At 36.3% G+C, this 121,003-nt stretch overlaps 3 protein-coding genes across 5 annotated transcripts; 2 read left to right on the top strand and 1 right to left on the bottom strand.

Annotated features, from left to right (window-relative positions):
- The first annotated feature begins 12,871 nt into the window (after positions 1 to 12,871).
- Positions 12,872 to 89,993, top strand: Corin (corin serine peptidase). Of its 3 annotated transcripts, none has more exons than XM_089235926.1 (15): positions 12,872 to 13,283; positions 67,002 to 67,135; positions 69,789 to 69,954; positions 70,095 to 70,139; positions 71,414 to 71,656; positions 73,113 to 73,259; positions 75,389 to 75,493; positions 75,618 to 75,728; positions 76,654 to 76,795; positions 78,518 to 78,631; positions 82,837 to 82,889; positions 82,998 to 83,178; positions 84,166 to 84,446; positions 84,547 to 84,695; positions 88,162 to 89,993. In XM_089235926.1, exons 2-15 carry the CDS (start codon positions 67,019 to 67,021, stop codon positions 88,336 to 88,338), a joined length of 2,031 nt encoding a protein of 676 aa, XP_089092052.1. In that variant the 5' UTR covers positions 12,872 to 13,283; positions 67,002 to 67,018; the 3' UTR covers positions 88,339 to 89,993. The 3 variants fall into 3 exon arrangements, with proteins under 3 accessions (XP_089092052.1, XP_089092050.1, XP_089092051.1); XM_089235924.1 differs by having other exon boundaries at positions 69,789 to 69,963; XM_089235925.1 differs by lacking the exon at positions 12,872 to 13,283 and adding an exon at positions 29,764 to 29,992 and having other exon boundaries at positions 69,789 to 69,963.
- Positions 89,994 to 95,073: 5,080 nt separating this feature from the next.
- On the top strand, positions 95,074 to 97,317 carry LOC149082651 (putative peptidyl-tRNA hydrolase PTRHD1). The gene is made up of 2 exons (XM_089235923.1): positions 95,074 to 95,316; positions 97,004 to 97,317. The coding sequence occupies exons 1-2, from the start codon at positions 95,110 to 95,112 to the stop codon at positions 97,172 to 97,174; spliced, it is 378 nt and encodes a 125-aa protein (XP_089092049.1). The 5' UTR covers positions 95,074 to 95,109; the 3' UTR covers positions 97,175 to 97,317.
- A 7,891-nt stretch (positions 97,318 to 105,208) lies between these two features.
- LOC149082650 (nucleoredoxin-like) lies at positions 105,209 to 117,675 on the bottom strand. Its single transcript, XM_089235922.1, has 7 exons — positions 117,285 to 117,675; positions 114,642 to 114,896; positions 112,330 to 112,537; positions 110,417 to 110,505; positions 109,476 to 109,566; positions 107,940 to 108,076; positions 105,209 to 107,810 (listed from the first exon to the last, which is right to left on the bottom strand). Exons 1-7 carry the CDS (start codon positions 117,642 to 117,644, stop codon positions 107,619 to 107,621), a joined length of 1,332 nt encoding a protein of 443 aa, XP_089092048.1. The 5' UTR covers positions 117,645 to 117,675; the 3' UTR covers positions 105,209 to 107,618.
- Positions 117,676 to 121,003: the final 3,328 nt, after the last annotated feature.

The following is a 121,003-nucleotide window of genomic DNA, read 5'->3' as shown; positions in this document are numbered from 1 at the left end:
AAATAATTTGCAGACCTGCTGACGGCTAAGATCAAAATAAAAATAAATATACAGACGGTATAATATGTATTAAATCTAAAATTATGTAATAGCTGCATAAATTGACCAAGGTGTTTTGCAAACCTATAGGAAATTTCCCACAAACCGACCCCTATTCGCGGACCAACAGTTGAAGAACACTAAATTAGTGAATAGTTGTTAGACACATAACTGTCAAAATAAGCCTCTACCGCTTCCACGAGCATGGTACCTGATGTATAGCCTAATAATAGAGATATTATTAATTAAATCTGTCAGTAGTCCAAAACATGTACAGAGAATTGTTGTTTATTTAGAGATATTTTCTATATTCAATTTATTTCGCGTTGCATTCACTAATTTTGTTTTCCCTTAATGCTGAGCATTATTATACGTATGTGTGATCAGGAATTTTGAACATGAGTTTGTTGTACATGATGAACTTGGTTTTCATGGAAACGAAGCTGCTGTGTTGTTTTTTTAAAAGTTTTTACCGATGGCATTGTTTATGCTTGTGCATGAGTTATCTTTTTCTTGTGGCATATTAAGAAATGTAGAAGAGTTGTTCATACATATATATATATAATGAGTATTTTACCTCGACCAAAAGAGTGAAACGATGAAAATAAAGTTTATATTTATTGATTTGCTTTGTTTTAGTTTCACTACTACATTGATATAATACAGGCCTACAAAAAATACTTTTTTAAAAGCATTTGTAGGTTTTATTTTTGTTATTTTTAGTGTTGGCTCCAAAAACAAAATCAGTTTTTTCTATCACAAATGGTTTTTTCATAAAAACGATTTCATATTTTTAGGGGAAATAAAATAAAAATGTCGAAATATTTTTATTTATCACCTCATAAAATATATACTTGGAATTTATATCCTAGCTGTGTGTCATTATGACAATACGCCCTAAACTCACTGAAATGTCGGCAATGATTTACAAATATCTATTTACAACGCACGGTTCCAATGTGATTTATTTACTTATGTTTTACTATTGAAATTTGAACCAATGCAGATTTGGAATCGGCGCCCTAAAATCACTGAATTATCTTCGGCAATAAAATCAGTGCTAAGCATGATATGTATCACTTTTGATAATGATCACGGAACGTCGATCACGTTTGAAAAGGATCACGCAACATCGATTTTACGAACTACATTCAGAAACCGAGATTGAGATGATTTTTGATTAGTGTCTCAGCCTAACTCTATAAAAAATACTTTTTTTTCCGGAGTATTATGCCAGGGTGAACTCGGAAAGAAAAACATTCTTTGCCGAGAATCGAACCCAGTCCTCTTGCAATATGAACAAGAGCGCATCTGTATACACTACAGCAGCGGTTCTCAACCTTTTTTGACTCTCGGAGCCCTTTTCAGTATATAATTTCTATGACGGAGCCCTGTTTGACTCGAGGAGCCCTTTTTTCGTACATAATTATTTATGGCAGAACCTTGTAGGCCTCTCTTATTTACTTATCTATCAAATTTGCTGATTCATTTTATTTTCCTCGAGTCGCTGTGAAGCCCTTGGGGCTCTGCGGAGCACTGGTTGAGAACCACTGCACTACAGAATGGGATCCTTAAATGTGGAGAAAAGACGAAGTTAAAATCGGCTGATTCAATCGATTGTTATAGTGTAGATATTCAGAATTATCCTCAATCTGTGACTTGTCCTTTCCAATCAGACTTTCCCGGCATGCTAGTCTCTCTCTCGCTGTTTCTTAGCATACCGGCTAATTCGATGGAATAATGTAGTAGTAGCCTATATATCTTATTTGAGAATGGAGGGTCGTTCGTTTCTTTTCTGATCCACCGAGGGTGCGGTAACCTAGGTCGATAAGATAGATACTCGCCTAAAGTACCAAAGAATGTTTAGAGGTGCCAGTTCGATACCCAATCTGTCCTTGACAGAATCTTTTCTGACGCGGAGGTACAGCAGCAACAGTGATAATATAACCACGGAAAAATATTGCTACCGCAGGGAGTTCCACACCGAGGGGTTAGCGCACAAACCTCTTGGTGAGTATATAGAAGGCAAAAATGTCGAACGCTGCCTCGTTCGGAATCGGCAATAACTTGTAGGTCCAGGTCTAATTAACTCTCATGCGCAGAAAATGACCGTGGTGTGTGACAAAAATGATCAAATTATCATATTCACCATGGGGGTGGGGTGAAGTAATGATACAAATTAGGTTAGACGGGAGTGTTGAGATATTGCATGACCTTATAAAAAGCAATTCCACGATGGATAAATAAGACTGTACACTTGGAAAATTTCCATGTTCACAAAAAGTGACCGTTACAGCTCTAACTTCTTTTTCCAGTGCTGAATGCGCTAGCTGTTACCTGCGGCTTCGCTCGCGTGAATTCGGCAATCTGAATTCCTCCTTAAGAACGTTTAGGGATTTAATTTTAAAACCCTTATTAATGAGTATCCACATTATAATACAAAATAAGTGGCCAAATTTCATATTTATAGCTTCAGTAGTTTCAACCAGCACCTCCTAGAAATAGGCCTACGTCAGTAAGGGGCCGTTCAAGTATTACGCCATCATCGATGGGGGGGGGGGTTCCGATTTGCTGACTTTTGATGACAAGGGGGGAAGGGGAGGTTTGGATAATGCTTACGTCATCAACCACCCTTTATGACAATATGAGTTAGGATTCAGAGGGGCAGAGCTGATAACGAAATTTTGCTGACAAAAAGGGAGGGGGGGGGGGGGTCAAAAATGGCTAAAAATTTGCTCACGTAATACTTGAACGGCTCCTAAGTAGTCCATTTTCCCTCAGAATATATCCAGGGGGAAAAAAAATTCTGCTCGTGCCAGTATCATCGTTGTGAGGAAAAGAAATAATCGGGCTCAGAAATGGCGATTTCTATTCCCCACATCCAATCACTATGCGATATTTGTGAGCCAATCGGGAAGATTCTACGTCAAAATAAGAAGAAACGAAATAGGACGCTGTGTTTCAAAATGTGGCAAACTTGCTAGGTAGTCTGAATGACGTTTATGCAAACACTGCAGAGGCTTTCTATGTCTAGTAGGTGCTGTTTCAACTCGGCAATGTTGCCTCATATTATCTTTGAACCCTCTTATGACTCCCTTAGGTTTTGAATTTTGAAAAAATCTCTTCTTAGTAATTCCCTACATTATAAAATAAAACTACTGACCAAAAATTTCGTGTTTATGACTTCAGCGATTCCGGCTCAGCGATGATTAGTCAGTTAGGGCATGTTATTTTATACACAGGGTCCCCTGTACGTCCTAATGCAGCCTTTATCTCATCAACCGTTCGTCGTAGAGGTATGATTCCAAATTAAAAAATGCTCAAAAAGCATTCAAAAGTTACATATCCTGTAGCAGTTTTGAGAGTGAAAGATAAAAAACAGAAAAGATGTATTCTTCACAAGATAAAAAATCTAAATTTTTATACGGTCCCACTTGTGCTCTAACTTCCAACAAGAAGGTTGTTGCCCTGTCTCTTCTGAGCCCAAAAAAAAAAAAACTCCCATGTTTTTAGATGCAATATTCCACTGAGATATTTGAATTCAAAAAGCGGCGAAAAGTTGAAAAAAAAACAGCATAAATATGGGAAAAAAGCTTTGTCCGTTAGTTTATGCTGTTCTTTCCCAACTTTTCTCCGATTTTCGAGTTCAAATATCTCGACAAATATCACACTTAGAAACGTGGATTTTTTGCTTTCAGAAGATACGGGGTAACAACGTTCTAATTGGGTTTTTGGGGGCAGAGTGTCCACATAAAAATTTAGATTTTCTTTTATTTTGTGACACACTGTATTTTCCCCCTCAAATATGTTACAGGGTGATTTCAGAACACATTTTGAGCTTCATTTTTTTTCAATTGAAACCATACCTCTACGACGAACAGTTGATGAGATAAGGACCGCATCACGGGACACCCTGTATATAGATAAGCTAGAGGAAATAACTCGAGAACTCGTCATCCTACACCTCCATTTCATGAGAACATTTCCGTGTAAACGGCTCACTTCAAACCGAGTTCTCGAATCGGTTTCAAGCGCTATAATTGGATAGCACTGACCATAACTATAGCGGATAGTCTAAAATGGCCGGAATAAATTACGGGAGGGAAAGAGAGAAAGCGTTATCTCTTCAAGGGAGGCAACTAACCCAAAACGCGCATGTTGAAGAGTTAATTCATATGCATTTCTCTACCTCGAGCATGAAACATACGTTCCACCTGTTATGTCTGATATCAAAGGATGAAGAGATCGCACGAGATCTCGACAGTTCCGTACAGAAGTTACCCTCCAACAACAGCAACAACAGCGTTTTCGTACGACTTGAACGCGAATGAATTATGCATGCATGCACAGATACTGCGTGTATTTGAGATTCCAAGCTTGTGAATGTCTTCTATCTTATCCAAAGGGAGGAGAGAGAGACAGAGAGACAGAGTATTGTAATACCAAGAGGTACAGGACATTGTTGTAATGAAAAGGCATTCAGCCGTTGAAATGATTGAAAAGTTCCTGAGTGAAATCCTTGTTCCTTGAACACACCCTCTTCAATCGATTTGAATCACACGCACCTAAAGTTTTGGAACTTTTAACGGGAAACACTACAAAACTATTTCGTCTCTGATTACAATTAAACAGGAGCCTTATTTACCGGCAGCTTGAATATCTTCTATCTTATCCGAAGGAGAGAGAAAGAGATAGAGAGGCGGGGGATCTATAATTTTCTTGACCAGTCATTCCTAAAATTTGCTGCCCGACCCAGGCCCACGGCCAGAGACGGGCTTAAGTGTGGAGCGGCCCGGTGTAAAAACAGTTTGGAGGCTCTCGAAAACGGAGTTTCCCGATCCAGCAGTGTCTATGAACACCCTGGTGCACGCCAGGTTTTTATTGACACCCGACAATGAATATCAAACTCCTATTTTATGGTCATAAAAAAAACAAAAACCATTCGTCAATAAATTTGGATGATAGTGCCCTCTGCTCAGCTAAAAAATTGTAAGTGTGCCCCTAGACACTTAAAGGCTGGGGTGGGCTGTCGGGACTACACAACTGATTATCTATACCCAGAGCCGCAACTAGATACTCTTTCAGCCGGCAAACATGCATTATGCTTCCCTCGTGTAATTTTGAATAATTTTAAGAGGAGAATTTAGCACTACCTATGATCCAGCGTCCGGGGCAGTAGACCCACCTCCATTATTCTCCTGGGTTAGTGAGGGGGGGTTCGTACAAAAACCTTTGGGCCAGATGGTTCGGTGTCTGCATTTTAAAGGGTCTTGGAATAGCCCCCAGAATCCCTTCAGCAGAGCTCCTAAGCTAGGATCTTTGGTGGGCCTCACCGCAAACGTGAAGACGTTAAAGTCAGAATGTAAGCAAAGCATTTTTATCCCGTTTAGGGGTGGGGTCGGCGGCTGGTCTCTCGGGAGTGAGGAACACGGCTAGGTTTTGCTAGCATGGTCCAGGTCTCTGACCACCTGCTTATATCTCTTCGTTGAGGCAGATCGAGGGGAGCATGTTCTGGTTAGGAGGAGGTTCTCGAAGTCCCTCGGTCTGTAGAAAAGGCGGATTTGTGGTTTAGCCGCCCTTCTCACATTCTAGTCTAATTTTCTTGGCCACCCATTCATTGAATTTATCACCCATTTGAACTTGCCGCCCTTGCCTAGAGCTCGCAGCTCTCCTGTAAATATGCCTCTGGAGAGAGAGAAAAACGTTATCGCCACAGTAATTCTAAAAACAGATACAGAACATTAATGAAAAGGCATTCAGCCGTTGAAATAATCGGAAAGTTTCTGAGTAAAGTTCTTGTTTCCCGGACACACCTTCTTCAATCGATTTGAATCACACGCACCTAAAGTTTTGAAACTTTCAACGGGAAAACTACAAAAAACTCTTTCGTCTCTGATTGCAATTGAACGATAGTCTTATGTACCGGCGGCAGTGCGCCCCTATACTGTAAAACAAAATTAATCCGGAGGCACATAATTCAAAATTGCGTCTTTGATCGTGAAATAGAAAGAAGGGAATGATGACACACAGCATTGTGTTCGGATGACGAATTTCAATGACACAAATCTGAATGAAAGTTCTTTAATGACTTTTCATATGCTGGTACTCGTATGTTTGGAATCTGAAAGAATTACTAGCTTCGAATACTTTTAAAACTATTTGTAATTGCGTTTTAATTAGGCAATTATTTAAGTATACAGAGCTTTACTATATTTATCGCTGATTCTATTACTTCTGAGATTATTCTCAGAAGTAATTTCCAGTTTAAAAAAATTGCCTCAAGTCACCGTTTGATTATAAAATTACTTTAAGGTGGTTGGTGCACGAAAATTTTCCAATTTCTCAATTCTATTAAATTTTCTGCGTCTATATAGTATAACTATGTTTAAGTTTTTATTCTACCTGTATTAAAAATATTTTTAATGTATTTTTTGCATTAGCTGCTGGCAGGCATTACACATGCTAATGTTTTTCATTAAAATGCGTTTTTCTCAAAACTATGTTTATTGTTAGATAAGGAACATTTTTTCGAACACCGTTCATTCGAATGTCATGAAACTTTGTGTGACTGTATACAAAACTATATACAGTCGAATCCCGTCATAACGAACTCCAAGAGACCGGAGAAATCACTTAGTTATAACAAAATTTCGTCATAATGGAATTCCAGGTTTTTGCATTGTTCCTATGAAAACTTATCTGGCGGACTAGAAAAAGTGTTCTTTAAAACGAGATTTTCGCTATAACGGTATTCGTTAAAACGGGATTCGACTGTAGTATGATATTAGTAAATATTTTATGAGCAATAATATTAATTGAATTATTAAGTTTGCTTCAAAGTTTAAACAGTTGATGTTTATATACAGTAAAATAGCATCAGTATGACTTTTTATAATTGAAAAGCTTATAAAGCTATAATTAAACTATTTTTCGGTTTGTATGCTTATCAACTATAAATATAAGGGGCCGTTCAAGTATTACGTAAGCAAATTTTTAGCCATTTTTGACCCCTCCCCCCCCACTTGTCAACAAAAGTAAGCAAAACGCTGACACCCGCCCCCCCCCCCGTCAGCATAATTTCGTCATCAACTCTGCCCCTCTGAAACCTAACAAGCGATCCGTGACACATTTAGAGATCCCTTGAGTGACATGTGACGTAGTTTTAGAGCACTTAAGTATTCCCAGTGCGGTTCTACGTCACTCAAATTACCCGCGGCACATTCTCAGACTATTTAAGTGATGCGTGGCACATTTCCAGAGCACTTGGATCCGCGAAACATTTAGAGATCAATAAAGTGGTTCTGTAGGGCACTTATCAATAGAGGCGGGGGGGGGGGATGTCACTTCAAGTGCCCACAAACTATCGAAAGGTTTTTCTCGTTTTTGGCACACCGAGTAAGATGCCATTAAAAATATTTCATGTTTCCATAAAGGGTGGTTGATGACGTAAGCAAAATCCAAACCCCCTCCCCCCCCCCCTTGTCATCAAAAGTCAACAAATCGGAAACCCTCCCCCCCCCCCATCGATAATGACGTATACTTGAACGGCCCCTATCAGGTCGTATGATATTTTATTTCATTCTGCACAGATATCGAAATTCTGTGCGCAGAGAAACAACAGGTGAAAGAGAATGTGCTCACTATCTGGAAAATAAAAAGGATCCTTGGTACCACCGAAAACAATAACAAAAAAAATATTCAGCTCTCTCTCTCTCTCTCTCTCTCTCTCAGCAGGATTTTTTCCCCTCATTTTTCTACGAAATTCGTCGAGCAATTGACAAGAACCACATAATGTTTATTAGGCCCTCCGATGAGAGCTAATAATTTAAAAAAAATTTCGAGAAATAATTGAAGAATCAATAAAAGAAATATCAGAATTATCCTACTTAAATTAATTTCAAAATTAATAATTAATAGAAATAATTTAAAAAAAAGTAATCAAAAATAATTTTAAAAAAAAGTAATCAAAAATAATTTTAAAAAAAAGTAATCAAAAATAATTTTAAAAAAAAGTAATCAAAAATAATTTTAAAAAAAAGTAATCAAAAATAATTTAAAAAAAAAGTAATCAAAAATAATTTAAAAAAAAAGTAATCAAAAATAATTTAAAAAAAAAAGTAATCAAAAATAATTTTAAAAAAAAGTAATCAAAAATAATTTTAAAAAAAAGTAATCAAAAATAATTTTAAAAAAAAGTAATCAAAAATAATTATTAAAAATTGAAAAAACAATCAAGAAATCATTTCAGAATTAATAAAAAGCGTAATTATTCAAATTCCAGAATTGGTGAAAGAAGTTATTTCAGAATAAATATAGGTCTTCAATAATTTGGAGCCTCCCTTCGGGCCCGTTGGCCCATCCGATGAAATGCCACTGTACATTGCCTCAGAATCACCACAAGGGTGCTGCTGACAGGGCTTCAGCTCTGGAGCCTAGGATTATTTTTATCTTTTTTTTCACATTTTATAAATTCAGTATAGAAGGAACCCCCTGTTGTAGGATGGGGTCCATGAACTAACTGGTTGCGCCGCGGGCTTCATGGGAAATTCGAATTTTGTCCGAAATGTCTGAAAGTTCGAAGACGCCTGTAGTAGATGCTATCGTTGTACCTAGAGAGGAGTTCAACATTATACTATAGGCGATTTCACACCAGATTCGAAAAAATATCTTTGTAGTGGGAATTATCGTTGTATCGAGAGTATCGTTGTAGCACTGTACAGTCAAATCTCGATAAGTCGAATGCCGACAAAAAACCTTCCAGTTATCGTTAGTTCGACTTATCGGAAAATCGGATTAATGTAGTCCTCTCGCATTCCCAAAACATCTGCAAGGTCTGTCTAGGGACTATGTTAGTGTTAGCGCACACACACACATCCATGGGCCCGAACCAGGATTCAAACCCAGAACTTTTTTCACAATTATCGCATTAGTAGAACGTGCCAAACTATTAGAGATGAAAATTGGAGATTCAAAATCATACGTTATTCTAATTTATTTGTTTGTAGTTATTGAATGGGAATATCAAGAAATAAACAATGCTAAATTCTATATGCCAATTCTATTCCAATGCTATATGGTAAATTCTATTGCTAAATTCTATTGCTAAATTCTATTGCTAAATGCTATTGCTAAATGCTATTGCTAAATTCTATTGCTAAATGCTGAATGCTAAATTCTATTGCTAAATGCTATCGCTAAATTCTATCGCTAAATTCTATTGCTAAATTCTATTGCTAAATTCTATCGCTAAATTCTATTGCTAAATGCTGAATGCTAAATTCTATCGCTAAATTCTATTGCTAAATGCTGAATGCTAAATGCTGAATGCTAAATTCTATCGCTAAATGCTGAATGCTAAATTCTATCGCTAAATTCTATCGCTAAATTCTATCGCTAAATGCTGAATGCTAAATTCTATCGCTAAATTCTATCGCTAAATTCTATCGCTAAATTCTATCGCTAAATTCTATCGCTTAATTCTATCGCTAAATTCTATTGCTAAATGCTGAATGCTAAATTCTATTTCTAAATGCTAAATGCTAAATTCTATTGCTAAATGCTGAATGCTAAATTCTATCGCTAAATTCTATTGCTAAATTCTATCGCTAAATTCTATTGCTAAATTCTATCGCTAAATTCTATTGCTAAATTCTATTGCTAAATTCTATCGCTAAATTCTATTGCTAAATGCTGAATGCTAAATTCTATTGCTAAATGCTGAATGCTAAATTCTATCGCTAAATGCTGAATGCTAAATTCTATCGCTAAATTCTATTGCTAAATGCTGAATGCTAAATTCTATTTCTAAATGCTAAATGCTAAATTCTATTGCTAAATGCTGAATGCTAAATTCTATTTCTAAATGCTAAATGCTAAATTCTATTGCTAAATGCTGAATGCTAAATTCTATCGCTAAATTCTATTGCTAAATTCTATCGCTAAATTCTATTGCTAAATTCTATCGCTAAATTCTATTGCTAAATTCTATCGCTAAATTCTATTGCTAAATTCTATCGCTAAATTCTATTGCTAAATTCTATCGCTAAATTCTATTGCTAAATTCTATCGCTAAATTCTATTGCTAAATTCTATCGCTAAATTCTATTGCTAAATTCTATCGCTAAATTCTATTGCTAAATTCTATCGCTAAATTCTATTGCTAAATGCTGAATGCTAAATTCTATCGCTAAATTTTATTGCTAAATGCTGAATGCTAAATTCTATTTCCAAATGCCAAATGCTAAATTCTATTTCCAAATGCCAAATGCTAAATTCTATTGCTAAATGCTGAATGCTAAATTCTATTGCTAAATGCTGAATGCTAAATTCTATTGCTAAATTCTATTGCTAAATGCTGAATGCTAAATTCTATCGCTAAATGCTGAATGCTAAATTCTATTGCTGAATGCTAAATTCTATTGTTGAATGCTAAATTCTATTGTTGAATGCTAAATTCTATTGCTAAATGCTAAATTCTATGCTAAATTCTATGCTAAATTCTATGCTAAATTCTATGCTAAATTCTATGCTAAATTCTATGCTAAATTCTATGCTAAATTCTATGCTAAATTCTATGCTAAATTCTATGCTAAATTCTATGCTAAATTCTATTGCTAAATGCTAAATTCTATTGCTAAAAGCTAAATTCTATAGCTAAATGCTAAATCATATTGCAAAATGCTTAATTCTATTGCTAAATGCTATTATTTTATTTCTGTCATTCCCGAAAACTTCGTCTTAAAAGAAAAAACTTCGAGTTGAGGGAAAATTTTCAAACTAAAGTACGGAAAAAGTTCTAGGGATGCGTGAACACTTCGAATTAAACAGGTATTAGAGTTATCAAGGTTCGACTTATCGCGAATAAACTGTACATGGAATTTTATGGGTTTTTCTACGTATTTATTTATACATGAATTTATAAAGGAAAAGTATACAACAATGTTTTCTCTCTCCTTCCACAGAACACATATTTCGTAATGCAGAACAAAAGTCTGCACAACAAATATCTTCGTAGACCGAGTTTATTATGCCCATAAATTTCACCCACTTGCGCATCAATATTACCAGAAAGAACTCATCGGAGGCATTTGTATGCTACACGCGATTTCGTTATAAATCTCAGCGAAAGATACTCTGTTTTGTGATGTACTTGATATATGTACGCAGAGGTTGTTTCTTTTCTGTATATTACGAATACTTTCCATTTCCCATTGTATAGCGATTTTCGAGATCATTCGTTCGCCATCATTTTACCATCAGAGTAAGAGATGACTATTTCCGGCGGTCACTAGCTCTTCTCCGCGCCATGTAATGATGGATTGCGAACATCTGTGACCACCGGCTCATAATGTAATAATTTATAAAACATTTCAAACCTGCAAAATATTGTTATAATTTATAACCTAATTACTGATATTTAACCTAATAGCGATATTCGGTGAAACCTGTCTTTTGCGGACACCGGTGGGACAGAGCAATTCGTTCGCAAAAGAGGGATGACTGTCAATCAGGAAATTGAAATGAATACTTTTATTATATAAGGGAAATATTGTAATTTGGCCGTTAAGAGAGGTTTTACTGTACTGTATTTGGAAAAAAAAAATTGATGATCAAGGTTGAGAGAGAAAGAGAGAGAGAGAGATAGGTCGAAAGCTATGGAAATGAATCACGCAAAATATGATCTGTTCGTAAATACAGTTAAACTCGGTTATAACGACCTCGGTTGTAGGAAAATCTTGGTTAATATCAATTAACTATGCTTATAACTTCGATGAAAAAGGAATCACCTCGGATATAACGAACAAATTTTTATTCGCTTTTGTTTGTTTCGATGAAGTTTTCCAAAAAAATTTTTAAGCTTAGGGCTGATCACATGCAGGGAATATTCGTCTGTTGTTCTATTCATATCTAATGTTCATTAATAGAACTTTTTGCAATCGTACTTCGAATATACATGAATTTTGCTTAAGATTTGACGTAAAAATGACTTTTTTTGTAGAAAATAACAGTAATAGCCCAAAATTTATTATTATTCTCACCATTTTGAGACATTCTCTGCCAAAAAATGTCATTAAAGTTCACCCCAGTGCATAACATTTCAAAGAAAAAGTGAAAAGAAAGGTAGAGTGTCTGACACCTTAAAGTTTACGAGTACATGGTCTACTAATGTTTTGCCTTTACAAAATTAAATTAAAAAAATTATAATAATAGATAAATAAATGATGACAATAGAGGAATAAATGATTACAATAAATAAATAAATAAATGATTACAATAAATAAATAAATAAATGATTACAATAAATAAATAAATAAATGATTACAATAAATAAATAAATAAATGATTACAATAAATAAATAAATAAATGATTACAATAAATAAATAAATAAATGATTACAATAAATAAATAAATAAATTATTACAACGAATGAATGAAAAAGTCATAACTTTGATTTAACATGCACATCATGCATTGAATATTATTTCATGTCACCATATTGAAATATTAATATATTTAAATCCTTGCACAATACACTGTACGCTGCATATTTTCGACTCATTTGTCTTCGTTCCTTCTACCTAGGCGAGATTAATAATGATAGGCATACTTCTATGTACACTTCTATCTCATGATGATGATTTTTTTGTACAGGTTATTATTAAACGGTGCAATACCTGTCAGAGGAACGGGTAGGAAGTTTTAAAGACGAGATGAAGTACAAAGAGAGAGAGAGGGAAAAAAGGAGTGGGTGCGATGACAACGCCAAAAAATCAATCCTCAGTACATACCGCACGTAAAAGTGAAGCGAAAGCAACGCCAGTTTCTCGCAAGATACCGATCGTGCCGAGCGCTCAAATTCCACGACAAACAAGCACATGGCAATGTCCTTCTCCTCTTCCTCATCATCAATCAACAACCTCTTCGTCTATCTTTAAAAAAAAATAAATAAAATTCATAATATATTTCTCTCCCGAAAAGTTCATTTCTCCAGAAAAAAGCGGAAAACGATAATCAACAGGTTCCGTTTCCTCTCGAAACCCCCTTCTCAAGTCAGTTTAAAAAACTTACTTCGCGTTCGCAAACTTTGTAATACTTTTCGTGTATGAAGAGTATTAATTGATTGTATTAATTAGTGGATAGATTTATGACAATTTTAACCGTTGTATTTTTGTGGTAATTTCGGGAATAATGTTCATCTAAATTAAAGCGTCTAGTAATTTTATCATCGTAAAGTTTGGATAAGGTGAGTATTCGTTCACATTTGTTATCAAGTATCATGATTGTGTAATTATGCATGATAAGTATGGCTGTTCCGATTAATCGATTAATTTGCTCGGTTAATTATTTTTGATAAGCAATTGTTGCTCGCAGTTAAAGATTAGTCGAGTTACTCGAGCCGATCAAAATTCGATTAAAATGTTTATTATAAATTTATAATTCTGAGTTCGTCTGACGAAATGTTATTTTAGTCACTTTTTTAAAAATTTCAATGCAAATTGTGAATAATATTTTGCCAACATGCGATTCTATGGCTTTTCGACTTACTACAATTAGCCTCCGCTGTTTCTTCATAAACTAAAAGAGGCATGCAACATTTTTCCAACTTCTAAAAATTAACGAATGAGATCCCTGAATGCGAAATAACTCAATTATTTTGGAAAACATGACTCATAACATTTTGCCATCTGAGCACAGCATTGAATTTCATTTATTTGATAAACCGATTAGTTGTCTTAAGTTATGTTCCAAAACATAGCACTTCAGATAAGTGATATACAGTAAAATCTCGATAATTCGAAAAAGAAAACGATATTTAGAAAACATGTACAGTTCACATACGGTATAAACGTCGATATCTCTCGAAAAAAACCTTTAATGGTTTCAAATTTTTGTACACAGAGAGAAGTACAGAAATAGTCACCAAAAATGCAGCGTGTACGTTAAATACTGTCGGGATTATAGCGTTTTCAAAATCAAAAACCGTCAAAATGACGGCACCGGCCGTTCTAGTGTTAAGTTCTATAAGGATATTATTTTTTTAAACGCTTCAAACGTTATAGAACACATGGACTGTGAAAATTTTCAATTAATTTTGTAATTCTTTAAACATTTTTTTTTTCTTCACCTAAGCAAATTATAGGATGATAAGTGGCAACGTTTGAACAAAATATTCAAAATTAGAAGTCAGCACCGGTTTAGTAATTAGATATTGGCAACAGTGTCGTATTTATGGGAGGGCTTAGCGGGCTATAGCCCAGGGTGACCAATTCAGAGCGACGGCAAATTTCAGGAACGAGTGTCTAAGAAAATTAGTATATAATGAAGAGAAGCCAACATTTATAACCTTGAATCTGCGTTTGCCCAGAGAGCAAGAGACTATGTCAGGGAGTGACCTAGAGAGTTTGCAATCATATGAGTAAAAAAATTAGTGAGCTAACACGTGAGTAAGGAAAAGAGTGACCAAGAGCGTGCGCAAGTACGTGAAAGATCAAAAGAGTGACCTAGAGTGAGCGCAATCATGTGAATGACATAACGTATGAAGTAATCTAGAGTGTTTGCGAACATGTGAATGATAAAAGAGCGCCGCAAAGTGTGAGAATGATTAAAAGAGTGATGCAAAGTGTGAGAATGATTAAAAGAGCGACGCAAAGTGTGAGAATGATTAAAAGAGTGATGCAAAGTGTGAGAATGATTAAAAGAGTGACGCAAAGTGTGAGAATGATTAAAAGAGTGACGCTAAGCGTGAGAATGATCAAAAGAGTAACCTAGAGCGTGTGCAATCATGTGAATGACTGAACGAGTGACCCTGAGCGTGTGCACCCATGTGGCAGACTGAAGCAGCGTGCAAGCATGTGAGTAACCAAAACAGTGTGGAAGCATGTGAGTGACCAAAAGTGATCTAGAAAGTGTGTGGCTATGAGACTGACTTAGAGCAGTAGATCTCAACCTTTCGAAGCCCGCGGCAAGGTTTATTATTATTATTATTTTTGTGAGTGGAAGGCCCGGTTATAGGTTATACACACGACTAATGAGCAACAAATGGAGAAAAATCAAACGATAAATCACTCACGGTTCGATTTGACTGATGTCAGGACCCAGTATACCTGGCCGCGGCTGGTAGTTGGGAATATATTCAACGTAAATTTTTTTAATATTATAAGCCTATCAAAAAAGTAACAAATTCCAAGGTATTAACTAAGACATTAGTGATGGTGATTATAAATCGATCATTTTCTCACTAATGCAGCAAGTAATTTTTTTTTTTTTGTTGAAAAACTTTAGTTTTACTGATAAAAGCTAATGGTGATAGTTTCGAATTCGAAAATTCGTGATCATTAACACGATCGTCGATTAATGGCATTTCTTTTTTTTTATTGGTTAAACTTTAATGAAGAACGTTCGGCGATATTCGAAAATTAGAATCAAAATATATTTCAAAAAAATGCTTGAAAATAATTTCAAAAATAATGCAATTAAGTTGTATGGATGACCTCAGTATAAAACTGTGCATATCAACTGTGCTTTTGATTCTCTTAAATTTAAATCTTCTGCATGACGGGAATGAAAATATAGGGAAATAAAATATAAATAATTAAATTTTTTAAACCGAACCCCCCCCCCCCCCCGCGATCAAAAAAAAATTTCAACTGTTAAAATTTGTTTTTTTCTTTCCATATAGCAAATTTGTTAGATACGTGTGAAGTTAGTTATCAAAAACTAACTTTAGGGCGTGATAGCCAAGGCCGATAAGATACGCGTCTGAAGTACCAAAGGGTGTTTAAAAGTGTCGCGAGCAGTGTTATCCAAAAATATAATTTTGAAGAGTGTAATTTCACTCCTCTCTCCAAAATTTTAAAGTGGTATTTCCGTAATAAGAGGGGTTTTTAATTAATCAGTGAAGAATAGCTCTATTGAAATAAGTTACCTAAAGCTTGAAGTATTTTTTTTCACTGCTCAATGAAATTTGGGGGGGGGGGTGGTAAAATTTACAACACCCCCTCCCCCCCAGACACGTATTGGCGAACACTGGTCGCGAGTTCGATACCCGGCGTTCGTCCTTGTCAGAAACTTTCCTGACACAGGTTACATGAACGGAAAAGGCGACATTACAACAGAAGATTGCTACCTCATGGAGTCCCACATCGAGGGGTTACGCACCAACACATGGCCAACATTTATAAAAAAGGCTGCTTTTCGAAATCGGCAATAAATTGTAGGTCCCGGTGTAATTAGCCCTCTTGTGTCTTGTGCAGATGCACCGACATGAAGAAAATTTTTCAGGGGCTGAAATTTGCTGGCCGTCCCGTCTATACGGAACTCAACCGTGTACGCCGGAGGAGGAAGGTGAATTGCATTGCTTTTTTTCAGAAATTATTGGGAGGGCTCAGCCGCCTTACAAAATTTATTGGGGATGGGGCTCAAATGGCCTCAGCCCCTAGGTGCCGGTGCTTAACGCTCGTGTGCAAAAAATGACTGTGTTGCGACAAATATGATCAATGGTCAACTGTTAAAATTTGTGTTCTTTTCTATTACAGCAAAAAAAAAAAATTATTTTGTAACATTTGAATGAAATTTCATCGTGATATTCATTGATTCCTTTTTTTTTACCACTTTTTGATGTCTTTTCGAAGTGTGAAAAAAAATTAGACAAGCTGTTTTAGCACATAAATTAGGCAAAATGGTAAAATTTGTGGAATGGTAAACGTCTACAAATAGAAGATTGGAAATATAAAAATCGAGAATTTCATCCACTGACATCTTGGAGATTATTTTTCTTTTAGTAAAATACTTTTTTTCAGTAAAATAAAAAAAAAGACTGATCTTTTACGTATTTTGGCATTTTCTGAAATAAAAACTTTAATAGTTTAATTCTCGATTCACAGGATCCGGACTTCCAATCCACAAAGTACGACGTCGCGAAGTTGATTGAGTGAATCAATTAGGATGCTCCTATAACCACTTCACAGTATACCCGGGTAATGCCTTTTCGTGATCCTCTTGATCAGTGTTTCTCAACCTTTTTCAGCTCGTAGCTCCCTTTGGATTATATTCTCTGCTCGTGGCTCCCCTGTCTTACAGCCTTCCCCTCTTCCATGCCAGAGCGAGACACCATCTACTTATCGAACTAAATTTAATCAAAACTAAATTTTTCACTTTTTTTTTTCATAAATAAGATCAATCGTTGGAACCCTGGATCAGGCCAACACCAACACGCGAAGCTTGTGACGTCATTGAAGTAGGCCATTCCATCAATAGTCATTGGATATAGCCTGGCCGACGCATGCGGTATCTTTACTTTTTTTTTGCAGAATACCCAATACAGACACGGTTCCATAAAGTGAGTGATCATCCCTCCCAAGAACCTAATAATATGGGGAAAATAGGTCTGTGTAAAATAAAGGGTCAAGGCTCCCATTTCATGTTATTTTGACCCGTGGCTCCCTTAGAATATCACAGAACCGCAGGGGGGGGGGGGGCATATGGCCCCATGTTGAGAACCACTGCTCTTGATTATCTCGAGTAGGCATGTGTGCATCTCATTTCAAATGTTACGTTGTTTATATTCTCATTTACTGGAACCCATATGCAAAACTTTTTTAGAGATTAAAGAGACTTCCCTCCTTCGGGGCACTTTTTATTAGAAAAGGTCGTTTTAGATAAGACACACGTGGTTTTGATTTGAATACGGTGTAAAATTAAGAAAATAAATGCTATTTCACATGAATATTTTGGCAAAAAAAATATATTATAATGTTACAGATGTAAATTACATATGTAAAATTAGCATATTTTTAGTACTTCTGATAGACACTGTACACTAAAAACTACTGCTTGTGTGTCTACATGTTCTTCAAACAGATTATCAGCCACCTCGTTGGGCATTTTGCCTGTTGTGGCGTTGCATTTGTATTTGTATTATTTCAGTGGCATTTTTCTGTGCAATGAACGAAAAGTTTTAGAAGTATGAAAGATGTGATTATATATGTGAAAAAATATACATATTTTTCTTAAACAATACTTGATATTCTCAATGCAAAATCGTATAAATCAGAAAAATTTTGAACATATTGCTTAGTGTTTAGTTCATTGCACAGTTTGAACTCTTTAAAATACAGTGGGAAAGTTTCATGGAGATCTTTTGAAAAATTCTTGAGGAATCAAGTTTTTCGTGAAGTGTAAAAGCAAAAAACATAAATATTCAGAAAATGCATTAAAAGATTTTATTTTCAAACTAAGATCATTATATTAATTTTACTGAATTGGAAATAACTTCGCTTCTAGTTGAAATGAAAATGAAAGTTTTAAATTCATGAATAACTTCTCTTTCGAATGAACAAATAAAAACAATTACAAAAATTTTGACCAAATTCATCCTTTGAAGAAAAGCATTCAATTCAAGAATTTGTTTTAATTTCGGTTCTAAAATATAAAACATAATTTATATAAATTTCGGTCCAAATAATTCGGTTTTCCTCAAATTCACTCTCTAACAGATACCATTTTTTCATCACAAAAGTAGTATTTTCAATTTTTAACAAAATGCAAGAAAAATCACTTATCAGCCAAAAATTAAACTCAACCATTGAAATATTCAAGTAATTATTATTTTTGTAAAAAAATATAAATTTTTCCTTTGAATAATACAAAGAGTTACGTAAAAAGGCAAACATTACAAGACCGATAATTTCTATATCATTATCTCACATTTATAATTATTTTCATTTAAATCAAATACGAATTTTTCTCGTATGATTTACGGGCAAAAACAATGTTTTTAATTAAAAATAATTATAATACTTTTGAACAAAATTTATTATTACCGATCTCGTAATGTTGGCTTTTCCCTGCACATAGAGCACATGCGAGAAAAACAACAACACAACAGAATAATACTCAGTTTCATATTTCTCTGAAAATATTTAAATTTTGTTCAATAAGCGTTCTTTTACGCATATTTTGTAAAAGAAAAACGCGATTCCCCTTCCACTTGATTAAAAAAACGTACATTTTCTAGATGATTTTTCTGAAAGTGATTGGTTTCAAAATTATTGGGAATAATCTAATTGAAGATAGCGTTCAACCCTTTAGTACGGAGTATGGAGGGACCGACACATATAATTCATGCAATCTATAGCAAAATTTGCATATTTCTTCCACCCACTGATATCATTAACTTACAGCCGTAAGCTTCTTAAAAATTCAAGCAAATTTTTAAATTGGAACTGATTCCGTTTCGCTGTTCTTTTTAATATGCAGGTCCAAAATCGAGGTTAAAGATGCATTCTCGTCGAACATAAGTGTTCTTTTTAGATTGGACGTATTTGAGTTTTCACAGGTGATATCACTACCGTCTAGCATAGTTTGCAATTCCACTCTAAACGTAAAATACACTGTTCATTTGTCACCAGTCTCTCAAGAGAATTTTCATTTTCAAATTAAAAGTTATCGGAATTCAACCTTGTGTTGAACTTTCTACCCATCTATTCATAGCCATAAAAATACGTTTAATTGGAAAATATTTTGATTGTGCATGTGGTTTCCTTTTTTTTCAAGTTCTTTAAAATATTTTTTGAATATTTCAATGCGTTTGTTGATCTCCATAACGGTAGTTATCCCCAATACAGATTGTCAAATAATGTATAATGCATCAAATTCTCTTTTTCATATCATTTTACAGCAGTAATCATTCATCAGAGAACTATGGAACTCTGGAAGCCTCTTAATGAAGAGAAATTGGGAGGTATTTTGAAATCATTTCATAGACCAAACATCTACTTAAAGCTTCTGTGAAATTACTCACACCAGCAAAGCACATTTTTGTAGACTCAACGTCATATGCATTAGTGAAGAAATTAGACAGGGGGCTATTCTCTGTGTTGTGAGAAGATCTGTTTAAATATTAAATACTTTCTATGAAGCTTGAGCAGATGGCTCTCGTTGCTAGAGAAATCAGCGTTCTGGCTATGATCTTGCATAAGAATACACTCTCTGGTAGTTCTCCCAATCTCTGGCGATGATTGGGAGAACTGTTTTTTTCCCTTTGGATATGCTACAGTGCCAAAGCTCGAAATCGGATAGTTGCGGAGTGGCCGGTGATCTCTGGTTAAAGTCTGATAACAAAAGAACTGATAAATGTAGAACTGTTTTTAAATTGCTCTCCTGTGTTGCCATGAATTTTTATTTCAATTTGAATAATTTTGATTTTTTTTTTAGTTGACACACACTATTCTGTTTTTTCCATACTAATTCTTACTAGCATTTACCAGAATGGGTCATTTTTTGATTGACTCCTTGGTAAATTTTTCTCTTTTTTTTGTGCTGTTATATGATAACAATAAATTTGATTTTATTCGAAAAAGACATGATTCAAGATTATCGTCAAGTTGCGCATTTTTTCACGATAATTATGTCCACATTACGGCAACCCATCAAGCAACAGTCTCGATGCGGTAATCACTTTTTCCTCTCCAGAATTTTGAGAGGAAAAAGTTTAAAATCATATATGTTTATGTAATTATTTTTATAGTTTTTCCTCTCAATTTTTTTTTTCTCGTCACATGGAGATGATCCAATTCTGCGGCTATATATAGACATGTATCACACGTTGACGATTAAAAAAAAAAATGGATTTAGCTCCTATCGGGCCGTTTTACATCAGCACATCAAGCTGTGGCCAGGGATCTCCGGACGCTCCGCGAAATGGAAAGCCAAAATCCGAATCATTTCTGCAATTCGGACTTTGGAAATTATAATAAACAATGATTAAAATAATTATTCAAAATATTTTTTACTTTATAAACCTTATCAGAAATTTTAAATGGCCCGTGAATAGTCGTTACGATATTTCACGGCGATTTCGCTACTCTCTATGGTGGTATTTCTCAACCTTTCTGAAAACAAAGACCAGTAAAATGTCTGAAACAATTTTTGCTAAAGTCGTGAACACACAGCGTTTCCATAATGTAAATTATATTATGATAATTATAGTAAAAATTATAAATGTTCTTCTCACATAATTGCCAGATTTAACGTTGGAATTTTAATTGCGATTGGTGATTGTGCTTACTTCCAATACTACTACTACTACTACTTCTGTCAATGTTTTTGATGAAAATTGGTGATGTGACGTATTTTTCGGATTGCTACTTAAAAGAACCCAGTTTACCGTATTTTTCTCAATGAGATATGGTCATCAGATCATTTTTATATTTTTTTTCGGGAAATGCATTTTTGTTTACTGCGATTTGTAGCAAGCAGCCCCTTCAGTTCCACACCTTCATCAATTTTAGCAAGCAGTAATTAGCAAAATGCATTTAAAGAAATAAATAGCAATTTTTTTCGAAAAATTTAGTGTATCTCGTACTTAGAATCGCAATATCCTGCATTCTCCTCCATGACGTATGGCGAACTTGAGTAAGAAAGTATTATTTCATTTGAACCCGTATGGAGAGAGATATAACTAATATCAATTACAACGGGTGAATAATTTTATCAAGTCTGTCTACGTACCACCTATGCCATCGCCACGGATCACCTCTAATCCGCGGACCACAGGTTGAGAAACACCTCTCTATAGTAAATGAAATACAAAAAATTGTTTCTCATTATACACGTAATAGAAAGGTTTCGAGAAAAGTTTTGATGATACACAGACTTCGAGTACTTTTTAACGTTAACTTTTCTGACATTGATAGATCGCTCAGCCGCTCGCCGTGACAACACCCACGTGCAATACGGGGGGCTTTATCTTAGAAATAAAAACTATAGAGACGATGAATAAATGAACAGCTTGAAAGAGAGGAATATTACTTCCTTCGGTTAAGAATTAAAACATTTTCAATCTCTCTTTAGAGAAGCGGCTTCGACTCATGGAAACGCATCGATCAAACCCGATATCGAAGATTGGAGAGAAAAAAAAGCACATCATCGGCTGTCTTGTGTATGCGTACCGTATATATCACAGTTTTCTTAGGGTTGAAGGGTCTTTTTTTCTCTCTTTCTTATTCCAATAGGAGTAATAAAACTAATAAGAAACTCCACACACACAAAACCTTCTAAGGATAGAATTAGGGCGTGTTCAGTCAATGTTGTCCAACATTGCGCTGAAACAGACAGACAGGCGTTAAGCCGAATTGTGCTTACAGAAAGGAATGGCAGACTCTTGGATGTCTGAATTAGCTCGTTAATAAGAAATGAGGTGCTTGTGTTACGGGAATAAGGAAAAAAAAAAAGACTTTGTATCAAAGACTATTTTCCTATTTTTTTCCCCAGAGTTTTCTAAGAATCGGATCTTTGTGGCTTTTGTCTCTCAGAAACATACGATTATTTTCCGGTGTTAGGACATATTTCACGTAATTAATGGCTTCGCTTTCTCGTTGTCACGTGCAAATTTGTTAATTTTAGGGCCTCAATTAAAAGCTTTCAAGTTTTCTTCTTTCAGTTAGTTCTACCGCTCTCCGTGATAGTCGGAAATTCTCCGAATTCAGTATGCAGACAATGGATCACCGATAGTCCTTTTTTCCATTGTAAACCAAGCTTCCTTCACACTAAAGCAGCCGAAAATTTCGATTCGACAGATCGAGTTTGGGTCCAGGTTCAGCATTTCGGAGCCTTCTTTGAACATTAGCCAAAAATCTAATTAACACCATTAATTAACACTTACGTGCCAGAAGCGAATTTACGGCTTTGTCGCCTGCCGCTTTCACTTGTTCCGTTTCATTTTTTTTATGTATTTAATGTTTTTGACCGTGAACTATTAGAATTTGCTGCCCTTTCGAACTTGTCGTCTTTGGGCCTGTAAATATGCCTTTGTGACCTGCTCGAAATTATCTTAGACTGACTTAGTCAAATGGCTTGTACGTTACATTGACTCGATAGCTGTCTTCATGGGGAGAACGACGCGAGTGATTTGATACTTGTGAGCAAGGGGACCACTACTATTAATCTTCGCTAATTTTTCTGACACAATTCTGTCTCTTTTGAGGTAACGGTAAGTTGCTTTGCATCAGTCCAGGGTTGTGGGCGCTTCTATCTATCTATCTATCTATCTTAGACTGGCAAAATCTTCATATAGACTTTTCTCTCATTTGAAAGCTAAAATTTTCGTACAATCCCGATTTCTGAGAACAAATCGGAGTTTTTAGCGGTCTGCAACTTATTCTCGGACCTTTCCACAATGATGACACTTTATGAGCAAATTTTTATACAGTACCTTTCTATTGTTAAGTCATATTATAATTTGTCCTATACTGTTTTTGAAAGAGAAATAAAGAATTCCAGATGCATCCACCCCAAATGGAAAGCCTTGAAATCTCCAAAGGGTGTAAGGTAGGGTGCATTTGGTCCGTATCTGTTTATTCATATTGACACAATATCTTTAAGCATTTTAAAATCAACGTGAAAGTTTAATCACTGCATTGAACTGACACAACGTAAAGATACGCTTCTACATATGCTTGCTCACTCTAACCGTGAGGTAATAAATAAATACTAGGGGCTTTTTTGCTTTTCTTCTAACTCTATTTTTTCTCTTTTTTTCCATCCCTCTCATCCACATCCTAGCTGCGTTTGTTATGCAGTGGCACAGGAAATTTCATCAGACCAAACTCAAGAACAAAGCATAGCGTGCGAATGTAGACGTTAAGAAAGCAATACTGAAATCAATGTCGTTCACTAAACCAATGACCTACAGCGTGTGTAAGCATGTGACAAAAACCAGCGTGTGAGCATGGGAGGGACCAAAAGAGTGGTCCAAGCATGGGAGGGACCAAGAGTGGTCCAAGCATGGGAGGGACCAAGAGTGGTCCAAGCATGGGAGGGACCAAGAGTGATCTACAGCAGTGTTTTTAAACCACTGGGCCTTGAGTGAATTGCCGTTTCATTTTTCCCATTTTCTTCCCCTTATAGTCGTGTGTATGAAAGGGCTCCCCTTTTATAAAAACAAATTTACTGGAACCCGAACCAGGATGAAGGTTGGGAACCACTGATCTATAGAGGGAGGGACCAGCCCAGTGTGCACCAAAAGAATGGCCAGAGAGATTGTAAACATGGCAGTCACAAAAAGAGTGACCTAAAGAAGGAGGGACGATGTCAGTTAGCGGCCGAAAGAGTGACCAAGAAAGTGTGCAAGCACGAGAATGGCCAAGAGAGTGACTGAGAGACAGGGCGTATTTACAGGGACGCGGGGGAATAAGCGGGCTTTATGAGAACTTAACGCGCTTCGCCTAGGACAGCAAATTCGAGAGAAATAAATTTTCAAGAAAATTAGAATAGAATGAAAGACGGGCGGCAAAATTTTCCTAGCGCACAGGGGGAGAACCAAAAAATCCGCTTCTGATTATGAATACCGCGGTACACGAAGAAAAGCCTTGACAATATACGAACTCCCAAAAATAAATCAATTGTAACACGTTCCAGATTTCATTAACACGTCGCGTAAAATTCTTCGAGTTTCTGAAAAAGAGAACAAGCGATGGGAATTAAAGGGAAAAGGCAAAATACTCCAAGCACAAAATTCGATGAAAGCTAAGAAAACATAAAACGCCATCTCCGTTCAGCAATAATAACAACAATAATAATAATAATAACGCACACCAAAAAAAAAGTTGTGTGTGGAAAAATATTTCCACTCTCTTCAAACTTCTTTCCCTTTGTATAAACGTTTTCGTTGCAGATTTTACCGCCGCCTAAAAGCTTCCCAAACAAACTCCCCGAGTTTTAATTCAGTTAAATGTCCCAGTAATTCAGTTAAATCCGTTGCAGGGATGATTGGTTTTTTTTTTTTCTGGACAGCAACAACCAATCCCAAAGATGGTTTCTCCCCAATCTCCGAGGTTAAACTAGTCGTGGACAAGAAGAAGGAGGAGAGAGAAAATTAAATGAAAAATGAACGGAGAAAGGACACCATTACGGCCAATTTCAACGGGATGATTAAACTTGAGGAAAGTCCATAACATCAGATTGGCGTAGTCCAATTCACACTTTATTTATCGAGGTGCCAATCCAATTAGCAATCTCCGCCAGAACGTAATTAGAACCTGGGAAAGCTATTATCTGAATTTCTAGTGGAGTTTTATGGTCAAAGTTAGAGATATATATCGCAAAATATCCACAGAAATGGAAATGGAATTAGAGTGGAACCTTGCAACACAACCATATAGTTTCAAGGCGTATTTGGAATCGCCTATAGTATAGAGTTGAACTCCTCACGATACAACAATATCCTTTACTACAATAAACCTCTGTATAACGATGTTTTTTAGAGATTTTGAAACTCTGCTGCAACGATATATATATATTTTTTTCTTATATTTCGCTCAAACTCACCTTTCAATATACAGGGTGGATGAGAAGCCCTGAACAAAAATTTAAGATTTAATAACAAAGCAACCAACTGACATGAAAAAGTGTGGTTAGCCCTAGAATATTTATCATGGCCTAGAGTTTTTTTTTAATTAAAAAAGTTTAATTTTTTCTCGTAGGTGGCGCCCCATAACGAAAAACTCAACAGCACATAAAATACAACATAATTAATTTTTATGACACACAATTTGTGTTACATCCAAACTATCGCGTTTCAGTATGGGTGTCGTTTTCTACTCAGGTTTTCATCTGAACAGGTGAAAGGGTGCTCATGTTGAAATATGGTAGTTTTATGTAAAGCAAATTGTGTCATAAACGTTAATTATGCACTGTTTGTGTTGCATTTTATGTGATGTCGAGTTTTTTTGCTTTACAGTGCCACCTGTGGGTGAAATTTAAGTTGCTGTTTTTTTCAAATTTATCAAAAAAAAAAAAAAAAATACTTTAGGCCACGATAAGTATTTTAGTGAAAACCGTACCTTTTTATTTCAACTAGTTGATTTTATAAAAGTTTTTAGAATGTGTCCCGGATTTCTCATCCACCCTGTATTTTCCAAGAAATTTTGAAACTCTGCTACAACGGTATTTTTTATATTTCACTGGAAATATCCATCAATAAATTTTTAAATTTCTCACCAGTATTTATTCTTTCGAGGTCGTTCAGTAACATCGGTATGTTTTGCAGCCTCCGAAAGCGTTGATGTAATTTTACATATATACTAATATATAATATATTACATATATAAATATACTTTCTGTGTAGTGCACAAAAATGTTGTGAAGTTACAGGGTGAAACCACTAAATTATATTCATCAACTATTCAGTTGGACATTTTTCTATTGCAAATAAATTTACGTGATATTAATAACGCGAATTCAGAAGAGATGCCAACAACAGTATAAATTTGGGGGTGCCTAATAATGATGCTACCTCTCGTTGCAACGGTGACGTCTCTACAACGATGGTTTTTTTTTGGCTCGTTGAGTATCGGTGTACCGAGGTTTCACTATATCTGAGTTTTTAGCGGAGTTTTATAATAGGAGTTATAAAGGGTCATCACAAAATATCCAAGGGAATGAGAGAAAACGGATCACAGTGAAACCTCGCTACAATGACGAATACCTCTATAACGATATTTTATTTTTTCAAATCGTATTTGGAACTGCCCATATTCTAATAACTCCTCTCGATACAACGATATCCTTTACTAGGATAAATCCCACTATAACGATATATTTTCAAGATATTTTGGAACTTGCGCTGTAACGATATTTTTTTTATATTCCGCTCACAAACTCACCTTCAATATACAGTGTAGAACGAGAAGTCCTGGACACATTTTAAAATTGATGAAAAAAATCAATCAATTCACATAAAAAAGTGCGATTTGCACTAAAATACTTATGGTATAGCCTAGAGCAGCGGTTCTCAACCGGTGCTCCGCGGATCCCCGAGGGCTCAGTGTGCACCTCCCAGGGCCTCCGCGGCGACTCGGGGAAAATAAAATGAATCAGCAAATTTGATAGTTAAGTAAATAAGAGAGGTCTACAAGGTTCTGCCATAAAAATTATGTAGAAGAAAGGGCTCCTCGAGTCAAACAGGGCTCCGCCATAGAAATTATATACTGAAAAGGGCTCTGCGAGTCAAAAAAAGGTTGAGAACCGCTGGCCTAGAGTTATTTTGTTTTGCTTTTTTGGATAAACCAAAAACAGAAAAGTTCAAATTTCACTCCGAGGTGGCGCTGTAAAACTAAAAATTCGACATAGCACATAAATTCATTTCCGCACAGTACATTTCTTATATTCCCCTTGAATTTTAAAATAAACCGTAGAGTTTTCATTTTTGACGGATACTTTTGGCGAAACACCCCTTAACGTATTTGAAAGAAACAATGCGTATTTTTGTTTACTTTCCAGTGATAGGGAGCAGTGACTACAGATGCTTCTAGCATATGTTAGTTGAGACACAGAAATGAAAAACATTGCGTTACTTACGATATATTTAGAAGGAAAAAAAAAAAGACGAGCAAAAGAAGCTAAAAATAAAGTGAAATTTATGTGTTAAGAAGAAATAAAGAGAAGGGAATCTCTCTCTCTTTTTTTGTGGACTTACACTGTAACGATCAAGAAGATATTTATTACTTATGAAACACATTCTTGTGCGCATACAAATACAACGCCACAACAGGCAAATTGCCCAACGAGGTGGCTGACTTAAGAACATCATGGATCCCCGAGCCATTTTTTGGAGGCCCTACATACTACTGCTACAACACACATGCACCCCGCCCACACCCTCCCCCACGCGGAACCCCCAACGAATCGGTACATGCGGGAATGTGCGTGTACGTGTAGTGAAACCTGACGTGAAGTTTTTTGTTTCTCTGTAATGCTTGTTATGTGTAGTGCTGCCATCTGCCACCAGTTTTTCTAACTATGAGTGAAGTGTTATGATTGAATGATTTATCGTTGTAGGACTGTTGCTCTCTGTGGCGAGACTTTTTAACGGGGAGATCGGCTCGCATTTGCGCCTTGAAGTTGGGAACCACAGAAAACCAACCTCAGGCGACCACCACTGTGGGGTTCGAACCCGGATCCTCGCATCGAGAGTCCGTCAATATAACCACTCGACCACCACAGCGGCTACCACATAAGAGTTAACTTGACAAATGTGCGAATAAGTTCCTGGGATCTTAACCCTTAAATGCATGTTTTTTTTTCGAGCTGCAAATAGTTTTCACAGTTCCTGCACGTATAGGAAAAACTTGAAAAATCATTTGAAAAATCTAACTCTAATTTTAGTGCATATACAGGTCGTTAAATAGGTCGTATAGAGCCTCGCAAATCGCTTATGAAGTGAATGCGTCGAAGTAATATTACATTCCAAACATACAGGGTGATTCCGTAATTTCCTTTGTGGCCATTTGCAGGCGACCCGTTGATCTCTGATGCATTCTTTCATTTAGAAAAAGTATCCAAATAACGTGTAGAACTCAGATATGTCATTCATGTTGCAAGGGATTGTCTAAACTAAAAAAAAGTTAATTTTTCTACTTTAGACAACCGATGGCAGAGGCGGCATTTTCTAAAGCAGTGGTTCACAGAATTTTTGACGCGAGATCCCCTTTTGTCAAAACTTTTATAGGCTGCTCGCCCCCCTCCTCGAGCGCTGCACTGATACTTTTCATATGTCCATAATCAATTTTGCATCTTTCGCAATTTTTGAAAAACTGACATTCTAATTGAGATGCATCAGTGCTCGTGCTTATATGCGTGCATGTAGTGGATAAATCAACCCGTGTTTGACAACCAATGAAAGTTGAATGACTGTAGGGCTTCCTTTTCATAAAAATCTGAGACGACATGATTTCGTTAAACCTGAAAATTGAAATTTCACGGAACTATCTGCAAGCATGAAAAATAATATATATATTTTTTCATTTACCGTTTCCAAGATTTTCAATTTTGATGGAGGAGTTTCCCTTTTCCATACACCCTCTGTCTGTGTTACAGAGTTAGAATAATAATACTTATATCTTTAGTCTATGGTCTGTGTAGTTTCTAAGGGGTCACATTCAAGTTATACGTCAGCATCGGGGGGAGGGGGGGGGTTCGGATTTGCTGACTTTTGATGACAAGGGGGGGGGAGAGGGGTTTAAAGGTTGCTTACGTCATCAACCACGCCTTTTTGAAGATATGAAATATGTGCTGCTGACGAAATTTTGCTGACAAGGGAGGAGGGGGTCAAAAATGGCTGAAAATCTGCTTACGTAATACTTGAATGACGCCTAATTCAATAGTTGTGTGTGCTTTACTTCTTTTTTTGACTGGTGAATGCACACATGAATAAAGCTAAGAGTTAAGGTGTGTGTGTGTGTGTTTTAGGTTTCACTTATATCTATTTACGTTACGAAAGAATGAAATAAATTTATTTTAAGACGTTAGATTCTGGAAAATATCTATTGCGACCCCCCCCCCCGCTCATTTAAGTGTCCAACCAGGGGGTCGCGACCCACAGTTTGAGCACCACTGCTCTAAAGAAACACCAACTCAACAATTTCAATTGCAGATCAATTCAATTTCATTCTTTGTACACAACCAACTTCCACAGCTTTTTCGTGCATTTGTCTGCGACAATTAATTTTAAGATGAAGTCAACTTTGGTATGTGGTCTAAATATAGTTTTATTTTAAGCCACATCAAAACAAAAATACTACCCACACTAAAATGGCTTGGACCTCGATGACGTGTGATGTATATTTTTAGAAAGAGCTTATTTACTCACCAAAGTAACAGCACCGAAAATAGGATGTCTTACGAGCAATGTGGGAAAATATATACCTGCCGAGACACTTGTCAACAAACACATTCGATGTTGAGCTATCTAAGAGAGAAACCCTGGGTTTTTTTGTATATGAAACTTCAACGTTATAAGTTTATACAGAGACTTACGATCGTTTATTGAGCGGATTCCCAAAGGCATAAGAATTCATCATCACGATGTTTAAGAATTTTATACTTTCTGAGAAATCCAGAATAGCGGAAAATATATCGAGTTTGCTCTACCTGAAACGGCATCTATTATAACAGGTATTTCATTTTTTTTTATCGTCGTCTTATATAGAGATTAAATTCGAATTTTATCAAAAAATTCGTGAATGAATTTGTTCAGGTTATAAGATATTCGCGACTGCGTTTAAAACGTCATTTTGGAAGAAAATATCGATTTTTATTTATTTTTTTTCTTCAATTTTTATGAAAGTTTCATTTCTTGTGATTCCAAAGCAAGTTTGTTTTTTTTTTTTTTGATTCTCAGAAAATCACCAACGAATGAAGCAAAATACAAGATATTGTATTTGCTTTATTCGTAGGTGATTTTCTGGGTATTATTAGGCAAAGTTCATCTACTCTGCTCCATACTTTTTTGTATATATTACGCTAAAAAAGGACCGAAGTTACGTCCACTTTAGTGTTGTGTTTTCACATTAAATAATCAGAATGAATAAAAACTTGAACGTGTTTTTTTTATAATTTTACAACACGAAGGATGCTATTTTTCACATTTTACTTGAGTTTAAAACACGATTTCTAAAAATCTGTTGGTTGTATCATTACAAAATTTTAATATGATATTTTGCCTTACATTTCTAAGGCATTGTGGCAAAATCTAAGGGGTTGTTCAAGTATTACGTAAGCAAATTTCTAGCCATTTTTTACCCCCTCCTCCCCTTCTTGTCAGCAAAATTTCGTCATCAGCTCTGCCCCTTGGAAAGAAATATAGTTTTTTCATTATTATTACTTGTGAGAGCTCCATTTGAGTTGATTCACAGATTCCGAAACATGTCTTGTACTGTTTATGCAGCGCTTAGACCCGAAGTTACGCTTACTTTACTGTTACGGTTTTACATACCATCCATGAATATGATATCCATGAATTTAAACGCATTTTACGAAAAATGCCATTTTTGACATTTTACTTGAGTTTGAAACGTGATTTCAAAAAATCTAGCGGTTCTATCATTACAAAACTTTAACACGATATTTTGCTACTAATTGTTAAGGTTATGTGCGAAAACCTACGAGCTCTGTCACACGTATTTTTATTAATTGCCCCCTCCCCCTAATTTTTTATGAAAGTCACATTTTTTGTGATTCCAAAACAAACCTATTTTTTATCCTCAGAAAAAAATGATGTACAACATGTGAAATATACCGTGTTTTACAGTATATACGATATGTTGAATGGAATTTCAAGATTCACACACGTACAGTGCATCAACAAATTTGGGTGTAACTTATAAGCAAACCATGCAATTAATTGAATTTTGGTACTGACCCTGCATCATCACTAGCTGAATGTACTGTGAAAATAACAAAATATTTTATTCACTTAACTTTTTTGCAATCGTATTTCAAATAATACATCAGATTTATTAAGAAGACGCCAACGAACAAAGCAAATACACGAAAATACAAAAATCCTAATGACTTTTTCATAGAAAATGACAACGGTAGTCCAAAATTTATTATTGTTTTCACCATTTGCAAATTTTTCTATAAAAAAATGTTATTATATTAAATGTTATTGATTGAACAGTGACAACATAGGTAGTCAGATATCGTAAAAAAATGTTTTTTCATCAATAAGCCTATGTATATAAAAATTGATTTTCTCTCTGTCTGTGTGTGTGTGCTCTTCATAGAAATCTTCAATTTCAGACCGATCTTCGCCAAATATTGCATATATACTGAACAGGACCCTACTTGAACGATAGTCTACTTTAAAAGTTCGCCAGGGATGGACAAATGCCCTAAATGATCGGAAAACTGTAGACTAATAATTGTTCTTGAACCTCAGCAATGACTTGGAATGTTTACTTTGGTTCTCAAACAATGCGTTTCAGACATGGTTATTCCCTCAAGGCGGTTTTTCTTTAATGCTGTCAAGTATATTGAGAAAACCCAGGCAGCGAAGGGTATTATAGAAAGTGCAAATTAAATATCAAAGCATGATCTTTTATTGAGTATGAATGAATTCGAAAATAATTAAAGTAAATCAGTTGTTTCTTAGCTTATGTTGTTGAGAGTTTCAGAGAAAGCTGTTGATAAGAAAAACAATATCATAAATTACTGAAAGAGTAATTAAGCTAATTATTAACCGATGGTTTCTTTTTCTTCACTTTGTGTGCCTACGTATTTTTTTTTTTTTTTACTTCAACGCTTGGAGCAAAATTATCATTTTTTTAAAGCGTTTTTTAGTGTAGAACTACGAAAGACTTCGGGCGTTTTCTTCATAAAAATTCCTCTATAAAAGTAAATGGTTTTTTTTTCCTTTTAAACTCTCGAAAAATATTTTTAAAAGAGGAAAACTTCTTGAAATTTTTCGAAAAAAAACTTAATAAACGCTATAGAGAGAAGTTTAATTAACATTTTATACTCATATCTTGGAAGTCTATTCATTCAACAGGTTTGTTACGTTTCAGAAAATATACACTGCATATATAACATCTCTCTTGCATATATATATTTATGCAAGGATATAGAATCTCCTCCTTTGTTAGACCCAGAAAAGACAGGGCAACAACTTCCTAATTGTAAGTTAGAGGACAGAGAGCCCTTATAAAAATTTAGATTTTTTTTTGTTACACGCTGTACTTTCACTCTGAAAACTGGTACAGGGTAATTTTTGAACGCCTGTTTACCATTTTTGAAACTGAAACTATACCTCTACGACGGACGGTTGATGAGATAAGGGCCTCAGTTGCACTTATATACAAATACAAATACAACGCCACAACAGGCAAATTGCCCAACGAGGTGGCTGACTTAAGAACATCATGGATCCCGAGCCATATTTATTTATTTATTTTATTTTATTTTTTGGAGGCCCAACCTATTACTGCTACACCCCACATCCACCCCCCCCCCGCGGAACCCCCAACGAATCGGTACATGCGGGAATGTGCGTGTACGTGTAGTGAAACCTGACGTGAAGTTTTTGTTTCTCTGTAATGCTTGTTATGTGTAGCGCTGCCATCTGCCACCAGTTTTTCTAACTATGAGTGAAGTGTTATGATTGAATGATTTATCGTTGTAGGACTGTTGCTCTCTGTGGCGAGACTTTTTAACGGGGAGATCGGCTCGCATTTGCGCCTTGAAGTTGGGAACCACAGAAAACCAACTTCAGCCGACCACCACTGTGGGGTTCGAACCCGGATCCCGTCTTACACCTCATCCTGTATATGTAAACTCTATTTTAAATCAGTGGTTTCAACCTTTCATGCTTCAAATACTCCTGAAACTCCGTAGAGGGACTTGCATACCATAAGAGAAATGTAGGTATTCATACTCCTAGAAATGTGTACGAAGCTTGAAAAAAACACTTTGTATGTTGTGACGTAACTGATGTTTTGCAATTTTTATTAATTTAATTTTTTTTATTATTTTATAATTATTTTTCGCATAATTCTGGATGGTTCGTCACTTGCGATTCAAATCTCGATCATCATCGCGAGTCATTCAAAATAGATGGGTCGTACAAAAATCCACTTAAAATCATGTTATTAATGCGCTTATTACGCTAATTTCGGAAAACAATTTCCAAACATTTTTCTGTTGTAAGCAATATTAAGTAAGCATTTTAAAATTAAATATGGACCCATAGATCACGAAATTGATGGTGTGATTGGTCGCGACTAAAAAAAAGGTTAAGAACCTCTCAGTTATAGGAATGAAAGGAGGACATTTTTTGAGAGAGAGAGAAATTCTTTTTACTTTATAGAATCTACTTTTCGGAATTTCTGGTATTCTTGTGTTTGCAAAAAAAAAAAAGATTTTTTTTTCTTTAAATTGTATCTTTTTAAGGTATTATGTGAGTAACATTCCGTAGTAGAAGAAAAAAAAGAGCATTAAAAAGCAATAGAAATAGACAACATTCGGATCGAGAAAGTTTCAGTTATTTCAACGGAAAAATTGACTTAAGGGATGGATTTCGCTATAAAATCTGTTTATTATGTTATTTTATTTTGAAAACAATTTTTGGGGTATTTTTTATAAGCAATAAGCAAATATATTTGATATTCATTTCGAGATTTTTTTTAAAAAGTTGCATACTTTCGTGTAGACATAATTTTCCAATATACAGGGTCATTCAAAACTCATCGTACAAACTAAGGGGAGGTAGAAAACACAAAAACAAAACCGAAACCAAACAGAAATGTATCACAAAAAAAGAATTCTGCATAACTGTGGATGGTAAGAATTTTGAGCTCTTGTTGTGAAACTTGACATATACACGCACTGTCCTCATGTAAAGAATCGCTAAATAAAGAGTTTCCTCTACCCATTATTGGCTTGTCATTGCTGCATCTTCGTTTATTCTCCAGTTGGTCAGGTTGGAGGTTCCGGTCATACATTCCTATGTGATTCTGTTTTGTTATTGTGTTTTTTTTTTACCTCTCCAAAAAGTTTGTACGTTTAGTTTTGAATCGCCCTGTATATTTCTATAAATCCAAATAATGATCCTGAATTCAAAATCAATATTGTATCTCTTAAATTTCAAAATATTATTCACGAATGGAATGTATTAAAACTTATGCAGTATTACATAAAATAAGAATTCAATACATATTTAGAACATGTGATCATTTAATGAATCCATATTAATTACAAAATAGTATGACATATAATAAACTGTGCCATGGTCATTTTGTTACAAGAGCTAATTACCTACTGAGAAATTGCACATAGGAAATTTTTCCATGGATAAGTAAGAAAAAAAACATTTTTGTTCAAGATAATTAGAAAGAAACCAATATTATTTATATGAAGGATAAGAAAAGTGATTTATTAGTTGATTAATCAATTTCCATTATTATTATTGAAAATCATCATCATCAATATTATAAGGGATTATTATTATCAATATTATCGAAAAATAAATATTGAAAATTTTTTTATCATTGTTGTTAAAAATTATTACCTTTATAACTAATTTTTAATATAATCATTTGTGTTATCATTATTATTCAATATTATTATCATTATTATTCAATATTATTATCATTATTATTCACTATTATTATCATCGTTATTGTTCAATATTATTATTATCATCATTATTGTTCAATATTATTATTATCATTATTATTAAGATGTCAATATTATTCAAAAGATTAATAAAACATCACTATCATTCAAGATTGCTCTTATCATTATTATTATAGACTATTTAAATAAACTAGAATTTTTTTATGATAAATTATGAGAATATAAGTGAAAATTAGAGAATAAAATCGAATTTTTCTGTTGATTTTTGGAAATGTATGTGGTGTATCCCAAAAATCGTTCGAAAAAAATTTAAATTCCAGAATTTCGACAAAAAAAAAAGAAAAATTATCAGCAAAATTGTTGCGGGCAACTGTATTGTTCCACGGTATAATCCTGTGTAACTGGATTCCCAAAAAATGATTATTTGGTCAAATATAAAGCAACAATCTGCAAAGACATCGATAACTAAAGTTTTTGAGAGATTTTTCCCCCAATTTTTTAGAGCTTATATAATTCTAAAACAAATTCAGGTGTTCGTAAAGACGCAAAAAATGCAGAAAATTTCGCTTTATTTCTCGAAAATTCCTCGAATGTCAATCATTGATATCGCGGTGAATTTTCATCATTGTTACAGGGCAAATTTCTCTTAGCATAATAGTGAGACGCACAAATTTTACTAGTTGGCACAAACTAGCAAGTACTAGTTAATAGTTTTGATTGCGCTCATTCTAATTATTATACTTATTAGAATCGAAATTTCATGTTTGATTTTATAATTTAATTTTTTTTTTTTTGGAAAATCATTTTTTTTTCGAAATTCGACCATGAAAAGCAAAATTTCCTTCATTTTTGCTCAGGTAAAATATGAAAAAAATCTTTCGTTTTTCATATTTTACTTGAATTTTAAGATGAACCGTAGAATTTTTGTTCTTTTCGGGTACTTTTGCTGAAACACTCTGCGTAGATACAGTCGAACTTGGTTAATTCGAAGTCCAAAGTCATTAGGAAAAAGTTCGAATTATAAAATTAATCTATCCTCGATCCGAAAAACGCAAATTGCAACGTAATCATCCTTCGCAGATGATAACAATTATTAAAATTTCTTATCAGTTACGAAACTGTTTCCGAAATTTTAAAAATTTATAATTATAATATTTGTCAGTGTTTCTCAACCTTTTTCAGCTCATGGCCCCCGTTTCAGCTATGTTTTTTCTTCTCATGCCCCCCCCCCCCCAGTCTCATGCAAGGCCTTCTAACCTCATCCAGTAGCGAAAACTTTTCTGCTTATTAAATTGAATTAAATCAAAACTACATTTATAATGAACAAAAATTTTATAAATACGACCAATCTCTGGAGCTCTGACCAGGCACGGATCTAGAAGGTGGATGATCAAAAGCCGAATTATGTGGGAAAAATAGCTCTGTGTAAAATACATGATGATTCAACGAACCTACACAATAAATCACCACTCCGGACCTTATGTATCGGGAGAGGCAATAGGTCCTCACCCTGGACACATGCCAGCCCTGGGCTAGAGTTCTCAGTCAGTTTTCTTCTTATGAGGTTTCATGCATGATCGTCTCAATATTATGGGTCCCCGGGCAGAGTGATGTTCTGGGACTGCATAATTAGATGACAACAACAGCTTACGTATTTGAATACTCATCCCGAAAACCATAGCACCATATTATAGATCCCTTCATGTATTCATGTAGCCCCCCCCCCCTTATGGTCATGAGGTACCGAGCTACGGCAACTGGGTAAAGATGATTCCGGTTTCATGGACAGCTCTGCTGGATTTTCTGAAAGTAGTCACATTTCTGACTACCATATTTCACGTTAAAGCTTTATTTCTCACAGTTTTCTGTCCCCATATCTTTTTTCGTGACGCTCCTTTCATCTGATGTTCTCCCGTGGCCCTACGTCTAATATCCCAGGCCAATAGGGACGGAGGGGCATATGGCCCTAGGTTGAGAAGCACTGTGTATATAATTGATCTTAGCTGCTACATTCTCCCAGTGTTCTGGAATCTCTCAGCATCAGTGCAGCATTTCTTGGCCATATTCAAAGCCTCATTTACGAAAACAGTTGATCATCTGTTGCTGAGCTGTTTCCCTAAATTTTTCTTATATTCTTAGGCTGTCAAAGAAATATACTTTCATTGACACATTACAAAATCTGAACTTACCGATACTTTCCATGCTCTTAATGACGATAAAAAGATTCAGATTTTGAATGTTACTCATTCTCGATGAATAAAGATAAAAAATGAGAGTTAACTTATCACAGAAAACAGTAGAGAAAAAAAAAACAGAATTTTTAAACTTTTTATTTGCCTTTAAAAATTTGTTGTTTAACAACTTGATCGAGAAACGCAGTCTGGCTTCTTGTAAAATTTTTCGAAACTAAACTTGCTCATACAGAAACATACAAAAAAAAGGAAATAAAATGCTTTTGATTATCGAATCTACAAAAAAAATGATTTTCAAGAGAAGATACAAAAATTCAAAAAATATAAATGAAATATGAATATAGTATAATAATTACAATGTGTCCAATCAAAAACTTGCCAAGTGATAAAATTTGAGCATCTTTATTAAACTAAACAAATTCACTCAGTAGCAATTGAATGAAAATTCACAGAGATATCAGTGATTGGCATTCTTGATTTTTGACACTTTTCGCATCTTTTCGAGCGCCTAAATTATTTTTAGAATTATATAAGCTCTTTGAAATTTAGAAAAATCGAAAACTTTTATTAACCATATCTCTGCACGTTGTCTCGCGTGTCATATTTTACCTAATAATCTGTTTTGGGGAATCTAGTTACACAGGATTAGATAACAATACATTTACCTGCAACAATTTTGCTGATAATTTTTCATATTTTAGTCGAATTTTAAAACTAGAATTTGAATTTCTTTCGACCGATTTCCGTTTTCCCAAATCAACATAAAATATTTAGATTTAAAATAACACCGTTATTTACGAATATCGTTTTCGTAAGGTGTGCCAAACTACTGGAGATGAAGAAATACGGAAAAAGATAAGTTATTCTAATTTAATCATATAAATTCCATAGCTAAATGCTAAATGCCATAGCTAAATGCTAAATGCCATAGCTAAATGCTAAATGCCATAGCTAAATGCTAAATGCCATAGCTAAATGCTAAATGCTAAATGCCATAGCTAAATGCTAAATGCCATAGCTAAATGCTAAATGCCATAGCTAAATGCTAAATGCCATAGCTAAATGCTAAATGCCATAGCTAAATGCTAAATGCCATAGCTAAATGCTAAATGCCATAGCTAAATGCTAAATGCTAAATGCTAAATGCCATAGCTAAATGCTAAATGCTAAATGCTAAATGCCATAGCTAAATGCTAAATGCCATAGCTAAATGCTAAATGCTAAATGCTAAATGCCATAGCTAAATGCTAAATGCCATAGCTAAATGCTAAATGCCATAGCTAAATGCTAAATGCCATAGCTAAATGCTAAATGCCATAGCTAAATGCCATAGCTAAATGCTAAATGCCATAGCTAAATGCTAAATGCCATAGCTAAATGCTAAATGCCATAGCTAAATGCTAAATGCCATAGCTAAATGCTAAATGCCATAGCTAAATGCTAAATGCCATAGCTAAATGCTAAATGCCATAGCTAAATGCTAAATGCCATAGCTAAATGCTAAATGCCATAGCTAAATGCCATAGCTAAATGCTAAATGCCATAGCTAAATGCCATAGCTAAATGCCATAGCTAAATGCTAAATGCCATATCTAAATGCTAAATGCCATAGCTAAATGCTAAATTCCATAGCTAAATGCTAAATGCCATAGCTAAATGCTAACTGATAAATTCCAATACTGAATTTTATTGCTCTACATGGTATTTTTTAAATCACTCATTCCCGGAAACTTCGAGTCAAAGGAAAATTTTAACACTATACCAAAAAAGTCCTGGTGATGAGTGAAAACTTCGACTTAAACAAATATTCGAGTTATCACGAATTGACTGTATATACTCATAACTTATCGTAAAAAAATTTCTAGTCTCTTCAAATAGTCTTAAAATCTTTCTCCCTCTAAGTTTTAATTATCCAAAAATTTCAAATTAAACTAGAAATTTTAACATTAAATTATAGTATAGAAAAGCACTAGGGGAATTTGTGAAAGTTCGAATTATCAAAAACTCGAATTAACCAAGTTCTACTGCATTTTCTCGTATTTGAAACACATTAAACACGGTACGTTCCTGTGGAAAGACAGATTTGTCGAAGTGTATGTGTGTGTTGTCCGGATGGATGTGGTCGTTGAAAGGTTCGATAATTGGTCGGGACGTGATTGAATCAAACTAAGCTTATTTCTGAAACTTGAGACTAAATTGGAAAATCGTCTGAGAGGCACGTGGAAAATATTTCAAGGGAGGAGGAGGGATACGGTTTCGCTCTTTTTCGAAACATTGTCTGTGAATTCTTATAGTTTTGAAGATATGTACTTTGATCGTTTCAGAAACATTCGTATTTTCTTGAGAAAAGTATTTTTTTTAATATAATTAGATACTTTGATTTAGCAGAAGTATTTGTTTTTAATGCTTTCAGTATTTTGTCGTATTCTTTTTCGAAGATATCAAGTTCAACTTCAAAGAAGAAATCCGGAAGATTTTCCATATTTTTATATCTTCTCATTATATATATATATATATATATATGCTCCTCTCTTTTATATTTCCAAAACCACGGAGTTTTTTTTTTACTTGAAAACTATATTCTAGCTTGTAGGGTCTTTTAAAGATAGTTTCTGTCTTTCTCTATCTCTCTCTCTCGATCCATTTCTTTCTAATGATCAGCTAGAGCCCGGATTGTATGCACTGTAAAAGTGGCGAAATATGCTTATAAAATATGCAAATATGCACTTAAAAATGCTCAAATATGCACTTAAAAATGCTCAAATATGCACTTAAAAATGCTCAAATATGCACTTAAAAATGCTCAAACATGCACTTAAAAATGCTCAAATATGCACTTAAAAATCCAAAAATACGCACTTAAAAATCCAAAAATACCCACTTAAAAATATTAAAATACGCACTTGAAAATATCAAAACATGTGCTTAAAATGCCGACATATGCACTTAAAATGCCGAAATATGCACTTAAAAATGCCCAAATACGCACTTAAAAATATTAAATTATGCACTCAAATATGCCAGAATATGCATTTAAAAATGCCAAAATATGGTCGAAAATGCCAAAATATGGACTTAAAATATCAAAATATGCAGTCAAAAATGACAAAATATGCACTTGAAGAAACACAAAATATGCTTTGAAAAAGTCCCCATGCAAAAAAGCAGATTTATTTTTAAAATGAATATTATCTATTTCATAGTGCATATTCATTTTTTACTGATTTTCACCTGCGTAAAAAAAAAAAAACTCGATGTTATGCAAATATTATTGATTCTATGCATTTTTTCATCGCATTAAATGCTGAAAAAAAATATGCAAATGCATATGCCATTTGCATATTGTCTGTGCTCTAGTGATCGCTATTTTTAACTTTTATTTTTGCTTTCAAAATCGCTTCCACCATCTATAGAACAACAGTTGACGAGCAAAATCATTGGACCAACCGATCACATTCTAGGGATCCCCCACCCCCCCAAAAAAAAAATGCAGCGATATGGGAGCAATAATAGCGTTTTTTGGTGACATTCGATGTTTTTTACAGTCAAATACTTCTTTACGATCATGCACGCCCTTATTTTACTGTTACTGTCTACATCTCAACAGATAAAATCCTATTTGTACCTTCCCCCCTCTGCTGTCACCGATCATTTAAAAAAATACAACTCTTGTGATTCTTCGACCGATTTCTGACTAATGTGCCTCATAAAAAAAGTTAATTAATACAATATGATATTAGTAAATAATTTATGAGCGATAATAATAGTTACACTGACACGTTTGATTTAAAATTTCAACAATTGCTGTTTATGTACAGTTAGTACATAACTCGCAGAAAGTAACTTTTCTTGGTTTTTCGAAATTGTAATCACAAATAACAATCCCATTATATCCAAATCAATGATACAATCACAAATTATATTTTGTTTGATTACAAATAAAAATATGTTTTGCTTATTTTACTAATGGCAATTTACCGCACACAAACAGCAACAGTTAAAATTTTAAATCAAACATGACAATTTAACTCATAATAATGCTCATAAAATATTCACTAATATCACACTGTATTGAATTTTTTTTATAAGGTGCATTAGTCACGATACAACCGTTGTGATTGAAGATTCACAACAGTTGTATTTCTTATTTGATAGGTGACAGCACGACTTCCTGTAGAGATTGATTTTTTTCCGTGTAGCGTAATACTAAACTATACAGTTATTTTCAAAATTTTCTAGAAGCCACATTTTTACTGATAAAATTTTATTTTTAGCCGTTTATTGGTCACGGATAAAAATAGCTAAGAAAGGCACCATTTTTTTCATGGTGAATAAGATTTCAAAGTTAGAGTTTAGAGTCTGAGAATGACTGAGAATGCTTTCCTGTACACAGAGTTTTTTCTGAGCACCGAAGAATTCCCTGCATAATATTGCATGTTGTTATGCATATGCCGCTGTGGTGGTCGAGTGGTTATAGTGCCGGACTCGTGATGCGAGGATCCGGGTTCGAACCCCACAGTGGTGGTCGGCTGAAGTTGGTTTTCTGTGGTTCCCAACTTCAAGGCGCAAATGCGAGCCGATCTCCCCGTTAAAAAGTCTCGCCACAGAGAGCAACAGTCCTACAACGGTAAATCATTCAACCATAACACTTCACTCATAGTTAGTAAAACTGGGGGCAGATGACAGCACTACACATAACAAGCATTACACAGAAACAAACTTTACGTTAGGTTGCACTACACGTACACGCACATTCCCGCATGTACCGATTCGTTGGGGGAGGAGCATGTGTGGTGTAGCAGTAGTAGGTAGGGGCTCGGGGATCCATATGTTCTTAAGTCAGCCACCTCGTTGGGCAATTTGCCTGTTGTGGCGTTGTATTTGTATTTGTATTTGTATATTTGATGCGCAGAGAAACAACAGCTCAGTCAAACTTAAGTAAAATAGAATCTCTCGTATACCACCTTAATTGTTTTTTTTAAACCACCGAAATAAAAATATTTATTCAGCTCACCCGTGATTTTTAAGTAGGCTGATGTGTTTAGCATTTTTTATATTTCATAGATGGCTGCAGGGGTTCCAATGCAACTATATTAGTAATTGTTTATATAGTATTCTAATACGAGAGAAAAAGCTTTGAAGTAGGGTTACAAGATAATCCTAAACTTGGATGCATGCGCGCATCTTTGGGCATGTTTCTTGTATATGTTCACAACAGAAGGAATCACTATACAGCTAATCAATGTGTTTAGAAGTAAACACTTTTGCAAGGGTTAAACTTCTAACTGAATTTTATTAATTTACAAAATTTGAAAAACTAAGTCCCACATTTGTGGTGTCATCTGGTAATCGTAAAGTTCATACTTTAAACTATCAACATACATCCACATAATGTAAGGGGTGTTACTGTAGTTGAGAAGAAAGTGGTACTTGAAGTATCATTGATAGTGAAAGGGTTAATATACATCAAAAACTTTACTATGTATGATAAGTATTTTAATGCAAACCTCACTATTTTATGACACGGTGTTGATTTTTTAGTAATTTTTAAATGTCATAGAATTTTCGCCCACCCTGTATTTCCCATTATTAGGACATAGTGTATTTAATAATAAACAAATTCAAGCGGCTGATTCCAGTCATGTTCAGTCAAACAGCCTAGAAAATAAATCTTTACTTGGGAATAAATTTAAAAAAAAATAAATAAAAAAAAAAAAACCTCCCACACACCACGTTTGAAAAACATTTTGAATTTCTTCTGCCATCTTTGTAAGATGGGAGCGTCCCGTGAAAAGAAATTTTGATCTTTTTCTTCAGCAGAAGATAAAAGAAAAAGGAAATATTTTCGAGAATTTTCGTAGAGCTTTTATCCCCGAAGAAGAAGAAAGTGATGGTTTATGAAAGTTAAAGAGGATTTCACTCTTCAAAACAAAAGCTCGGAGATTCCGTTCTTTCTTCTGTACTGTCATCGGCCATGAATGCTGATGACATGTCACTGTACGTACTGAATTCTTATGTAAGAGCAAAAGCTTTTCTTGGGATTTCTTATTTTTTTCGTTCAACCTTATTGATCAAAGTGTAATGTTATTATTTTCCTCCTCCTCAATGACTTTAGTGATAGAATGGAATTTCCGACTCGGTGAACTTCTTTGTCACTTAAGCTCGTCCCGTCAAGTATTTTATAATATAACGCTTGGGTTGGGCTTCCACCGGGGACACGATGGTTGTCGGCTGAAATTGGGTTTTCTGTAGTTTCTAAGTTCGAAAAGTAAACGCGAGAGCCGATCTCACCGTTAAAAAGCCTCGCCACGGATAGCAACAGACCTGAAACGGTACAAATGTTCAATCATTACACTTCACGCATGTTTGAAGAATAAGATGGCAGCTCTAAAATTCATACAACACACGTGATACGCACTCAGGCTGTTGGGTAAACATGCAAACTTCCGGTGCAGCTCATTTGGTAATAAGTTGCGTATGGCGACCGTACATTAACACTTGGGTTCGGGAAGAAGCAGTACCGTTTTGAAGCATAGGGATTTATGTGGGCATGACCTAACTACCACACGTTAAATCTGGTGAAACGATTTTCTAGAGCAGTGTTTCTTAACCTTTTTTTTTGTGCCCATGGCCACCTTTGGAACATATGTCGTGAGTCTTCTGTCTTATCCAACCTCCCGCAAGATGGAGATTTTACTGTACATGGGAATAATGATATTGGTCATGATATTATCCGAACGGGTTCTGCATAAGGGGTCATTCAAGTATTACGTCAGCATCGGGGGTGGGGGTTTCGGATTTGCTGACTTTTGATGACGGGGGGGGGGGGATTTGAAGGTTTCTCACGTCATCAACCATCCTTTTTGAATATATGAAATATTCTAAGCTGCTGACGAAATTTTGCTGACAAGGGGGAGGGAGGTAAAAAATGGCTAAAAATCTGCTTACGTAATACTTGAATGGCCCCTAAGTACCACGGTAAGGTTCCCCTTTTCTTAACCCTACAACTAAACCATGCGTGCACCTTGTCCACATTCCTCTGAGGAACTTCTAACGAATTGGTACATGTTGGAATGTGCGTGTGCATGTAGTGAGCCCGAAGTGAAGTTTGTTTCTGTGTAATGTTTATTATGTGTAGCCGCTCCATATGCCATCAGTTTTTCACTATGTTTCACTATGAGTGAATGTAATAATTGAATAATTGTATCGTTTTAGGCCTGTTCTTCTCTGTGGCGAGACTTTTTTAACTGGGAAATCAACCCGCATTTACGCTTCAAAGTTGGGAACAGCAGAAAATCAACTTCAGCAGACCGCCACTGTGGCGACGGTGGGGTTCGAATGTACGTAAAATTTTTTATCAGATAAAACATTCGAAAATTAACAATTCGGAATCACAGAAACCTAGATTGAGGCTTCATAGTGTCTAAGCTGTCTTTTCAGCATATTTCTGTCTTCTGTTAAGATCCCCTATCGATTTATCATTTTATCAATGAAAGTAAGTATCTCATAAAATCTGCACAAATGCCATGGCTTCATGCATTGTCTTGAAATTAGAAAAATTATCGCGAAAAGGGAGGATTTTAGTTTTTCCAACAAATTAAAAAGTTTTGGATGTAATAAAAACTGAAATTTCAGAAAAGTCTCAATCCCAGATGCCAAGTATTAACAAAAGATCTGGTTAAATTGAAGAAGATTGGCGGAAACGCTTGCTCAGAAAACGCAAGAAAAAATATTAATTCGACGATGACGACCAAACTGTGTTGCAATGGTTTCATGCCAAAAGAGAAAATTCATTAATCAATGATTAGGCAAAAACGGGTGAAATCGCCAAAGAATTTGAAAACCTATGAGAACATTTTTCTGCTTCAAAAAAGGAATGGTTGCACAGCTTACAATAGAGGGGGGAGGGGGGGGGGGAGAAATTCTAAGACACACTGACGGCCGTATTCACCAACACAGTTTAAACTACAATTGCAGGTTAAAGGATTAGCTATCGACACGTATTGTGGTTAAAATCCTCAATTTTAACCAATCCGTTTCGATCTTCAATCCTTTCACCTGCGATTGCAGTTTAAAATGTGTTCGTAAATACGGCCGTTAAGTTGAGGATTTTAACCAATCCCTGTTGATCACTAATCCTTTAACCTGCGATTGTAGTTTAAACTGTGTTAGTGAATACGGCCGACAATGAATGAACGCCAGAACTTTGCCACTGGACTTATCCCATTGCCGAGATCTCTTCTAGCCAAGCTTCGTGGCAGAGTAAAAATTCATCTCTGCCCTCACGGGGCTCGAATCCCGGTCTCTCGTTTGGCGGACGATTGCTCTACCAACTAAGCTATGAAAACGGAAAACGGCCGTGTTGCGATAAAAATGATCAATATGCTTTTCAAGTCATAGCACTATTTTAGATCGCATTATCCTTGGAGTCCTCCTATGCAACCAGGTATCTAGGCTACACAGGCACCGAAACCTAGGGACTGAGGTCATTTGAGCGCCCCCCCCCCCCAATAATCTCTGAAAAAGCAATGCAATGTACCATCCCTCTCCTGAGTCCCGGTATTGAGTAACCTGAGCGCTTGAGTCCCGTATATACGGGATGACCAGAAACTTTCAGCCCCCCTCCCCCATGTTCTTCATGTCAGCGCCTCTGCTGGATTGACCCGTATATTGAGATAGCTACTGAGATAGAACTGACCACTTCAGTTCGGAATTGCATATTACAAGCAGCTTTGTTTTTGGTGGGAAAAATATTGTTCTCTTTATTGGTATAATGGTGCCATTTAATGTGAGCATATGTAAGGGGCCGTTCAAGTATTACGTTAGCAAAATTTTAGCCCTTTTTGACCCCCCCCCCACCCGTCAGCAAAATTTCGTCATCAGCTCTGCCCCTCTGAATCCTAACTCATATTTTCATAAAGGGTGGTTGATGACGTAAGCATTATCCAAACCCCCCCTCCCCCCCTATCATCAAAAGTCAGCAAATCGGAAGATAGGAGCGCATTCTTTCTCATTTCTTTCTTTCAGGATCTTGTAACCTTACTCAAGAGCCGCAGGGCAAAGTGTTTATTCTGAGCCCTCATCTCTCTCTCTCTCTTCTTGCTTGAAATACTCATAATTTAAATTGTTTGTTTGGCTTAAATTTAGATGAGGTGTGGGGAATTTTATCCTTTTAAGCGGGGTATCCGTTAATTCGTTACCCGATTAAGCGGGGCCAACTGCAAAGAAAAACAACGAGTAAAAAAAAAATCAAATAAACACGCATTGATTAACAAGGCGGTTTTGTTTCTGAGTGATTTTTTTTCTTATTAGGAAGAAAAATTCTGGAACCCTCTGAAAATGAGGACGAAAGGTAGAAATTTCAGAAACGTATGAGGACGTCTGGTAACCTTACTCTTAATAAGACGGCCCTGAAAATACTTGCAGAAGAAGAGTTCCAGAGCACTATTTTGGCTTGAAGGCCACGATCAGTGTTCGCCAATACGCATCTGGATGCGTAATTAAAGCATTCAAAATGCAGTTTTACTCCTCCAAATTTCCTTGAGTTGAAACTCCTTCAAATTTTAAGTGCCTTATCTCTCTCTCCCCCCCCCCCCACATTAGCCGGCATGTTATGAAAACCAGGGACACCAGCTTTTTGAATGTTGGAGTCTGTTCCATTCCCGGCATGCCGAGAAAAGCGAAGTTCTTTGAATATCACACGATACATTCAGAGAACACCAATATCAATCATTATTAAATACTGAATAAATACACGAATCTCGGAATAAAATAATATTTCTCACTGTAGCGAATATGTTTCATCCAGGAATTTGATAACGTTAATGAAAATCAAGCACTTATTACTCTAACTTAATTATTGAAAGCGTAATACAAAATACAGATACCGTATTTTGAGCATTTTATTTTCATTGCATGTTCAGAAATTGAAAATATGCAGTCGCTTTTGCATTACCAGATCATCTTTCGCCGTGTAAGTCATTAATTGCTTGCTCTGGTTATTCAAATCTTAGAGATATTATGATCAAAGGATACCAAAAATGCTTCACAGTCTACTTATTCTTCCATTTAGCTCACATAATCTAAGAGAACGAATATGCTTAGTATCCGGCATTTTCAATAAACAAAGATTAATGGTAGCTAGACTGAACACACATGAAATTCAAGCTATCTCCTATGCACTTTGTTAAAGACAAAAGATTCTGAAATGTTGAGAGAACAGACGAGGTTCTGAAATCAGCCGATTAAATGGTTTTTCCGAATACCTGTATTTTGCCGGCATGCTGGTCTCCCTCGATGTTTCCCGGCATGCCGGCTAATGCAGAGAAATACGGTATACAGTCTCGGTCCCTTTTAATCTGATATCAATGATTCCAGTACACAATATCCGATTAAGCGGGGAATCCGATTATTCAAAAAAAAGTCAATTGCTATTTTACAATACTGGTACTTTTCGTATATTAAAAACTGATGAATCACTATTAAAAGCTTCTCGAAGAAATCAGACATAAAAAAAAAAATGAAATGAAAATTGTATTTAATTACAATAATCTCGATCACAATAAGATTTTTTTACTTGTCATCGGAGACGTTAGCGCCCTCTATTGGCTCAACAGACAACAAAAATATAATAATTAAATGTACGTATTGAAAACAACTTGAATACTTGGAGGCCAAAATCTCAACACAGTAATATATTTCTCATCAATTCAAAATATTTCATTCAATAAAAACATTATCTATATAGTAGTTTATGTGCATTTACAGTTGACGTTTAAAATGTAATACAGTCGAATTCCGTTTTAACGAACACCGTTATAGCGAAAAAAAATCTCGTTTTAACGAACACTTTTCTAATCCCTCAGATAAGTTTACATAGAAACAATATAAAAACCTGGAATTTCTTCATAACGAAATTTCATTAAAACGAAGTGATTTCTCCGGTCTCTTGCAGTTCGTTATAAAAGGATTCGACTGTATTCGATTTAGCAGGGAAAAGAAGTAAAAATTATCATATAAAGCGGAAAACTCCGGCATTGCCTCTATGGGAGAAATTTTGATGAAGGAGGATTTTATCCGTTTAAGCGGTTATTCGTATTTCTATTAAGCGGGGCTGACTTTATATGTTTTTAATAAAGTTATTTTCCTGTTTTCCATTTTAAAAAAAAGGGTAAAAATACCCTCCTTTTACAAAAATACACTCAAAATTTTGGAGAGGAGTGAAATTACCTTTCAAAATTATATTTTTAGATAACACTGTCGTTAATCCGTTAGCCCGATTAGTAGCCCTCTTCGCCGTTTGGCGAGAGGGGCTGAGTCCAGCCCTGGCCCATCGAGCGGGATGGAGTGGTAGGGAAAGGGAGTGCCCTGCACCCAAAGCCCCCATCTTCGGCTCTCTTCGAGGCCCCCCCCCCCCACCGTCCACGAGAAGGATAGAGTGGTTTTGGGTGTCCTCTCTTGAGGGACTGGTAGCCCTGGCAAAAAGGGGAACCTAGCTGAAGTGGAAGAGCATTTGAAGAATGTTCAAAAACACCAAGAAATAACGGTTTTCAGGTGTTTATTCATCCGAATGAATAACAGTTTTTTATTGATCGTCATACAATGAGGATTCAACGTGAACATTCACACCTTTGTCAGTATTCCAAGCGTAGATATCTCTGCAAGCTTTTACTTATCCCTAATACGGAAACAACCGAATCTATGTCATGGTGCTTGAGCGCGTCTCTAGTGGCACAGCGACTAAGGTGCTCGAGCGTCCTCGGCCGACGGCTAGCTCTAACCATGTCTGGGAAGTACTTCTCGTACAAAAACTTCATGTCTTGACGATTCATGCCCCTGTTCCACTGGGCCATCGTTGAATTCACGTCATCCAGGGACGGGTACGGATCCGGAATACTATTCCACAGAGTCCTAGCATTGCAGCAAATCCGCAACGAGTCGTTTTCGAGTCTCTTCGAGTCGCATTCGTTTAAGAATGGTGGTCCGAGCATCATGGTTATTAGATCTTTCAGCCAAAACAGGATTATACACATCAGCTTCGTAGATGTCTTGGCTGTAGTATTCATGACATCATCAGCGAAGTCATAGATTTCCCTGGAAAATGTGGAGCGTCAGTATCGGTTGAAATCCAGTTCTATCCTCGGAGGCGGATTTATGGATTTCAAGCCTGTGTGCTCCTACAAATTTTGCCGCACACTTTACCCATTCTACTTTAATTTTCTTAACCACTCATTCCTCAAATTTGCCGTCCAGGGGTACATATCGCTTAACCCCCTCTCCCCCACCGTAAGTATACAAGTCACTTTACACGTAATCCCTAAGTCACTCTTTTCATCATCCACATGCTTACACACCCTCCAGCCCCGTTCACATGGGAAATAGAAAAAGCTTGTTTAAAATCCACTTCAAGAATTTTCACCCATGACTGATCCCTATTTCTTTCCTTACAAAGAAAAAAAGTCGTTAAAAGCGGATGCTAGAACTCCCGCAATATTTGCACATGGGAACGGGGCTTCTGGTCACTCTTTTGATCTTTGGTGTTTGATGTGGTTATTTGCTCTCTAGCGCGAGACCGTCTTAAAAGTATCATGTCTCCCCGAGATAAGTAAATCTGCTTGTGTAGAAATGGCATTTTTTCAAGTGGGAAATAGTGTGAAAAAATGTGAGTACTTTCAGAACCTGACACAAGTGTCCATGCGTGGTATCAAAGCCATGTTAACACATGAGCCACCCCCCATCCCGATATGAACCAGGGGCCTCATGTCCATGGGGCCGTACATGATGTGATCTGGCACGATAATTTTCGAGATTAAATATTCGAATATGCAAGTCGTTACATACTTTCAGCTAAGTATGTATCTCTTAGAATCGCACGTACCCCTTCGCTTTGCTCGGGGGCCCGAAATGTTGAGCTGATCCTGCATAGAACCAGATCAACAGGAAAAGCTCGCTAAATTCTATACCAAGAGTACAAGTCCCTCTTTGTAATTTCACACTATTAAATGAATGCATGCGATACACAGATTAGCGAGGTTTTTTCGAGCGAACAGAATTGCAAAACGCCATACAGAAATCATAATACACTAATTACTGTGTATATGTTACGGTAAATGTGATAAATCGGTTATTAAACATAATAACAGGTTACCAATTGTCTTGGTAGATTTGATAAATTTATTTCGTTTATCGGAGATTATGCGTAATACCCAAGCGGCCTTGATAAATGTGATAAAAATTATCACTTTTTATTCCGGTGGTTATGCATAACGACCAAGTGTTAATGAATGATAAATTAATATGTGAATTTGATAAATACTTGAAATTTATCGCCTTTATCTGTGATTATGCATAATACCCCAGCGTAATTAGTAAATTTGATAAATATGAAAACAATTCCAAATGAAACTAGTATGTGTATCCCCCCCCCCATAATATAATATAATAATAACAACAAATTTTACGATCGTAATATAATGATACAATGCGTGTGTTAAATTATCATGTATAGCAGCGGTTCTCAACCGGTGCACTCTCCAGGAGCTCCGCGGACGTTATAGGAGAACAAAAAAAAAGACCAGTTAATTTGAAAAAATAATTATAAATATTTTTAAATGATTAGGAATAAATCAGTGACTTGGATGAATAAATCAAAAATAAGCCCACAGGGTTCCGTCATAGAAATGTTTTACCAACAAAGGCTCCGTCAGTCAAAAAAGGTTGAGAACCACTGATATATAGTATATTATATAAAGTTTGATTTATCATGTTTTACCAACGAAGCGACGCTTAGGTATTATGTATAATCAACGATAAAAGTGATTAATTTAGTGCAACCTATCAAACTTACCAAAATGCTTGGCGAATATATGCATAATAACTGCATTTTTTTTTATTACATTTACCGTAACTTATAAAGCAATGCTATACCCGATGCGTGCTCGGAACATGTCCTGAAAGATTGGAGGGTGTAATTGTTTGGAACTTCCGATCTCGATGTCGAATCCGAGCTGCAACATTCTTCTTATCCTTCCGTGCCGACCATACCTCAACGCGCTGTAGATTGGCAGAAACGGTTCGGGTCCGTTAGCGGGTGGGATCGCCGAGCAGAAACCTAGACTGAACGTGTTTCCGTACGTGTTCAGCAGAAGGAAATACACCGGGCAGTTGAGCTTTTTGCTGTAACTATTACCGAAGACATCTGCAAAGTAGAAATCGATTATTCCTATTGCAACGAAAAATTGATGACAGATGGCAGCACTATAACAAGCATTACACAGAAGAACAATCTTCATGTAAACAACACTTATACACATATTTTCAGCATGGCCCAGATCTTCCTCGACCGCGTACTTATATATCTTCATTGAGACACAGCGGCGTGCTCTGATCTGGTTAGGAGGAGGAGGTGGGTTTGACTGAAGAGGAAAAAATACTTCGTGGGAATTGTTTCAGGGAATTCGCAGACATTTTCTGAGCATTATACTGTATAACACTCTTCGTAGCATCAACAGATTAGGCACTGCCATCTTGCAGCCTTTTCATCATTGGCAAACACAGTTTAAGAAATCAAGGAAACATATTTTCTGGGTATTATGCTGAGGTGAACTTGGAGTCAGCTTGTCTCTGGTCTCTGCCGTGACTCGGACATAGACCCCCCATTGCATACCGGGTGGACATGCTACCATCTACACTGGAGATACGACCCTTCCATCTATATATCACGCACTGTGGCGTCAGGCGCTAAATACTAGCCTCCCTTAACTTCTTGAAATGTCCCCCCACCCCCAGGTGGGACGGTAGAGATAGATAGACGGCTTTTCTCAGCCCAAGACATCAAGGAAACTCTCCTTGCACAAACTAACATTTTCTGTCACTCTCTCTCCCCCTACCGTCCCACCTGAGGGGCCATTTCCTGATGTCAGGAGAGGCTATTTCTACTTCAGCGCCCACGCCACAGTGCGTGAAATAAAGAAGGCTAATGGTGTAGATGGTTGCATGCTTGCTTGGTATACGAGATGGCCTGGGTTCGAATCCCGACGGATACAAGATGAGAGTTCAAGGAGAGTTCTTTCCCCAGTTCACCTCAGCATAAATAAGGTCCAGGAAATATATGTTCCTTTAATGCCTTGGGCTGAGAAAAAATTCGTGTATCTGAGTGAAAAAGTTTAAGAAATGTTCGTTACAGCATAAAATTCCTATAATACTCAGTAACCATGTATATGTATTCCGTGTTAATGAATAGTTCCCGTTACCAAAACAAGCCTTCTTTTATACCGGGGAAAATTCAATAACGGTGATACACTAAAAAAATGGTATGTGAAAGGAAAGGCGAAACTCACTGCTGCTGGACTCTTCAATGGCCCTCGGAACGTAGAAGAAGAATTTGCTGCCCTTCGTGTTTTTTGCCAGGCACTTGCTGTGGATTTGGATTTCATCGAGTCCACACTGGAAGCACAGCGCACGGTCGTTCTCGCCCCTCGCGAGCCCCCACCAAGTCAAATAAGGCAAAATACCACTAGCTTTACCTCTACACACGACGGTCCGAACTGTCTTCTCGAGTATCGCTGATATCTAAAACAAAAGGGAATTATTCGAAGATGTAATGTCGGTCTCCACTATTCATGCAAAGGTTTAGACAACTAGGTGATGAAAAGGGGAATTCAGGAAAAAACAACTCAACTGTGCCTCCGCGTTAAATAGAACCACCATCCCTCTCGCAATCCGGACGAGTGCACAAGACCATTATGCCACAGAAGCAACTGAACGGGATCGCACATGGGCAGTCAGATCTAAGGCACCTGGAATATACCGACCGGACTCACCACCCTCCATCTTAGAGTAGCAAAACTAGTTTCCTGTTCAAAGTGACGGCTAATCGTTTAGGTTGGGAATACGGCCACTGGCTGTTGTAATATTATTGGCATCACACTTCGCACAAATATGGTGGATGAGTTAGCCTGGGATTTCCAGGCGCTCTAGTCAGACCTAATTCAGCTAATAGCTCTTATATCTTAGCATATACTGATATTTGCTACCAGATGGTGACTTGTGTGAAGATCATACCACTCTGCTTTATTCATACAAAGGTTTAGACAACTGGCTCATGTGAAGATAAATTCGGGAAAAAAACAAGTTTGCCCTCTGGTGGCAAATGTCAATAGCGAGTAGTAAGATGCTCATCTACCACCGTGGAGGTTGCCATCAGGTCCCAGATTCGAGCCGGAGAAAGAATGTAGATAAGACATCCGCCCTAACGAGCTTGAGGCGACCACCGATAGATGGCGCCTTCATGTCCAACCCAAATCGTAAGGCGATGTGGCCGGAGTTAGGGGTGTGTGTGGTGAAGTAGTACATGTATGAGGTATTAGGTTTGACGATCCCGCAGAGCTTATATATGATGCTCTTAAGTAATTGTTACGCCATCTTTTTGAATCCAAGAGAACCAGTAAAATGTCTAAAATATTTTGACGGACAACTGCTGATTTTTCTGTTGATCATTGGACAAACATTCTTGTATTCTTGTTAGACCGACTTTTCATGCAGATGTCCAGTTTTGGAAACTTACTTTTTTTTTCTCTTTGCTAGCTTTACTAAAATTATAAATGAAGGTAACTTTCATAATCGGTAAACTATGTTTTGCAATGATTATGACTAGAAATATGAATATCCATCTCATGTCCCACATGTTTTTTTTTCCGGGAACTAATTTTCAATTCACTGCGATTTCCTGGAGCATTTCATTTGTCCGCCCCCATTGATGATTTCCAGCAGTTTGAGCAATAACTGCTGATTTTGCCGTCTTATGGCCACGTTTTTGACAAAAATTGGTTATGACCCGCATTTTACCATATTTAGGATCCCAATTTTCCATACTTGTCCTGAATGGAATGTAATCCCCGGGTTGACTTTTTGTCGCGAAATAAACTTTTTGTTTATTATGATTTGCAATAGTTCTTAATTTCAGCTATATTTAGCAATTTTATTTAGAATTGCATGTTTGACGTCAGTTAGTGAGATCCCGTATTTTCCGTTTCTTCCTCGATAAAATATGGTCATCAGAAGTATGAAGGTGTAATGCCGAATTTTTCATTTGAGCCAAAAATATATTACTTATACAGCATGAATTTCACAATTAATAAGTTTCTCATTCAATTAGTATTGGATTATCAAGTCTGTTGTGGACCACTTATGCCGTCGTCACGGACCTCGTCTTGTCTGCGGACCATAGGTTGAGGAAGCACTGCTTTAAAGAAATTTGTTTGTTGCTTCTGTAGCGTAGTGGTCTAGTGCACTGGTCAGAATTGCGAGGGGCCGGTGTTTCTAACCCTCGCGGTGGAAGTTGAATTTTCTTTCCAAAATTCATCTTCACATCAGCTAGCTGTCTAAACCAGTGTTTCCCAAAGTGGGCAATAGCCTCCTGGTGAGCACTGGAATGATCAAGATAGGTAGATAGAACCGCTCACGATCCCGAACTGTTGCAAAGTACCTTACTTCTGTTACCTCAAAAGAGGCAGAGTTGTGTCGGAAAAATTAGCAGAAATTTATAGTGGTGGCTCCCGTTGCCCCGTGCTCGCAAGTATCGAATCACTTGCGTCATTCTCCCCATGAAGACAGCCATCAACTCGAGGCAACGCGCAAGCCATTTGACTAACGTGTATAGCTGAACCCAAAGATTAGGGAGACAAATTGCACGTGCACCCAGTGGCACATAAGAGCCGGAGACCGCAGCCTAGGATTTCGAAAGAAGTGTGGAAAAGACTTGTAGGCAAGAAAGAAGAAGTTGACATGTTGTATGAAGTGGGAGAGATTTGGAATGATCAAGAGTGGCGATAGAAGCTACGGGTATAACATAGGATTCTACGGGTTGACTTCAGTTGGGGACGATGAAGGAAAATAAATTTTGAAGAAAGGGGTTATATATACATATATATATGGAACAAAAACTTCTCAAAACTATGGTCTAAACCAGACATCTTCACCCCGTTGCTCGCGAGCACCACGGTGCTCCCTTGAGTACCCAGAGTGCTCAATGCTCGTGTCCGATTTCGTGCGCGCGAGCACTTGATCAAATTTCCAATATAATGCCTTGTGCAAATTGAATTCAAGGGTTCATGCATTCGTATGTCAAACGTGCGGCAAGGGTGATCTCCTTTTGATGTTGAGTACAGGCAGTGCTCGCGACTGGAAAACGGGTGAAGAACCTTCCAAAAGGAACATGATAAATGTAGGTTTCAATAGTTTTTTTTCAATTCAATAGAGGAATATCACGAAAATAAGTTTCTGCACAACAAGATGCGAAATTCTTAGACCAAACTTCATACCACATCAAAATTACCTTAAAGTTAGTTCAGAATTTTCTAGACCAAATAATATAATTGTAGTTCGAATAGCAAATCAAACCTCGTAAAGAAGTTTATGCTATCAAAGATTCCTTTGACCCCTTTACGATCACCGACGAAATATTTCATCCAAAAGTCGGCGGTTTTCAATTCAAGAAGGTCTCTTGTGTTTTGTTTCCTCTCTCCACACCATCGCGAAGGTTTATTGTAACCCTATGAACCGAAGTTATTTTTCTTTCTCTCCGTTTTTCTATATTCCCGTTACTGGTCCCCCCACCGCATATAATGTATTTTCGTGCTATATACATGTATAAGAGCGAGAAAAAACACATAGGATAATGGTGAAAAGAGAAATCTACTGTATAATCTTTTATCTATTATATACAGGGTTTTAATTTTCTATGCATTTTTTTCTTCTATATTTTTCTTTCCCCACTTCTTCCTTTTTTTTCTAACGGGCGTGTAGGTTAGGATACGGTTACCAGATTTATTCCGATTAGTGAAATATACATGATCAAAATTTGTTGTTAAAAGATTGCACGTGAAGAGGTTAAGAAAACCGAGATGACAATTAAAACTCCGAAAATTCTCAAATATTAAATCCAAAATGGTGCCTACCTTTTCATCAGAATCCTCATTCGCTATCGCATCGATGATCGTATCCAATAGGAAAATGAATAGAGGTTCTTGATCTCTGCGAAGTTGCTCTCCCAACACGAGCAAACGGCTTTGTTTCTGTCTGTAGGTGCAGATCGGGAAGCTGTCCAATGATCTGGTTCTTCTGTTCGTAAAATATTGATCCATTGGATACATGTCTGTCGATGGGTGGCAAGAAAAAGAAATCGGGGTGTTGTGGATAAAAATGTGAATATTTGATGTGGATTTGAATTTCAATTCAACGGGATGGGTATGGCATAGAGATGACTGAAAAGAGACAACATCGGAAATGTTTTTGGCCGAGAATATTCATTGTTGTAGAAAACAAAATTTTGTAGACAATCAGAACACTTGAGGATCCACTGTTACCTATTTTTTTTATCATCGTCTTGTTCTTAAGCATAAGTTGAAAAGTACGAATTCTAACATTGAAGATGTGGTCCTTAATTTAGGATGCACAAGAAATTAAACCTCTCTTTCGAATGCGAGCTGGAAAATACAGGGATGTCGAAATTCAATTTCTCCAGCTCAGAGAGTTGTAAAGGGTGCTCTATACTTGTTCAAATGACACCGAATTTTAATAACTTCAAGTTTCTTTAATCTGTGCTTATCATCCACTTCTAAAAACATTTCAAATATATTTGATACTCTATTCTTGGTGTGGAGCAGGACGTTTGGACGCAGCTATCTGGACTCGTGCCGTTTGGACGATGGTGTTTGGACGTCGGACAATGGGCCGGACCATTCCAATCGATCAATTTACATTGGCTTATTTACAATTTATTAAAATTTAAAAAAAATTATCTATGAATTTCTGCAGAGTTCAATGGTCAGCACCGAGTTCGACGCACAAGCGACAATGAGGTGTTTCTGCATAGTTATTTGTGCGGGCTTCGTCATGTACAGTGTGCGTATAACAGGACAAAATTCCTGTTCAAACCATTCTTGGTTCAAACAGTAGCCGACTGTGTGGTTGTTTCGATACAATCTTCCGATGTAATTGTGTTCGAAGTAATTTTTAATTCTGGTATCAAGCTTTCGTCAATAGCTGGAACATTGTGATCTTCATTCACCCCTCAAAAAAAGTCGATTGCATCCTCGATATCGGCAATGGATAAAAAAAGGCCAAATCAGGAATCATACGAGCCTGTTAAGCAGAGGTTTTCAACTTTTTTCTAGTCGCGAGCACTGCCTGTACCCATCGTCAGAAGAAGAGCACCCTTGGCAAATTTGACTTACCAATGTATGAAATCAACATGATTTTAATCCGTCAATGCAGTTTGCACAAGATGTTTTGTTGTTACGTTGATCAAGTGCTTGTGAGCAATAATCGGACACTGACATCGAGCACTCTGGGTGCTTTAGGGAGCACCGCAGTGCTCGTGAGTATTGGATTGAAGATGCCTGCTGTAGAGCAAGATATCAGTGAGGTATGATATAAGTGAGATGCTGCCCCCCCCCCCCACTCGTATTTTCTATAAATTGGAATAAACGTCCGCGCAATTCTGCATTTAGAAACGCATAAGAAAATTCGTTGCTCGCGTCGATACCGTGGCGTCCAAACGGCAATAGTCCAAATGCCTCGATTCCAATGAGCAGTCCAAATAGCCAAACGTAATGTACCCCTCTTGGGGAGTAGTGATGTTTTTCATTCTTAAAAACACGTTTTCTACAACCCGAACGCATTAATTTTGTATTGATCGCAAGAATATGCTGACGAATGCTGTCTTTCAGATGCGACAGGATTATTCATTTATCATCATTCACAGAAATAGTTCATTTACAGTTGGAAAAAAAACCAAGGGCCAATAAACCAATAAAAAAAAATAAAACAAGCAAAACTGATACAATAAAAGGATAAAATTAACCGATACAAATAGACAAATATTGTGTCAGATGAATATAAAAATTACGAAAATGATAAAATGAACGAATAAAAATAGACAATATATGAAATAACTATAAAAATATTAAAAACGAATTAAAAAAAGCAAAAAAAAAAAAATTGACAATACTTGACATGAATATGAAAAATACTAAAAAATGATAAAATGACAGATGAAAACCGTTAATACAGTGTGATAAAATATTCAGGGTGTCATGTAAGTGCTAATGCGGCCTTTATCTTATCAACCATCCATCGTAGAGGTACGATTCCAATTTCCATGCTCAAAATGTGTTTAGAAATCACCACCTTGCACCAGTTTCGAGAGTGAAAATGCAGTGTGTCCTAAAATCAAATTGCGTCATTTCCCACGTTGGGAATCACCGCTCTACGATGAACGGTTGATGAAATAAAGGCCGCATTAGGACTTGCAGGACACACCCTGCATAGAGTTGTTAATAAAATGTCAAAAAATATGTATAAAATCGGTAATTATCAATTTTATAAATCAACAAATCAGTCTTCAAGATTTTGTGGTTTCTATTATAATAGAAACACATGAAATCTTTCAGATCGAATTGATGATTCATAAAATTCTTTAAAGGGAGTATTTAGGGATCGACAAAGCGGAACCTGTCCGGGTCGATCTAAAATTTAATTTAAAAACATGATTTTACCAAATAAAAATTAAAAACTTACCCCTCTCGCGTTATGAATAAAATAATACACTGGGCAAGAATTAAACAACACTTAGTCGGAAAAAACAAAACCATTATATTCTTTTCTTAAATCAGAGTGACAGAAGATGTTCTGCCCTTCTTTTCTCCTCAATTACATGAAGTGTACTACTGAAAATATACTCAACCAAAAAAAAAGGAAAAAGAAATAATAATATTAATACAGCTCGTACTCCCTCTGTTGGGAAGCAGTGGGAGTCGCAACAGGGAGTACGAAAAATATCGTGGAGCCCTGGTTGACCAGTATATAATGTTTAGAATCTATAAATAGGATCATAGTTACAAATATTTATTCTGTAGTTTTTGGCTGCAAATACCTTGTAAGATCTAGTGCGATACATTGATAGGTTAATGTTCAAAAATGTTAACTTCACACAAAATTCCAATGAAATCAATGTTATATAATAAGTTATGGCAATAATACGTTAATACGTATTTTTCTCGGATTGTGAATTGGATACGTGAGTGCACGTATACGGTGTCCCATAAATTCGCAAATAGTTTAAATAATGTAAGGAATTAGTATATTTAAATGCGATTTGCGAAGAAGGTATTCTTCCGAAGGAGGATTTTTTGCTACAGAAAAAAAAGTTAGTTCAATTTTTTGTTGGTAGAAAGCGCTACACGAAAGCAAATTACAAAATATGTAAAAAAGTCCTATGTAATTCGTTTAAGATTAATAGCTCATTTCTCAATTTTTTATGTTTTACTGGCGCTTACATAAGGTTTACATTGTTATATTGACATCGGTGGATAAACCGCTATTGGTGAAGTTAATCTTATCTCGGCCAAGAATAGCCGGCTGAAGCTTTGCCAACGGTTAGGACACAGAAGATATTGAAGAAAGGTTCAGTTCCGATCACTCCTCATTTGCTTTCGTGGAGCGTCCTCTTTCAACGAAAATTTGTACTATTGTTTTCCCCCGAAACAAAAAAAAATCCCCCTTCGTAAGAATAACCTTTTCGTAAACCGCATTTACACATAGCAATTCCTTCAATCTTTATGAATTTTTAAACTGTTCACAAATTTATGGGACACCCTATATTTTAAAAGACATGGAAAATATGTTATGGGGGAAAAAATGCATGAAAGAGAAAAAGAAAAAAAGATTCTGTGGATGCTTTCACTGTTTTCGAGAGAAATTCTTCCCTCAATTTTCTATATTCTTTTTTTTGTTACGCTATTTTATTTCAAAAAGGAATATTTTTTACTTGATTTTTTCAGACGTGTTATTATCTAAAAAGCATTTTTTTTTATGACAAAATCGATTCAACGTTTTTATCGAGAAATTTATGGCTATTTTACCGGGAAAATTGACTCAGAACTAGGATTTTGCTTTAATATTATTTTGTTACATAGTTTATTTTACAAAAATAATCTCATAATCTTGAGTTTGTCAAGTAGCTCGGGGTGTGGGGGGGGGGGATGCAATATATAAACATTTTAAGGGCAGGGGGACTTTCTTGGAATTCTGTATAAAAAAATGCCTTTTTAGCGACAAACTGAATCGAATTTCCAATAACAAACATGTAACAAAATACTGAAGTGAGAATTAAAAAAAAAAAAAAAGTGAAGGTTCTTTCTCTCTCTCAAAATGAAAAAAATAGTAACAATAATGTTTTCGTTCCCGTTTTGGGAAAAAAGTTGCTGTTAAATGACTCAACGTGTACGATAGAGATTCAAAGAATGCAAATATTCAGAGCATTATAGGCAGAACGAAAAATTACACTATTTCCATCTATCAATTCACCGTGACCGTTGAGCGTTATACAGAGCGCCGAGCTCAAAAGAGCCCTATTCTCTTTCATCATGGAGGAACACAATATTGCATTGGTATAAAATGATGATAATTGAAGGGGGAAAAGTAAAAAAACTGAAAATAACATTTTGTTGCGGAAAATTGTCTTATCCACCAGTTTGCCACACATTTGATGTCTTCATTCATGAGACTGTCTTAAACATTGCCTTAAAAGATGAACTATTGAATGTTTGAATATTTACAAATATATATATATATACATGTATACACAAGCGCACACACATTTTTGAAAATTCGGATACATATTTTGTATGGAGAATGTTTTTAGGCCTTAGATGTTTCAGAAACTCGCAAGCATCATAATTGGAGATCTCTCTCTCTCTCTCTCTCGAATGTTGATGACACGACCTTTCTTGTTTTTCGAAGTAGTTTCGAGATAGTTTCTTGATGGGAAAATACATTGACGACAACTTCAAATCTTTGTGCAGATCGGTGAGGCAGGAAATTTTCGGTGCTCCAGAGAGAGAGAGAGAAGTAAAGCGCCTGAGGACGCGATTCTGGAATCGTTGTAATTTGTACACATGTTGCTCTATCAATTACAATTACTGAATAATACAAAATATGTGTGAAATGATATAAATCTTGAACCATACAAAACCATTTATAAAGCATTGTCAGCCGTCAAGGTCCACGGGTTCGAATCTGGGCAAAGAACATAAGAAAGAAGTTCTTTACCTACCGAGCCTGGGGCGATCACCGAAAGATGGCGACTTCAATTCCCACCCAATCGCACTGGTTGGATATTGCCGTATGGTGAGGTATGACCGGTACTGGCGTGCGGTGAAGTAGTTTGCGAGAGTTTTTTTTTTTCTGGACATTTCCCAAACTCATTGCCATCCCAACCATTTTTATGACGACACTCCGTTTTTGTTTTGTTTTTTAATCTTACTTTAATTTTTAATTTCCATTGATAAAGATTATTTTTATGAAGTACAGATCATATTACGTTAATTACACCAAAAAAATAAAATAAAATTATCTCGCATATTTTCCATGGGAGGCTTTTTATCACGAATTTTAAATCACTGCAAAATTTCCGGAAGGTCTTCATTTTGCATCCATTGGAAATTTTTAAGAAATTTCAGCTAGAACTTGGCGGCTTTTTCTCCAATTTGTTACTTTATGGTGACAACTTGTAACATTTTGGCATTTTATGACAATTTTAGACTGTTTTGATGAGAATATATTGGCGTTGTACCCCGTATTCTCCCTTATTGATAATCTCAATGGCCAGCATTCGTCTTGATGGACATACAGGGTAGACCAGGAGTCCTGGACACATTTTAAAAATTAATAAAAAATCAACCAATAGACATGAAAAGGAGTGGTTTGCACTAAAATACTTATCATGGCCGATAAAATTTTTTTTGATAAATTTAAAAATAGTTCTAAGTGCCACTAACAGGTGACACTGTAAGACGAAAAACTCGACGTAGCACATAAATGACACAATTGGCGTTACATAAAACTACCATATTTCAACACGAGTACCCTTTCACCTGTTTAGATATAGCCCGAGCTAAGAAGGGAGCTCATATTGAAATGTGATAGTTTTATGTAACTCAAATTGCCGTAAATATTAATTATGGACTGCATCGTGTTGCATTGTATGTGTTACATCAAGTTTTTCGCTTTACAGCGTCACCTGTAAGTAAAATTTGTTTTGTTTTTTGATTTATTAAAAAAAAATCTGTACTATTTTAAGTGTTTTAGTGTAAACTGCACTTTTTAATGTCAATTGGTTGATTTGTTATCAATTTTTAAAATGTGTCCAGGACTTCTCGTCCACCCACAATTGTACATTAAGTATTGTAATAAACGGTATTTAATGAATTCGAAGGATTTATATCCCAATTTAACCTCAAAGTTAAATATTATTCATCATTATTATTTTTATCTACATTATATCATATTCATATGGCATTAATCACATCACTATTAACATGTAGCATCATCAGCATCTTACTCATCGTATATGGTGACTTTAATATCAATTATTTATATTCATCATATCATTACATATAATCAAGTATCACCAATTACCATCAGTATATGATATCCATTAGTTCCTGTGGTGGTGGCTGGTAACTCCTGGGGTAAAAATGTACTTCCACCACATTTATGAATTTTTCGCTATCTTAAAAAGAGATAGTGTGAGATGACTCTTAAATTGTCATCAGCCCCGATGTACGTACGAGTGAAGGTTCAAGATGTAACAAACTCACAGAATGTTCCCATTGCATTTCTAAAAATATTCCAGAGCATTAGAAGAATGTTTAAAATCATAATAAATAGCCTTCAATAAAGACTATATACTAATATTTTCACGGGAAAAAATAACAAATTGTATTTTCTGAAGAAAATTGATTCATAGAGATGCGAATCTCTCAAGAAAATACGATTTTTTTTTTCTGATTTATACGTAAAAATCGCAAAAAAAAGTTATATTTTTAAGTTGGTCTGGGAATATGTATTTCATGTCTGAAATATATCGAACACGGTACGTTCTTATTTAGAGAAATATATCTTTATGTGTGTGTGTTGTCTGGATGATGCAGTCGTAATTGGTTTGGACGTGATTGAATCAAACTAAGCTCATTTCTGAATATTGAGACTAAATTGGTAAAGCATCTAAGCATCACGTCGGAAATATTCAATTGGAAATATACACAGTATATATCCCTTTAGGGTGAAGAATATATTTTTTCTCTGAAACAGAAAATGCCTCCTCTTTCGGATATTAATCGAACTAAGTTTTTTGGACTCACGTGACTGATATCAGTTCCAACAGTGCTTACCCGAATTTTCGTGCACTTGCAGGTCTGTCAACGCGTTATTAGAAGACCAGATATTTCGTGGTGGCTGAAATAAAGCAGATCAGGTTTGACGAGATGTCTCAGGATTGTCGGTGAAAGGTTAATAAGAAGAATAATCTTTCTCCAGAAAAGTTTGATGTCGGTTATTCGTTGTCAATGATGATTCAATGCCGTTTCAACATTTGGAAACGTTTCTTCTAAAACCTCTAGTGTTATTTAATGTTTATGGCACTGTGTTGACAACTTGAACCAAGGATGAACATTGTTGCAGTTCGTCTGGAAAACGTGTTTGCAAGATCAGATGCATAAAGTTCTTCACTGCAAATATACAGAATCTTAAGATTTGAGGATTTCATGCTCTGACCAAACATGCACACTTTCTTGTTTTGTAAATTATTTCAAGATCGAAAAGATGTGATTTCGAAGAATGGAATAAAAGACTGAGGCACATTGAAGCATATTTTTGTCGGGTTGTGTTAATATTGCAATAAGTGTATCGCGCATTATGTGTAAAGTCTGTTACTGATTGATGTAATATTAAAATTGATATTTAATATGGTTTGCTAATATTGGGCTCTTTGGAAATGATATGATGTGATTCAGGGAAAAATTCTTGATTTCCCAAAATTTAAAAAAATAAAATTTATAAAAATTTGAGTAAAATATAAATGCGGAACTCGAGCCCTGCATAAGGTAGTTCAAAATTTATCATTCTTTTTATCACTTCGAGACACTTTCTATCAAAAAATGTTATTCCAGTTTACTCCAGTACCATTTTATAGAAACATGCTGAGAAAGGTAGTCGGATACATTAATGAAGCATTCATTATCTTAGGTATTTTTGGTATGGAATATGACATTTCTTTCATGTACGGAATGTCCAACAACACATAGACATGCAACTTTCATGAGACATGTAATATTACTCTGACATCTCATTTCTTTTTTCTCTTTGATAGCATCATATAAGAATAGAAACGCGCTTCTGAATCATGTATGAAGTATGTCATGTCTGAGATGTGGTAATAACCAACGCCATCTGTTGAGTGAACATCATCATGTTGTACGATATAAATAATGTCTTAAAAGTTGCGAGAAACTCATTATTTCGTTGTCGTAATGGGAACGAAAACCAGAGGATCAGAAGATGTAGCAGGGACTATGGGCATTCGCGGAGTGGAAGCGGGAAATGGATGCGGATTTCTATCCACACATTTTCGCTCACGGCCAAATAGTGACCTCAATGACGTCATGTGGATTAACTTCCCCACGGAGAATCGAGCACGTGACACGACAGCCAACTAAAAGTAATGTCATGCGAGCTTTTGCCTTAACTCTACCTTCTTGTATCTCCGGTTCTGTGGATGATGAAGATAAATCTTGTTTCTTTCCCAGAGCAGCTTCTAATGTCATTTGCAATGTCACTCTCTTTTCTTTTAGGCTTATATAGGTCCAATTTCTTTGGTCAGTGCTGTTGTCTCGACTTTTTTTCCAGACGTCACATAATCTTCAGTTTCGAAGTAATATCCTGAACATTTCCGAGAGATTTCTTAATGGAACAACGCCATATAGTTCTCTCCAAAGATATATAATATAGCAATGGTTTCCATCCAAAATACATACGATATGAACTTTTCCATGTATTTTTTTTCAACTAATGTTGTAAGACTGACGCAAGATGTGGAGAAAGATGTGTGCTCTTTGTTATGAGCAGTAATACTTGCCGGTCACTATCCCATTGACGAATCAGCATTAGCAAAATCTTTCCTGTCATTTGATGAATACCTGGACAATTCCAAATCTTTTTGACGTAGGACGCGGTAGTCCAGGTCGATAAGATACTCGCCTGAAGTGCCAAAGGATGTTTAGAGGTGTCGCGAGTTCGATTCCCAGTTCGTCCTTGTCAGAAACTTTCCTGACACAGGAATACAACAGAAACGGCTATATGGCCACAGAGAAAGATTGCTACCGCAGGGAGCGCGCCCACCAACGGTTTAGCGCACCAACCTCTCGTTGAATATAAAAGGAAAGGCCGCTGTTCGGATTCGGCAATAAATTGTAGGTCCCGGTCTAATTAGCCCTCATGTGCAGAAAATGACCGTGGTGCAACAAAAATGATCAATGATCAAACTTTTTGTCTTAAAAAAACTCAAAATATTCATTTGTTGAAGTAGCCGGGATATCTTTGAGATGTCCGAGTCCATTCAAGGGCTTTTGAGGTGTTTGATTTCCATTTGGATAAATCGGAATCCAAAGAATTCATATTCATTCAAGGACATATTCGAGGACGTTCACGAGGTGGCTGAGATCCCCCTCAAAGATGTTCAAGTCCGAGTTTCATTCGAGGGCATTTGACGTTCTAGTTTCATTCGAAAATATCTGATGAGTACGAGACCTATTCGTAGACATTCAGAGTGTACGAGCTTCGTTTGAGAACATTTGAGGTGTGTCCGAGATTCATTCGAAGATATCCGAAAAATTCAAGATTCATTTAAAGTCCCTTGAAGTCAATAAAGTGTATGCTTTTTACGTTTATATGTCTGTATCTATGTATGTGTTTGTATCTGTACATTATGTTTCTGCTTTCTTATATTAAAAATATATACATCCGAAGAATTCAAGATTCATTCAAGGGTATTTGAGGATATTTGAGTCTGAGTTTCATTCGGGGGCATCTGAAGTGTCCTGGTTTCATTCGGAGAAATTGGAGGAGTCCGAAATCCTTTCGTAGACATGCGAGGATATTTGAGTTCGAGGTTCGTTCGTAAAAATTTGACATCTTTGAGATTCATTTGACGTGTCCAAAATACGTTCGAGAGCTTTTGGTGGCAATTGGCGTGACCGAGTTTCATTTGGAGAAATAAGAGGAGTCCGAATTCCATTCGAAGGATCCAAGATCCATATACAAAGACATTAGTTCATATTTTGAGTTGTCCGAGGTCCATTCGCAAACATTTAAGGTGCCCGAGTTCGATTCTCAGACATTTGAGATGTCTGAATTCCATTCGAAGAAATCCAAATAATCCAGCATTCATTCAAGAACATTCGAGTATAGGAGGGTGTCCCTGAACTCATGGGCCAAACTTTAAAGGGAAGGTGAAATGCATATAAAGAAGCATTTTTTGTATAGAAATATGGAGTCAGAAATGAAAAGTATTGACGGAAAAACACGAAATTCTGAGGAAATGGAAAAAAAAACACTTTTTATTTACATTAATAATTACTGTAAGTGCTCAGATGTACCATCACCACCAACATAGATACAGGCCTGACAGCGTCTAAAAAGTGATGAGCGTACCCTTTCGCAGATGCTAAGTATATCACGAACAGTTGCAGCAGCGACTGAAAGTTTTGCAACAACCTCATCAGAGTTCCTCCACTAACACTTTTCATTTCTGATCACACAATGCTATACATATAATGCTTCTTTATGTATATTTCACCCTCCTTTAAAGTTTGGCCGTGAGTTCAGGCGCACCCTGTATTTGAATCCGTGGTCTAGTTGGCGAGCACCCTGTGGGTTCTGTGCGTATGTGTCTGATTTGAGGAGCCCGAGGTTCGTGTTTTAATTTCAGAAAATAATATCGATGTTTTTCTGGTTTTCAGCCAAAAGCACTGGGAAGATGAGCTGTAGCCCTGGTGAAGACGATACGCAATCAAAACTAGACGAGGTGTCCTCCAAGTCTGAGAGACTTTCACCTACGACTGCTGCTGGCGCTGCCATTGACGGAAGCAAGAGAGTAAGTTTTCAGACACATTGTACCTAGGCTGTGTTTTTAATAGTGGCAACACTGCTATAGAAGAATGATACTTTATATATAACATGAAAAAATGGCAAACGTGAAAAATTTCAAACACCAATCGGTGTAACAGAAAGAGGCGCAAATTTTACTAATAGACTTATTTTTAGTTAAAAATTTTAATTTTTATATTTGTTCCAATTATTATTTTGGAGAGGTGCTACTACCACAAATGAATTTTCGCTCCCTTTGCTGATATTTTCTGTATACTTACGTTAATTCTGATTTCAGAATTAACTGTAGATTTTGTTTCTTTACGATAGTCTTCGTTGAAAACCCTATATATTATCGGTACAGATTTTCACATTTTGGAAAGTTTCCAAAAGTAATAAAAATCTATGGAGCATTGCAGAGTTAAGGCTACGTATGAGAAATTATCAGCTTTAATCCAGTTTTAGTCTAACCTGTTTAAAGTTATACTTTTAGGAAATGTAAAAAAATCAAATATTTTGTGTGATTTACTGTCAAAAATTGCAAATTGCTTAAATTTGCAACTCTCAATTTTATATCGAAAAAAATTAGCCCGTAAAATTTGAAGAAATGTATATGAGGCTTTAGTGGTTAATAGTAGTAGTAGTAGTAGCAAATGGTATGAAATGTCAAAAGTTTTGAAAAATCAGCGTACACATTCTGAGTAGGTTTTATGTATTATAATCTCATTAAATGGAATTTCACGAACTTAAGCTGTAATTTTATTCAAAGCCCATTTATTTGCCAAGACAAGGTAAAAAGTTCAAGAATTTTCCACTAGGGGGTGTTTTGGTTTCTGTTATCGTGTAGGTTAATATACCCAGACACTTACTTCTTCCATCGCTCTATCTTCAACCATTCAAAAGTTACGACCACTTGAAGATCTCGTATATAGTTACGTATGCGTAGTCTCTTACAACCATTTTCTACCTCTAATAATCATTTTGGGATGCCCGGGATCAAAAAAGATTACCATTCCAGAGAAACAAAGAACATTGGAAATTTCACATAATATCGAATAACTCTTAAAATATGGCAGATGGAAGCATGAAAGTAGCATAGTGGTATAGCAATATGAGTGCATAACAAATGATAAAAAAAAGGTTAGAACGCCACCTGGTGGAAAATTGAGAAACTTTTTTGTGTTATCTTAAAATCTAAGTGAGATAGAAAAGAAATTTTCATCAACTAAGTAGTAGAAAGGCATTTAGTTAATGAAAAACATACATGGCTGTGAATAATGTATATAAAAACATTAAAAAATTTAGTGACTTATAAATATTATAAGTAATACTATGTCTAAAAGTGTACCTAGAATCAAATATACGCGATCACCACTCGGTATTTTGGTACTTATTCATGATTTATTAAGCTCTTATAAGTTGTTGATATGTAAGTGCAGAATATCATGTTTTAGGCCTGCCTGTTCCCTGCGAGAGAGGACTCCGCAGAAATCAACAACCTCTTACCAAAAAAAAAAAAGCTGCAAAGCAAAATTAATGAAAAATTTTAATCTGAAATCCCTTTAAATAATTCTGTGATTATCTATTTCAAAAATTCTGAAATTATTTCCTTCTCAAAAAACCTTGAAATCATTTCTTTCAATTATTATGCAATTATTCTTTTATTAATTGTAATAGTTTCTATATAACAAATAGCAAAATTATTTCTTTCATTGATTTATAATTTATTTTTTTCACTAATTCTGAAGTTATTTCTTTCATTAATTCCGAAAATCTTTATTTCATTAATTAACTGTCTTCTAATATTTTCAATCATTTTCTTGAACTGATCAGCAGGGCATGACAAAACGCTCCGCGGGCCAGGCATTGAAGACCACTGGTCTAAATGGCAATTTGAATAGTATATCAGTTGAAGAGCTCCAAAATGCTTGCAGGTAGTGGGTCGGAGAAAACGCAAAAGTGCATTTATGTAGGGCGAGAGAGAGAGAGAGAAATGCTTTAAAAAAATGAGAAATTTCTCTGAATGCATACACAAAAATTAAAAGAGAAGAAATTGAAGGTAGTCTGCGTTTTCGAAGAAGCACCAACAAATGTTTTACGTGAATAAGTCTATTTCTATTCGACTTGTGCTTCTTATGGGCAGTGTATAATATTTCATCATGTATATATATTGTTTGTAATTGCATTTTTAATTTGGTTGCTGTATTTTTGAAATATATAATAATCATATTTATTATGGGCATTTTTTTTTCTCAGCTACTTCATTGGGCGTTTTGCCTGTTGTGGCGTTGTATTTGAATTTGTATTTGTAAATTCGAACATACTGTGGTTTTTCGCTTCTTTTTTTATGAAAACGTTTATTAATCATGACGAAATGCTTCATGATGATGGGAAAAAACAAATTCATCAAGAGATCACCCCGGATCTATACTGATGAACACGAAGTGTCGCAGTGAATTATTACAAATAATTTGAACCACAAAACAAGAAAATTGTGAAGGGAGACGTACAAATACGTACGCCTACATCGAAATTAATTTTGCACCTATACAGATTTAAAATAAGTTCTGCCATTCAAGCACCAATATCTCCGAAGCACAGTCTGGGAACCCACTGTATTAGAGGAATAATAGTAATAATAAATTCTAATTTCTTTGTAGATTCCTGACCAGGCTAAAGAAGTACCAGTAGGAATCACGAGCGCCGGCAACTCATTGAAAGGCGAGATTCGATCCAGAAGACGTTGGAAGATATGCCTGATTCTGTCAAATACAGTAATTGCCTTGGTTCTGCTTTTGCTGTGCTTACTTCTATGGTACCTGAAAGGTATAAAAGGTCTCTTTTGTCTTTGAAGATTACAATTTATAGTGGATCAGAATTATCAAATTATTTATTATTATCTAACCAAGTATTTGAAAAATTTTTATTATTCTTTTATTATTATTATTATTATTCATTAATTTCAGTCATACCACAAGCCGTGGAAGTACAGATGCCAGCACAAGCCCAAAGTAAGTACAGACTCTTCATTTTCTAAATAATAAAAATTATTTTTAATATGTACACTTTTATATTTCGTGAGAAAAATGCAATTACATTTACGATTTCTTCCGAGTATACAGTAGAACCTCTCGATAACGGACACCCATGGGGCCAAAAATTTTATCCGTTAACGGGGAGTGTTCGCTAAAGGGGAGGTACGATATACAGTGGAACCTCGTTTATAAGACTAACATTTATAAGACGTTTGGCTTCGGTCCAATTGGTTCCTATACATTTTAATGTATTGTATGCAAAAAATGATACGTGGTGGTTAAGCATAATCATCAATCGTCTCGATAAAGAAAGTTCAACATCACTACATTTATCACTTTCACCGGTGATTATGCATAATTCCCAAATAAAGTTGGTAAGTCTGATAAATTTCCTCCGTTTTTCGAATTTGAGAATATCTCAGTGAATATTACACTTAGAAACATGGATTTTTTTTTTCTTTTTTGGCATCATGAGAGACAGGGCAACAACTTTCTAATTGGAAGGGGGAACGTATAAAAATTTAATTTTTTTTTTGTTACAAACTGTATTTTCACTCTCAAAACAGGGTAATTTTTGAACGCCTGTTGAGTATGTTTAAATTGGAATCATACTTCTACGATGTGCGGTTGATGAGATAAAGGCCGTGCTTGTACTTACAAGACATCCCGTATATAGCCGTGTATAACACGTTAGCGATGAAAAAAAAAATGGATTTGGCACCTACCGGACTGCACATCGAATTTTGGTCAGGGATCACCGGTCACTTCGCGAATTGGTCGACCAAAGACCGAATCATTTCTGAAAATCGAACTTCAGCCATACCCTTCAGCCATTTCGTGAATTGGCCTCACTTCGGGCTTTAACAGTAACATATATATACACACAACACGTTCCTGCATGTAACCAATTCGCTAGAAATTCTGCGAGAAATGTGCGCGAGGTGCATTGTACGTTCACAAGTAATAGTAGTCCCAAAAGCATGAAAGATTTTTCTTAAGCGTTCCGAACCACCTTTGTATATATGTAAGAACATCTCACTACTGACCAGCAATTTTATTTCAGTTAACTATCGCGAGAAACTGATAATCTGTACCTAAGTTATGAATGACACATTAATTGGATTTCATCTCTTAAAAAATCCATGTTGTACCATTAAACATGCTTTTACTGAAATTTTGGAATATTGGTATATGTATTATGTTATTGAAGAGTTATATATTGTTAATTCGATTATTATCTATCGCTACAGAGAACTGCCTTTCTTTACGGATATCACTATGCCACAAGTACAAAATACCATACTCTTACACCCTGTACCCGAATGCCCTGGGCCAGTCCTCGCAAAACAACGCCAGCGATCACATAGGAATGTACGAGCCGCTCATAAGTGTGAAGTGCTTCCCGCTACTTCCGCTCTTCCTATGCTCACTTTATGCTCCCAAGTGCATAGATGGTGGACGGCACGTTCCTCCATGCAAGTCCCTATGCAAAGGTGAGTCGATTAAATACGCGAGGTGGCATAGTCATTTTATATTGATATAATTTTTGCCTAGTTTCATAAACTGCTGAAGTAGAAAAAAATATTATAATATTTACATCAAATCGTTTCCTATTTCACTCACTGTTGAAATGAATCAAAAATTAGGTAATGAGCAACTGACTAATTACGAGTTTCCATCCTAGTGATATCAATCTTGTGTACGAGGTTGAACCAAAAAATGAAACCATCTACCTAATCTGATGTTCGTTTTCTTACGTATGTCCAAATTCTACAGCGTACTATGAACAGTTTGTATCAGCTTTTTGTGTCACTGCCGTCTAAATGCGTGGGCCCACCTGTGAACGGCCAAGGGGGGGGCTTCTGATGCATATGAAAGCCTCGTGGTTATGTAATCTGGCACTCGGATTTTCGAGAGCAGGTATGTATTACTGGCAGGCTATTGATTAAAGCCAGAGAGGGGAATGACATCACAGAACATCACTTCCATATCATCACCACCAGGCTCTTCGAGTGTGAGCCAAGAGTGCAGAAAAAACAGAGCTAAGAGGAAAATATCGACGTTAAGACAAACAACGGTAGCCATCGCCGTCTTGAAGCATGGGCCAGCCCTGGAACCTCGGGTGCATATGAGGGCTCCGTGATTATGTGATGTGGCATTATGACTTAAGAGAGCAAGTACGTAAACTAGCAGGCTAGTGGTTCAAGCCAAACAGAGGACCCTCAACATCACTTTACCCGGGAAGAGGGGGGGCTTATGATGCTCTTGGGACAGCCCTGTTTCAAATTCACATGTGATATCCCCCTGATGTCCCTATCAATACCATTCCTATGTGGACAAGACAATTAAAGACTATATCCTGGACGTCCCATCCCTTGCCGACGATTCGAAGTGCCACCTATCTGTTTTTTGCTACATATTTTGGGTTATAGTAACTGCTGTATAATGATCTTTCATATAATGCTACTTGAGTGTCATTTGGCAATCAGGACCCGATTTTGATTTGGGAGGGTGCTAGGCAAAGTATTCGTAAAAAGTCCTACAGTTAAAGATTTTTGTCAGTAAGGAGCACAAATAGATTCCATTTAAACAGTCTCCTCAAATTTTGTTCATGTAAAAATCGTGGCCCAAGCCATAATGATCAATTTTTTTTTCTTAAGTGTGTATAGTCATAAATCTCTTTTCTCACCTGATGTTGGTGATAATAAAGCCCCTGCCAGTGAAAGCAGGAGCCTAGGTTTTGTTTAAAATATTTTCGTATGTTTGCCAGAAGTCGTAGGCCTACAGGTTTCTGCCTCCCCTACATGTGGTTGTAACGTTTTAGCTCGACTTTATGTATTATTCATATTCTTGTATGTGTTTTTTGGTGCAATTAATACTTGAAACTATATAAAAATTTCAGCCGTAATTTGTACATTTACGATTGATTGATATATTTGATTTTTCCAGAAACTAAGAGGAGGTGCAATTTTTTTCTGGATGTCTTCTCCGTGTCGTGGCCACCGGGATCGAACTGCGAAACGCTTCCGGATTCTTCCGATCCTGAAGTATGCGTCGGGATGCAAGAAATGAAAATCTTGGAAAGATCAACTCAAGGTAATAACCATTTTAAAACTAATTTTCACTCTGTCGTTATCAATCTTTTGCTAATATGACGGTTTTCAAACATGAAATCAGAACATTCTCCCAAGGGGCATCTAGGTAATACATTCCACGGAAATGAACGCTGATTGGACCAGATTTATCAGTCTGACAAATACGAATTCGGAAATGCGAGCTACTACTTTACCGCACACCAACTCCAGTCATATATCTCCACACGGAAATTTCCAACCAATTGAGTTGAGTGGGAAATGAAGGCACCATCTTTCTCGGTGGTCGCCCCAGGATCGAAACATAAAGATTTTGACGTTCTTTGTCAGGATTCGTAGACCTTGACGGTAACCTTCATAGTCGAAGACGAGCATCTTACCACTACGCCACTCTGGCGGGAATGCGAGATGGTCTCCCATTTGAAAAAGGCACTCCACAGAGAGCAGGCGGGCATTCCATATAATACTTACATAACAGGAAAATTCCAGCATTTATTACCTTTATTTCATAATATAGAAAACAGATGACAGCACCAGCAAGAACACATAACAAGCACATCTCTGACAACATAAATACATTGGGGGCGACACACATATACATACACAATACATTCCGGCATGCACCGATTCATCAGAAATTCTTCAAAGGAATATGTATGAGGTACGTGTACGATTAAGTACAGTAGTAGTAGTCTGACAAATGCATGCATAAATCTCAGCCGGTGTATCGAGGAAGCACCTGTCCAACAGCAGCAATGTTCTCATACGCGGATGCATCCTTGTAAAACCGGCTTGATTTTGTATATTTGGATTGCTGAGAACACACAGAGTGAGACCATTACTGACAAAGACTCTGACCTTGTAAAAGCGTAGAGGAGCGAAAGAGCTAATACTAGGCTTAATAATAAGCTTTAAGGAATAGAAGCTTCTATGCCTCCTCCAAGGAAATAAGATGGGGAGGAGGGTTTGAATGATGCTTATGTCATCAACCACCCTTTATAAACATATGAAATGTTTTTAATGGCATCTTTACTGAGTGTGACAAAAAAACGGGAAAATCCTTTTCCTAGTTTGTGGGCACCTGAACTAAGATTCTCCCGGTTGATAAGTCGTCTATAGAGCCACTTTAGTGATCTCTAAATATTCCGCGGATCCTTGAAGCGATCTAGAAATGCGTCGCAGGCCGCTTAAGTGCTCTAGAAATGCGTTGCAGGCCACCTAAGTGCCCTGGAGCTGTGCTACGCGTCACTTAAGTGATCTCTAATTACGTCGCGTATCACTTATCTGAGAATGTGCCGCGGGTAATATGAGTGATGTAGAACTGCACTGGGGACCGCTTAAGTGTTCCAAAACTGTGCCATATGTCACTCAAAAATCAATAAATGTACCACGGACCGCTTAAGTGTTCAGGAACTGTGTCGCGGTACATGTAAGTGAACCGTATAGTACGAACTGTGTCAATTAAGTAATCTGAAAATGTGCCACGGGCTACTTAGATGCTCTGGAATTGTGCCGCTTAGTTCATTCTTAAAAAATTAGGTTCGGAGTGGCCACATCCGATAACTCCGAGGATCACATTTGATCCGCGGGTCGCAGGTTTAGCATATATATAGCTTAGAGGGTGGATCGCAATGAATTTCTCAAAAAGAAATTTTGAGTTCTTAGCTTTCAAATAGCATTGAAATTAACAGAAATTGATTACAATAACATATATAAAGGTATTTTCTTCCGAAATTTTAATATTTTTTTAATATTTTGCCATCCATTGATCGCCTGGAGGGGAGGTGCAGGAGCCCCCCATCATAAGTCTCCGATCCCAATATGCGTTAGGAAGTAGGGACAGAGCTGACAAAATTTTACTGACGGGGGGAGGGTAAAAATTACTAAAAATCTGCTGATGGCCTTGAACGGCCCGTAAAGAAATAAGAGTTATCTCGGCATATCCGAAATATAAAGCGTAAGGTCAGACAGAATATCTCGTAAATGCCTCTGAGTGGTTTAGTAAATCAATCCCGAGCAGTCGCTAATTTTAGTGCTGCGAAAGATTGCAATCAATTGCAATGATATTTAATCCTCAGCGTTATATATACAGAATTGAATCCCAACTCTATCTTTTATCGCTGGATGTTGCAGCTTGCAGAGGAGGATTCAGGTGCGACAAGAAGCTCTGTCTTCCACAGTCTTGGGTCTGCGATGGATTCTCGGATTGTTCGGACGAAACGGATGAAGCGAATTGCAGTTAAGTGTGCAGATTAACTTCTGTTCCTGATGTCAATTAGACATACGTGAAAAAAGTACACGAATTTTCTTTTAAAAACTAGGGAAAATCCTCATCGAATCATTTTCTACTTTTTTTTTTAAGGCAATTGCACAGCTGATCAGTACTACTGCGGAAATGATACTTGCATCGACAAGGATATGTATTGCAATGGTATCAGAGATTGCTCCGATGGTAGAGACGAAAGACGATGCCGTAAGTAAATACAGTAAACTCTAGACTATATCCCGCCTAGTTTAAAAACGATAGCACATTAATGAATTATAATATTAACTTTTCATATTTGTCTAATCATTATTTATCAATGAACAGTAAAATAAGTTTAAATAATTTTTGTAAGAACTTAGCCTACATTTTACGTTTATGCTTTGTTCATTTTGAAAGTGTGCGCATTTGTACTGTACAGCAGTTTTTCTCAACCTTTTTTCGATGTAGTGGACCTCTTGTACCGAAGGTCAATTTTCACGCTGCTTCTCCTTGAAATTCAAAATGTGTTGTTTTTATCATTTTATCATTTTCATATAATAAAAAATTTAAGCAGTAAATTACGATTTCAAACACTAAATGTGTCTAAATGTGTATTCACGCAATAATAGTAAATGAAAATTATCCCACGGGCCAACGGAGGTCCGTTGAAAAGCACTGCTGTACAGTATACATGGTTTTATATTTCCTGCAATTAAGTTAGACGTTATAAATTTTGCCTAGAAATGTGTGCAATATTTTTGTCCTTGGGCTTCCTGTAGTAAATTTTCAAACAGTTCAGAAGTGCATAACAAACATTTATTAAGTACTCGCCTGTATTTCGAGATCAGAAAATACGAATATCAGCGGGTTTTGGTATAAAAAGATATTTTTATTGTATGGGGGTGGAGGGGTAGGGAGCACTGTATTTATAAAACTCCGGCCTATCCGGTTTTTCCCAGCCTCGCCGTCCCGTTACATTAGGCCGGACAGGCCGGAGTCTATTGTACCTCATACTCATGTATGAGTTTGATTTGATTCTATTTCCGTTAAAAATTGAAAATTCCGTACAGTAAGGAAACTGCATTCCGTTATTGAAAAAGTATTTAAATTATTTAATATAATTATCTTAATGATTTTTTTTTTTCGTATAAAGTTCGCCTGAATAAGACAGAAAGAGCTGATGAAGGCCGACTCGAAGCGTTTTCTTTGGAGTCCAAGAGCTGGCAGCCCGTTTGTGGTAATCAGTGGGATACGTCAAAAATGAGCACAAAGGCTTGCTTCGCTCTTGGGTATAGGTATGTATGTATGAGACAGAGCTTCTCTCTCTCGTATGTGAATTGGTGAAACGTATTCTATCCCGGTTCATCGAGATGAGCCACCTATCTACCGCCGTTTCATACCCCGAAAAGACGAGTTACGCAGAAATATACCTAAACGCTTAGACATAGGTGTTTTATAAAACTGAATTGGCAATGACTGTGAATGTTATTTTGAAATAAATGTATTTTATAATGCTGTAAGTTCATGGCTGGCTTGAGCTTACCTGCCGCCCACCTCTAAAGACGAAACTGGTGGGAAGTCTGCGGTGCATTTTCCTAAGGGACCCTGGTATAAACCTGATGTTTCTTAGTGCAAAGCCGCACATCATTGTTTATTCAACAGAATGTCGCTGACAGTACGTTTTTTGGTTTAGACTTATTTAATCGTTCTGGATCCACACGCGGAGAAAAACTCGAAGGTCTGGGAGGGGAGGGGGCCCGGTGATGTCAATACATGCATACATATATGTAGGTCACCCGCATACATCTTTGATGTTAAAAGGCATTGCCCTTCCTTTCTCCCCGTATCTCCACGCATTTCTCAATCATTTGTTATATTAGATAACTTAATCCGCAAAACAGTTCTTATTGATGTGAGTACTTACATTTACTTATCCCATGGTGTATAATAAGACGATTGTTATTAAGAAGTTTATTTAAAAGATCTTTCTGGTGATGCAGGGACCAGATAAGTGAATAACCAAATTATTCCTCTGCCTTTATTTGACCGTCCCGGAAAAATTAATGGACTAAAATGCACACTTGGCCTTTGGGATGAAATGCATTCTTGTTTCTGGTATTACGGTCCCGAGTTCTGTCTGTACCCTTGAATTTTCTTACCATCTTCTTCATCAAGGTATGGCTCAAAAGCATGACGTCACATTTTAATACTGGAAAATCTTAAAAACTCTGGTGTCTGAGCTGCCGCCCGTGTGCACCCCTCAACGCCGAACGATGTAATCAGTACGTCGGACCCGGACTTCATATGCCGTCGAGTGACGTAATAGGTACGTCATGGCGACGGCTAATTCATATGCCGTGTGTAATTCATATAATTCTTGTTTCTAATTTAGAATTCTTCTAAAGATAGAATTCTTGTTTGGAATTTTCTATAGTCTAATATTAAACACCTCTCAATAGAATTATATCCTACGATAAATCCCTCTATAACGATATTTTTAAGAGATCTTGAAATCGCTACAACAATATTTTTTCAAGATTTTGCTCAAAATCGTCTTGAATTTAATTTTGACTTCGTCACCTGTTTTCATTCTTCCAAGAGCGTCTATAATAACATCGGTGTTTTGCACCACATGATCACCGAAAATGTTAATACGTAATGTAAGACGCAAAAGTCCAATACGGTAAACTTCTTTACAAGAGCAATGCAACTGGAATGAATTTCATTAATCAACTAATTAATTAGTTTTCCTCGAGGAATAAATACTTTAAACGCAAGTTCTGATGGTACTAAACAACGAAGATTTAGAAAAGGTGCCAACAACAGCAAGCATAAATTTGGTGGCACGGAATGATAATGTTGCCTCTCGATGTAGCGATAATCTCTCTACAACAATATTTTTCTTGGCACGCAGAATATCGTTATATCGAGGTTTCACTGCATACTTGTGTATGAAATGAGTGTATGTATCACGTTAACTCTTACTTTTTCTTCTCTCATGCGACAAAATAAAACAGATCCGTCAATGAAACTAGACTTAGATTCGAAGCATCAGAAAATAAAATGTCCAATGGCGAAGACACTCCCACAGCAATGACAACCAAGATGAAGACAATGTTCACCAGCAGCCGGTAAACACTGATGATTTTGATGGGTATTTCATAGATATTTTAATAGTTTCTAAAAATGCATTTATTTTTACATGAAAAGTTTTATGTATATTATGCATAATTCAAGAGCAGAACGGATCTGCATGAGGTACGTAACGTGACACTGACGGGACGGCCTTAACGCAATTTTTTCAGCGTGTCCATCTTGTAGCAAGTCTCACCACAGTGAGCAACAGGTCTACAACAGAACAATTATTCAATCATCACACTTCAACCACTGTTTTAAAATATATGCTCATCAAAACTGATGAATAAATGAATATTGAAAAAACGCCCACTATAGGACGTTTCCGCCATTTCGATGTGGATGCGCATCAGCATTCATTCCGTAACCTTATTAAAACAAAAACAGAAATTATTACTTCACCTTATTGTTACCTTATAAAAAAGTTTAACCTCAGAAAAAATTACTATCGTAGTGGTTTTCAGAATGTTTTGTTTCCAGCATGGCAAAGGTTCTTCTTCGACCACCTGCTTATATCCTGTTCCTATCAATTTCGCAACAACTTCGGTATCAGTTTCTCCCAGATGTACGTAAACACCAGAAAAGCACTCGCAGCTTTTTTTCCTCAGAAAAGCTCATCGGAGCAACAGAAGGAATATGCCTTTTCCCAGGGCCTCTGTGAAATCCTAGGTTGACTTATTCATCATCTATGAGCGAAATGTGACGTCAGTATTATCGATATAGACTGATACATAAGACGACTTTATATCCTAGCGGGCTTATCGAGGGTGGAAGAAACCAGTTTTCTACGCAATGTGACGTAAAAGTGACGTCTAATTGTTTAAAAAACAGTATGGGGAGCAGCTATCGGTTGCAGCAATAATACTGACGTTATACTGCACAGAAATGGCGGATGACGACTCGACCTGGGTTTCAACTGGCTATCCACTGACTATTGATATGCTTATCATGAAGATTTTCTTTAACGATTAGACGTCACATTGAACAAAAAACTGGTTTTGCCGCTCAAAGATCGAAAACTATGAGTCCGTCCGGTTTACGCGGAAACTTAACCCCCCGACATATCGCACACTGGCAAGAATAACATCACAACTCAAAAATTCACAAATCTGAGTCAATTCCATATTCAAAACAACGATTTTTTTTCTCTACACGTCAGTAATATTCAGATTCCTGTAGCTATAGAACTGGCCGCTAAGCAGCAAAAGTTTCGTTCTAGTAGACAACCTTTTGTATTGAAAAAGTGTAGTTTATTTTCTTTATTTTGCAATTTCAGGTGTTTTTTGAGTTGTGACATTATTCTTGCTGGTGTGCGATGTTTCGTCCCAGATGTTTCATCTCGATACATTTCGTCCCAGGACGTTCACCAACTCACTCGGTCACTAATAAGGTCACTCGGTCACTCATACAGTCACTTATGCGGTCACTCATCCCCTCACATGCTCCCCCCTCCCAGAGCAAATTGTCCAGGGAGGAATGTCAAATGCCAAGCCAAATGTCAGGGGACGTTGGGGTAGATGTCTTGGACGAAACGTCCGGGGGCGAGATGTGCTGGGGAGAAACGTCCTGGGGAACGAAATGTCGGAGGTAAATTTTCGGGTCCGCCCGTCTCTCTAGGCACCTTACCAATACAGTTTATATTCCTGAATGACGTCTTATCCGCGTTCAAATGATATTGGGAGCTGTTATTACTACGGGAATTCCCAACAGCCATCGCATTCACCGTAAAGCTGTCTACTCCATTCATTATTCTACCTTTGAATTCATTATGCATAAAAGTATTCATACGCACCGCGATTTATGGTCACCTCTGTTTTCGAGATGTCTACCGTGTGGGGGGGGGGAGAGAACATTAATAAAGATGTCCCATAACGGCTTTCTTAACATTGAATGAAACTCGTAACAAATCCCATTAATCCGTCCGGTCCATGAAAAACCATCTCCTTTATAAATATTTTCATTAATTCTGTGTGGTGTGCGATATATTTTCCTCGAAGGAATTCAAGATGGCGGGGGGGGGGGGGGGGGTTGGCTTACCCTAAGATATGGATTTGAAAAATGCTGATGAGTTAGAGGATATGTACACGGCTCTGACGTAGGGCTGTCTCTCTTTGTCTCTTTGGGATAAATATGCATGGGAAATTCGGATGAAATTAGAGCTTGTGAAAGCCGTGAGAGAGAGAGAGAGAGAGAGAGAATGTGATATATCCCTCTATATATATTTTCTTCTTCGCCATCTTATGAATAATAATAGTGTTTATATTATGGTATATACACGAGCCTTATATTCATAAGAATTTCTTTTGTTAAGAATTCTGTGAAGCTTAGATTTCATCTACGGGGTTCGATGCCTGTTGATTCCACTATCTTACGATGTTGTGCGAGAAATAGATATACGTGTAAAGATGTTATCAGATATTATTTTACTGGGGGGGGGAGGGGGGTTAATCAAAATGTTGTAATAGTTTAGTCATTTTCCTGTTTTATTTGTCAAATTACAATAAATGGTACATAATACAGTAGAACCTCGATTTAACGAATACCATTATAGTGAAAATCTCGTTTAACGAATGCTTTACTAATCCTTGAATAAGTTTACATAGGAATAATGTATTGCGAATTCCCATATTACGAAATGAAAACTCCGTTATAACGAATTCAAAAACAGGTTTCTGAAAATCAACGAAAGAGTACAGGAAGTTCCAAAACTGATGCCGTAAAATCAGTTTCAGAGAATTAATTTGCTGAAATGTTGGGGAAGAAGAGTTGTTCTTCTATGGCTTGCCCGAAGAGAGAAATTTTAACTAATTCTGTGAATGAAAAAAAGAAATAAAATGTGTGGTATAAGCCAGTTATGGCTACGCGTTAAGAATGTTTCATATTTCTCCTGTTTCAAAGTGAGTGGCCTCGAAAGGAAACAGTTCTCGATTAAAGAAAAACTTAAGATCATTTCTGAAGTTTATTCTGGAGTAAATAAAAACAACGTGGCATTAACATACGGCATGTCCAAATCTACTCTTTCAATATTTGTGAAAAATCGGACCAGGTTGGAATTTGAAATTCAAACGGCAGTTATAGGGCCCCCATAGCAAAAAGACTAGACTCAGATTTTCAACACGTGGATGTAGCTGTCTTTACAGGACATTCGTTAAGATCTTATCCAGAAACATACATGGTTTCAGGACATTCATTCCTGAAAGTGCCAGCCCACTCATAGGAGAAAAGACTTGCATGTGCTTTACAATGTGAAAATCTTTTAAGCATCAGTTTCAAGCATTGCACGACTATAGTTTAGAAGGATGTTGTTCCCTCCCCCCGTTCTTCCACAATACAATGATACCTCGGCTAACGAAGATAATTCGTTCCGAAATCCCGTTTATTAGAAGAAACGCAATTTTTTTTTTTTTTCAGTAAGGAGTGCTATAAAAGACAAAAACTGACCGAGGGCTAAAATGAAATTCTCAAAATTGGAGAAATAAGAATTTACAGATAGATGAACTCACCCCAGCCTGCTATAGGAAGTCTCCCAGTGCCATTTGATATGTTTCAACATGCTCTTTAATGTGGTAGGGATAGAATAAATAATTCACAGAATCATATACTCAAACTCTGTACTAAATGGTTCTTTAAACTAAACTTTGATGCGAAAACTGGCGTTGTAACTTTTAGTCAAAATTTCTATCTAACGAACTGTATTATAATATGGAACAAAACGGCACCCTTTCTTTGGGTCAGCTCTTAGAATCAGTGATCGATATTTTTATGATTTTCTTCCCAAAAAATTCCCCTCGGCAACTCTAACCCTTTTCACAGATATCTTGATTTCTAACTTCTACCCAGAGCCGTACCTCAACAACTCTGATAACAGGAAGGCTTTGATCAAAATAGTGGGATAAGGAGCTCCAGTAATGCCTTCTTTGTTCAAACATGCTTTGTAAGCGTTGTAAAAACTCTGAAAGCTCCAAATTGTTCGACCTTGGACAGCACAACTGCCACGTAAAAACCAAATCCATAATCACTATCTTGGATATATGGATATAGAGCCAGTATCAATATTCTGGAATCAGACCACAACCACCACATTTCAGATGATTTTTAGTGTCACGAGCAATAAATATTTTTTGGTTTGATGATTATAATTAGATCATTTTGGATTCATTCATTCATAATGAACTCATGGCTTTGTCTTTTCTTTCTTAAGAGAAGATTGTGGAGTCGATCCCGTGTTCGTTTATTTGAAATGCCAACACTTCGGTAAGTCTCTCCCCGCACATACATTTTCTTTCAGTTCTCGTAACGACGAAGAAAGCCGACGATGTCGTTGATAATTTTTCACATACCCGATGTTTTCTTTCCCGACAGAGTGCGGTAAATCAGCTAACGAAGCCAAGATATCCTGGCGAATCGTCGGTGGTAAAGAGTCGGATCCGGGTGCGTGGCCGTGGCTGGTGGCCCTACACGGAGGACCCGAAAGGATATTTTTCTGCGGTGGCGTCCTGCTTTCCGAATGGTGGATACTCTCAGCTGCCCACTGCGTTGGGAAGTGAGTGTGCTCAATTGGTACAGGGTGGTTATAACTGAACTGACGTTACAGACTTTTATGACTTTTATGTAGCGCCCATTCTGGTAGACGTACATTCTGTTGAAACATGTACGTATATAAGTTATATGGACCGGGGGGAAGAAAACTGTAATAAAAATAAAGTTTAAGATTTTTTTCTGCCACCAGGTGAAAAAGCACTGTTTTATTGAAGTGCTCTTTTTCCTATAACCCATATAATGGACAGTCGGCCCGGCTTAATCGGATAACGAGTGAACTGATACCCTGCTTTAAACAGATAAATTCCTACCACACCAAAATTTCTTCCATTGTGACAATTGTTGTGCCCCACTTCATCAAATATTATGCTTCGCATGTCAACTGTTAATACACATCAATCACTATACAGGTATAAGTTTTTACTAAATGAAACACGTGGAATTAATGGAAAATATGATACACTGAGCTAAGATTAAAAAAACCAAGTACATTTGAGAGTGGGTACCGGACTCCGTAACTACTCAAGTTGTCTTCGATACGTACATTCAATTATTTTATTTTTGTTCTCTGTTGAGCCAATAGAGGACGCTAACTCTCCTAATTAAAAGTAAAACTCTTATAGTCATTGTAATCATTGTTATTAAATATTTATAAATTTTCATTTCATTTTTGATGTCTGATTTATTCGAGAAGCTTTGTTAATATTGATCCTCCATCAATTTCCAATATCAAACTATACTAACGTTGTAAAATGGTTATTGAATTGTTTCCCGCATAATCGGATATTGTGTGCTGAAAACGTTTATATCCGTATATCAACCATCTGTATATACCAAGTTTTATGGAAATTCGTCCACCAGAACTAGCTCTGTATAGGTGTGAGTGTTGCGTCAGTTTCATTACAACCACCCTGTAGAATGCTATTCTTCTTTTGAATGTTTGTCCCGGAGAAATTTGTAAGTTTACCGAAATTTTTTTCCCTACGTACAGTCAGACGAACAAGTCGGAATGGACACTGAAACTTGGCATGACCAGAAGATTCTCTCACGTTTCGTTCATCCATCACAGAAGCGTGTCGGAACTCATCAAGCACCCTGGATTCAGCTCGTCCAACTTCTACGGCAATGATATAGTTCTCATACGGCTGGACAGGCCGGTTACTTTCGACTCTCTCATGCGGCCGATTTGTTTGCCGCACCACGACCAGCAGCTGATGAAATTGCCCAAGAACTGTACTGTTATCGGATGGGGAAAACCACTGCATGATGACGGTACAGATTTGCGGATTCTCCGAGTTGCCCTGCATGTAATTTCACTGGCCTGCTCGAATTATTAAAAAAAATAAATTCATTATACCTTTATTATTTTCAGAAGCGGATTACCATACAGTCGTCCATCAAGTGGAAGTACCCATCGTTGATTTCGATACTTGCTCGCACTGGTATTCGATCCAAGATGTCACTATATCCGAAACCATGTTATGTGCAGGATATCCAGAAGGTCAAAAAGACGCTTGCCAGGTAAGTTCACGAGCCACAAAAATTTTGGAATCACAATGTCAGCATATATTTACAACAACGAAACAGCTGCTCTATGAGGGGGGCCATCTACAGGCTAAAAAATCAAACAAAAAAAGCTTTCTCGACCAAAAACACATGGTCAGGGGGCACCAAAAATAGGTACATCACGGGTAAAGATTTTTTTTCTCGAGCCACCCCTAGTAGAGTTCAAATTTTTTGGATCATTGTTTATGCAAACATCATAAGAGCATGCGTTTATTGGCCGCTTTGCTTCAACTAAGATCAACGTAATGTAGAATCTTGAATGTGTGTGTGAAACGTAAATGGGATGGTTCCATCAAGACGATATTGGCGAGACAATATATCATCAATATATCATACAACATATCGATCAAAACGCATACTGTGATCGCGGAATCATCAGACAAAAGTACATCGAGCGCTCTTGGATACTTCAGTGAATACTCAATTTTGCAGCAAATGTTGTCTCCTAGCACTGTAGCATACAGCATGTGTATGGCTTGTTCGACGTACTTTAATTAATTGGAAGAAAACATTCAACGCAGGGCCGTAGCCAGAAATTTATTTCGTGAAGGGAACAAAGTAATGGAACAATGAATTCATCCATGTTATTTCATAAAAATCAGTCATTTTCTAATATTTAGGGAGACTCGACCCCCCCCCCGTTACCCCATCTTACTACGGCCTCTATTTAACGTGAAATTTAAGCAGTGACGGTGGAAGTGGCATGGGGTCTCCAGCCACCATATGAATAATGCACCGTATACATCAAATAGATGTCATACAGGGAGATAGATATCTAAATAAGAGGCCGTTCAAGTATTACGTAAGCAAATTTTTAGCCATTTTTAACCCCCTCCCCCTCCCTTGTCAGCAAAATTTCGTCATCAGCTCTGCCCCTCTGAATCCTAACTAATATTTTCATAAAGGGTGGTTGATGACGTAAGCATTATCCGAACCCCCCTCCCCCCCCCCTGTCATCAAAAGTCAGCAAATCGGAAACCCCCCCCCATCGATGATGACGTAATATTTGAACGGCCCCTAAGTATCTTGAACCTGTTAGCCGCGAGCACCGCAGTGCTCGCAAAATATTCTAAAAATGATAAATACTTTTGCCCGATTCCATACTCGCGAGTTATTGATCGATATCACTACCGAAATTCCCTATTCAAGTTGGTCTTGAGGATTAATATCACGCTAATTAGAGTCAGCTAAATGTCAAAACTGCCATACAGATGCTATTCCCAAGTCCAGAGCCACCTGGATGAGTTCCGGGACCAACCGGGCCCCCAGTTTAACTTCTGTGAAAAGCATCTTCAGTCTCGAATTTTCAATAACAATAAAATATCAAAGTAAAAGACATCAGAATTAATTAAACTGGGGCCACCTAATTGACTTGGGCCTCTTGCTGATGAATGTGCCTCGTTGGGTTATCCGCACTTCTCATGTCGTCTATGTACGGTATATTTTCAAGACATCCCCTTCTACAGATGAAAGTATAATTTCTTGGTCCCCTCTAATTTCGCTTCCGTAGTTAGGTTATTTCACCCATTTGTGTTCAAAAAACTAAGATCAATAGTTGCCGAACACCCCACCCACATCTACATTAGAAAAAAATTATTAATAATAATTCATGAAATAACCGTTTCATAAAACCGTTTTTAAATATTGAACGTTAGCAAAGAGAGCATCAGATAATCAAGGTTTACTTTAATCCTGGAACTTGATGGATATTTGCTCGGGGATGTTTGATTATGCAAATCAATAACTCAAAAGACTATCCTTTTAATGAAACAACCAAGATTCAAGTTTGCTCAATTTTTCGTTATTTTGGCTCATTAATCAAAATCTACTCATTAAAATTAACAAACCGTGGGAGATTTTCTGTAGGTTTCTAAAACCTAATGACCCCTAAGTAGAATGAAGAAAGGAACGAAAAAAGAAAACTTAGTTAACCATTTCCTCATCCATCAAATTCAATACCATGTTTGCTCTCAAGTTTTAGAGTAAACATTGTGTTTCGCGGTTGATGAATCGTTTGATAGCATTTTGGCTGCTCTTTTATGATCCAAAAAGTTAATGGATTCTTATTATTTTTCACGCTTCAGATCTTAAACCACATTAATTTGTCTCGCAATAATCTCTCTCGATTCATTAGCTCATTTTCTCACGTTCCAGCTATTCTTCCTTGAAGCGTGAGACCCGGTGCACAACCCTAAGGGCGGCTCTGCTTACTCTTACCGAGAATATATTCAGAATATCTAGGGCTAAATTCTCTTGATGATACTTAAATCTATACAAATACATCAGTATTTCTCAAAGTGTGCGTCGCCAACCTTTGTCAGGGGTGTCATGGTGAGATGGGGGGCATTGATTGTATGACTATTTAGACTTTGAAGTGGCTCTTTGGTAAGTGAAAATACCTACTGAACTATTCTTGTATGCCTCAGATGAGCCATCAGTTGGGTAAGGGAGCCGTGAGTGACAAAAGCTTGAGAACCATGCCATACATGCTCATGGCCCGCGGGCTAAATGTAGCGCCCCTTGATGTGGAAAAGATAATTAGGGGGGGGGGGAGTTCCTTTTAAAATTTTCAATATCTCTGTACAAAAATTTATAAGAAATTGGGTATCATAAAACATTTTATTTGATTGCGTGATCCTTCACTGATTACCAAAGCATTCCAGTGACCTATGAAATATTTCCAAGCGACTTAAGTGGCCCTCAACACATCTCCAGTTAAATTAAGTGGCTTCTGTGACAAATTTACAGATCACTGAAGTTGCCCCACGTCACATTTTCATATCACTTAACACGTTCCCTATCCCGTAAACCACGTGTGGCTCACAGAACGTGTCACTGTGGGAACGTGTTAAGTGATCGCTACACACTTCCAAATCACTGAAGTTGTCTGCGACACATATTCAGATCACTTATGCTGCCCGCAGTACATCCCCAGATTACTTAAGTGACCCAAGTCACATTTCCAGATCATTTCAGTTGGGCGCAACACATTTCCAGGTCGCTCAAGAGTTTCCCACGTCACATTCAAGTGACTCGTTGGTTATTTCCAGGTCATTTAAGTGGTCTGCGACACATTTCGAGATCACTTGAGTGTGCCTTAGTACATTTCGAGATCACTTGAGTGTGCCTTAGTACATTTCCGAATCACTTAAGGGGTCCACGGCAAGTTCCCAGCTCACTCATGTTGCCCAAGTCGAATTTCCAGATCATTTATGTTGTCTGTGACACATTTCCATGCCACTCAAGTGACCCGCTGCGAACTTCCACATCAGTTAATAGGCCCGCGATACGTTTCCATATTACTCAGGGGACCTATGACGCGTTTCCGAAACAATGAATTGTGGCCCGTACTCTATTACACAGCATGTACGAAACTTGTACGAATATTAAGCTACTTACATGATTATGAATATTATTTTAGGGTGACAGTGGCGGTCCTCTCATCTGCAAAGACGAGAGCGAACACTGGTTCGTGGCAGGCGTTGTGAGTTGGGGCATCAAGTGCGCTCAGCCCAACTTGCCCGGAATCTACACTAACGTACCACTCTACCTGGACTGGATATTGAACACCACCAGAGAAGCCGGGTATCCATTATAATGTGAATAACCGATGTTTTTTTTTGTTCTCTTTTGATTCACACCTCAGATTCAAGACGGATTTTACTGTGTTTTGTGTGTGATCATAATGACGATTATGAACTAATGTGCTGAAATTCAAGCGGGTACACTGAAACAGATACCATTCGTCAAAATAATGTAAGTTATGTTTGCTACTGAAGCCATGAAGAAGAGTGCGTCATGCCAGCCAGAATATTCTTTTCCGGAAGGCCTTCATGCTGCAACTGAAGGCGATCATATCTTATGAAAAATGTTTGTGTTGAAAAATCTTCCCCTTTGTTCTGACTTAAATCCACTCAAAATTCAGCCTTAGAATTTTGAATAACCTTGTATATGAAGTGCTGTATCCATGTGTCCCGTTGGGGGAAAAAATACGAATGTTAAAGAAATATGTGAATGATAAGCAAGGACGATTGTCTTTTTTTTTCTTTCTTTCTTTTAATAATGTGATTGATGAGAATCAAAACAAGAGCAACAATTATTTCGTAAACTATGCCAAGATTTTTTCCCCTAGTTGTGCTGTTCTGCTTGAATGTGGCTAGGTACAGGTACAGTTTCAATTGTTTCATGTAAGACACAAATGCTGGCATCTGTAAGTTATTGGCAGCATGGGCAACGTAAATTCAACGACACCAGTAGAGAATGATATTTCGAAAAACAACGTCACAAATCTGGCGTTCACAGGAAAAATTAATTACTATGCATTAATTGAAAACTTAATAAATAATTTCTTTCGGGCAAGCTGCTTGAGGGTAGTGCATTCGCAAGTTAGGGGCCATTCAAGTATTACGTAAGCAGATTTTCAGCCATTTTTGACCCCGCCCTCACCCCTTGTCAGCAAAAGTCAGCAAAACACAGACCCCTCTCCCCCCGTCAGAAAAATTTCGTCAGCAGCTTTAAATAGCTGCTGAATATTTCATATATTTAGAATATTTCATATCTTTAAAAAGGGGTGGTTGATGACGTAAACAATCTTCAAACCCTCCCCCTCTGTCATCAAAAGTCAGCAAATCCGAAACCCCCTCCCCCGAAGCTGACGTAATACTTGAATGACCCCTTACATATACTTAAGCTACATAAACTCAAATATCGCGTTGAATGTGAACCATTTTGCTCCGCCTCTGTAACATATCAGTAGGTCTTAAAACGTACAGTATCCCGCAATTGTAATGGCTCAGCCCTCGGAAGAAAGTTCCATGAAAAAATATGTGTGTCATTCAATTATATCATTATCACGAAATTTCGCTATGTAAGCGTGATTCAATTAATCTCTCTGTTTTAACGCAAACCAGTTGTTTCCTTCCTATGGGTTTTCAGTCTTTTTTCAGTCAAACGTCAAGGATGTATTAATTAATTAAATCAACCTTCGTTGAACACATGTGCTGTATATGCTTATACTCAAGTGCAAAACGTTGCTATAAAATATAAAGTTGTTTGTGTGTAAATGTTTGCTGTAAATCAAAACTGTTCGATTTGTATTTTTTAAGGAAAACGTGTGATTTGTATTTCGAAACACTATAGTTTCCGTAATACACTTGTAAATCTTATTTGTTGTACATACGGCATTTACTATAACTTATAATTGAGATTCTGCTATGAATGCACACACATGCCATATAAAAACTTGAAACCAATAAATTATTATTAATCTGAATAACTCGTGTATTATTATTATTTTGTCTCAGATGAAAAAAAAATCAAATAAAATTTGTCTTCTATAATACGATAAAGACGAAGAACGAGAAAAACCACGAATTCCTTGCTTGTTTTGACGGATGTTATCTTCACTAGAAAGGTATAACCACCACATCAAGCTGATCAAGGTTAGTAACCAATACATTTTAACCAGCGGAAAAATTACGTCCCTACAAGTAAAGCAAGGTTTTCCTAGGAGTAGATTTTCTGCGCCGTGTGCAGCGTGAAAACGCTGATTGGTTAACAACCTGAAATTCAGGTTCTTTGACCAATTAGCGTTTTCACGCTGTAGAAACCTTCTCCTAGGAAAACCTGGCTTTAGGTGCTGTGATCAGGGATGAAGCGGAATTCCTACATGTAAGCTTGATGAAACGTTTGAATTCAGGGGTGCACAACAGACGGCGGGTAGGAAAATATGAAGTTTTTATTTCCAAACCGCTTTAGCGTGGAAAAGTTGCCTCCTTCAACAAGAAGAAAAAACGACGTAAAAATGTTTAAAATCGGTTGACATCTTCCGGTCGCGCATCGTACTTCATAGATTTTGGAAATTGACAAAACTTGAATATATTTTTCTTAAGTTTTTTAATGTTACTTAAAATTTCACGATCGACGCGTTATATTATTTGTTATGTGTATTTTATGGTTCAATAAAACAAAATAAATTAAAACATCAAAAATGGGAATTGACCAAATTTTTACAAGTTTCATTGTACAGTTCATTCGTTCCTCGTACACGCACGAAGTTCGTCGAGACAAAAACTCCATTGGCAGATGAGAATTCAATTGAGTGCAATAGAGTTAAACTGATTGATTTGGAATATCCGCAGCCACAGCTTTAAGTGTTCTGCAAGACATCGGAATGATAACCAACACAGATTTTTCCCGTGTGGTGTTGACAAGTGTAAAATCAGAAGAGAAAAATAGAGTTTTGTGTGGTCAAGCCGAATTCATAGGCGGACATAGACTTGAAAGTCTGGACGAATTTGATGTTTACGTATACACCCGATGAAGAATTTTCTACCCTTTATTTTGCTGGCAGAAAAGATGATGCCGTACTTTGATTGTCGAATATGTAAACGCTAAGCATTTTCGCAAGAACAGAAAATAACATATTATTCCCTGATGCATTATTCTCTGATTCAAGAATCTGGATCGACTTACATTGGGAATGTTTCTCCTTCGAGTTTTGCAACCGAAAAAAGTAGAAGCTTTATTTCTCTCATCTATCTGAGCTAAAAACATTGTTTGAAAAGCTATAAGTGAGCTGGTGTGACGGCACTGTTACTAACAACGGCTGGAAGAATGACGCCATCTGTCAGCTAGAACTGCACGTGGGAAGACCACTACAGTGGAGCATGTGTCTACTGCACTTCAACGAGCACACTTTCCGTCATATTTTTGAGTATATAAATGGGTAAAGTTGGTTTACTGTGGTTCCCAAATTCGAGGTGCGAATGCGAGCCGATCTCCCCGTTAAAATGTCTCGCAACTGAGAGCAACAGACCTACAACGGTACAAATCTTCAATTATTACACTTCACTCACAATTTTAAATACAGGTAGATGGGACAGCACTGAAAAATGAAACACAACACTGGAGATACACACTCAGACAGTTAGGTACACACACATTGATATTTCCGGCATAACTCACTCGGTCGTAAATAGCCCGTGACGACAGACCGGAGTTGTGCTCGTTTTGAAAGAAAGAAAGCATAAGAATGGTGCAAGCCAAAATTGTTTTGAGCTCATTGAGCTACAATTTACTGAAAGAGCTCCGGGTAGTGGAGTATAAATCTATAGATTTTTTGATTCCAGAAATAGATGGAAAGTTGCTGAGCAACTTAAAGTATTTATTATATAAATCCAAAGCAATTAATTTGTTAGTTTTTTCCCTTATTTTCAAAATCTAAATCGAATTTTTGGAATTAAGATTATTTTCATGACTTTGTAAATATATTATGATAAATAATCACTTAAACATAATATCATATAATCAAATTATAGTCATACAAATATATATTCATCTCATATTTGTCAGACATACACTTTTTTTGTTTTGTTTTTTTAATTACATTTTTTGCGACTTGCGGTAGTCTTCTATTTCCTGCCATTGGCAATTTTTCAGAAATTTTAGCAATAGATGGCGACTTTACTTGCCTTTGACAATTGTTTTGTAACTGGCAACTTTACTTCTATTTCACGGGGGGGGGGGGGGGGTTGCGATAGTAGGCGATATCCCACATGGATCCCGATTTTCCGTATTTTCATTAATCGCTTCGCTTACAAGGTTTCGGCGAGAAATTCTGATGATCTCCATTTGGGCTATCTGGGCGGAAAGTATGGTAACCTCATTCTAACCTAAACACACGTTGGAGAAAAGTAAAAAACTTGAAGGAGAAAGAAAAACAAATGAAAGGAAAAAACAGAATAATACATTAAAAAAAAAAATTAGGCCGATCGACAAGATGATTCAATTTCGTTTAAGTTTATTACACGCAAAAGCGGGAATATTAAATCTGAACAAATACTTCCATATGAGAAATGAAATAAATGCATGAAATTTCGACATTCAAGCAGAAATTGATTTTGTTAAAATTCATATTTTAAAATATCATGGCGATTAAAAATATTACTTATTAGGCTCCCCGTTAATGACTTTTAAAAAAATAGAAAAAAAAACCAAAATATGCACACAAAAAATTGATTTAAAAGAAAAGAGAGAAGCTTCCCGGAGAGAAGAGCGATACCCAATTTGCAGATGAACGTGAAAGCACCATCGTTGCGTGATTCTAAGGAGTCTGTCGAGAATATCATAGTCTATGAACGGTTAACTAGGACAGTCACTTACACTAGGATGTTTCTTTTAGCACAGTCTGGAATATCGTGGTGAGTCGTCGACGAGCGATAATTCCAAACAAAGTTCATATTTTTGTATATGCGTCGTACGGGATAGATAATCTTGATTTTGACAGGATTGATGTTGATGAATCTATCATGTCTCTCAAGAGAATTTTGCTCTATGGTTTTAATCTCATTACGAAATTAGTGACGGTGCGCACATGTGTTTCGAGGAAAGGTCCACGTGGACCTCCGGCTGTACTGTCTACATCATGACTATTCTCTCGGTTTGTACATGACCAAACTCGACGTTTTCACACATTGGCAACGACGAGCTCGCCAAGTGTACGTGACTGTCCTTTTTGTGTTATAGCGGTCACTGCATTGTGTTATAGCGGTGATTTCTGGTTGTTACCAAGCCTATACAAAGGCCCTGGCGTTAAATCAACGACGATAGTATACCGCCCTTAGTTGGTAGAAGGTTGGCAACCCCTATTTGCTGCGAAAACAGAAAGTCTGGACGATTGTTGAAAATTTGAGAGCGATGTATTCGGAAGAATGACTTTCTGTTGACAAAAGATAACGCGCGTTCTTTGCAGTAACCACACACATATTCTTGGGGGAGGTGTATGTGCCGATTTTTCGATCGGAGTCGAGTGCAAAAAAAATATATAAAAAATTCAAATTCCTGACCGTGATGGCATGGCAAAGAGGTATAGATAATAGAGAGTGTAGTTACACGAAATATATGTCTCTTTTCACTCTCACCCAACCAGTTTTCTTTGTTCTGATACACACATAGTGGATGGATGCATCATATGTAAAGAAAAAAGTCGCTAATAATTGTATAGAAGTAAAAGGATGGTAAAAGGAACAACTTCGTAGGGTTACAACAAAGTCTGACGATGGTAAGAGAGGAGAGGAAACTGAGGGAGCTTGTTTGAGATATTCCACGGGCGCTTGGACGCAATATTAGGTATTTGATCGTGAAGCGGTTCAAGTTGTGGGAGCAGCAAAATAATGTTTGCCCTGGGAGGCAAAAACCCTAGTTACGGCCTCAAGTTTTTGGGTTATTATAGGGCGGTCGATATTACCACCCTGTATATGGATTTGTTTCCTTCGTAAAATTCGTTTTTTGCCACAAAGATTTTTCTGTAGCAGTATCAGCAATAATTAGCATAATAAAAGCAATTATTAGGGATTTCCCATAGTGAAATATGGAAGCAGTCAAATATAGTAATATCGCTGCTGCCATCTACAGTAATGCACAAAAAAAAAAAAACACGTTTTCTGTTTCACCCACCAAAAAAAAATTTCATTTGTATACTAGCAATAAAAGTGAAAACAATCAGGCAGCTAAATTATGGAACCGCTACTGCCATCTACTAAATATAAAAAAGACCCACACACCCGTTTTTCCGCAAAAAAAACCTTCATCTCGTAAGGTTAGAACATTATTATCTCGCAAAGGAAAAAAAACACTTGCGGTCTCGAATCTTTGTACTTCACAATTTGGGGCCGTTCAAGTATTACGTAAGCAAATTTTTAGCCATTTTTGACCACCCCCCCCCCCCACCCCTTGTAAACAAAATTTCGTCATCAGCTCTGCCCCTCTGAATCCTAACTCATACTTTCATAAAGGGTGGTTGATGACGTAAGCATTATCCAAACCCCCCCCCCCTTGTTATCAAAAGTCAGCCAATCGGAAACCCCCCTACCCCACCCCCTTCTCATCGATGATGACGTAATACTTGAACGGCCCCTTCACTTTTCTTTGCATTTTCACGTGAGATCAAAACTTCTATGATTAATCGTTTGAAAACCGGTCGTTCAACAAGCAGAAATATATGTTGTTCTTGTCATATTTCACAGATGGCAGCAAAGTTCCAGTGTTTACTTTGTTGATCCTGTAATTTCTTCTCTTCTTTTTTTCCAAGAACTGACCATACTTTTATCCAAAGAAATGCGGGAAATAATCATTGAAAATATATAAAAATCACAGGTATAATCAATCGTCACGCCATTTTTTGTCGAAAACTGGCAATATATAATTTTAATGCTTCCCCCCCCCCCCCCCTCAAGGAAATATGGTCGGATGATGTTGATAATGATAAGAAAAAATTTACAAAAATGTTATGTTTACGTTTTTGTGGTGGAGCTATATTACTTGCCGGCGTTTGGCAACACAGGCACGCAGCAGCGAGAGGGGGGTAAACATGGCGGCGCCCATGCTCAGCAGTGCCCCGATTGTCCAGTATGTTGTGGTGCGAGGGGACTTGTTCAAGTCGATGAATTGGCCAATAGGTGCACTGATTGCTCAAGCATGTCACGCCACGACGTCCGTGTTGCACATGTTTTACGATGACATCTATACTCAGGCCTATCTCAAAGATCTCGACCGCATGCACAAAATTGTCCTGGAGGTAATTTGAGACACCTTTCCTTCAATGTTTTAAATTAAATAATCGTTGTATTTTCAACTGGTCTTGGTTGCCATGTTTATAGTATTTGAAACAGTCACGGCCTATATATTTACCGGCACATGTTTAATTCAACTTACTCCTATTTGTGTCTATTAAAAAACAGGTTTTAATTTGAAGGGTACTTGTTTTTATTATCCTTTCTTCCGCAGCAGCTGTTCGCTCCGTGTGCACCTCCCAGGGGCTTCGTAGCCTCTCATGGGAAATAATTATAAATCGGTAAATTTTTATTTAAAAAAAAGCATACAGGGCTTTGCCATAGGAAATATATATTAAAAAGGGTTCGAGTCAGTAAAGGTTGAGAACTGCTGCTGTTTTGGTTACTCGCATCATTATTGAACAGTTTCTTTGTCACTCTTTTGGCTGGTTGCTCATCCAACTCTTCGTTCTTTAGGTCACTCCCATGCTCGCACATTTTATACATCACTCTTTCGGACAGCCACATACTTGCACACTTTCTTGGTCACTGACATATTCTCTTGCTCTTTAGGTCGGTCATTCTTCTGGCTACTACCATGCTCATACACTCTCTAAGTCACTTTTGATCAGTCATAGGCTAGGCCCTATGCTTTTGCACTTTCTTGGTCACTCACCAAACTAGTCCCTCGCTCTGTGGGTCACTTCTAGTCATTCACATGCTTGTACATTGTTTTCGTCTCTTACATACTTGCAAACTCGCTAGGTGTTCTCAACCTAGGCTCTGTGTGTTTTTCCAGGGGGCTCCACAGCAGCTCTAGTACAATAAAATAAATTGGTCTATCTGATAAATAAATTTGGAGAGGCTTATGGAGCTCCACCATAAAAATTATAGAGTAAACAAGGCTCCACAAGTAAAATTATCGCCCAGAGCAGTTGCCCTTCATCCTGTTTCCGTTCAGATTCAGAATTTTGTAAGGGGTTTGGAAAATGGATCCCATCCCATTTTGGCTGATCGGACCCCTGAATATGCACCCCACTCATATTTCTAAAGATAGCAGCCCTCATCTAAACTGTGGTGAGAGAGGACGGAAGCTAATAAAATAATTTCTCTAGATGAAAAGAATGCGTTTCAAGGAGTTTTAATGTTTTTATGCATAATAAATACTTAAGGCTTATAAGTATTTATATAAATGCATTTCTAATGTGTTTGCGTTAGGAATTTTAGACCAAATGTTGTTGCTCTCGTCTTGATAATTTTTTTAAAACTCCATTTCAACATTTTATTTTTGACATTTCTTGTCAGGGCCTATTCTGGACATTTTCCAAGTGTAAGCTAATATTTAAGTGATGAAATATCGACCCCTGTAGGTGGTGTTGTCTGCAGCCACAGGATTGAAGGTCCGGCCATGTTTCCTGCTCCAGTATGTGCCATATGTCAAAAGTGCATCAATTTGTTGATAGTATCTGTCAAAACATATGCATAATTGGGAAAGTTTAAAAATTTTGACAAACTTTTGGAGATTTTTCGACGTTTTCTAGTTTTTGTGACTAATACTATTTTTGCATGAAGCGATTGAATCAATAAACTCATTGAACTAGGAGTAAGTTTATAACACTATCATGTATGTCAGCGAATATAAAGTTAGACATTATTTAAGACAATAACGATCTTGAAGCTCCATTAAAGTAGGTTTTCTTTTTTCTCCTCCAGGCAGCTGACGAGACCAGTTTGTGGAAACTTTCGCAGGAGCTACAGACATATGACATCGACCACAAGATCTGGGTTGAGCAGCCAGAAAACTTCCCGACATGCCTAGCCTGTAAACCATATCCAAAGGACATGGTCCAACAATACTTTAAACAGTTCAGGTTATTCAAGTAGAAGTGCGTTTTTTGTACATAACATATATTGAAAAGTTTGTTCCAGTCATATTTACATATTTTTTATTTTGAGTATGATAGATCTCATGCTGAATAAACATGATTATTTTCTTATCCTCATACACACACGGGGGCTTCATGAAATTTCATGTCGCTTTCATTACAGTTGCGGTACATAGATTTGATTTTATTTACACATTTTGAAACTGATTTTTGTTAATAATTAACTCCATCCTTGAGTAACTACCGTCTAATTCTGTTGAATGTATACGAGGTGCATGTACGGTTAAGTGCTAGTAACTATAGTCTGTGATATAACGTGCTGCGAGTTGGGTTCCTTGTCAGATGTAATAAACATTGGCCTCGGGTGATATTACTAAGATTCAAAACCTGAATGACATTTCCTTAACTAGAATTCTAAAGGTTTTGAAACGCAGATTGCAATCATTAAAATTGGGCGGGGGGGGGGGGGCTAGTTAGTCTGGTTACATTAGCATTGAGCAATCTCCACATACCAGTGATGCCAAACTGTTAAGATACAGCACACTGTATGGTGCCATGATAGATATTACTCAGGGCTGCCTAAAATTTCCTATATGTCGTTACTAAATTTTGGAATCTGGGGACAATACAACATTTTTGAAATTTATATCAGTGTATTATCAATAGCGAGGATGGTAAGTATATTTCCTGGAAAAGTAAAATTACTGTTTTTGACATGTATTTTCTGGGGTGGAGGGAATGTTTTGCACAGGGTTGATAAAAAAAACTGGGGGTTTTTGGTTTAAACCGATTTTTTTTTAGTTTAAATAGCATTTACATTAAAAACAATAGAACTTCTGGAAAATCATCCAAACTTCTAATAATTAAAATAAAATGTTTATTAATGTAATTAATACTATTCCCATACTAATTAATCTACATTTCTTTTCATTTTAACAAACCAAATTTTGCATTTTAATATTTTTTTGGTTAACTCAAGGAATTATTTTGCATTTGAAAATTCTTAATGGCTATTATCAAGCATATAATAAAGGTTATTTCTCCAGTTAATCTCAATATGCTTAATTAGAAAGCTATTTTGCAAAACTGTAATGAGAACTAGGTGAATGAAGTGTTTAATGAACCAAAATTAATGCTGATTAATTCGCAATGATTTATTATATACAGAGTGATTATAATTAATTTTCCATTTCAGAACACAAAATTAAAAACCACTGGTCAGAATGACTTCAAAATTGCGTGAACATTCCTGAAGCAATATTTTTGTATGACAAAAGGGGGAAAAATACTTTAAAATGTAAAATAGACAATGCTGTACTAATCCAACATGTGGGAAATTTGCTCGCAGAATGGAAACGATAGCCAGTCAGGGCAAAATGTTAGCATCTGGTCTTAATTAGCATCGCATAATTTCATAATTCATGGAAACATTAAAAAAAAGTGTTCACTTAACAACTACAATTTACACAAGAAATGTTAAATATGTTGACACCGTGTTCAGGCTATGAGGTGGAAGTGCAAAAATGTTTGTTTAACAACAGATCAGAGTATGCCATTGTAATGATACGGATTCGCTTCCAGTTCATAATCTGACCACTGTGTATAACATTTTGAGGTGCCCCCTCTCCCCCCCCCCCCCCCCGAAAGCCAAAAGGTCAGGTAAACTGACAGCCGGCCAGGGGTCGTGTCATCCTGTTTTCATCAAATAGTTTTTAACAACTGCTTTGCCGGTGTTGCGATGTGCATCTTGATAAAAGTTGTGCTATTCACACACCGATGCTCTTGAAGTGCTAAAATGATATGGTTGCACAAAATAGATTATACCACTTGCTAAGTACAGAATTATCTACTTGTAAGTTTTTTCTTTCGTCAAAGAAAATTCCATTGCCTCGGGAGTATCCATGCAAATCTTCAAGTCATTATGGCCAGTGGTTGTTATTGTAGTGTTTTAGAATCAGAAATTTAATTATAATCACCCTGCATATAGCTGATTATTTATCATAAATCACTACTGTACAGTAGAAAGTTGATAGGAATGGTGAACTGGAAGTAATGGCCAAAGTACTAAAAAACAAAACTTTTGAATATTAAGTTTAGTTGTGATATAAAGTATGAGATGGTTTATACATGGAATATATACGCTTCTCATGGAAAGAAAATGTCTGTGAAGGTAATGTAACTACTAGTACACTGGTCTTAGTATTGGATTATAAGACCACCTGTCTCTAGCATGAAGAAGTTGCTGTTTCTTTGAGAGGAAGCCTGTGAAACAATACACTGCACTTAGATGTGTGACAATCCTCATTCATGAATTTTCTAAAGATAGAGCATCAGAATGTAGGCGAAAGTTCAAAAATGTGGCAAGACAGAAATTTTGGTGCTGTATATAACTTTAATTTACAGAGATACTTTACAAAAAATATATATATTATATAGGCACTTTATAATTTCTTATCTGAGCACTTTTACGAGATATTTTTTGGAAAAAAAAAACACTACCACCATTTTATACCATTGAAAGCAGTGATTCCCATCGTGGGTGTTAATGGGGGGGGGGGGCAATGGAATGTTCCGGGGAGGAGGTAGAAGCTACGAATATGACATGGGATTCTATGGGTTAGATTTCATTGGGGGGATGGAAGAAAAACAATTCTGAAGAATGTTACAAAAAAGGTTGGGAAACTGATTTAAAGATACACCATAAGAATGTTCCTCCCAAGAATAGAAAATGTAAGAATGAAAACTTTAGCTATTGATGAACCAATATGATATTTTTCAAAGGGAAAAAATTATGTTTAGGTCATTTTAATGTGGTTTTTTAAAAAAGCGCTTGGTTAAAACCAAACAACCTTGATTTGGCACACCTAAAAAAATTTTCAGATGCCAATCTTTCTGCGATTTGTCAAGCTCTGGTGAGGGGGTTCTGCAAGATGTGTTTTGAAGGAAAAAATTAGTCAACGCTTGTTATAATTCCATGGTAAGATTGGGGGGGGGGGGGCTCATAATGAGTGGTGATTGTATATAGAATAAAACTGCTATGACTTCCAACAGCACAAATATTGTCATTACACTTCAGAGTTCAAAATATAAATGGCAGACTGCAGTATTATAGCAACCATTACATCAGAATTCTCCCTGATGTTTTATCAATTGCAGCAATTTGGCTAATCACATGGAAAAACTTAAGCCAATTTGATGCCTCATAAAATGTGAATTCCAAAATGACTGAATCAAATGGCCGATTCGATCATTAAGAAGCTGAATAGACACTCAAGATTTAGCGAATTTGATCTTTTATTTATTTGCCTAATGAAATATTTTATTTGGTGCAATTGTGATCGGTAGCGTGAACCCTGCATTACATAGAAACAAACTTCATGTTAGTTTCCAGCATGATCGGCAGGCCATGATCTAGTGATGATTGTGTGAAATGGAAATTATTTTTCATTGTCTTTACCCCTATAATAAATGTGATGTTTATGGAGGCAACGTGAGAAAGAAAGTTATATAAGAAAAAATTTACAAATCCAAGTCATGGTTGGAATATGAAAGCTCAAAACCAAAGAAAAACATCTTGTTGATTTATAACTATCCACTGCTCTATAGAGCAGCAGTTCTCAACTGGTTCTTTGAGTGTAAGAAAATAAAAATCTGTAACTACTTTAATAAATAATTTATAAATAAAAGAGCGAAGCCTATAGAGCTCTACCAGTCAAAAGTTTAAGAACCACTGATATATGGGGAAATGAACCAAGCGACAGTTATTTTGACAAATAGAAAAATGTCAACTTTCCAAGAGTAAATATTCACAGAAAATTTTATTTCTTGCGACAAGTACACAGTACAAAATTTCTTTTCAAAGTTACAAGAGGAAAAAAATACACTTGTTTATTGCTCTGATGACTTCATATATGGATGTACACTGGGTTCGGAACTATTTGTGCCGAATAATTCTACTGCAGACTACTATTATAGTGAAACTATTTAATATTCACAAGAAAAAGTGTCACACATCAGGGCAAGTGTTAAAAAATTCCTTAATTCTTCATTACGTTACTCTATTTAAATGATAACCAATTTTCTCGTATTCAATGATAACTTCGTAATACAAGCTATACATTTATTGACAGAGAAACTGTCTTTAGGTACAATATAAATTTTCATAAAATCAGAAAAATATAACCAATATGTATTAAGTTATCATTTGGAGTATTCAACTTATTCATGTGCGCTGATCAGACCAAAGCAATTGCATATGTATCATGACAAAGATTCTAATGATTAGCTGAAGAAATACTATTTAACTATCCTAACCATTCAGCTGTGAACGTTGTTTGGGTAAATATTCTGTTTTGTTTTAAAAATTCAGAATTTAAACTATCAGATTCTCAAATATATTGAATGTAGGCACATCAAATCTTTCTAATATCTTGTTTTCTTCCATAATTTATCTATGACTTTTGAATTACAATTTGTGAAAAAAAGGCCAAAAAAATATCTTGAAAGTCATCTGATTTTTTTTTTCTATACAATCTGTGAATATAGGAAGTTATAATTTTTGGTTGTCCTGGAAGACTCTAACCTGATCTTGATTTGGTCATGAGAATTAGGCGGAATATTTGTGTACATTTTCCTTTGTTTACTTATTTTTTTATAACTATGCCAAAAGGGGCTCCAGCCCAGTTTGTCATTTTTTGCATTTTACTATAGGCAGGGACCTGTTTTGCAGACCCTTCAGAAAATTTAAATAAAAATCATAAACTTCGCTATTTTTCATTTGTGAAAAAGTCACTGCATTATTTCATTTTCCACAAAATTAATGACCCTTTACACACAAAAAAAAAAAAACAGGACCCTTGATAGAAAAGATTGGGCTGCCAACTCCATATTGAATGAGAATTGGGTTTTCGTGCTGATCCGATTACATACCAAAACCTCAGACAAATATAAAAGGAATTTTTCAAACCGAAATAGGTATTTTATACACGACGTCACCAACAGGTGCAAAGTTGCTAATCATCATCCTACTGTAGGTTTAATTATCCATCATTATATACTATACTGGAAATGAAGATGGCAGACAGATTTACGGCCAAACTAATGCAGTCTGCTGGACTGATTTCTTTTCCTTATTAAAATAAAACACTATGATTTAGTGTAATGGTGACCTAATTTTCTAGGGGAGGGGGGGGGGGAATTCTGGCCACACAATGTTTTCCAGATAAATTCTTTATAAACAATTTTTTCTCTTGAAAAGTATGGATTTTTCTGACTGCTGAAATTTGGAAGATTAAATAATTTTTTCTGGTTCCCAGAGGACTTGCTAACAATGGTCTCTGGAGTTGGAGAGATTCTGACAAAGACTGAATATAGGTATGGACCTAACACCCTTCTAAATACTCTGTGGTTAAGTATGCAAGTGATTGCGGACCATTTCTTTCAAATTGAAAAGTATGAAAGAATTCAACCAAATACAATACTTGTGGTTTTGGGAAACAAAATGTAAAATAAGAATTCTCGCGTATTCTTTTTTACATGTACACAGTGTAATACTGATTTAACCCCTTCATGTAAAAGATTTTGGCAGCAAATTTGGATTTCTTTTTGTCAAATTGAGATAAATCTGGTAACCTTGTCCTAAACTAACTGCATGTTAGAAAAAGACAGTACATGTTTTTCATATATGTTATTCATGCACATGTTATATACATGTAAGTTACTCTTACATGTATATAATAGAAAGGTACATTATATGCGGGCACAGAATCACTCTATTAAAGTTTTTCCAGATTTTATCTTGTAGGGTCATATTTTTGTGAAAATTTTCCTTATTTTTACGAATGGTCATTAATTTTGTGAGAAGGTAGTTAATTTATCAGAAATGAAATACCAAATTTATAGCTTTATGTATTTTGTAGAGGGTCCGGAAAACGAAACTCAAATTTTGGCTGGGCATACCTTTGAGTACAGGAAAAATGAACAAAAATGTTTTTTGGCTCGATAAGTTTAAAATAAAGCTTCATGCTGGTGAGGAAAGAAAATTGGATTGAATTTATTACACTGGTATTTGGACGAAATGTTTTGTCCCTGATCGTAAAGGGGTTAACAAATAAAAGTACCATCTTGTTCGATTCAGTGATTATACAATCAGTTTCATTAATTGATCTGATCCCAAATAAAATTTCTTATTTGAACGCTTATTTCGCTTTTACAAACATAGGTGATATAAATTTCCCCCTTTTATTATAGTTAAGACAAAAAACGCAAGCATAAAAATAAGCGTTCATAGCCGAATTAAAAATATAAAAACAGTATAAAGAAAACAATGTATATATACAACAAAGCATATAAAAATATATAAAATGAATACTCAAGCACATATACAAAAAATAATAATAGCCCTTGTAAAATATTGCAAGACATCCCAGAGGAAAACAAAATACTGAAAGACTAGTTTTAAAAAAAAATGCAAAACAATAAAATACAGATCAATAATAGCAACTCGGCAGTCTGCTGTTTGTATACATACACTAAAAAAAAAGTTGAACAATTGTAAAATAATCAGACTTTGTGATCTTGAGCACATGGGAACATTTGATATAGTAAAAAAGCACGAAAGTTATCAGTAATGCATCCCTTATCTGTAACAAATAAGCTTTTATAAAATCAAGGGAGAATAAGACCAATGCCAGATGATCATAATTATTTTTGTTCGTAAAAAAGTTATGTAATTCAGGCGTTCATCACATGAGTATTTTTTTTGCACATGAACTGGCTTTATATTTGAAAAAAGATTTTTGCCACCTCTCCCCACCCAAAACATTTGTAAACCATCATGTATGTGCATGCAACATTCGTGTGACATCTGCCTGAACGCAATGGTTAAAGAGAAATGAGAACATGAAAGTCTGTAGTTTTATCAAAATTCATGAGATTCATTTGACCATTTTTTGTCACGCTGCAGTCACTTTCTATTCAGGGGGCAAGACCATATCTAGGATTTTCGTAAGTAAAGACAAAAGTGATTTTGCTGCCCAGCTGCAGTAAAGTTTTATAACACGAATTTTTTATATTCCCTTCCAAGCAATGTCGTGCCATTTTACTTGTACTCCCACATTGGAAAATATTTCAACAAAATCCTTTGATATAGTAGGAGAGTGTCCTATATTGAGTTGGGCTTGAGCGCAGCTGTGGTGATCATAGTGACGAACACCACCATCGCCACAGTGGTGGTTAGCTGAAGTTGGTTTTCTGTGGTTTCCAACTTCGAGGCGCAAATGCAAGCCATAGCTGCCAACTTTTGAAAATGAAAATTCTGGAGATTTTCACGCGAACCCGTATTTTATGCTAAAACCACTCCCTAATAAATACAAAAGGGATTTTACACACATGAAAGTTGAACCCTTGGGAATAAAATCCCTACGCAAAAAACAAGTGAACTTGGAGGCCAAAACTTCAAAATGGTGATCTAAGAAAATTAAATGAATATTGTGTTCAATCAGAAACGCTGTGAACAAGCATTCTGTGCGAATGACCCCAAAATGAAGGGAAAAAAGTGTCAATTTCTGAAGAACACCAACTTTTTTTGTGAAACTTGCATGATGTTTTTTTTTTTTTTTTTTCATTTCACATGAGTGATGATGGCAGTCTTTCCATGAATGACCAATGTTTATGTCCGTAGCACAACTTGAGCAAAAAGGAAAAATCAGACCTTTTCTGGAAAGTTTGATGAAAGGAAATTCATCGTTGAATAAGTATCTTTAAAATTGATTAAATATGTTTTTGCTTATCAGTAGTCATGTTTTTTTATACCGCACGTACGTAACTTCAACAAAAGAAATTTTGACCACATACGCGACACTATAATCTTCAATTATTATCCAGGACTATTGGCTGCTAAGCTATTTCCCAGCACGATAAGACAAACAACTTTCTTGTTACCATCAGAGGGTTTGTAAAACTTCCTTAAAAAGGGAATTTTCCCATTTACAACGTTTGACGTCATTTCGAAAGGAGAAAAAAAAAAAAGAGGCTTCCTCCCCACAAGAAATTTCTTAGGATTTGTTTTCATAAGCAGTGATTTTTTTAAAATGAATTAGATCATTTTTAGGGACAATTAGGGATTTTTTGTGATTTTCGTAAAAATTCTGGAAATTTAAGAACTTTTTGGGAGGTCGAGGGATGAAGATAAAATTCGGGAGACTTGGCAGCTATGCGATCTCCCCATTAAAAAGTCTCGCCACAGAGAGCAACAGTACATTATTCAATCACTACACTTCACTCATAGTTAAAAAAATTTATGGCAGCACTACACATAACAAGCATTACACAGAAACAAACTTCATGTTAAGTTCACAACATGTACATTCCAACATGTACCAATTCGTTAGAAATTCCCTAGAGGAATGTGTGTACAAGGCCCTGAGTTTATATTCTAAATAAAACCAAAGGATTTGCAGTAAAACATCACTATTTTGCACTCTATATCAGAATGGCCAAGCTCTTGGTACTAACATGCGAAGGTTTACTGCAAAAATTTTCAAAATGATGAAAAATATTTGTAGATAGGGAAATTTTTCTCAGTCTACCGCTAAAATCATGCTTATCTTGTGCTAGTCAATGAATCTAGCTACACAGAAGTGACAAGTTTCAAACCTATGCAATGAATCCATAACAACACTGAATCAGTGTACAAGTTCATGAAAATAATTTTAAGAAAATTAGGAAGAAATATTTCGTTCAAATTTGGTTGAAATTGTTCATCAGGACACTGAGAGATTTCTTTAAAATACAGGACAATCCCATTTATACAGTCAAACTTCACTATCTTGAAACTGATGAGACGGGACCTCAAAAAATGTCGAGATAGTTTTCAAGAAATAGAGTTGTTTGAGTAGGAACAAGAAGGAAAAACACGCCAGAAATGGCAAAAAAATTTGATTGATAAAAACAAAAAATACTGTACTTATGTTTTACTACAGACTAATAAAATTATTAGTTTAAGCTACACAATCAATGTTCAATCACACTGTATGCAAATGCATTAAAATATTTTTTGTTCAATTCCATTTTATTTACATACCTTATTTAAAATAATCTGTAAGCTTAGATTGATACATATTTTTTGCTCTTTGAGCCTTCACAAGTTCATCTATACCTAGCAAGAGCTGCAAATGTTTTGGGCCCTATCTTCTCAGTTTGCTCCAGAAAATGGTGCAGCGTTTTTACAGTATGTATTTAGGCATTTTTCACTGTTACCTTTTTCTAATTCCTCTGAATCATTTTCTTCTGCAATTTCGTCACCCGAGGCAGCCATAAATTCAGCAATAATTTTGGTATCAGTCAAGGTGCTGCAAGTTTATATTAAACTTTTCCATTTCCATAAAATTGGAAAATGTAATTTCTAGCTTCAAGTGTTTTTTAGTAATGCCCCAATGTTCCGAAATTTCATCTTCAAAATTGTTCCAAGATTTGTGTGAACCACCAAATCTGATCCTTCATCACTGAGATATGAGATAACTGATTCCAAACCTGTAACTTCCTTGAAGCAATTTTGAATTGTCTGTTGGCTGACTTTTTGCCATGCTAAACAAGACTTTCGCCCATTGTCAATCATAGTATCCGTCTATGATCAATAAGGTCTATTAACACAATGGGCTTTAATATGTACGAATAATCATTTCTTATCAGTTTCTTTCACATTCCGAGAAAAGCCAGATTTATGCAAAAGAAAAGGAATTTCTGTGTTTGCGTTTTATTTTTACTATCATTGGGCTTGGCCTCTGAGATAGTTTTTCGAAAATTACTTCGAGACAGAGGTGAAAATGCATTTAATACATAGTAAATGGAAGGATTTTTTTTTTATTTTTCGAGGTAGAGTTTTTGAGAAATTGAGTTTTCAAGAAAAAGAGATTCAACTGTAGATGGGACATCTGGCAATCCTAAAAATGAAAGCAACAATAGGTGAGGGGGGCCAGCACAATAATTTATACATTAGAGATAAGGAAACATAAGCTTTGTGGTCTTGATAATGGCATAAATGAGTAAAAGATTGGCCACTACCACCCCTATATGACCTACAGAATTCTAAAATAAACCATTTTCGTCAAGATCATACACAAAAAAAAATTATGTTCTCAAAGAAATCTAAAAATGAAATACTCTGGTATGAAATCTAAAATACTCTGATTAAAAGTATTGTGTGGTACAGATACACTGAATATAAGTTTAGGAATTGAACCTAGGAACACTGAAATATGAGGCAGGGTTTTTTTAATTAACTGCCTTATGCTTTCCCATTAACCTAATATATTCTTTGGCCTTGAACAGAAAAACTCTAGAAATCTTGATAAAATGGCATTCGCAAACCTAAGTAACATTTTCTTCAGACTGAAAAGAAAATCACATCCATAAAATATATATAAATGCAAAGCAATAGCATCTCATAACTCAACTGTATGTGATGAGAGTTTAGACGAAAGGTAATCCCGCATGAACTTGCCAAGGACGTCAGAGTTTATTTCTTTTTTACCTTCCAACACAAACTTCCGGCAGTTAACCATGTCAAGTATGACAACATAAGGCAATTGGTCTTCCATTTGAACAACGTCACGGACAGAATCACAAATTTCTGCCTAAAAAAAGAAAAAAAATGAAAATTAGCATTTTTTATTATATTGCTTGAACCACCTTAAATCAGCCTCATGTCAACCAAATGTTACATTCATTGCATTAGCTGTGTTAATAATTTGATAGATGCTTACATCTCCTGCATAAAAAAAGTTGAGTTGTGGAATCGATGTAGCTTCAGCAAGTGCTCTTTGTTGTCTAGCTTTATATTCCTCAGCAACCGGTAAGAGTAAGTAATGGGCAGCATCGAGCTCTTTCTCCTCAGAAGCCCCTTTAAAATAATAAATTCATATTTTACACAGAATATGCTTCATAAAGCAAGGCAATGAGAATGACTATTCATTTCCTAAAAGCAAATTCTTCAAAAATGATGCTCTGAAATGATCATCCAACGTGGTGATAAATACAAAAAACAGTGGAACTTGTGTTTAGGAGCATATTTCATTCCATAAACACGCTTGTAATCCAAAACACTCGTGCATCAAGGCAAACTTCCCCATAAGAAATAATGAAACTCAAATAATTTATACTCCAACCATTTCCCTCACACTTGATGATTCTTTTTTTTTTTCTTTCAAATAAAGTACAAGTTGAATTATTTTATACTACTGTTATTTTTACTTACTTAATATTAAGGCTCAAGTATTTCAGATGATACAAAAGAGCAAGAGGCTTCACTTTGCAGAATCCTTGTTTGCATGAATGCACAACAGAAGGTGAAACGGTCTTTCTTGAGGTGCTTGTTTTGTGTTCTTGCTAGTGCTTGAACACGAGGTAACTCTGACATCATCTTGTTAGGGCCATGTATATATACACAACACGTTCCAGTATGTACCAATTTGTTAGAAATACAGCAGAGGAATATATACGAGGTGCATGTATGGTTTTGTAATAGGCAGCTGTGGTGATCATAGTGACAGACTTGCATCATGAGGACCTGAGTCGAACCCCACCATCACCACAGTGGTGTGGTCGGCTGAAGTTGGTTTTCTGTAATTCCTAACATTGAGGCACAAATGCGAGCTGATCTCCCAATTAAAAAGTCTCGCCACAGGCCTACAAACAGTACAAATGTTCAATCATTACACTTCCCTCACTTCACTTCTGAAGTATAGATGACAGCACTGAAAAATCAGACACAACACTAGATACACAAATTTACAGTTCCAGCACAACTCAGTAGGTAGTAAATTGCCCATGGCGATAGACCCAAGTTGTGCTCAATTTGAAAGAAAGCTTTTGTAATAGTAGTCTTGGGCTTGTGATATGAATGGGCCCAAGGAGAGAGAGCTTGGGAAGTAGCCCAAATCAAACAAGGGCCCTTAAACTATTGAAGGGTATTTATACATACAATGTACATATTTTTCAATTTGGTTTTTCATGAATTAAAATAATGAAAAGAGCTCTAATAATGCTTGGACCAGGCCGCTGAACACATTAAGATACTCGCAGTGAGAGGAAGCGAATCATCAGCTTTTATGTAATATTTGGTAGACAAAGTGAATACTCAATGCCTCACTATGGTCATCAGAATTGCTAGAAAAAGCAATATAACTAAAATTTTTTCCTAAAATACCCTAGAGTTTTTATACCTGCACAAAAAAATGAGAACATGAATAAGGAATCTTTTAAGAATGAATTCTAGCATATTTCAAATACACTGGCTCTACCTGTAAAAAGTATCAAACATGGTTCTTCATTAAGTTTTGTCACATGTTTTTCTGATAGTTCATCAACAAGTTTTGGTCTCCACGGAAATTCCTGAATGAATTATAAAAGAATGCAAAAGATAATTCATTATAATAATCAGACTAAAATGGGTAGGCTAAATAATAATTTATGCTATTCACATGCATTGCATAGTGAGAGTAAACATAACATAAACTGATCATCAAACAGACAGAACTACATCAATAAAAATGCTCAGAAACATTTATGAATGACTTTAGTCTTACCATTGAAAAATAAACAACTTGTAAAGACAGAATGATGACAGATTAATGAAAGAAACAATTCCAGAATTGGTGAAATAAATAATTATATTTTTTGTGGAAATTCAGAAAAAATTAAAAATATCAGAATTAAGAAAAGAAATAATTCCAGAACTGATGAAAATTTGGAATTAAATCATTTTAAGAAATAATTTGAGAATTGGTGAAAGTCTCCAATAATTTACATCAAGTGCTAGGCCTCACAAAGTATGATGGCCACGATGCAACCCCACACCGCTTAGGGTGGCTCTGCTTGACCACAGTTCATCAAATGGTTCAAGTCAGTGTCTACATGCTCAATATTTTGTATTCATACTTCTTTCATAATGAAATTACATTCATTTGTGAAAAAAAGGTAATTCTGGAATTAAATTTGTTTTCCCCACAACATATGCTCACTGAATGCTACAGTGCTTTTGTTGAGAAATTAACCATAACAAGAAAATTCTTGACTAATGAACAACCAAAGCTCAATTTGTCATTAAATATATTATTGATTGGAGAAAAATATACCTCAAAACCTCTTGCTTTGAGCTACCTCATTATGTACTTACTCGTATCAAATAGTATACTTATTTGATATTATTATGGCACGGGAAACAAAATTGGATTGAGCATACCTCTCCATCAGGATCATCATTGACTTCCGTCCTTCCATCTTTGGTAATGATAGAATTGTCTTCATCCAAAATAACAAGACTAGGAATTCCTATATTATTATGGGATGGAAAATCTGAGTTATATACATAGTCTCATCAATTTCAAATCACATTTAAGCTAAAATAACTAAATCACACAGGTACGAGTGACAGCGTGCAATAAAATTTGAGATGAGGCACATAAATCGTTCATGAAATGAAAAAAAATTCAAAGTTGTGGATGTGGAAATTGCATGGTTTCAGACAGCATTTCTATACTGTTTCATATTTGGAATAATGTAGGGAAGTAAACTGTAGTAACAAAAGGGAAAGCTACTCAGTTATGGTCAGAACTGAGATATTTTAAAAATATATACAGTGTTTTATACATAGAAATGCAATTTAAATAAACCTCTGAAAAAGTACATGAATGAATGAACGCCAAGGTCTCTGCCACTGGACTTATCCCGTTGCCGAGATCTCTTCCAGCCCAGCTTCATGGCAGAGTCTGGAATAAAGTGAGTGCACCTAACAGTCTGAGTGAGTAGCTAGTGTTGTGTCTGATATTTTAGTGCTGCCATCTATACTTCAAATTGTGAGTGAAGTGTAATGATTAAATATTTGTAACGTTGTAGGCCTGTTGCCCTCTGTGGCGAGACCTTTTAACAGGGACATCGGCTCGCATTCGCGCCTTGAAGTTGGGAACCACAGAAAACCAACTTCAGCGACCACCACTGTGACGCCGGTGGGGTCCGAACCCGGATCCTCGTGATGCGAGTCCGTCACTATGACCACCACAGCAGCTCTGAAAAAGTACAGTACATAAAACAGAATCATGTAGCTGCATTATCATCTGTCTTCCATATTGGAAATGGAAGAGCAGATGCCTGAATTTTGGTGTTTAATTACTTTTTAATTGGCTGTCAAACAATAGTATTTCGATGTAACCCCATTAAGCAATCCTCGGGTGACCATTTTCAGACTTGTCTCATCAGGTAGGCCTACAGGTGCTTATCCATTTCCATCTCCTACTCCAGTGTTTTTTTAACTTGTAGCCATGCAATCTCCCCCCCCCCCCAGGTCCATATGCACTTCGTTATGGGCCCACAGGATCATTTCCATCCACTACCATTGCATGAATTGCACATTTAGCACTGTGAAATTGTAATTTATTCAATTTTTTATGATATGCAAATTATAAAAAATACATTTCAGATTTTATGGGAGGGAGAAAAGTCAAAATTGACTTCCTGATGCAACTGAGTTTGCGAAGCATTAAAAGGCATTGTACGGAGTCCAGGATATTAAAAAAAGGTTGGGAAACACTGTCCTACTCCATATGCAAAATGCATATAAGTTATCTCTGCATTTATGAATTTGCTTATCTTCATGCTATTTCAGAAGGAGATTTATTTACAAATGATAGTGCCCTGAAGAACTGGTGAACAGGCCAAACGTCATCAAACACTCAAAGGTATTTTTGACACTAAAGTGCAAAAGACTGAGAGTTTGAACACATATTTCTGAAACACTTTGTATTTTACAAAATACACGAGTAGAAAATTTTTCATGACATTGTTTAAATTTCAATGTTATATGACAGTTTGACAGATGCATAAATGTTGTTTATAAAAAAAGTGTTGCACTCATATGAACTGTATTTTGAAAACAAATCAATAAATAAAAGTGTTTTAATATACAGTGAAACCTTGATATAACAATACTCTAAGGACAAAGAAAATCAATCATTGTAGAGGGATTATCGTTATATTGAGAGGCAGAAGTTTAACATAAGAGTATGAAACTTCCAAACAAGACTTGGAAAAAATATTGTTATAGTGAGGTTTCACTTTAATATTAAAAGAAATGTGAATTATACAAAATAGTAGTGTTACCTCCTACTCCATAAAAGTTGGCAAGATCCTTCCTTTGTTGTTCGTATTCATAAGGCACAGCCAACCATGGCATTGATGAGAAATATTGCTGGAAAGATTGTTTGCTCAAATCTGAACTGACAAAAATCACTTGAAATTTACACGATCTCTTTTGCAGCTTATTATGGAGTCTTATCAGGAGTGGGGTGAAGGCTTTACAGGGTGGACACTACACATAAAATAAATGGATCCATTAATATATAGAAATGCACAACAATATCCCATTAAACTTCCATAATCCAATGAAAAAAAGCCCATCACTATGTTCTTAATCTACATCACACAAAAGAATTTTTTGTACCATTTGCTTTGGGGGTAAAATCAAATGTTTTAGGAAATTCAGGTAGGGCCCGAGTGGCGTGGTGGTAAGGTGCTCGTCTACAACCGTGGAGGTTGCAGTCAAGTCCCAAATTTGCACCAGGGAAAGAATATAGATAACAAGATATTTTTACTCATGAGCTTGAGGCGACCACTGATAGATGGTGGCTGCATTTCCAACCCAACTCGTTAATGGCAATAAATTGCAATATGGTGATTTGACTGGAGTTGGTGTTGCGGAAGTACAGTCGAATCCTGTATAATGAACTCCAGGAGACTGGAGAAATCACTTCGTTGTAGTGAAATTTTGTTATAAAGGAATTTCAGGTTACCTAGCATTGTTACTATGTAAACTTATTTGGGGGATTAAAAAAGTGTTCATTAAAACGAGATTTTCGCTATAACAGTATTCGTTAAAACGGGATTCGACTGTAGTAGAACATTCAGGTACGTTCATGCTACCAGTCACAAGAACAGCTGTCTAACACACATTATAGAGCCTCAATTAACCAGGGGTTTGGCATCCAGAATCAAATGGAATGCAAATATATACTTTTCTCTAAATTTTCTATATACCCTAAACTAGACCGTAGCAAATCTATAAAAATCTATGCCCTAGCAGTGACAGATTAATGCAATTTTGTGGTGAGGACGTTGATTAGGGGAGTGGGCCCAGAACAATATTTCGGGAGTGAAAAAATTTCTCAGTGAAAAACAGATCCAAAATAATGTTTCTTCCGACTTTTCTACAACATAGTGATCCTATGTGATGTCAGTACATATGCTGATATCAATTTAAAAAAATTTGTGTTGTTCCCAGACTCCAATTTAGTAACTACTTATAGAACATTTTAAGCACCAATTTTTTTTGTCGTCATGGCAATCTAGTGTATGGGATTTGACAAGCCTTGTTATATATAAACCCCTCTATATTCTCTAAAGTCCACCCTTATTATATACACGCACCGGAGATAGAGGGCAGCGTGTGACAAAAGGGAAATTTCACAGATAAACAGATCATTTTTTGGATTGTAATTGGCTTGTTTCATTCAAGTGAGTACAGTATAAATTTAAAATTTGAGCGTTAAACTACACATTTTTCTTCTTAATAAAGTAGTCCCATAGCCTAGTCTTATAGAAAAAAAAGCCGGCATCAGGGCCCAAAACCTGTTTACATGTCAGTGAAATGACTGACAGTTATTTGCATTCGTCAAGTAAATTTTTTTTCACCCTATAGAGAATTATGAGCTTCCAAATATTCTAAACAAAAGGAACAATTTTAATCCCGTGAGAATAACAGTTGTTGGGCGAGTTAATAAGAAACAAGTCTGCTTTGCACCAGTAATCAAAAATATACTTAGGCTATATAAGAGAAAACAATTATTTTGAATAACTTCGTCTTTTTTTTCACATGTGGACCAGGGTTTAAGATGCGGTTGCATTTTTCACAAAATGCGAAAGAAAATCGTAGAATGCGAAAAAAGTAGTAGCCACTTTCGCAAAAATGCACACAGGAGGTAGGCAACGTGTAGACATCTAACCATCAATTATTACATTAGGGGTCATTCAAGTATTATGTCAGCATCGGGGGGGGGGGATTTCGGATTTGCTGACTTTTGATGGCAGGGGGGGGGGGTTGAGGGTTGCTTACGTGATCAACCACCCTTTTTGAAGGTATGAAATATTCTAAGCTGCTAACTAAGTTTTGCTGACAAGGGGTGGAGGGAGTCAGTGTTTTGCTGACAAGGGGGGAGGGGTCAAAAATGGATAAAAATCTGCTGACGTAATAATTGAATGGCCCCTTAGCATCGTAGCATTTTGCTAAAGCTTTTCCTCCCATTTTTGCTTGTTTGCAATAGGAATTTTTTATCCAGCTTAAACCCTGATGTGGACTATGCTCAAAAATACAGATGATAACAATAAGGAAATATTACGAAAAAAATATTAAAACACACCCAGCGAGCTGAAAAATATATGGCTTTGATACTTGGTTCCATGGACTTGAAATCGACTTTCTTGCCATCAGCAGCAACTAGGGTGATTTCATTGAGCACTTCGATAGGGTTAGGAATTTTCCAAGGAAACCGAATGCCATCAGGATCATCGAGTAAACAAGAATATCCGTGTCTGGTGATTATATCCCCTGACTTTGTGTCGATGAGTAATAATGAAGGAGTGTTTTGAACATTGAAGGCTTTGTTTATAGTCGTCTGAAAAGAAATTGCAGAGGATTATGATAATTAATAAGACCATTAAAAAAAAAGACAGACCAACTTAAATTATTTAAAAACATGTCCAAGAACGTCCCTAAAAACTATTTTGGATTGTTTTGCTTAGAAAAGAAATATGCTTGGTTGGCGCCTAAAAGTTCTTTCAATTAGTCAAGACGTAATCTATGAGAATGGGTGCATAACCTTCTCAGTCAACGGGCCAGATAACTGGTATTTCTACCACTTGCAGGCCAGACAGTTGCAGATAAAGAGTGACTATATGATCGGTATTTTATGGGATACTCCCATAACTCTTGACTGTTTCATCTTTTTTTATTAAATGCCCCATTTTCAGCCTACTTCCGTGTTGGTAAGATGCTCATCTACCATCCCCCTAAAGCAGAATATGCTACAATCCGTGACGTGCATTGCAAAACAATCTGGAAGAATTTCAATAGTGTAGTGAAGAAACACTATTATGGGAATGTTTAGTGTCAAAACATTTCCAGTCAGCTGAGGGTTCGTTTCGGAACAATGCAAAACGTTCTGCTTTGGAGTACCACAGTGAAAGTTGCCGTCAGGTTCCAGATTTGAACTGGGGAAGAATATAGAAAATAAGATATTTTCCCCTAACGAACTTCATGAGACCACTGATAGATGGTGTCTTCACTTCCAACTGAACTCATTAATGGCAATAAATTGCAATATGGTGATATGACTGGAGTAGGTGTGAGGTGAAGTAGTCAATGCCATACATTTTATCAGTAGCAGGAAACTGATAAAACACATGGCATTGATTGGTAAATTGAAAGCCCAAAATTACCCCTGTTTATGGTAAGATAATTATGACTCTATCGGAATAAACCTTTTGACTGTCAATATTCCCAATTAGGTCAACCGAACACTGAACTGGGATCTCAACTGGGAGCAGCTGGCAACACAAAGTCACTTTGGCCTGCATCTGTGCCGGTCGACAACGGCAATACATTGCTGAGTGGCGCGACTAGGAGTCCGCAACACAGTCACTTTGACGGCGGCAAAAACTCAACCGATCACCAAGGGCTCAAATGGGAGCCTGGCAGACAATGGCAGTAAATCTTTCGGGTATCACTAGAGTTACCAGACATCCCCTTTTTAATGTCATTTTGAGCGTTCTCCTACGTTTCGGAAAAGTCACATTTTTGTCGCCCCCTCCCTTTGCAGGTTCCCAGAATTATTTTTCATTTTCTCGTAGAAAATGCTTTTTCTCCACTTTAAACATATAACCTATCTTCATTACCACAAGTGTTTTTGTTGTTTTCCTCCATTGACCAAAGCTCTCAAAATTCTCAGTTTTTGTTTTTTGCAGTTCTTATTTAATTGGGGGAAAACTATTGTTCTGGCCAGTTTTCTCGGTCAGAATAGTGATGCCCTATATTGTTAAAATTCGGAAAAGTGATGTCACTAAGGATGAGCACATAGGCATCCTGTGTACATACACCTCGTACACATTCCTTTATGATAGAGGTTCTCAAACTGTGCATCACGGTGCCCTGGTGCACCTCCAGCCTTTGTCAGGGGCACTGTTTCTTCATTTAACTGCTCTGGGGAGCCATGGATAAGGGTTCATTAAGAGAAAGGGAGCCATAGGTGGAAAAAGTTTGTGAACCCCTGCTCTATAGAATTTCTAATGAACTGGTACATGGCGAAATGTGTGTGCACGTATTGCAAACCTAAAATGAAGTTAGTTTCTGCATAATGCTTGTTTATGTGTAGTGCTGCCATAAATTTTTCCAACTATGAGTGAAGTGTAATGATTGAATATTTAATCATGCCTTGAAGATTGAAAACTGCAGAAAACCAACTTCAGCCGACCACCACTGTGAAGCCCCATCAAAGGGGTTCGAACCTGGATCCTCAGGATGAGAGTCGAGCATGATGCCTACACGACCGCACAATGGCGGAAACATGTTATTGCTTTGCAGTAATCAGAAACTGTGCTACAGAATGATATTTGGGAACTAACCCTGGTATCGAACATAACAAACTGCCGAAGGCCTTACCTATTGTGCAATGTCGATACCGTAGCGAATCAGTTCAAATGTTTTCATACTTCACACACAAAGCATGAAAATATTATTCAGACTGCAGTGCATCACCACTCACAGCGGTGTACTTCCACCTAGCGGTAATTTTTTGAACTATTTTATAATCAGGTACACCAATCTTTCTTTCCCCTATGGTTTCATATGCATATATTCCCATGTAATTCATATGAATTTAGATTTTGCGTTTTTACGCCATTTTTTTACCTCTAAAGAGCTGTGAATGGGGATCAGCAACACTATTCATATCATCAAGATCGATAAAGGAAACAAAAAAAAAATGGAGTATTTAGATTAGCTGTACCTTTCGTTCCTTGTCCGTATACGGCAAGGAGTACCAAGGAGCACCCTTCGTGTGAATGGCGAAATGTTTTTCATCCGCATCGTGACTTATATAGACGACTTCGAACATCGGTGCTCCTTCATCATCGTTGTTTGATGACTTCAACTTGGCGTAGAGATCCTTCAGTTTCGACGTGAACGACGAAGAAGACGACGAAGCGAAGTAGAGTCCGAGGACGTCATTGCTGGCGCAGATCGACTCCGTTTTGACCGAAGCGCCATCGTTCTTAATTAGATTGTCTCCGAGTGATTTCAAAAGCTTGGATAAACTCATCTCCTTCGAAAGGGGACGAAGGCGTCTTTTACCAAGCCATAACCCCATCCATCATGTAAACAAACATACTTGAGCGGACGCAGGAAACGGATAGTACGATCGATAAACTCTTTTATCCCGATCTCACTCTTGAGTTGTTTTTTTTAATGACGTCATTGACGATCAATTCCATTTTGATGAGGAAAAAAAAGAAGCGGACAAAATACGGCAAATAATTCATCTTTAGGTATTTAAATGTTCCTAAAAACTTTCAGGTTCAAATATGATAACATTTTATACGTTTAAAAATGACTTGGAAATAACGACACACTTCAATTAAAAAATTCAGGTCGGTGAAAAGCATGAAATAATCTAGGTCATATGGTCATGTCATGTAATTGTGTATTAACACCATACAGAATGAAATCGAAACCTATGCTGCCATCTGATGAATCGAAAGTAAAACTTTTTTTCCAATAGGGAAAAAGAAGCAATAAAATAATCAGCCATGGAACTCCTTCTGCCATCTGTTGAGTATGAAAAGAAATAAAATGTGACTCTGGAAGAAAATTGTTATATCGTTATTCGTTTTTTGTGGTACGCATAGGGTGACCATACGTCCCGTATTTCCCGGGTCAGTCCCGGTATTTTCTGTTTTTTTGGCCGTCCCGACTTTTTGGCAAAAGTGTCCCGGTTTTCCCGTATTTCACACGACACCTACTTGAATTTTTATTCTTTATTGAAGTCGAAGATTGAGATTATTTTTCAACTCATAAATTATTTTATGATAGTTACAACTATATATGGAATATTAATCTCCCACATTTGCTTTGGTAAACGGTTTTTTTTTCGTGGAATACATTTTAATCCACTGCAATTTGCAGTAATGCATCATTTCCCATTATTGTGATTTTTCCGTAATTTCAACAATATTTGGCAACTTTGTTTGGTTTTGGCATCGTTTCTGGCGATAATTGGCGATGTCCCGTATTTTCCCGTATTTGGAATCCCGATGTCCCGTATTTCTCTCGAGGAAATATGGTCAGCCAAGGTACGCACTCAAAAACTAATTTTTTAAATTTTTCGGTACATCTAAAATTTCAATTATTTATTTCTTTTTGTAGAATCATATGTAGTTATTATCATATCTGGTAGCTGGCAGCACAAGTCTAGGTTTCTGTTATTTCAAGTTGTTTCTCATTTCATATGTGACCATATTATCGGTATTTTCCGGGATATAATCACGTATTTCCCCTGGAAACTGTCCATTTTCACATTTAAAAAAAAATAAAAATGTCCCTATTGTTCCTGCAGAGTTTCAACAAAGCCTTTTTAAATTTTTTGTTATTCATTTAAATCGCTGATTAAAATTATTTTACCAAATTATAGACTTTTTGTGATAATTATGACTAAAAATATGAATATTCATCTCACGTTTTATTATGCTCAACTTTTATCGTATTTGGGATACCCAATTTTCGTATTTTTCTCTTGGCAATATGGTCACCCAGTTTACTCATAAACAGGTGACATTTCATTTTTATTAGAGGAAATTACGTGAAATTTACGTTGTAAATACGTGAAATAACTGGGTATTGGTGATCGTCATAGAATTGTATTTTAATCCACTGCGATTAGTAATAGCACTTCATTTCCCGCATTTGGTAGTTCTTCATTAACTTCATCATTGTAGTTTTGCTTACGTTCGGGTATCATTTTCGGAAACATTCGACATTTCACCGTATTTGGGATACCCAATTTCCGTATTTTTCTCTTAGTAATATGGTCATCCAGTTCACTCATAAACAGGCGACATTTCATTTTTATTAGAGGAAATTTACGTTGTAAATACGTGAAATAACTGGACATCGGTGATCGTCATAGAAAAAATTGCCGAAGAGGTTGCCAATGATAATTAAAATCGCAGCTATAGCAGAACCTACCGATAACGGACACCCTTTTATCGCATGGGTATGGAATCACCAGCAGAAGCTCTATGAAAATTTCGGACGCAGAAGAGATTGAAGAAAGGTTCAAGTCCGAAATCATATGATTTGGCAGCGACAAAATTAATTGACGTAAAACAGCTAACAAAAATTTGAACAAATTTTTTTCTGAAAACCCAAAAAAATCCCCACTTCGTGAGAATGATTTTTATGCAAACCGCATTCAGTTGTACCAAAATTCTTTCAATTTTTATGATTTTTTAAACTATTTACGAATTTATTGGTCAATCTTCATATTTAAGTGCCTCGTAAGTACTTTAAGCAACTCGTAATTGAAGACAAGTTCCTAAGTTACGTTAAAAAGAAGAAAAAAACTTCTTTTTTTAATAAAAACAAGTATTTGAGTCATTCGGAGGAAATAATTTTCAAATCTTTCTAAAACCATTGGAATTTATTTCATTTTATGAATTTGAATACTGATAATCAAATAAAAAAATAAGTAACATTTTACATTGACATAAAGAAAAGAACTGAAATAAAAATGCTTATAAAAATGTTTTGACCAAACTCATACATTTCATAGACTAACAGAAAAAAAACCAGATAAATGAGGAAATAATTAAATGTAGTCCCACCATCGTACATTCAGGCAGATCGATCACACTGATTCAAAATATTTAAATATACCGTTAGATGTCAGTAAGAACCTCGTGATGAAACAGTTTTTGTACATAAAGCCTAAATTTAAAATGTTATTTCATTAAAAAAAGGATAAGATGAATGAAATATATAACTTGTATAATATAACTTTATAAATATAACTTCTTAGAAATAAAAATTGATTGTGATGATTAATTTTCATTCTAATAATTTCATTTTTATCTAAATTGAAGCATTATCTATTCACAATTTCTGGCCTACGATAAGTTGCTTAAAAAATGGTTTTCTTTTGCAACATTTTCCTCATCTACTTAATCTTCAATATCTTGCGGCTACTTTTTTGGTTGTCTTGGTGTTAGTGCGTTTCTTTCCACAAGGATAATTGATAAGTGTCACCAAAGTCTCCACGAAGTCGAATACAGCCAACAGCGAAATTCCTAGCCACATTCCAACGTAGCCACCAACGTAACTGAAAGTCTCGATACTCTAAAAATGATAATGAAATATTATGCTTAATTTGTTGTTGCCTAATTTATTGAGCATATAAATTTGTTGCTTTTTATCAGTGACTTTTAAACAATAGAGCCAAACTCGATTGAAATAACGACTACTCCGCTATAACGTCAACAATTGATGTACACCCACGCTGAGTTGGCCTCTGGTTACGTCATGAAACGTCACGATGGGTGATTCTAGTCACCTTCTTTCTGTAAAAAGATCGCAGGCAAAAGGAGCAGGTTGGTATTTTCCAACTTTAGCTTCTTTTGCGCTATTTTAGCGAGTTTTTTCCCTCTTCGGAAATTGAACTCTCCCTTCACGCGT

The sequence above is a fragment of the Pholcus phalangioides genome, unplaced genomic scaffold, assembly GCF_987345545.1.
Source record: "Pholcus phalangioides strain wild (caught in Gottingen) unplaced genomic scaffold, Ppha-v1.0 ptg000009l_1, whole genome shotgun sequence".
In the NCBI taxonomy this organism is placed as follows: domain Eukaryota; kingdom Metazoa; phylum Arthropoda; class Arachnida; order Araneae; family Pholcidae; genus Pholcus; species Pholcus phalangioides.
The sequence above is the reverse complement of the archived record's forward strand: the minus strand, read 5'-3'. Positions and strand labels throughout refer to the sequence as shown.

Excerpts from the sequence above, each read along its gene's own strand:
- Corin (XM_089235924.1), top strand. The coding sequence starts at position 67,019 with ATGAGCTGTAGCCCTGGTGAAGACGATACGCAATCAAAACTAGACGAG. Across the intron at positions 67,136-69,788 it reads CCATTGACGGAAGCAAGAGA|ATTCCTGACCAGGCTAAAGA; the intron begins GTAAGTTTTCAG and ends ATTTCTTTGTAG. Across the intron at positions 75,494-75,617 it reads AACGGATGAAGCGAATTGCA|GCAATTGCACAGCTGATCAG; the intron begins GTTAAGTGTGCA and ends TTTTTTTTTAAG.
- LOC149082651 (XM_089235923.1), top strand. The coding sequence starts at position 95,110 with ATGGCGGCGCCCATGCTCAGCAGTGCCCCGATTGTCCAGTATGTTGTG. Across the intron at positions 95,317-97,003 it reads TGCACAAAATTGTCCTGGAG|GCAGCTGACGAGACCAGTTT; the intron begins GTAATTTGAGAC and ends TTTCTCCTCCAG.
- LOC149082650 (XM_089235922.1), bottom strand. The coding sequence starts at position 117,644 with ATGGGGTTATGGCTTGGTAAAAGACGCCTTCGTCCCCTTTCGAAGGAG. Across the intron at positions 112,538-114,641 it reads TATATTTTTCAGCTCGCTGG|TGTCCACCCTGTAAAGCCTT; the intron begins GTGTGTTTTAAT and ends TTTTATGTGTAG. Across the intron at positions 109,567-110,416 it reads ATGATGATCCTGATGGAGAG|GAATTTCCGTGGAGACCAAA; the intron begins GTATGCTCAATC and ends TAATTCATTCAG.